At 48.4% G+C, this 109,885-nt stretch overlaps 3 protein-coding genes across 6 annotated transcripts; 1 reads left to right on the top strand and 2 right to left on the bottom strand.

Moving 5' to 3' along the window:
* Positions 1-1,769: 1,769 nt before the first annotated feature.
* Positions 1,770-38,339, bottom strand: TIPARP (TCDD inducible poly(ADP-ribose) polymerase). Of its 2 annotated transcripts, XM_080349423.1 has the most exons (11): positions 38,179-38,339; positions 34,759-34,974; positions 30,228-30,346; positions 28,600-28,704; positions 27,814-27,895; positions 26,785-26,848; positions 18,783-19,783; positions 6,882-7,050; positions 5,865-6,046; positions 3,289-3,564; positions 1,770-2,438 (listed from the first exon to the last, which is right to left on the bottom strand). In XM_080349423.1, exons 7-11 carry the CDS (start codon positions 19,718-19,720, stop codon positions 1,991-1,993), a joined length of 2,013 nt encoding a protein of 670 aa, XP_080205549.1. In that variant the 5' UTR covers positions 19,721-19,783; positions 26,785-26,848; positions 27,814-27,895; positions 28,600-28,704; positions 30,228-30,346; positions 34,759-34,974; positions 38,179-38,339; the 3' UTR covers positions 1,770-1,990. The 2 variants fall into 2 exon arrangements, with proteins under 2 accessions (XP_080205549.1, XP_080205550.1); XM_080349424.1 differs by lacking the exons at positions 34,759-34,974; positions 38,179-38,339 and adding an exon at positions 34,374-34,397.
* Positions 38,340-38,343: 4 nt separating this feature from the next.
* On the top strand, positions 38,344-41,346 carry SSR3 (signal sequence receptor subunit 3). The gene is made up of 5 exons (XM_080349425.1): positions 38,344-38,540; positions 39,183-39,309; positions 39,680-39,778; positions 40,100-40,231; positions 40,894-41,346. Exons 1-5 carry the CDS (start codon positions 38,402-38,404, stop codon positions 40,958-40,960), a joined length of 564 nt encoding a protein of 187 aa, XP_080205551.1. The 5' UTR covers positions 38,344-38,401; the 3' UTR covers positions 40,961-41,346.
* Positions 41,347-44,735: 3,389 nt separating this feature from the next.
* Positions 44,736-108,293, bottom strand: KCNAB1 (potassium voltage-gated channel subfamily A regulatory beta subunit 1; the record flags this gene model as incomplete). Of its 3 annotated transcripts, none has more annotated exons than XM_080349935.1 (14): positions 44,736-44,825; positions 45,417-45,505; positions 46,701-46,821; positions 48,163-48,257; positions 48,527-48,647; positions 48,789-48,874; positions 53,079-53,165; positions 56,556-56,599; positions 57,356-57,400; positions 58,504-58,548; positions 59,321-59,400; positions 61,014-61,051; positions 66,191-66,234; positions 108,022-108,293. In XM_080349935.1, 14 exons carry the CDS (start codon positions 108,291-108,293, stop codon positions 44,736-44,738), a joined length of 1,257 nt encoding a protein of 418 aa, XP_080206061.1. The 3 variants fall into 3 exon arrangements, with proteins under 3 accessions (XP_080206061.1, XP_080206062.1, XP_080206063.1); XM_080349936.1 differs by lacking the exon at positions 108,022-108,293 and adding an exon at positions 88,370-88,590; XM_080349937.1 differs by lacking the exons at positions 53,079-53,165; positions 108,022-108,293 and adding an exon at positions 88,370-88,590.
* Positions 108,294-109,885: the final 1,592 nt, after the last annotated feature.

Raw genomic sequence — 109,885 nt, 5'->3', positions numbered from 1 at the left:
ATCTTTCGGGGATACAAGCTTGCAGCCAGGACCACATGTCCCCACTGGCAGCTCCCACCGCACCAACATCTCCCCCTCCAAGAAGAACCCCATCAAATTTGAGCTCTCCTGCACTGCCAAGGGCCTCAGAGGAGACTGGGATTAACTGGAACCAGCTGCTTCCATCTTCCCCTCCTCTCACCTGCCTCCTCGTTTGACCCACTGCAGGTGACCAGGAGTAATCCAGGGGGGCAGAAACAAACGATTCTCTCCCATGGCAAACACACATTGATCAGGCTGCAGAGGGAAAGTGGATACAGGGCAGGTTGTGCCAGGAGCGCCGCTCTGGGCTCAGCTGAAGGTTTTGCTGCTGAACAGACACAATGAGCCTGAAGGTCCCGGCCCAGGGACCCCAGGGCCAGGCTCTCACCACCCTCAGGGCAACAATTCCTTCCTCATGTCCAGCCTGAATCTCCCTCCTTTAGTTTAAAACCATCACCCCTTGTCCTGTCGAAACCTGCTCGTCTGTCCCCATGTTCTTTAGCGGCCCCTTTAAGTATGGAAAGGTGCAATAAGGTGTCCCCGGTGTGTCTGGTGGCTTCGGTGGGACAAGCAGATGAGCCCGGCGGCTGGTGAGCGTGTGGTGGGGGCTCTGCCGGGACACGGCGCTTCAGAGAACTCGGGGGGCACAGGCTGAGCCGAGAACACCAGCTGCTGCCATAAGAGCTCACTGGGGTTTCCTGAACCTTCCCTGAATTCCCAGTCGTGGCTCTGAAACTGTTTCTGATCCCACTTTAGAGAAAACCTCAGGGGCGACAATTCCAGCTGTTCGTGAGATGCTGCTGTGCAGCAGGTGGAACCATCCAATCCTGTGGCAGTGCCAGCTCTGCCTGTGCCGTACACCCGTGACGTCACCGCTGGGGTCATGACGTCACTGCTGAGGTCATGACATCACTGCTGAGGTCATGACATCACTGCTGGGGTCATGACATCACTGCTGGGGTCATGGCATCACCCCAACCGCAGCTTCAGCCCCACAGTTCTGCCCCACGCGCTGTCCCTCATCCCCGCTCTGAGATACGAGACTGGAAAATACAAACATACCCCAATTAAACAGGGATTATGCATTGACAATTATTTTAACGGACCAACCGTTTAAAACTTCATTCAGTAGCAGCCTCATGAAGTGCCAGCAACATGGATTTTCATCCTGGACCAAACTGAAAACCTCATCAAAAAGGGGCTTTGGTTGGGGTTTCTTTCCCGAGAAATCCGTTCCCCAGAGTGACCCCCTTCACCGGGGGGTCCCACAGTGACAGGGACGCTGACACAGACCTGATGGCTCCGGGCAGGTGGCAAAAGGGACCAACTTCATGTCCTGTTATTGTGGGGGAGCCACCCGGCCTCAAACCCCACCCGGGGCCGTGTCCCGTCCCGACCTCGTCCTGGTTTACTTAGGGCTGGTTTTAGTACATGTATTTATTTGTGTTGTCCTGTTTGATCATCCAAAGTATGAGCGTGATGTTAATTTTGTTAATTTCTTTCTGAAATACAGTAATTAAAAATCACGGAGGGGAGAATCTCTTATTTGATGCACTTGGGGTGAAAACTATCTGGTTCTGCTTATCTAGAAGAGCCCATCCACGAGCTCTGGAGAAGGGGGCACCCACGCCGCTGGTGCCACTCCAGCACGCACAGAACACAGCTGAAATTAGACTCACACACGTTACTTTTAAACATGAATATTTACTAACATAAATAAACAGTGTTTTATAACAAAAGGCACAGATTTGCAACTATAAACAATGGAAAAATATTTACAATTTGCACATACATAATCAAACAGCAAGTGCACAATTGGTCACTTCAGATCTTCCAGATTTTGAGATTTACCTCCTTCCGAGCAAGAAATTTAATCAGTTCTGCAACGTCCATTTCTTTTTCCACAAAAACCGCTACCAATGCCAGAGAAGAGAGTTTATTAAGATGAACAATTCAGCAGCACAAGTATTCAAATGGAGACGGTGTTGCTAACTTCTTCGTATTGGATAATAAAATAAGGGTAGCTCTGATCGTCATTAAAAATGACAAAAATCTGCGGCTCAAAGTAATTGTCCACGCAGGAGTCGTAGAGGTCGCTGGTGATGCTGCCGGGGTTGACGGGCGGGGGTCTCCTCATGGTGTGGTTGCCCACCGTGTAGCGGCCCGTCAGCACCTTGGCCAGGAACATGTAATGAACGCCCTTGGGCGACCGCTTGGAGAAGTTATGGGAATAACTGGCCTTCCGGGCGAAATAGCTGCCCTGTCCGAACATGGTGGCGTGCTTCCCGCACACCCGCGGGTCGAAGTTGTGCTTGCAGATCCCGTCCACCACGTCCTGGGAGGTGCCGTGGAACAAATGCCGCTCGTTCATGATCCTGTCGAGCCCCGACATCTTTTTGGACATGTATTCCTTTTTCCTGGAAGAGAAAACGGAAGGTGAAGATGAGCGTTCGCTGCATGGGAAAAGCCATTGTCGCTAAAGCATTGGTACCACCCTCGGGAACAGCAGAGCTGCGAGAGATCGGAAAACATTCCTGTGCAGAGGCAGAGAGGGTCTGACACTTCTCAATGAAGCTTTTGTGTGAAATAAGTGTGTTTTAAAGCAGCGGAGCTGACAGTGCCCGCTTATCTCTGCCTTTCACCTGCACGCCCAAGGAAATCCCCCTCACGGCACAAACAAGGGCTGTGCAGAAATTCCATCCAGCAGGAGCGGTCAGAAAGTCCATCCCTACACTTGCCCTGAGATTCAGCTTCTCCGGAGAAGGGGGAATCCCCAAATCTCATCTTACACCGGTCACCGAGCGGTGAGGGGACTGGAACTGTCAGACACGGCGGCTTTGGTTCCATGGGAGCGGCTGACACGGGTTTCGTGTGTGCGGGGCCGCTCGGCTGCGGGGTCAGCGCGCTCAGGGAACCACGGCACTCATCGCCGCTTGTCTTCAATGTCGAGACTATTTGATGAAAACAACCCCCACTAATTTGCCTTGCAAGTGAACAGAAAGATTTTTCAACTAGATACCCTAGATTGACCTCAAAACTTCTGTACAATGTATGTTCACACCAGCAGACTGTACATTAAACCCTGCACACATGCCATTTCAGGGCATTTTTCAGATAAAGTTGCTCAACTGAAGAAGCTCCTTTTCTTCAGAAAATCCAGAGTTTTATGTGTTCTACTTAATGACCAAGTTATATTTGGCAGGGCAAATTATATATTTTAAGCTATTTTTCCACTGCCGTAAAATAATGGTGTTTGCATTATCTTACCTTTTGTACTTCTCCCAAAGAAACTGATTCTGCACTCGCAGAATCTTCAGAATTTTGTATTTGGTCTCTGGCACAGTCTTGTGAAACAGGTTATAAATGGTTCTGTAGCTTTTATCTTCCTTCAGAACAGGCACTTGGATGAAGTCCTGAGCCGGATCCATCCCGATCCAGGTTTCGGGGTAGAAGTTGGGCGAGGTAACGGCCGTCGGGGACAGGACGCGCGAGGCCGCGGCTTCGGCCGGCGGGGGGGACACGGGGGGGCTCCCACCCAAGGTCCTGGGGGCAGGAGAGAAAGGCTGGGCTTAAAATCCACCAACACAAGAGCTCCCAATCGCGCTTATTTCATCACCGGTTCTTAAGCAATCGCTGCTCCTCAGCGCTGGAACAACTCACATGGCTCAGCTGTGTGTTTAAAACAACCACACCGGCTGTTCCCACTACTTTAATAACCCATCCATCCGAACTAGGAACAAGATCTTGGCTTTCAGGGATGCTGTTCCACGGGCGGAAATTTGGGGATAAAAAGCCTACTACCCTCATTCTGCACACGCTGGGGAGATAAACTCCAAACAGCCACAACGCCACCAAACGCAACTATTCTGTGCGTTAGCTATAAACCATTAGCGATTTTAACATAGAATAAGATAATGAGGCAACAGTCGACTTAATTCCTTTAAACAAATAGAAAGCTGTACTGTCTTGTACAGGATGAATAACAATGACCCCAACTAGCAGCATTTTACAGGCAAATCCTGCAGCACTGTCCCTGGGTGCTGGGCTGCGAGCGCTGCGCGGCGCGGTGCTGGGGCGCCTCTCTGCTTTGCAGCTGCCGGCCCACATGGAGATTTGCATTTGCAGCTGATTTCCGTGCTGCAGAGGGACCTGTGTCCCACGGCACCCAAACCAGGCACCAGCACGACCCCGCTACGGGCTGCTATAATGGAGATGAAAAGCGGGTGAGGAGCAGGGCCAGCCAGTGGCTTTCACCTGCTGTTCAAAGCTACAAGGAGACCTCCCTTTATTTGCATGGATTTGACTCAATTCAGAATTCTCCTCACTGTTTAACAGTTTAACAGAAACCCGGAAAATGGATTTTTCTAAGTATTACTATTAAAACATCAGTGTGCAATATTACAGCGTGCATTTAATTATTAAAGTCAACGGGTAAAACAATATTCCTGTAGAACTTCATTCACTCGCGCTCGGGCTGAAGAGCAAGCCCAGATCAGCAATAAGTTATGGATTAATGAGGAAGACACCAAACACAATAAACCCTGCAATCCCCTGCTGTACTTTGCTCGCTGCTCCTGACTGGTGTCAATTATTTGTAAGCCATTAAAAAGTCTATGCTTTTCAACCCCTACCACCCACTTCCCACCGTTTCTATTTGAGAATTCTTTGCAATATTATAACTGTTTTAGCAAGTGGGAAATAAATCTCAGGTCGCGTTGTGTGATAAGTGGAAGGAAATACTGGCTTCTTAAGGATAGCTCCTGTAAAGATTCAAAACATTATTTCACTCTCTGCTAAGAATTGGTGGATTTTTAAGTGAGTATTACCAAGAAAGTACAAATGAGTTTTACTTCAGAACGGCAGAAATGTCAGAGTTTAGTTTCTAGATGTGGCAGCTGGCACAAGGAGTTACGGCCTCACTAAAATTAGCAGGAATTGCATCATGTTAGCATATCTCAAAATTATAGACTTACACTACTGTAGTAAAACAGTCACTGGTAGCAAAACACCCGGAGAATATCTCAAATCCTTATTTTTCATTAAGGTGAGGATCAGAACGGCCACAACCAGAAGGTCTGTGCTTGGTCTTTGCCCCCGCGCCCTCCCAGCGTCTCCCTAATAAAGTTTGGGTTTCCTTCCTGCCAAACCCGATCTAAAAACGTTTCTAACGAGCTTTGAGGCTCTCCCCACGTTCACAGTCACCTCGCAATTAGCTGCGGTAACTACTCCGCAAGCTAACAAGGTTCCAGGCCGCCACGCTGCTGGGCAGACCAACAGCTTTGCTGACGGGACAAGATGTTCCTAACGACCCAGCTCCGACAAAAACGTTCCCAGCTGTGCTGGTGAGATCACAAAACCGGCGTTTTTATGAGTTGTAATCAAAACCGACAGCGATGCGACGCCCTCCGCGCTCTGCCTTGGGCGGACGAGCCTGCTCGCCCCCAGAACCGCGCGAGTGGTGCTTTAGCTGCGCTTGGGAATGAGAAAATGGTTCTGAATGCTCATTTTGATGGGATCGAGAGCTGATGGCTCCAGCCGGTGGGACACCCAACGCTGGGCAACACTCGGGCAAACTCTGAGGAACATCTGCGCTTCTGATGCTCTGCAAGGCACAAGGTACATGACAACCTTGAAATAACAAACGGAACCTCACAGTAAGTTCCTCAGATAATATTTACCTTGAAAAACAACAAGCTGCCAATATGACCAAGACATTTTCTTATTTCTTCTGACTTTTCTACCCAGTGATGCCTATTTCCCTGCCACACCTTCAGGAATACGACTCTCCCGGACACAACAGCACCACGAACAAATGCAAATGCGCATTTTGCTGGGATACGTACTGTAAAAACGGCATCAGCACCACGCAGGAGCGCAGAAGAGGCCTCCTCTTGATCTCTCTTCTGAAACACGCGTTTTGCTGAAATCCGTCTTTGATGTTCAAGATGTACTGGTTGTGCCAGGTAACAAAGCGCACCTCCTTCAGCCCCCGGCAGCTGGCTTCTTCTATCAGTCTCACAACAGGCTGGTGCGAGAAAATTAAAGCATACACGTGAGAAATTACATGCTTACAAATGAATACTTTTTGCCAGAGACCTCAATTAATCCCTCTCTCTACTCCCCTCCCCTCCTGCTCTGAGACACAAGTGCATTTAGACCACTGGAAAACATTCCGTTACCTGTTTGAAATCCAACCAGGCGGATTTCACAGCTTTCCTGCGTAATTAGTGCTGATGTCAATGCACTTTTACACATCAAACGTTATTCCTGATATCTAACCTAAAACTCCCTTGGCACAAGCCACTTCTTGTCTTTGCTGAATGTGAAAAGCAGCAGTTTGCTGGAGAGCAGTCTTTTACATATTAATATATTCTCAATATTTTCTACGCTAGAGAACTCAGTTCTTTTCAGTTCCCCCCATAGGTCAAATATCCTAAACTTCTTGCTATTTGTGGTGTTTTCTTGCAGACTCTCTCCAGTTCTTTCCATTTGCAAAGCCCCAAACTGTGTGCAGTGCTGCCCTGAGCTTCCTACCACGCTTACAAAGGCAGCGTGATACATGAAAGAGATGAACGTGATCTCATTTGCACCCGCGGGGGCATTTCTGGTACTGCCAAAGTTGTAAAACATGGACGAGGCTTTATTCAAAATGTATTATTTGGTCAGCCTCTGTGTTTCCAGCGTTTTTGGGCACAATTCAAGGCGCAGTCCAGCAGAGCAGAGTTCTCCTTCGTTATCTTCCTCAACAACAGCTCTAAGTAACTTTGCTGAATGTTTGAAACAGTCTAAAGGTGTGTATATAGTTTCTGGTATATGCTGTACAGGGACTTGGGGAGCGGGACTCTGGGAGGTAAACGTACCTCAGAATATTCTCTCCAGCCAAAGTGGTCCCTGCAGAAGTATTTCCAGACCGTGTAGTGGCTGGAGCTGGAGCTGGGGCAGGACGGCGTGGACAGGCGCCGCATTTGGTCAAACTCAACAGTCTCGTATAACTTCATGGCATTCAGATCCACCCAGAACTCGTGTCCCCTGCAACCAAGAAGAGAAACATGGAATTATCGTTTTTTGTAATTCATTCTAGAAAGATGGCTCGGAGAAAACAAGAGCTGGTATAGACCTCGTCAGAGACACCCTTGGTCTGGCTGTGCTCGTGCCACACAACCCGGGCACCATGGGGACGTCCCATGAGCTTCAACTGGGGCCAACACGGAGACAAGTGTGCCGAGCAGGACACTGAAGATCTGCAAGGGCAAAGCATCTCTTTAATAAAAGCTTCTGTGGAAGGGTGGATGTTTTCCACCATTCTGTGGACAATGGTGGGAAAAGCAGAGTCTTCAGCACAGAAAGCACAAAACCCAAACCCATCCGACTTCCAGGTCCGCTGGTATTTATTCAGTATGCATGAGCGGTACCAAAATCAATATCCATATCCTTGACATTTTCAGCATGCTAAGTAAATCCAACACACAACCGCATTTGGTGAAGCAGCCGCGTCCTATTCCAAAGGTTGTTCTTGAGGAAGTTGGTGCTTCAGGGAAGAGAAGAAGATGTGAATGGCTCCAGATGAGGAGCAGCTGCTGCCAGCGCACCGCAGAGCTGGAGCGTCTTTCATCACGTGCCGCACAACACAACGAGGACGATACGAAGAGGAAACGTGACCCCACGGTTCGGAGGAACGTTGGCTTTCTTCCGAGTATCTATATTGCTGCTCCACAAATCAGCGCTAATACACAACTCCACACAAACTTACCGGAGCTTTCAACAGGGCCCAACAACAGGGGGCTGCAAATTAAGAACTAAAATATGCGCCTTAGCTAAAGGAGAAAATAAAAGCGCATTTCCCCTACGTTTTACAAAGTGCCCGTGGAACAGCTCGGCAAACAGTTTCTAATGCCGCTTCATTAGCCGGTATTAAGAGAGACATCAAATTAAAGAACATTCTCAAGGAAAGCGGAGAGTTCTAAAGCGCTGCCGATCGTTAGACAGTCACTGGCTCATTAGCAATCAAGAACTTAAGAAATGCACAGAAATTGAAAGCAATGACGGTCATATTCATTCCCTACAAAAGTCATTTTTTTAGAACTGGGATTAACATATTTCCTAAATAATGCTGTTTACATAATTAGCTTTCTACTTTTATAATCTCTTTGCAAGTTGGCAGCTTACTATTCATTAGCAGCTACTGAGCTTTGGCAACTGGAAACGCAGCTTTTGAGACTATATAAAATATTGCCTTTGAATTCTTAACAGCAAACATAAATCAAGCTGATATTTGCAATTTACAGTTGATTTGTAAAACTCTGGCACATTATACCACAGGCATCAAAGTTCTTTGTGTTTATCCTCATCAATTAATTGCGTTTTGGTCTGCGCAGCGTTAAGCAGAGGTTGAGGTTTTAATCGCTTTTCTGATACAGACAAAAGGACGGGTACATTTAATTGTTTTCAATAAGCTTTCGTATGGACTTAAAGAAAAGATACAGAATAATCCCAAAGGAAAAGCAGCACCGACCAAAATAAACGCTCAGTACCCATGGACTGAAATTAATTGTAGGGCTTCAAAAAAATACAGGCAGTTTCTGGAATGAAAAACCGAGCACCAGATCACCCCACCTTCCTGGTATGTACTCATTTTGTTCCATAACAACGAGCTACAGCCTGCTCCGTTGGAAAACAATGTGTGAAATCATGAGGAAATCATCCCTCTGAAATCCCAAGCTGTGTTATTATTTATGCCATTTGCAGGCAGCACCGCAAGCATGAGCTTTGGAGTAAATTCCTTCGGGAGTATATTTTAATGCTGCTTTAGGGACGTTTGCTTTTTCTCATGAAAACGCTGTCATTGGTGAGAAAAGCGACTTTAGCAATTGGTGGTGTTGATATTATTGTTCGTATTTGAGGTGAGGAGCTGGACTCGCTGCTTGGGGTTACATTGCACCTACAAATCCAAGCCCCAAATCAAGACCCCCAGATACTGGTGCTGCACGTTATATCAAACAAATACACCAAAAAAAGGGTATTTTCCAATACAAAACCACACGATCCGAGCATTCATTCTCACTTTGATCTCTCCAAGTCAAATCCCATGCCACAGTTCTCCCTGCTCCAAAGATCTGACACCAAGAAAGTGCAAAGACATTGAAAGCTTGTTCTTTAGAAGCAATTTATTTTCTTTTAAAAGTGGTAAAAACACTGAGGATTATTTCATTTCATTATAACTCTGTATGTTGCGTGTGCTATCGTGAAAACTGGTAATGAAAACAATATTTGCAGTAGTTCTGTGCCAACGCAGCGCAAAGCAAAGAGAATTGAGAATGATGCCCCAGCAAGCTGAACTCTTTGAGAAAAAGTAACCACACACTGGTTAATACCCTAAAAAGTTAAAGGTCTGTAGGATGAACCCCTAAAAGCCCAGGTTGATGGTGCAGAAAAGGGTATTTGTGTGCAGACAGGCTCCATCTCCCCGTCTCCTAAGCCTCTGGTGAAGATTGGTAAGGCTAACAAAACTTAGACTGAAAACAGCTTCTCCAAAAGCTCAACATTTTTCTGCGAAACCTGTGCAGAACGTGCCAAATTCTTTCTCAGTGCTGCAAAACACCCTGATTGTCTGCTGAGTGGAATCTGTTCCATTTTTCAGCCGTTCCTGCCTCTTCTTTATCAGATTCCCCTCCCTGGAAGCAGGGACGGGATGGCCAGCGCCCTTCGCTGAAACCAGCAATTCCCCGTGGCAAGAACTTGGGCACCGAGCCCCGAGCAGCTGATTCCGGCCCTTCCAACATTCCTCTGGAAGCCTCTGTCCAAGACACGAGTGCTCTTGTGTCCCATTCCCCAGCAGAACTGCTCGCTCCGGCCACAAAGGCCCCGGCGGCCCTGGGTGACCCACCTCAAACTCCAATCCTGCTACATCAGGGATGCTTTTCAAACGGCATTTCTATTTCTCCTCTTGGTAAAGTGTTTGGGATGCTACTTCCCATTAATTTTAATGGAAAAATTAAGTGACAAAATATAGAAACACCCCAAAATCTACACATTTTATTTTTCCCTTGAATACTTTAATTAAAACTTTAAACTCCACACGTTTTTTTACCTAAGGATAAATTATGCAGAATAACACTGCATTCTTGTATACAGTTGAAAATGGTAGACAAATGCATCTGAAAAACACACTATGCCCCCAAAAGCCTACCTAATTATAGCATTGGGAATAAAGATACTCTTTTGCAAAAAACCCTTTGATTAATATAAAATCTATATTACTCCCATGCTCATTTCCTCTCTTTAACAGTGTATTTCTCTATTCTGAAACATTAACTTTTTCAAATTGCATTTACTGGCTTTTAAGCTCTGAAATACTAAAATATATTCAGTGAAGTTGTTTAATAACAGCTTTTTGGTTCAAGCACTTCCTCTGTATATTAAAAGGCCTGTTACCAGCTTAAACAATGCAAAGCCATGACACAAAATGACTTATGATTCCAGGCAGTGATGCAGTGATTGCATTCCTGGCTTCAGCTCTAAAGACCAGGGATGAAAGCAAATGGGACACCTGCACCTCCCAACTGCCCCAGGCCTAAATATAGGTGAAAACGCCCAAATTTAGGGTTCAAGAGCAGTAAGAATGCAAGATGCTCAAGGTTATGCCTGGTATGTCCTTTGGCGTAACACCGCTTTATCTTGTCATCGTGGAATAGTGATTTTTCCGCCTCTAAGGTACAGTGTGCACCAGCTAAAGGAAAGGGCATCCTCCATCACGTATAGATGATGGATAATGTATAGATGGGGAGAGGGAACAACACCACAATGAACCAGCGGGACGAGCATCTCAACACCCCCTTGGCACCGTCCCCAGGCAACAATGGGGCCGTCACCCTTCATACTCCCCCTGGGCGGTTTGTGTTAAGGAGAGTTTTGCAGCCAACGTGATTAAAAACCAAACCAATCCCGTGGTGTCGCTCATTGCAGTGTCTATCTGAAGAGTGGGAAGGAGCTGGCGACGGCTCCGGTTTGTCAGATGTTTGGGAAAGCAGGAAATGCATAAACTACCTTGGTGTGGCAAGCGCTGCTCGCAGCGCCTGTGCATGGCGCACGGCCCGCAGCTCCGCCTGCAACAACCACCGTGCCCCGTTCGCTACGGAAACGTCGACCAAACCCTCTGCAAACACCACAAAACTTCGCCTCGTCTGGTTTCTGAGGCAGAGAAGAATTATCGCCGTTTTTCCCCAGAAAAGGCAGACGATAAAACAGAGTCCAAAGTCCCACGGACGATCTGCGAACGGAAGAAGGTGGGAACGGAGATTTCTCGAGAACTTCTGGCCACTAACCAAATAAAGGTCTCTGTTTATAAAATAAAGCGGTTCGAGGGAATTATTCACACTGAAAGAATAAACATCTTGAACTTTCTTAAGAATCCGGCACACAACCCCAAATTTGGTGCTGTGCAGTTCAAAATACATTTCTACAAGCGCTCGCAACAGCAGAACCTCGTTCCCCAAATAAGTCACATTTTCTTTGCACTCTAAGTATAAAAAGATAACACAAAGATATAATCTCTCAGTACACTGAACCAGACAGGTACCCCTAGTAGCAAGTTACAATATGAAGTGGTTTTTTAGATGAATGCAGCCTGCTAAAATAAGGATATTTGGGCTCGCTCTTCCTTGTGTTCTCCCAAAGAGCTTCAGTTCAATGTGTGAATTTGCTGTGCCGCCCATCCAGTAAGACAAATGTTCTCTAGGTGTTATGTACAAAGAGATGACGAGGAGAAATGTTTTGTAAGTGCTGTGAAAACACACGTGGTTTCGAAGCCCAAGTTCAGCTCTGTGTCATGAGTCTTACCGCAAACAGGGCTCAGAAAAGAAAGAAACCCGGCGATCAGCAGAGGTCTGGGCAGGAAATGAAACCCGGTTCCCATCAGAACAGCTGTGCTGCACAGCACGACTGAGAATTCAGCGCCACTTCGGTGATGAAACTGTTGATTCTCTCGCTCTGACTAAACCAGTTCCTCCCTGCAACAGCAACAAGCTGAAAGCCACCCAGGGGAACGGATGAGCTTCAAAGGTCCAAACAGGCATGAAAAGGTTTTGTACTTGGGGCTGAAAGATCAGTCCAACTGAGCTCAGCAACTGCAGATGTCACTCAGGCTCTGGCGCTTCCTGCTGACCCAAAATCAACAACATTTCATCACTTGCAGGGACCAAGTGTTTAAACTCCACCATATGAAACTGAACTTCAAGTCCATCCCCTTGGTAAGATCTGTGTTTTTAAGCAGTTTGACATCGGAACATCAGAGCTTAGACAACAGCAGCCAAAACTTGCTCCCACTAAAACCAGTACGGATTCCATGGGAAGCACCAGTAAGCAAGGGCCCAGGTGACGCTCATGAAGAGACATTCTTCATAATACAGCAATAAAAACGCAGCCAAATCCTCGTTATCGCCCTAAGGAGTGGGAAAGGAAAACAGGAACCTTGCACCAAAGCAACACTTTGCATCAGGGCACGAACAAAACAAGCTGGCAAACCAACCCCACAGCCTTGATCTTATCAGGATCTCATCGTTCTCACGCTGGCGAGAGGGGCAGCAGGTGACAGGGCAGGAAATCAGTTTCATACTTTGCTTAATTTGTTCCCTCGCCGTGTCACGCTGCTTCTCTGCTGTGACCATAAGTCATGCAGGACGTGTACGGTGAGAAATGAGAACGATACTACACAAAGAGCTGCCTCTACACTTGGAAGGCTCCATCACCAGAGAGAAAGAAAATTAATAATAATAAAAAAAATCAATATAGTAGTTGGTTTCCTGCCTTTCCTATATTTATATTTTTTTTTTTAAGTTGGAAAGGCAGCTTTTCCTGCCTTTACAATTGGTGACTGGAGGTGCTCGAAAAGCAATTTTCTGTGATTTTCACAGCGAAAGGGTCCAGCCTGACTCCATGTTTGTCCATCCGTACAAGTGTTGGGATGCTGGTTCAGAGACACATACGAGTGTCTGGCCCCAGACCTTTTCTGGGAGGAAAAGAAAACCATTTAGAAAGTCCCGCAATCTCTGTCCCCCCCTGCGCTCGCAGCTGCGGGTCAGGAGCGTTGGGGCAGGGCTGTGTTTGTCCTGCTCTTCCCTAAAACCCCCTGTTGGCCACTCGGGACAGGAGGCACCCGCTTCAAATGGTCCTTTGGTCCAAATTCCTGCTAAGTTCTAAAAACCTGTAGCAACGAGGATGTCAGATGCACCCAAACCTTCCAAGGATGCTGTGTGCACCATATTTCAGAATTCACACCCGAGGAGCAGCTTCTGTTCGCAGCAGAGGATGAAGATGGATGTCCTTGGCTGAGGTAGATTGCTGCTTTCAAAGGTCTCCACACCAGATGTGGACACGTTTTGCGGAGAGTTTTGTTTCTTAGTTTTGGTTATCATATCAGTAAGCGATCCAGAGACAGCACAAGCACAGCCCTGAGTTGCAACAGAGTTGACACAGGATGGGGTTTGCACATTTGCTTTCACAAAGCTGCAATATGAACATTTCTAAAGCACTGAGATGGAGCCTGAAGTTGCTTTAAAAATGTCCTGCACAGACACACCTGCTCCTTTTTTTATAATTCTATCCAACCTCAGGACTACAAATACCTCTGAGACCAATGATAATGAAGCTGCCCCAATTCCACCAGTGCTCTCCAGCAGACAGCAGGCTCACACTCACTGGTCACTGCCACTCCTGGACCTTTCAGCTGCCAAACGTTCCATTTGATGCTTCACGTCGCGCCCTCCACGTGCAGCTCCCCAGCAAATGACGCCTTCGCACATCTGACTACAAGTATCAGATTTTGCAATGATTACTCAGCTCAAATCCCCACTGATCTCAACAAATACGTGCACCAGCTAGGCAGGAACTTCACGACCGCTGCTCTTGCTAAGCAAATAATTGTACCAGACTCTTTGTGTTCCCCATCCCTCCCGAGCGGGCAGGGAGACAATGTCCCACCGCCGTGCCTGCGGATCACCTGGGAGCAACTCTTCCGAGCAATGTGCTTCCCCGGTTCCCAACCTTTGTTTCAGAAAGGACTGTTTTATTACCCGAAGCACAGAGGGAACAGACTGACCTCAACCTGAAGCCAGGTGACAGCTGTTTCCAAAACTGTCATCTGTTTATTGACGCGAAACAAGAAAAGGGATCCAGGAGTGATTGCCGATTCCTGCGGCAGCTCAGCAGGACACTTGTAACTTCCCTACATTTGTATAGCTAGGAGCCAATTAGTTTTATTTCATATGTAAATGATACTATAAAGTGGAGCAAATAGGAATTCATTGAGGCGCGCTGTTATAAAGCACAAGGCAAACACTTCTAAAATCACTTCACATGCTTTTTATTTAGAGTCTCTGTCTTGCATTCCTTCCAGCAAGGAATTAAAAGAAGTTCAAAACCGTTCAGCTGCGTACAGTCAAGAAACGCCACCCACAAAACCGCCAGGCACAGTGAATTTCGGCTGTTTTCGCATCTCCGGTGTTATCAATAACACGCGAGTGATCTCGCAGGCTGTGGCAGCTGTGCAGATCACAAAGATAACTCCCTAGATTAACTATTGAGTTGGTCAGACGACCCGCAGAAGTCCCTGAACGACTGAAATGCTTCCACTGTGCTCTAGATGGTTTTAAAAACATACGAGCATCATCTAACAGAATCAGAGAAACAAGTTATTCCATGAACACAAGGACAAAGGAAAATTAGTTTCCTGTACATTTGTTTTTGTCCTTACTGTTCCTTCCCAGTTCTCTCCATGTGCCCATCGATGACCCATCGGGGAACACACAATATTTACTCTGAATTAATTCAAGAAGGCTGCATGGGCACTGAGTAATCAGCCCAGCGCTCCCGGGCAGAACACGTACCGGAGATCCACCTGCTCCCCCCTCACCGCAGCCATCGCTTCGGGCCCTTCTCTTCCAGCCACAAGGAGCCATTTCAGAAAACTCAGAGAACTTACAGAAGAAAAAGAAAAATTACATCAAAGGAGCCATGAGAACCTGTTGTTTCATGTGAGCTGTGGTACGCCGGGGTGCGCGTGGTTGAACGGAGGCGCAACACACGGGGATGTCTCTTTGCCAAGAGGAAGGGTGGAATTTTCAGCCAAAAGAGGGGGGAACCGATGGGTCAGGAACTGCAGAGCTGTTTTAAACAAATCCTCCTGTCATCACGAATGATGTTGCTTATTTTGAAAAGCGTGATGGGACAGGTGTGTGCGCGGGGAAAAGCCGCTCGGTTGTGCAGCCAAGTATTTCCCCTTACTGAAGAGCAGCTGAAAATATCCCGGCGGGTGCCGCGGTGCCGAGAGCAGCACCGGGACGTGTTCGCTCCCATCCTTGGCCGCACGCTGGAACTTCTCCAGGGCCTCTCCTCACATGGAACACAGCGCTTCCAAGTATTTAACCTGCTCAAGCCCAGACTCCCTCATCTCTTTACAACGCTTGGTATTTGGCTCGAAATACTCCATAGATTTAAGCAAGCAAATATATAAACCTTTTATGATAAAGTTCTATATTCAGTCTGAGGCCAAACTGCCCTAAGTACCTGAGGTAGTCATATTACAAAGTAACCGAACAAAGTTTACCTCTTGCTTTAAAATCATATTCCTTTAGGTGAAAGGCAACAACTTAATATATATTTTACATTACTCATCTAAATAACATTAAGATTGATTTATATAAATAGCTACTTGAAGAACGCAATATTTTAATTTAGAGCTTAATCTCTAATAATAGTCTAACACCTTCTTGAACAGCCCAACTTTCTTGGAGCAGCAGACGACGGCAATATTACACATGCAGACGGTAATCGCTACTTAATATGCCATATAAACCGCGTTTAAAACAAAGGAGAATAAACAACTACCACCCACTGGTTGTCAAGCCGGCTTCTGCGTGGCCTTTCTTGGCCGTGCAAAGTGCTGAGCAGACATTTCCTTGGTGTGTGCAATCTGTATAGATAGGCCTGTAAAGCCAGTCTGACCACAAGAGATTAATAGCTTTAGCCAAATAATGCGGTAACCATGTGAACCATGAGCTGTTCCAGCATGTTTGCGAGCCTCTCGGCAAGGTTGGACACGCCGCTATCTGCATCTTGTTGCCAGGAGACACAACATCGCCCAGGAACAGAAGGGAAGGCAGGTTGCAGTGACCACCAGCCAACCCCATAGAGCCCCAGCGAGTCCCCAGGGAAAGGCTCAGCAGGTCCTTCTCACACCGCAGGTTGTGTAAGAAGAAACTGCTGGCAACACGTTTGCCCCCGCTTCAAAAATCTAACTTAAAACCACGGTAAGGCTAAGTTTAAAGGCATATCAGATTCAGTGTTTGAAACCAGAAGCTCTAGTCTTCAAAAAAGTTCCTCTCCCAGGTTCTCTGTGATACTTTTCCACAAACATGATGTTCTGGACGGGGCTCTGAGCAACCTGGTCTGGGTGAAGATGTCCCTGCCCATGGAGGGCTGGATGGGATGAGCTCTGAAAGCGCCTTCAACCCAAACTATTCCACGATTCCAAGGGGTGAAATACACACAAGAGTCACAGAATTTGCCAGTTTGTCATTCCATGGGAAGGGTATACTGTAAATCTACAACAGCCATCCAACCTTGCGTTGGGGCATGATCTTGTAGCGCTGACTGCACCAAAGACCTTCCTAGCGTCTTGTATGAGACGGACGAGTACAGGCTACAAAACTAGGAGCTCAAAACAGAATTTAGTTAGAAAATACTGCTGTTTAGAGTAACTTTAGCCTTGGTAGGGTACTTTTAGCTGAAGAAAACAGGTGGACACACACCCTGCAGCCAGTTCAATGGGATAAAGTCCAGTTTGCATCCAAAGGACCTGCCTGCGCTTGGACAGCGGTTCCACACTGATGGCAGCACCGGGAGCTCCCGGCTCTGCCTTCACCCCCCGTAACGCGGCGTCACGGCTCCGGCAACACCCCCAGCAGCTCCTGCAGCCCCTTCCCACTGACACAAACCGCAGCGAGCAGAAAACCCAGCAGACTGGAAAGCTGCACACTCAGGGCCGCGGCGGACACGCTATTCACCCATCCGACGGGCTGGAGTTGACTAAGCAATTACAGAGCATTGTTGCTTTTAAAATTAATCATTCTTAATTCCATCGTTTAGACCACGTGTGTCGCGATGGGTTCTGTGACACAGGCTTCAAAAAGAAAACTTTTCACTTGCTTGCACAGCGCTCAAATTTCAAGTACTTGCATGGGCTTCTCTTCTACATTTGCTGTTTTGTTTTCAGAAATCATTTAAAATACTTGGAAAAAAACTGAAGTTTCTCTGCTGTAAAACACAGCAAATTTTATCTGCTATACAGTTACAAGATTTTTTAAAAAACCAACTGGTATATTACATTTTTTCAAGACAATTCTCAAAAATATTATTATTCCCTCTTACATATCATTCTTATTTCCTACTTCACCTTCCTTTTCAGCGTGGGTTATCTATATTCTGGTATTGTACTCAGTAAAAAGGCTGAATGTGTAAGGCCAATGGAGCCCTGAGTTTTAGTGCCTAATCCAACATCCAGATAGGTGAAAGTAAAGCCTCACCTTGACTTCAAACACTAGATTGGGTCTCTGCTGCCTCATAAGAAATCTCAGCACAATAAGTGGAAATTAAAAGATGAAGGAAGGAGGGATATATATCCTTTCTTCAGGAGGTGGAAGGAAGAAGAGGCAGTGAGAACAAATCCCAAGGACTCAGACGGCAAAGGCAGTTGGAGGTTGTTACTGCACAAGTGTCACTTTGAACTGACTGGGACTGGAATGAGTGGGACCAGGCTCACAGATTATGGCCGGGGAGATAAGATATGAGACATTCGCATCGTATGCTTCCTCCAGAAAGGAAAGAAGAAAAAGAGCAGCCTACACCCTGCGCTCGTAAGAACACGGACTGTATCGATCTGATGAACCTGTCAACAGCGGCATTCCCACCCCTGCTCAAAATGGAACCTGCGTTAGAAAAGTCGAGGGTTTGGTTTAGCTCGCGGGGTGCAGGGTCAGGGCTAAACTGGTAACATCACCAGGGAAACCTGAAAGCTGGTTTTTAATTTCAGAAAATGAGTAAACACTGCTGTGTATAGAGGAAACGATAACTTCTAATAAATGGTTTAACATCCTCAGATGACAACTTAAACAGACGGTCGGCATTTCTGAACACACTGATCACGTTGTTCAGGGTGAATCAGCTGAAACATCACCATGTATTATAAACTATATGAGATTTCCAGTCAAAGGACTTAAGAGAGCACCTGTTGGAGTTCAGCTGCTTAGAATGCAATGATGAAAACCGTGCTTGGAGAGGCTCCAGTCGATCTGTCTGCACAGCGACAGAGCGACTGCTCTATCGTTTGTTTCAGTCACTGCAAAGGCTCATTCACGCTGCCACTTTTTCAAATCCAGAGAAAGGACTAATTAGGAACAAGCACATGTTACACAACAGCCTCTGTCAACTCTCAGTTTCTACAGAACTGAAGTTGTCTTATTTCACGTGCTCCAAGTCCTTCAGCTTCAATGAATACTTTCCAGGATGCTAAAGAGCAGTTTAAATAGGTGTGGAAGAACTTTCTGTTGTGGCAAACTTGTTAGGTGTTATTCTGGTAACATCATCAGAGAGGTTTATAAAACACTTGTATACAAAACATCGGGAAAAACAAACACACCTTCTGCTATAGTTCTGCACCGTTGCTTGGTTAAGCACCCTTGCTAGTAAAGGAAGAAAACTCAGTTACCTACCGATACTTCACTTTGATCCTGTCGTTGTCAGGGTTGCAGTAGAGTCTCTCCAGATGCTCCTGGGCATCATTGGTGACACTTTGCCAGCTCTGGGTCGCTGTCCTCCTCACCTGCCAATGGTACGGCAAGACGGTGTGATGTTTGGGACAATCGCTGCCATAAACACAAGTGCCCTGCAGAAAATCCACACAGATCTCGATCCCGTCTTCCTGATGGGTGTGATATTGCAGCTGGTTCAAGAGCTCAAATACCAGATCAAGAGAAGCTTCTTCACTTTTATCCTGGAATATTCCAGCACTGAATTTATTGCTTGGGTTCAAATTGTATTGCATTGGGCAGCTATTCTCTTGGAACAGGCCAGATGTGTAATTTTCCAGAATCTTGTCTGGGAACAAAGGACAGGCCGCTCCATCGCCAGCAGCAGCGTGCAAAGGGTGATCCTGGAACGATTCGTTCCCGTGCTCAGCAGCAGGTCCCGGCGCAGTTTCTGGTGGGAAGCCCTGCTCTCCGGACTGGCCATCCTGCTCCGGGTGCCCAGAAGGAGGACGAGCTGCTGGCAACTGACTCTGCACATCTGGAGCTGCTGGCATCAGCACAGTCACGTTATTTTCTGGTTGGGGGCAAGAAGTACCAAGGTCCAGCGTCTTTTTCACAGCAGGTTCACATAAATCACTATGACCAGCACCTTGGCCTCGGGGCACAAAGACCCGATCCAAGGTCCCAGCTCCCAGCAAACTGGTAAAGATTGGTTGCAAAGCCCGCAGAGTTTGTGTGTCCAGTCTCTTCTGCACTTGCTGCTTCTTCTTGAAGCAAGGCTTCACCGGTGGGATCTTTTCCGACAGTCTTATCTGAGGAGGAAAGTCCTCTGGAGGAGGGCGCTTCATCCCCGGGCAGCGAGCCGGCTGCACGACGCACGCTGGCTTTAGCTCGGTGTCCATCGCACACAGACTTTGCTCTCTCCAAATCACTTTCAAATGTCCCAGAGCCTCACAAGAACCAATCTAGGGCAGAAAGGAAAACAAGACAGTTAATCTCTCTAATTGCTCATGGTTGACACGAACAAGATCACCCCTGGAGAGGATTTTGAGCCAGCGACAGCAAACTCCTCCCCTCTCTGTGACTGTGGGTAGCTCCTAGGCACGTAAAGCATGAAACCAGCTAAACTCGGGCTAATTAATCCCAAACACGCACTCATCGTCTTCTCACACATGAAATCTCAGACACTCAGGCACGCACACACGGTCCCCAGAGGGGGGGCAGGAAAGGGGGATGGTCTGACGCGCTCCTCCTTGTCATGATGTTTAATAATAAACAGTGCTCGAGTTCATTATATCCCACAAAAGTGAACATGGCATTGTTCCTTTTTACGCCTCCCTCACACACGAACCTGAGAACAGAAGCATTAGCAGATGTACAGCGCTGAACCTTCCCACCACACTGGAAACATTTATGCCTCGTTTCTTCTTCCACCAGATAAATGGGCAGACATACACATTCCCACCCTATTCCCATATATACCTCTGACATACACATTCCCATCCTATTTGTATGTATCTCAGATGAACACACCCCCATCCTACTCCCATATATCTCAGATGTACACATTCCCCTACATCTCAGACCCACACATTCCTGTCCTATTCCCCTACATCTCAGACCCACACATTCCCACTCTATTCCCATATATCTCAGACCCACATATTCTCACTCTATTCCCATATATCTCAGACCCACCCATTCCCACTCTATTCCCCTATATCTCAGACCCACACATTCTCATCTTATTCCCATATATCTCAGACCCACACATCCCCACTCTATTCCCCTACATCTCAGACCCACCCATTCCCACTCTATTCCCCTGTATCTCAGACCCACACATTCCCACTCTATTCCCATATATCTCAGACTCACACATTCTCATCTTATTCCCCTATATCTCAGACGTACACATTCCCATCCTATTCCCTTACATCTCAGACGTACACATTCCCCTATATCTCAGACGTACACATTCCCATCCTATTCCCTTACATCTCAGACGTACACATTCCCCTATATCTCAGACGTACACATTCCCATCCTATTCCCTTACATCTCAGACGTACACATTCCCCTATATCTCAGACGTACACATTCCCATCCTATTCCCTTACATTTCAAACGTACACATTCCCCTATATCTCAGTTGTACACATTCCCATCCTATTCCCTTACATCTCAAACGTACACATTCCCATATATCTCAGTCGTACACATTCCCATCCTATTCCCTTACATTTCAAACGTACACATTCCCCTATATCTCAGTCGTACACATTCCCATCCTATTCCCTTACATCTCAAACGTACACATTCCCATATATCTCAGACATACACATTCCCATCCTATTCCCCTATATCTCAGACATACATACTCCCATCTTATTCCCCTATATCTCAGATGTACACACTCCCATCCTATTCCCCTATATCTCAGACATACACATTCCCATATATCTCAGAAGTACACATTCCCATTCTATTCCCATGTATCTCAGAGCACACATCCCCATCCTATTCCCCTGTATTTTCCCTCCCACCCAGCAGCATGGTCGGAGAACTGCTGCCTTCACCTATAGGAATGGCAAACTCCACCCCGACTCGCACGGGGCCCAGGATTTAACCCTGGGCGCTCCAGCGGCGGGGAGCGCGGCGCTGCCAGCCCGTCGGGCCGGTCCGCTCCGTGCCCGACACTCCCCCGGGCGCAGGGCCCGTCTCCCGTGCCCACGCCGTGACTCACAGCGCGCTCCCCGGCGCACAGCGAGCTCAGCTGCCTCCTGCCAGCCTCGCCAACAACAATCCCAGCCGGGCAGCCAAGGAAACAAAGGGGTGGTTACTCAGGAACAGGTGAAAATAAATAATATGTCTCATATGGGACCGGGAAGCAAGCTCTACGCCTTTTAATCAGCAATCTTGTAATGTTTGATTACGTTTAATTAAACCGTCTTCCACCTCCTCGCACGTAGCCTCAAAGCTCAGAGTGGAGCACTTTAACGATTATTTCCTGGACAAATGCATTCCTAGCAAGGTAACTTCTCACTGCAAAACCAAATCCCAGAAAACATCACATTCAGCAGTAATTTCTTACTACCGATGTTTTTCTCTGGCAAGTTTCTCACCTACTCCTCCTTATTTTGGAACATTCGCTCATAAAGCTTTTGCATTACCCTGGGAAACAGCACGTCAGGATTGCCAGGAAATAGAAAAAAGTTGTACCTCTCCAGTTTCCCACTTTTTGACTAAATTTAAAGCAACCAGTATATTTGTTTGCCAGTTAAACTCCAAAATTTTGGTATCTTATTCTTCCACAGACTTGTCAGGTCATTCTCCTTCTAAACCATCAAGAGTACTTCATACATTCAAGTAACTTCAAAGGTTTAAGAACCCTCAACTCCTAAAGGAACCAGACGCTTCACTTCACATTGCCCAGGTTTATATTCAAGAGGATCTCAAGGGGTTCAAGGGGTCCCCCTGTGCCAAGGAGCTAAATAAGTGACTTCTGGTCATTTTTCAGCCATATCTCTAATGCTATTTTGATTTTGCTATTGCTGCCTTGATTATTGTTTAAGTTTTGCTCCTCTTTCTAAAGAACTGTTATTGTATGGAGTCGAATCGCCCGACAACTCTAAACATAGAAAGCAGTGGGGATGAGGAAAATCATAATTTGTTGACATTTCTATTTCAGCATTTTACCATCCCAAAACAGTCGCTATTATTCAGAAAGAACATGAACAACCAGCAAGAGCAATGCTATCTTTGCACAATCTGTTTAAACAGAGGAAGATCTGCGGGTGGGAGACTGAGTACACACCAACCACACCTCCTTTTCCTATGCTGAAGAAAGCAAGTCTAGTGGTCCTAAAATAATAATAACACATAAAACCAACAACTAAACACAAAATCTAACAGCAAGAGCGAGCAGACCCTGCCGGACACACCGCCTGCAACTTTGCCCAGGTTCTCCGCGCTGAAACCTACCGGCTTGTGCTCCTTGGAGTGAAATTCCAGCTTTTGACCCAATTTCAGGACACCTCCAAAACACGATCAGTTTGGTGGCGGCGGGGAAGGGGGTAATAAATAAGCTGCCCGCTGCAGCCCAGCGCTCGCACGCCGGTATTTCCACCTTAAAAATGCCGAACCGCCCGTGGTGCTGGAGTTGACTCCGGGGTTCCCAGGGGGACACGGCGGGGGGACACGGTGCCCGGAGCGGCAGCCGCTCTCGCCGCCCCGCAGCTCCTCACATCTTCTCCTCCTCCTCCTCGTCGCTGTTTTAAATATCGCTTCCCCGGAGCGCTGGGCCGGCGGCTGCGCGGCCCGGGGAGGAGCTGCGGAGCGGCTGCTGCTGCGCCCGCCCCCGGGCCCGGAACCCGGCCCGGCCGCTCCGCCCCTTCACCCCCCCGGCCCGAGGGGCCCGGGCGGCCAGACAAAGGCGGGCAGGCCGGAGCGTGCCCGCTGCCGGTGGGGACAGCGCGGCGTGCCGCACGTCCCCGCGTTCCACCCGCACCGGGGACAGCGGAGAACGCGCAAAGCGCGGGGACTCGCTCACCCTCAACAGCAAAGGGTGAAGAAATCCCTGTGCGTTTGGTTTCACCTCCCTAGAGCTCACCAAGGAGGATTTCCTGAGGCAAAAATAACCAGAAATGGGGCACGGCGAGCGCGTGTGCGGCTGCACGCAACGGACCCGCTGCCGAGAACGCGGCGCTTGTCAGCCCTCGCTGCCCTGGAGTCACGCACCGGTTGCAATATCAGTCCTGGCTCCGGCCAACGATAGCACGCCCAGCTTCCAAACGTGGCTCAACTTCTCAGCCCGAGTTACTCAAAGAACACTAATTAATGAGTAAGAAGCAAACCAGAAGCCCATCCTGGAACAGAGTCACCGTGACTCATTTTCGGTACCTACCGGGCGTGAGCTCAGCTCCCTTCTTGCACGGGGCCTGTGCTGCTTTAGTTACCGCCTGTGACACGCCAGGAAAAAGAAAGCATGAAGTACAGCAAATATACAGAATTACAGGAAGCTGCTATTTATTTATAGGTGGGATTCGTTACGGGCACAGTGAACTGTGCCACGTTTTGGCAGCACGCTGTGCGTGTGTGACAGCGCGGTGGGTTTGTTCCGCAGCTGGGGCAGCAGCCGGGATGCTTCCCCGGTGAATCACACGTGCGTGGTGCTGGAGGAACTTTCCGTAGGACACGTCCGCTCATTCACACGGACTCCACACCACCAGAAATAAGAGCATCTGCATCACTAACCTGACCAGATAAAATAACTTCTGAAGAGGTGAATAACTTGAGAAGCTGGGATTTATGTTGATGGAACACCTATTATGTGCAGTGGTGTGTTCTTTTTAAATAAAGCCACTCTTTCATTCCTTACGCTCAGTGATTTTACGAAATTATGTATGCAGAAATTACAGGCATCTGGAAAGAAACTGTCATTTTCAGATGTCATAAGCTTCACAGCGCACTTTGAAAATGCTGCACAGCTGTGTTTATAATGCGGGGAGAATATGCCATTTCCACAAACAAATTACAAAAATTGCGCTTCGTGCAGTTGGAGCTGACTTCTTATAGAATGACACAATAGGGGCTGAGGAAAGCAAACATCCATACCTACAGCAGCGGAAAACAAATTATCATCTCTAAATTAATTGAACTCCTGAGTGTCTGAAACATCAGACAGGCAGAGCCTTGCCCTCTGTCTGGACGTGCAAAACCAGAGCCTTACCAAGCACGGTGACTGGTGATGCGTCACCTCCTCATTTAGAGACAGATCTGTACACGCTCACATTTATCTTCTATTGCCAGAAGAGAAATTATCTGTTTGTAACAGCTTATTTCATGCAGGAGATATAAATAAGCAGCACATACGGCTGAGCTGCACAGCACGGTACGCAGAGCTCCCGCTGCAGTGGGAGTGTGGGGATGGATCTGAGGGAAGACGGAGGCCCAGAATAACCATCTTTCTCAAAAGAAATGTATAATTAAAGGAAATACATCACAGCACACCAGCAGATCCTACACCCACGAGGAGGCTACCCCACACAAATATATCAAGAAACTATGACCACCATCAACGTATGATCTCATTTTTAAATACACATTTACATCTTAAGCAAGAGAAAGAAAGCTTTAATTATTGCTCTGAGACGGTAAACTGCATCGGAATGAATGCAATAATTTACAATTCTGACTTGCAAATAATGGAATAATCAGTATGCACACTTCACTTATTTACTGATGAGAGGGAAATGTCTTTGATTTAAATGTTCAAGCTAAAAAAAAGGTTCCCAGGCCCCAACACAATTTTTTCCAGTAACAGAAACAAGACCTTTGCAACACCTGCACAATGAACACTATTAACTCCTTCAAACACACCCCTCGACAGGAAGGTTAACTGGCCTGATGTCGGTCATGAAGTGAAGCCAGCAGATGTTGGAGGGGGCTGGAAGGATGCTGGGGACCAGGTGGCACCCCAAGGTGTGTGGCACCTGTCTCGCAGCCTCCTGCTCTCTACATTTTCAGTGAGAAGGGAGAGAAGCAGTCGCTGCCACAAGCTCTTACTTTAGCTCCATGTATTTCTGCCAGATAATCCAGCAGAAAAGTGAGCAGTTAGACTCCACATTCTCTGTCTCCACAGTGAGTTTAAGAGTGGCATATGCCACCGTTTGGAAATCAGGTCATGGTCAGAAGGTCCTGATATAACCCAACTCATAGAGGGCCCCAGAAATCAAAGTCTGATCTTTTTGACAGTTGTAGTTCTCATGTTCCCAGGATGCCTTTGCCTTGCAAACTGCCTCTTCACGACCTTCGTTAGGCTGCTCTAATGCAGCACTCTCTTTCAGGTACATATTAAATAACGAGAAACTACTGTCAATGTACTTTTCAAGGGAAAGTGAAAGTTCCTGAAGGAAAGTTAAAGCAGAAGGTGATGGTGATGCTGTTACAGATGTGCCCAGTGCAGTAACATGCGGGGAAAAGCTCTGGTTCTTATGAGGTAAAGGTAAAACTGAGCTGTGTTAAGAGATCTTTTGCCATCAGAAACTCTTGGTGAGCAGTGGGTGTGCGGAAGCCCCCTTGTTAAAGGTTATAAACCCCTGCAGATGCACTTATGGGAACGTTATGAGTTGACATTTTGGGGAGCAAAACCAATGCAGTATATAGACCAACATGCCTTAAAACCTTTTTCCGCTGATTATTTGTAACCAGGAAAATAAGTTAATGAAGTTAAAAATACTTCCCTGCCTTCAGGATATCTTTCTAAACTGCATTATCTAGCTCTGTCAACCGTCCAAAACTGCTAACACGTTTACATTTTCGTTTTCTCAATTATAGAGCAGGTGAGCATCGAAACTACTGAAAAGAACAGCAGGATGTTATGTGGCATTATCTGGCACACACCTTAATACCTCCGGCAGCCTTTCCAGATACAGTGATTCAAGGTCATCGTGCAAACCCATCAGCACGGCAAGACTACTTTTCATTGATAGTACAACAATTCATTTCATTGATAGAACAATCATCACAAAACCACTGCGATCATTCCGAGATCTTGCTACTCAACACACAAGTTGCATGACTGAAACTCATGCTTACAGGAACTTAACGGGCTAGAAGGTAATTTATTTTGAGATGAGGTACAATCCTGTTCTTCAGTGCTCTTCGCTGATTTCAAGGTGTCAAAAAAACTCCTCTAGTGCAGAATCTCAGTGCCACTGTCCCACATGTATTTTAGACATACAGAGTATAAGCACTTATCTACCTGACTTTACACACTAGGCCAAAAGGAGATTGAAGTTGACTTCACTGGTACCAGAGTTTCCTTCAAGAACTTCTCTGTCATTTCTCCAATTTAACCAGAACACAACATTTGACATTTTTTTAAATTGCTTTACAGCACTGGATTTTCTGCTATGTAAAAGTAAAGAAATCAATACCTACAATTACTATATAACATACTTACATCCGCAGTTTCAGGCTTTTTTTCTTAATATTATTATGGAATTACATTTTCTTCATCTTGTTTGCTGTAACAATTAAGCAAAAGTACAAAATGAGACATAGCCAAGGTTAAGCAACAAATCAGTGGCAACTGGCGGAGGACATAGGTCCCTTGACTCACACAACAGCACCTGACAAGGTCCATCAGCCATTTAGTACTTCAAAGTGAAAGAGAAAATACAAATGTATATATGCCTCTTTCTTTGCTACTTAGCAGCAGATAGGAATGCTGAAAGTAATAAAAAAGGAACGAAAGTTGTTACTCTTAAGCAACTGAATCATTATTTGCAGTAGGAAACAAAGTCATACCATCTTTATTTTAGTAAAAATACTAAACTTCTGACTTTGATTTAGCAGTGGAAAAAACAATCAATCAATGTTTTCCAGTACTGAACAAGATATATATATATTTATTATGGAAAGAAACATGAAACTCAGGAATCAATCCATGTAGCTAATTTTTACCGTAACCCTCTAAAATGAAGCAAATACACAGTTCTTTTCCATACCAAAGCTTGATGACAAATGCTAATGACCTTCAAATAGCGTTTCAAGCCCTGCCCTTGTTCTGACATGGACGTGTGCCAGCAAGGCAGGTAAGCACCACGGGAAGAGAAATGTCAATGCTGCAGCGATCTTTTAAAAGTGAACAGATGGGAAAAGAGCACCTCTGATCCGTTCACCCTGTTAGCAAGACATGCTAACTCTTCCATAGCTATTAGATTCTTGCAATAGTCCATTTTTCATGACATATGTTAACCTAGTCTATATAGACTTCTTTCTTCTCCCTTACAAGATGCATAATTGAATATTTATAGTTTTTATTTTCTGTGCATATTTATATCCTCCATCTTAATACCAACACTGCTAATTTTAATTGGCTTTTCTTTAGAGGTGAGGAGGTAAGTGTGTTTGTGTGATGGTGAGATAACGCAAGCCAGTTTTCACTGATGAAAAGGAAGAGAAGGAAGGGCAGCAAAGGTTCACTCACCACCTGTGTTCCTGTAGCCTTTGCTGGGGTGACACCTCGTGGGCTGCACCTCACTCATCTGCTTACACATGATGACCTAGAACTGGTGTAAATGGAAGAAGGTGGCTGGTTTCTAGTCTTTGAAATGAAAATCTTCTTGCTAGTTAAATGACATATTCACTGTGTGGTGGTGATTTTTTAGTAAAACCCCATATTCGAAAGGAAAGTATAAAAACTAGAGTAGTTCGAATTCATCAATATTAGTAAATGAAACTTTTTGACTCCAGACCCAACTTTTAAATTTCCAGCTAGCGGTAACAAAAAATTGTCATTTCCTTGGTCTCAAATTCACCTTCTTTTAATATCTTGTACTAGTAATTCAAAGTTTTAAAAGCACACTATTCTGTTTTCTTATTTAATAGACCTAATGTTTGGTGAAAACAGCATTTCTTAGAAAAAAAATAACCATATATTACACATATGAGTATCACCACACTTCTAGCTATTTTGCTGACTATCAGATAATCTTATCTCTGCAAGTGAGTTACGATTCACGGATTTGGACGTGATTCAAAACAGGCCCCTTTCCTGGAAAATCTATTAATCATTTCTGCAGAGATCTCTCACTGTCCCAAGACTGCAGCCTTATAGGAATGGACCTAGAACTTTGGCCCTACATGTGCAGCAGAACACGTTAAATGCTTTTAGCATAGCAGTACAGTAACACTATATAACTTAAGCTGAAGCTTTACTAAGAGTTTCTGACGTATCTTATGAAACAAGAAATAAAAGTCATATCGGTCATACTCAAGTCAGCAGTCTCTCAAGAAGTCATCTTTCTGGGTGGAGTTTTCTTCTGCAGCTGTACCATTGTTATTCCAGTTTGAGAGGAAAACTGACGACACTTCAAAACTTAAAAAAAAAAAAATATATATATATATATTTATATATATATATATATATATATCCCTAAGCCTTACTCTTAAAATGCAGTAGCAAGAATTTGCAGGTCATCAGGTGTAGATTAGGAACAGGGAACACATTTTGATAAACTAAAAAACCCCAAATGTCTAACTAGGATGTTGTGAGTGGAGTCTGCGGACAGCCCTTCATCAGGGTAACAGGCTTCTGCAAACAATGCCTCTTCTTCAAAATTCAGCGTCCTGACTTGCTTACCTGCAAAATATTGTGTATCTGTCTATTCATGTACCTGTCACAGACTGGAGAGACCGCAGGGACATTAAACTGATTAAAGCCTCAGGAATATTAAAGTGATTAAAGCCTCCATCCAATTCTGAAGTTGATTTAGATACATGAGTTAATACATAAAATGATAGAAAATATGCCCACAATGGAGACAGGCTCGTTCGGTTTACATGGCATTTTGTTGAACTGGTGCACCCTCTCGTGGAAGTCTCTTAAATCAGTACAAGCCATGTGGATTTAGCGAAGGCCAAGGCAACACCTGCCATGCGTCTGTAACTAATATGAGCAATTCAAACTCATGAATATAACACCATGTCGTTTTACAGATTTTTTTGAAGGTTAACTCTAAAGCGCTGATGACTCTAGAACACATGGATCCCATGAGAAGGTAAATAGTAACACGTGGATGGCAGTGCTGCGGCTTTGGTCCTTTAGGCTGACTCGTATTTAAACTAAACAGAACGGGAATGTTCCTTTATAAGGCAGCGTTGGCCAAATAAAATTTAAACAGCTCTAAAATTAACAGCTAGTGCTATCTAATACATAGGTAGTTTACTACCTATGTGCAAATTATGTCTATTCTTCAACCAAAAATTCCAACAAATTATAAAGAGACCCCTGGAAGGTAACAGTACCGTGGTATTTGACATCTGAAAAAAACAGCCAAGAGCTGCTCACTACAGCAAACCTTAATCACAGCTTCAGTTACCCAGTAAAACACTGATTCTACAAAGACCTGCAACACCTTCGAAAAACTGAAGGTGTGAATGAAGATCTCTGTAGATATCCCTTGAAAAGGTCAATCCTTACAATATAAAATGCAGAGGTATTATGAATTTGATAGCTCTTTCTTCCAAGCTCTATATGACTCAAACAGCAAGAGGAAAACAGCAACTGATTCACATCTTAAATTAAACATTAATGACTAGAAGAAGTTAACACTAAATCTGACAAAACATTTCTTCTAACATGCAGGAGATGAAGAACAAAAATTTGAAGCTTGGGAAATACTGTTCATGTTCAAATCCTCAAATTTAATTGTGCCTCATGGAAATGGCAATAATAATGGAAATTATTCACAAACATCACACGCATCCAAGGGACACACAAAGTTCCAGATCAGCTGTAGCAACACTGGAAAGTTCTAACCCTCACTAATGATACAAAACCATCTGGAAGAAAGTGAGATGAGTCCTTCGTTTAGCCTAATACATATATAAGCAACCAACCAGAACATTGCCTCGGAAATCCCGCAGGTCTTCCATCGATACTGCAGGGCACAGTGTGTCTGTGTTGACTCCCAAAGCCTCCCCGCTGTCGATATTGTGAGCAGCTGGATGGATACAGTCTGCAGAACACATAAATAAAACCAGAGCGTTAGATAATATCCTGCAGAAAACGGCAAAATGATCGCTACGTTCAGCAGATGTTCTTTGTGTGAAATAGCCTCAAGTCACTATGAGAGGAGATGCTTTACATTTTAGTGTGAGAATATACATTTGAAAGACTATTTCTTTATGGAAGAGTTATTTTGTGGGAGTACACTAGAGATGCTTTATTTCTAGAATTCTAGAATTCTGTGTGTTGCTGAAGTCAGCATTACAGAAGGGCAGATGATGCTGCCTTGCTGTATTCATTCTGTTCAAGAAGATTTTTTTCCTTTTATCTTTTCGAAGGTTTTTTAAATAAAGGAAAAAACCTAACTTGGAAGAATTCCCTTTAACATATAGCTGTAGGTTGAGTCTAGCCATGACTAGCTAGCTAGAAAACACAACGCTAATTCTGTTTTCTATGGATGGATTCATCTCCAATCCATACCAATATGGCACAAAGTCAATGAACCTGAATCAATTCAGCACAGAGCCAGCTCAAATCTGCACCACGCTCAACATGACCGCAGGCACGCAGCTATAACACCCTGCTGCCAAGAGCAGCTCCGCGCAGCTGTGCCACAGGACTTCTGAACTATTTTCCCATAACATGGGCTTTACATCGAGACAGATCCTGCAAGAACGCTCTGTCTCAGCTGGGAAGCGATGCCCTTCTCAGTGCTTGCACTGCTGCACCCTGCCTGACCCTCACAGAATCCTCCGTATCAGTATTTATCAGATTTCTTATCTTCAGCCTTTTCATGAACTATACCTGAGCTCAACCATTACCTGAAGTTCTACCACTGGCTGGAGAGGACTCCTGTGTACTTCATTCTGTACCGACCATTACAGCTAAATGGGTATTACCACGATGAGTTCAAACATTTGTCACGTGCAAAGCCAGGTTGTGGTACATATGATTACAAGTAACCGTTCAGAAGATGAAGCAGTCAGAAATAACCCCTTTCCTTCACTTATCCAAACATTCTTCACATGATATTTGAGTTTCTAGTTCATCCTTACTTTAGAGATTTGCATTTTAGAAGCCATCAGCACTTGGCTGGCCAACTCTTCTGTCTACAAGCTACAGGCTGAAATTTTCCTAAGGCCAAGATCCACAAGACTTTCGCCCAACTCAAGGCTGCAGGAATGGGAAACCCCGAGATAACTCACAGGTGGGAAGTGACACCAACCGCCATGAGATCCTCCTGCAATGCGAACGGCTGAAGCAGCAGAGGGTGGGTGGGTGGGTGCCAGGATGACACATTTCAGACCCAGAAACCCCATCTGGCTGACCCCCTCCCTCAGATCCTACCAGGCTGCAGAGCACACATGGCAGCGTCAGTCTGCACAAACCTCCACTGGATCCAAACCAGGGGATTTTGTACTTGATCAGAATAAAGAGATATGCAAAAGGATGAAATAAAATACCATAATTTTGCATTTCTTGCTTTCAGAGGCTTTTATTTGGATTATCTGTGGGATGTGCCTGTAGATCTCAAAGCCACACAGGAACCACACCTGTTGAGAAACAGATGCCCCAACTGCTGCATATTACGTTCATTCTTAATTGTAGAGTTTAGTTATTTTGCAAATATTGCATTTGATATTGCTTTCTAAAAGTGTGGTCAGTTCCATGCTCTATCTGGGATAAATGCTGCACAAACCAGTCCCCTGAGATACTATTTACAGACATGATTTCATTCATTTGGTCTACATGCAAAAGAACCTACCAACCACAACTTTAAAAATGCTAAAGGAGGAAACCAGAGCAGAAGAAACCATTTCCAGACACCAAAAATGGGTCACATATGCTACCCTGAGCTCCCTTCAGATACAGTGACACAGAAATCCAGCAATTTCCAGCTTTTAGAAATGAAAGGTGAGCATAGCAATCCAATCTTTCAATGCAGCGTTGTCACAATGTAATGTCAGAATGTGAATGAGAACTGATAAATAATAGTCAGATTATGCCTCCAATTTTAAACCTCCAACATCACAGAACGTTTCAAAAAAAGCACAGCGCACAGAAGAACTGGAAAGCTTCTCATCCGCCTTGTTCGCACAAAGACAGCAGAAGCTGCTCAGCCGATGAGCGTCATGCATGTTTATTCAAAGAGGTTTTTTTCTTTTATTTCAACAATCCAAAATCAGCTGATCCAAAACTCAGAACACTAATCCCTCACTGCATGACAAATTTCAATACCTCCAAGTAAACAGGGGGATTTCAGAGTAACAGAAAAGCTCAATTTTGAACAAAGAGGTGTTTTTCCATCTTAACTGTAGTGAAACTTTGCTCTGCTGTGATTTAATTCTTGGATATAGTTTAGTCCACTGACTCTGGAACAAATGCCATTGAGAAAGTTAGTTTGAATTTAGATGTGAATATGAAAACTGAGCAGTTTTCAAAATGATGGAATTTATTTCTCAACTAATAAGTTTTGGGGAGGATGGGAAGGGTGTAAGAGGAAACACAGAAAGAAATCTGTTCAGATTTCTTCTAGCCAGAATGAGGAAATACATAATTTCCCTCAAGAACTGCAACAGACAGCTGCAAGTCAAGTCTCAGTCACCAACTCTAGGCTGTACTGACACTACTAGCAAATGTTCTCAGTTTCAGTGAATTACTCCAGTTCAAAAAACAGAGAGAGGCCTTCACAGGTGAAGTGAAATGGGCTCAGCTAAAACTGAACAATTAAATAAGGGCAAAAGGAAGTGATCACCCCCAGAGGGCCTGGCAGTGGAATAGTTACCGAAAGCAAATAATAGATATTGTTTCTGTGCTTAACAAAACCTCTTTGAGAGAAGCAAACAAAACCAGAATGGTTGGTAAGTCAGCAGCAAAATTAATGGCTGAAGGTCAACCAAGTTTATGCTGTAGCTTTGGATGTAGGTTCACAATGTAGTAGCATATGGAAAATACAAAGTGGGATAATTCCTCTGGCTGTGATAGAATTTAAAGTAAAATCCATATAGCACTAGCACGCAAATAATGAACCAAACAAGACAGAAGAGACTGCATGGATACTTCAACTTCACAGTGAAATATCCCGCCCAGGGCAATCACTGACACAAGGCTGAAGCCACAATACCCTTTTAGACTAACCACAAAAGAGGAAAACACACACACCCCCAAGGATAACAGAATATACACCAGTGGCACTATTGAAAAAACATGCACAAGCGGCTGGGGACATCAAAGAAACAAGGCTCTTCTTTTCTGAAACACAGCCAGACTCGCTGCTCTCTTATTTTCTATAACCATCTGAAATAAACTACTTTAAAATATCAGGTATCTCTTAAATGCACCTCTGAAGATTTACTCTGACGAACTAATGTTATAAAAGCAAAGAACAGAGAGGGTGTATCAAAGTCCATGCTGAGAACATTTGTTTTTTTATAGAAGTATTTGGGGTGTGCACTGTAATTCCACACAGCACACAGTGTTCTGTATCACTTTTATGGACAGAAATTGTACAACAACACAGCGATCAGATATAATCACCGCTGGGGTGACATGTGTTTTAATCACAAATATTATTTTCTGTGGGACTCAGAGAGGATTCTTGCCAGTCGATGTTTCTTCTTGATACAACTGTTACTGCTGGAACAGGGTAGCGATGGCTACCCTGAAAAAGACACATTTCTGCCTGAGGGTTTTTAAGAATTCTTCTGTTAAGTAAGATGTCAGCTACCACAGTAACTAATGAAAGAGAAATTCACTTAGTGTGAGAAATACAGGGATGTCCTAGTGTTAACCCTAGATGACAGCAAAAATGGTCCTATTTAGTTTGTTCACACACAATGTATTAACCTCAGGGGAGTTTTTTCCACAGATTTTGCAAGCTAAAACAAAGTGATTGAGAGCCTTTGAGCTAGATTAGGTGGACTGTATAAACCAGCAAGATGTAAGAGTTTGTTATCTCTTCAGCAGAGCTGTGCCAAGAAAGAACCACAGGCCAAAGCGATGCGGAATTTTCAATAGGGTTGAGAAGTTTTACCCACAGCAATAATCTGTGTGTTCCCGAGGGTTTGGGTTGGCATCACTGGGCAAGTGTCACCAGAGTCTGATGGAAAAGCCACTGTACTCAACATGAAGAAACATAGCAAATGTAGTTGGAAAGAGCTGCTATGCAAGACTCTGTAACATATTAATTTGATGGAACGTATAAATAAAAAGAGGGAGAGAGAGAAAAGCAGATGTTCAAATGACCAATAATAACCAAGATGTTCAAGGCTGTTGGCTACATAAATACAGCCACATAATCTCTGGAATCCACCCCATAATTGCCCAACTCCTCCCACCCCACACAGAGTCCAGATATCACTTACATCCTAAATATTCCTGCACAGACCTGCTGGAGGCAGACAGGAGAAAAGGAACCATTACCTGCTCAGAACAACTCCCTGTTGCTGTTTTGCTCTTTGCTACTGGAGTTACAAACACTCATTGCTCTTCAGTCCCAGGGCAGCGTTTTCTGGTGCTGTTACGGTGACAAGAGCTCTGTGGTTCTCTTCTGGACCCACCCGAGGTTGCTCCCGGCCTCTGCTGTCTTACAGGAATTTCCCCTTCGGCACATTAAGGATTCTTTTAGGATTTCAACACCTAAAGGAAGAGACGGCACAAATTAACCAACTGAAAAACCCCTCGTAATAACTTAGGGACTCATTAGGGTTTGGTTTTCTTCTAAGATAGTCACATTAATGAAAAACATTATTTGATCTTGGAACATTAAGATTCAGATTAGCACAGAAGATGACAAATAAAACTTTGCTAAATATCAGGCGTATTTACTGTTAATCACCTGCCTTGCAGATCCTGTCTATCTTCCAATCCAACACAAATGTGGTACTTCACACAGACAAGTGGCAACAATAAAATCGACCAAACAAATCCTGCTGGGAAACATCACCGCCCTTATGTAAAATTTTAAGCTTGGTCCAGCTTAGATATTTGGAAAAAAAGAGAAAGCAGTGAAGATAATCTTTGTATTTCCAGAATATTTATCACTGCTTCTGTGTTGTAGAAGGAAATGGGTTAAGAAACATGCTTTGTAAGTTACAGAGACAACAGCATGAATATTTCTATTACCAGAAGAACTTCTGCTTTTGGGTCACGGGCCCATTGTTCCTCTGATTTTAAAGCCTCATGTTCTCAACAGCTCCTGAATGAGGATTCTGACAGGATTCAGTCAGCACAATGCAGATTTAAGCACTTGAACAGAAACTTGAATTGTTTTGACAGAAACCGGTGGCCCAATTCGCTTTTTGGGGAAGCAACGTTGACATACTTAAAGTGCAGATGAAGCTCTGGTGACAGTTTTGTTGTAAGCAATGTTCTGCTTCAAGCTACAGTTTGCCAATGCCAGGATTTTTTAAAAAGCAAAGTGCTCGTTTGTTTTTTCAAGGAAACCTTTTGTCATCTCACCGCACAAAACAATGTCATACTTCATCTAAATGCAGAGACAGGTGGCCACCAGGCAGATTTTGTTCCAAAATGAAAAGAGTCCTTCCCATGTAAACCCAAACAAAGAACAAGAAGTAAGACTTGATTACATTCCACCACAAAATTATCCAGATGAGCAGAAGAAAAAAATCTGTGCAAGAACAAAATCAATCATTACATCTGAATCTTAATGTTAAACTTAATCTTTCCCATGATTTCCAACTACTTTATACAACTCCAACCATGTTCTTTAAAAAGGAAATTCTTATGACTGGTAACATTGATCAAGTAGCGACGTTATCTATCACACATTTAGTTTTAATGTTTTATACACATGAAACAAAACTGATCTCTGCTCCTGTGGACACACTCCAGAATGCAAACAGCATTTGCCACCAGCCAGAAACCACTGAAGTCATTTGAGAACAGGTTAATATAACCCAGAGACGCAGGGCACATGGGACAGAGATATTAGAAGGAAGAGGTTTCATGTAACAGATACTCATAAAAAAAGAAATGAATCAGCAAAAGTCAGGCAATTTTGCAAATCCAGAGAAATACAGGCGTGCAGCTTGAAGTGCTTAAAGATCCTGAAATAACAGTCCACTACAACATCTCTGGTGATCTCAAGAATTTCCACAGACAAAATTACTTCATTAAAAGAGTCAGTTTCCTTATTATTTTTAAACAATTTTCAATTTTATTTTGGTTTGTGGCTTTTTGTGCATTTGTTTTGTTGTTTGTTTTTTGTTTTTTCTTGTTTGGTTTTTTGTGTGTGTGGTTTTGTTTTTGTTCGGGGTTTTGTTTATTCGTGTTTTGTTGTTGTTGTCATTTTGTCGTTTTGGTTTTTTTTTTTCACAATATAAGGCAGCCACAGAAATATTTAGAGAGAGGGAGGAAATATAGCTCAAATAATATAATCTGATAAGGTGTGGGAGCCATCACCAGCTGCCCAGCAGCATTAGAAACATCTACAAAGGACAATACCAAAGGTAATATCTAAGCTGAGAAAAGCCGTAGATAGCAGTAAATGCAGCACCAGGGAGACAGACACCACCGGCTGATCACAAATCTCATCACTGGGGGGTGACCGCAGCTTCGCTGCTGAGTGCGGGTGCAATGAGGAGCCTGACAGTGTTCAAGAAGAGACTGGACAGTGTCCTCAGACACACGGTGTGAACTGTGGGGGTGTCCTGTGCAGGGACAGGAGCTGGACTCGATGATCCTGGTGGGTCCCTTCCAGCTCAGAACATTCTGTGATTCTGACAGTGCCCAGAGCTCCTGCGCTTCATCCCACAGGCTGATGTGCTGGTTAAAGCAGCCAAGAATCCCGCTGCAGCCATATTGCCAAGGCAAGGAAGGACTCGTTAGCAAACCTGTAGATAATATAACCCTCCCCACATGACCTTGCTGGCACCTTGTGTTCAGTGCACCTTGAATCGTGAAAATCCACCCTCGCTTTGGTCTCAGAAATTTATGACAAGGTCAAAAGGCAGAGTCCTGCTGCATTTAAATGTTTTATAGATCTCTATCATAATGAATTACCATTTTTAAGCATATAACTTCATTTCCAGCTAGCGTTTCCTCATTGCATGTGTCTCATTCTCTTTTCTCGCAAGCAAAGAATTTTAGTAACTAGGGGTAAATAAGTGGGAAGAACGACTCTGATTACATTTTAAAGAGATACACGCTTTTTTAAGTAAAAATTTCCTCAAAAAACGTTACAAATATTAATTTTAAAAGTGTTGTCCTAAGAGTCACGCAGCCCTATGGTCACCCCAGGACAAGGGGCAATGTCCCTGGAGGGGGTGACATCGGAGACCTCTCCGCACTTTCAAGCACGACACTATGATTAATGCCCCGAATTCCTGTGCTATCGCCCCAAACTGCAGATGGACCGTTAAAAAAAACTGCATGACAGGGTAAAAGACACTGGAACAGGCTGCCCAGGGGGTTGTGGAGTCTCCTTCTGTGCAGACATTCCAACCCGCCTGGACACCTTCCTGTGTAACCTCATCTGGGTGTTCCTGCTCCATGGGGGGATTGCACTGGGTGAGCTTTCCAGGGCCCTCCAACCCCCGACATTCTGTGACCCCACTTTGGCTTCACAAACCTGGGGGGGTTGGGGGTGTTTAAGGAACATTTCTGAAAGTGAAAACAACACAGAAATGCTTCAAAAAAGCGTAATTAGACTTGAACGTTTTCTAAAAAGCATAAAATAAAGACACGGCAGCAATTACGCGGATTCTGTGGGAGGTGGAGTTCGGATTTTTTTCCAGAGAAGAACAATCTGAGGGGAAACGGGCCGACTCCTCGCGGTGCTTCGCTCCTTCCCCCGTCAAACCGGCTCCCCCGGGTACTCACTTGCCTCAAGCACCGGCTCCCGCAGCCGGCGGGCTCCCCCAGGGCGGGGAGCGGGCGGGCTCCGCATCGGGGCAGGCGAAGAACCGGCAAAACCGAACCTGCGACCGAGGCGGGGGACGAACCCCCATAGCGGCGGGGAGCGCTGAGGGAGGCGGTGCCCCGGAAGTGCCGCCACCGGAAGTGCCGGTCGTGGCGCTGGCGGTGCCGTGTCGCGGTTCCCGCCATGGCTCCCAAGGGCGGCCCCGGCGGGCGGCAGCAGTCGGAGGAGGATCTGCTGCTGCAGGACTTCAGCCGCAACCTCTCCGCCAAGTCCTCCGCGCTCTTCTTCGGCAACGCCTTCATCGTCTCCGCCATCCCCATCTGTGAGCGGCTGGGGGGCCTGGCGGGGCGGGGGAGGTGACGGGGCCTGAGGGGACGGCGGGGCCTGAGGGGGACAGCGGGCCCTGGGGGAGAGGTGACAGGTCCTCAGGGGGGACATCAGGCCCTGAGGGGAGGTGACAGACCCTGAGAGGGGACGTCAGGCCCTGGGGACAACATCAAGCCCCAGGGGGGAGCAGGGGCCCCCCCAGCCCGGCCCTGGCTGCGGGCCCTCAGCGGATCCCCGGGCGGCCTTGCCCCGGGCCTGGCCGGCTTTGAGCCGGGATTATTTAGGCTCTGTCTGCCTTAGATCCAGCTTTGAGGCCGATCCCGCTCAGAAGAGCGTTCTGTAAAGATGACGTGTCAACACCGGCTCCTACGACGTGGCTCACGAAGCCCCTTTCAGCCAAAAGCAAAGCCGATCTCTCCATTCAAAAATACTTTTCAATGCAGTTTGGAGACTCCCCCCAAGTGATTTTGCAGGAACTGGTCTGGCAGTGATTCACGGAATCACAGATTGGAAGGGACCTCGAAAGATCGTCCAGTCCAGTCCCCCTGAATTCCAGAGCTAGTGGTCTGTGTAGGACTCCTGTGGGGCCATTTGGAGAGGGAAACCGCTCAAAATGTCCTTTTTTCTTTATTTTAAGGGCTTTATTGGCGGATATGGCACATGGATCTTGTTCAGTCCGCAGTCCTGTACAGCGTAATGACCCTCATCAGCACCTATCTGGTGGCTTTTGCCTATAAGAACGTCAAGTTTGTTCTGAAACACAAGTAAGTTGGGTGGCTGTTTGACGTAGAATTTATTATTAAGTAATTTAACAAAACCAGCATTTACAACATTTTTTTTTTAATGAATAAAAATGTCTGAAATGTTACTCCAAAACCTGTTTTACACAGAAGCATCTCTCTTGTAATTGCAGACTAGAGTAGCCTTGTCAGCTCAGAGGGCGATAAAATTGCAAAACTACCTTTGTTCTCAGCGGGTATTGCGACAAATTATATTTGACCAATACTTTTAGTAATTAGATTATTACTTGTTGCCCTTTCAACTTGGCAGATCTGTTCAGTGAAGTAAACTTGGCTTCCTATAATCCGAGGATTTTTTCTGATCATTTCTCAACTTCAATGGTGTTTCTTACAGAGTGGCCCAGAAAAGAGAAGACGCTGTTTCCAAAGAAGTTACTCGCAAGCTGTCTGAGGCAGACAATAGGAAGATGTCTCGCAAGGAGAAGGATGAAAGGTAATTCCCTTTTTCTCTCGGTTTTTGCAGTACTGCCTGCTACCTTTGCGGCTCTAGGTAGGATATTTGGGTCTGTTGCTTGGCTGTTGTTTTTGTCAGTGTTCTGGTAAGTGGAAGCTGTACTGTCAGCTCTTTGCTCACCTGTAAAAGCTTTTGGAAGCGAGTGATCAGTGAAAGTTCACAAACATTGAAACCTTGATCAATAAGGCCCTATAAGGCAGCGTCTCAGTCCTTGAGCTGCAAAGCAAAACAACTGATTGGATAGCCCAGCATATGCGTCGATTTAAATGTGCCTGAAATAACGTCTCTGCTTGTTCCTAGAATCCTGTGGAAGAAAAATGAAGTTGCAGATTATGAAGCAACAACTTTTTCCATCTTCTACAACAACACTCTCTTTCTGGTCTTGGTCATCATCGCTTCGTTTTTTGTGCTGAAGAACTTTAACCCCACCGTGTATCCTTCCTTGCATGCTTGGGACCACCAGAGAACCCTGCTTGTCATTAGCAGCAGCGTTTGCGTGTGGGTTGTGAGATGCCTGTTGATACGTGCAGTTCACTGGAGCACCTCAGCTTAGAAACACTGCAGAGTAGTAGAGAATACAAAGAAAATCTCCCCATCATGTGAAAGTAAGGATATTGGGCAATATGCAGAAATTCTTATGGCTTTACCACCTCAGCTGTACATGTGGAATGAGGTGGCAGCTCGTGTTCTTACAGAAACACGGGTGTTAGTTGCCAGGTGCTCTTATGTTACAGGATTGTTTAATGTCAATAGATCCACAGGTAAAATTTTAGGTTCCTTAAGTAGATAACTACTGCCAATCAAGGCTACATATGTTAATTAAAGATCTGTGGTATTTAACGGTATTTTTAACTAGTTTTTAAAAAACAGGCTAAACTTTATGGGTGTCTTAGTCTTAGTTTTGAAGTTAAGTACCTTTCAGCATCCTGCTAACACCTGAGTGTAACCTGGATTTTGGGTTGAGATGCAATGTGAAAGACTCCTGCAGATAAAGACCATTTCAATCCCTTGTTTTTCATAAAACTTCTGCTAAATGTTCTGTACAAAAGAAAGGGAATTTTTACAAATATGTATCCTTAACCTTTTCCCTGCAGAAACTACATTCTTTCTATAAGCGCCTCGTCCGGACTGATCGCTCTGCTCTCCACAGGATCCAAGTAGACAAAATACCCCACAGCAGGTTATTTCTGTGAGGGGGCTCAACTGCCATACAACAGTTTAAGGGTGGAATAGAAATATGGGTTTTTTATAGAGTGGTTGATTGAGGGTGGGGGGAGGGTTTGAATCCAAAATAATTGAATTATATTTACTTTGGGTGTCTTTACATGGTATTATTCAATAACTTAATCAATTTTTTTACTTAGCAATGGAAGGAAAGGGAGTGGGTCAGCGGTACCACAGTCAGACAATCCCTCTGCAGGGACGGCTGCAGCGCTGCTCAGACAGCACTGCCCAAAGCCTGCAGCAGAATTCCCCCATAAAAAGTGACAGACCACCGTTTATCATTGTAACTTGACAAGTTTTAATAAAAAGGAGCCTCTTTTGTCATTTAATTCCTTGTCTTTCCATTTTTTTTTAATGGGTATTTTTGTGTGGAAGTTCGTCAACTGTTTCTACTTCAAAAAGGGAGGGGTCTTCTGCAAGTCAGCGTCTGTGTTGTTTTTAGTGAAAAGACTCATTTTTCATAACTTGGGAGTTAAGACAGAACCTGAAACTCCTAGAAAAAAACCACTTTTGAAATGGTTTGAATATACTGGGGTGAGGGTTGGATTTTTCCCCATTCACCTTGAAGTCAGATTAAATAATAAACCTGCCAGTTTTCCTGGCATAGCTTAACAAAAATGCTTTAACTGGCTTTTTATGATGGGTTTATCAGACAATCCTCCTCCCTTTTTTTGGTGCTATCAATAAAACCAGTGTGTTTAATGCTGAACTCTGCTGCCGTTAATGGAATTCCGGTGCAGAAGTTACAGGTATTACCCTTACAGACCTGGAAGACTAAACGGGAGAAAGTGAAAGCTTATAATCAGATTCAATTTAACAAGTACTTTGCTAATCTTTACTTCAATAAGATTCATATTTATATAAAATATAGTAAAATGAAGATTCTGAAGGGCAGGAGACAGCATGAAAATTCCGGGGGGTTTGGTGCCCTTTGCAGCTGCCATTGAAATTTCTGGTCGGTCATTTAACACTCTTCCCATTAACTTGTTTTCCCTGAAAATATATTCATTTTTCCTTATTCCTTCTGCCTGCTTAGTCGCTACTGAAAGGAGACTTTCCTGCCTTGCATCATTTTACTTTCCTTTCCCTGTCATTTATTACAGAGGATATAATTAGTAGGTATTTGAGTGTAAGTATTTAGCACAGGTAAAACAAATTTCTATGGAACTTCTGCAAACGGTCAGAATCAAACAGGAGGCCGAGCTGGCGGCTCTGCAGGCAACAGGACTTGAGCGTCATCGTTCTGCTGCTCACTAGTAAATTCAGACCTGTGAATTTGAGGTTAATCCTCATTTTACCCGCCAGCGCCGGTTGGGATCAGCGGCTTTTGGAAACCAGCAGGTGTCTTTTCCAAGAAATCTGCCGTCCAGAGAAAAGCGATTTGAAGCGGCGCTTTCTTCTTCATTACTGGCGGTTTGCTGAGTATTTTTATTACCAGTTTTTCATCTTACCGTGGGATTTTAGCATCGACAGTTGCTGGGAAACAGCAGAATTTCTCTGGTGATAGAATCTGCAGCATTGACAGCCTGAAACAAAAGCGAGTGGGTGGGTTGTTTTCTCTGTTTTCTCCATGTCTTTTCTGCAGAAAAGCACTGAGTGGGAGGTGGTTGTTTTTTTCTAAATTTCATTTTATTTTTGCTTGCTTTTGAGGTTGGTTTTTTCCTTTACAATCCTCACTACAAGCTGCACCTGGGTTCTCCAGTATAACACTGAAGCTCAGCCTAAGGTTAAGCTGCTGCTTGGCATCCCCTTGCCCTCAGTACTAGGCAAGCTGACTTTTAAGCTTTTGCTTTAAGGGGTAATGCCATCACGCTTTCAATTAGAAAAATAAAAGGTTGGGGAATTAATATATTTGTAATATATTGCTGGATTCCCATGTATCTGGGAAGAGAGAACATTAAATTGTACCTCCAGAGGTGAGAAAAGGAGCTGGTCTGCCCCTGGGAAAATAACTGAACTGTTAAAATAATAAAGCTTTTAACTGTATAATGGCCAAAGCCTTTGTGCTGCCTGTGAAGCGGATTTTAAAATACTTTAATGGTTAATTTTCACAGCTAATAGTGCAACGCTGGGTGTCGTGGCCCAGAGAAGCGCAGCGGGATTTCAGTCAGCTCGCAGGAGAACGTTCACATTGTGTTCACTACAGACCAAAGTGTTCTATGCGACTGATGTCTGCCCAAGGATTCCAACTCCCGCCAAGTACAAATCCTGGCCCTTCACCCCCCGGCCATACCCGCTCCAAGGTCATTGTCACTCACCCAACTCAGGCACAGCCGCCCATTAGTCTTTCCCTGTGAAAAAATACATAATCCACCTTCAACACAAACTCTTGCCGTTTCAAAACCAGTCTCGCTATTAGTAACGAGTCTCTTAAGTATTAAATTAGATGCACAAAATGCTTTTATTGTGTCCAAGCAGAAGTCAAGGTCAGACTGCGTTTCTGGATATACATTCATTTACACAGACCAGAGCTGGTTGGGTTAAATACAGAAGACAACTCGCTATGGGTATCTGCTGCCGTGGCAGCTGCAGGTAGCCCGGAGTGCCGGGGATACAGGGGTCCCACAAGTACTGTACACGGCCGTGCCCAACGCACGCGATGCCACACGAGTTAGAAATCGTTACCGAAATCATGGGTGTGCTTTACAATGCAAACTCATGGTAAAAATGACATGGTTCTTGAGATGGGCAAATGAATATATGGATGCTGACTACCAACTCCCATACAGGGATGAAATCCTCACCAAAAAAAACCCCTACCTGTTTAAAATATGTCTTAAAAATACTACAGGTTTACTTATGCCTGATTCCAGAACAAGTTAACACAAATTCGACCTTCCACCAAGGTACGTACCTGATATTTTTCTGGTATTTGTCAGCAACTATGTATTATATATAAGTGTCTATATCCTTAAAAGCTTATTAATATTGAAATTTGCAATAGCCATGTGTACAAGCACGCAGAAGTAGAGGCAGGTTTCTATAGGTGCAAAACCCGGTGTTTTATCATGGCTTCCTTGGTTTAAGGTTTACGTAGAATTAGTATTTTGCAGACAGCTGTTGTTTTAACCAACCTGACATGCGTTTGGGTTTTCTAATGGTGCTCGTCTGGCTTGTACTCAGAGATAGGAGCACTACACAGCTGAAATAATTGTACAGCGAGGAGCTGAGCTATCTAATTTCTAACTAATTCTCTGTCTTCAATCCTTTATTGACCTACAAACAAAATCTAAAGCCTATTTTCAGCATAAAAAAAGAAAACGGAAGATTTGAGCTTGCCCCTTCTATCTGCTAACCTGAAGAAACTTCGTAGCTGAGATTTCCCAAATGTGGTTTTATTAAAACCTTAAGTTGTATCTGGCTTTTCTTCATTGAAAAAATAGATCTGTACATCCTTCTTTAATTACCAAGTACCTGAAGGTTATAAATTTTTCTCTTTTTTTTGCTTTACAAGTGTTTTTCACAGCACAAGCATGAGGTGCTAAGAGTAAAGTAAAAATTAATGACTCCAGTCGAAGGTAAGAAAATACAAGATTATTCTTGCTTAGAAGAGAGAGAGAGAGATCAACTGTGCTTTTCCATTTCACTGCAGAGTGGTAGCGACAGCGCACGTCCCGGGGCCGCTGACGGGCACGGAGCAGCGAGCCGCGGGGCGATCCATGGCCGGGACCCAGCGCGCTCGGCCGTCGGTCCGGGGAGCTCATGCAGCGCGTTATGACCTGTAGTCCTTCTTGCTGTAGGGCTTGTTTCCCAGGATATTATCTATCTCGTTTACAACGTGGGATGTCATCTTTGGAAGGACCTGGGGGGTAGAAGAAAACTTGGTGGTTAAGCAAGCTTCCCTTAAAGGCTTTTCCAAATTTCAATCTAGATTTTTATCAGATAACGTTTCCGCTGGGTTTTGATGTGACAGATATTTAAGCATTCACTTAATATCTTTCTCCCTTAGAGGAAACGCTACTGCGGCATCTTTACCCAGCGAGAGAACCACAGAGGTGCTCCTGAACGTTATGCATGCAATATTGCTCAGCTGCAGGGGAATGCGAGCTGGTGGCAAGAACAGAGGAAGCTCTTGTGAAAAGCAACAAAGAATAATTAAGGTGGGTGCAAGTGACACGTGAATATATCCCAGCATGTCCTGGCATCGTGTCCTTGGCTTTTCCACCCACTGCCACCACCCTCTTGTTGCTGGGTACCGCTACAACCACCACGAACAGTGGTGACACACCGTAGGTTTCCCTAAGTAATGTGCATAACTAGAACATGTCTGAAAGTAAATACCAAGTTTTAGGAGTCTATGAAGAGAGGGGAGGTGCCAGTGTCAAGGCGGACTGGTGTCACCAGGAGCTGTCCCCACCCCTGCTGAGGTGCCACCACCACCTCCTGCACTTGCCTGAATGGCTCCCAGGTTCTCGATCAGCTGCTCGGGGTTGGAAGATCCCAGAAGGACGGAGCTCACCCCCTCGTTCCTCAGGCACCAGGCTGGGAACAAAGTCACAAGAGGGTCAGGAACGTGGGTGTCACCACACGGCATTACCCCAGGTCCTAATGTCTGTCAGGGCTTCCGGCTCTGTTTGAAAATTAACCACATTATTTGTCTCAACTTTCACTTTACTCCCCCAGCACCACCAGGAGGACGAAACACTGGTCAGATAACAGCCAGCATAGCAGATTTTCCAGCTTCCCACCATACCCAGGTCCCTGGCCCAGCACTTGTCTGAATTGTTGGGTTTGGTTTGTCCCCGTCACAAATCACAGGGATTCACTTCTTGGCTATTTCAACCAGTGATCATTTTTGCAACAGATAGGTCAGGTATTTTTCAACCTCGGCTCTCAGCAGCACGAAGAATTATTAATCAAACAAAAAGCAAACACAAAACCCATCTCTTTTTAAATAGTAGCATTCTCTTGTGTCCATCACCCAATTCATGGCTTCGGCCGGGGAGGGAGCCCTGATGATTGCTCAAGATACACCAGCCCTCTTGTCAGTCCAAGCCTGATGATGGAAACAATCTTATTTTAAGTGATTTTTAACATCACTGCTCAAAAAAATACAAACCTCACTTTATTTTTGTGTGAATATAATGGAGCAGGGGTTACCTCAAAAGCAACACATGGCATTTTCATGTCCTACAGTGGGTTTCAAAGTAGAGTAGAATAAAATATTTCAGTTTGAAGGGAACTACGACCATCATCTAAGCCAAGTGCCTGACCATTTTAGGGATGACCAAAAGTTAAGGCATTTGTTGTGTTGTTCTTTTGCTGTGTTCCCTGGCACACGTTAGTCGTCTCCTCATGAAGAGCTGCACCACCTGCCCTCAGTCTTCCCATGTTTCTGGCATTTTGTTCCATAACCTCTGACAGCAAATAATCATTGAAGTGTTTTAAACAATACATAGATCTATAGATACTGCAAAGACACAGCCATCCTTTGTCCTATTTGAAAGACAACGCATCTTTTTCTGCATCATCATTTACCTGCCCGTTGCTGACACTGAAACGAAGGGATCACCAAGAGCACCTGTTGCTTTAGGCCTTGTACAAGACTTCACCTGCGCTCATCTTGGCAAAAAGCACCCTGTTTGGTGTTGCCCTTTGCATCACGAGGACGTGAGCGAGGTGGGGTGTTGGTGACAGCAGTGAAGGGGTGTTGACACCCGTCCCCGTGGTCACCTACCCACGGCCAGCTGGGGCAGCGTGCAGCCCAGGCGCTCGGCGATGGGCGACAGGTCCTTCAGCTTGCCCTGCTGCTTCCTCCCCTCCTCGCTGATGATCTTCTCCTTCAGCCACTGGTAGCACTGGAATTAAATTAAATAGAAAATGTAAGGCAATTATAAACAGCTCTTAAAAAGTCTCATCCAACCCAGGAGGTAACTGAGGCTGCATAACACGATGCTTTGTGACCCAAAGCAACCACGACAGAACCAGGATTTCTCCTGGGAGAGTCCATGTCTGCATCTCTCTGGCTTCATTCAACTGATGGGCCCAGCTGGAACCCCTTCAGTTTTGTCTTTGAACCACGGTGATCCCATCACAGTGGAAAAAAAAGTGAATTATTAGCTGACTTGAGAAGATTTTGACACAGAGCCCCCAAAAAACTGTGAGAGAACATCTGATCTTGTTCAAGATTCACCATTCAAGATTTAAAAAATAATTAAATGAGGCTGAGGTTTCAGTTCTCCCAGCTCCAGATTTGAAACTTGATTCTACTTCACTCTCGCCAATTAATTTGGATCCCTCTCTGCAATAGTAGCTGCTCAGCTAGCTTTTACCAAATCAGCATTTATTTTGGTAAAAACAAAAAACCAAAAACCAAACCACAAATGTAATGCAGTACCACGTTTGAAAATGCTGCCCTGTGTAAGTTAGTCAGTGTAAATGGCATTTTTCTTCTAACAAGCACCAAGCTGAGCAACAGCCAGTGAATGGATATACTTTGCTCTGCTGGCTCATCAGGCAGCATTGGCTTTTGCCCACGAGCTGATACAGAACCTCAAATACCATTTTGGTGGGGTATTTTTTTTCCCAAATCCATGGCATTGTAATGCTGTGTGGTTTTTCAAACCATTAAATCAGAGAATCATAGAATCATTTTGGTTGGAAAAGACCTTTAAAGATCATGGAGTCCAACTGTTCCCCCAGCCCCGTGTCCCTGAGAACCTCATGTCCGTCTGTCCAACCCTCCAGGGATGGTGACTCCAGCACTGCCCTGGGCAGCCTGTTCCAATGCCCCACAGCCCTTTGGGGAAGAAATTGTTCCCAAGATCCAATTTATAAGTCTGGTTTACCCACATCGGAGCTTTTGAAGTCACAGCAGCTGTATTGATCACCCAGGAGCATCAAATGCAACAGAAACCCCAGGCTTGTGCCTTCTCGTTGACAACATCTGGGCAAGGAGAGGGTGACAATTCCTGGTGTGGTTGCCATTGTGTGCTGCCCCACAACCAGCTCACCACACTCCAACATCTTCATAACCCAGATTCTCCCACACGGTTGCCAGAGAAACCGAGCTGATCTACCAACACAGCAGCACCCAGCCCATCCTTCTCATGAGAGATCTCTCCTCCTTTTGTTATTCTCCTGCTCTCACAACAACAACAACACATCGACTTTTCTTGAACACGCAAGCAAAAATATACCTTGAGCGCAGCCCTTGAGGTTTCGGGGACCCCGTTGCCGTATTTCCCTGAGATGATCCCACAAGCCAGCGGGGACCATGTCATTGCTCCCACCCCTGCCAAAAAAGGAGATTTTAGGAAATCGGGAGAAAGTATTGTACCAAAAATAGGACTTCCATGTACAAAAATGAAAGCAAAACAACTGCAGCGTGTTTGTGTTGCTGTTGGTAGAGACGTTCAGTTGGTGTCCGCCGGGAAGATGCTCCCGATGCCCTTAAGGGCATCGGGAGCATCTTCCCGGCGGACACCAACTGCATTTCTCATCCCAAACCAGCCTGCTCTGTATTTCTGCTAATGGAACAGCCCACAGCAGCCTCAGTCTTACCTATTTTATGATACAATTCCGGCAGCTGAACCTCCACTTTCTCTCTTTGGAAAAGATGGTATTCGGCTTGCTCGCAGACGGGCGGTATCATGTTGAACTGCCTGGCTACGGAGTAAGCTTCCTGCAGGAGAGAAATCAGGCACCCAAACCCACTAGATCAACCTGGAACTGGACTTACCAAGTGTCAACGCTTCCCCAAAAAAAGAACCAAAACCAACCAAACGATAAGAATGAAATTTTAAAAGCAAAAAGCCAACTTTACCATGATCTCCATGGCGCTCCAGCGCGACGTTCCCCAGTACATGGCCATGCCTTGATTTATTACGTGTGTCATCGCTCGGACAATTTCTAAAGAAGGGAGGACAAAATAGTATGAGACGTGCACAGTGGCCAATGTTTTAGCATCAAACCCTCCCAAAGCCACCTCTAAATGCCAATTATGCTGTCAAGCCCGAGCAGCTTTGCATTAAACACCAGTTTTGCTGCGGTCTCTTGCTCCAGCATGGATGACAAAGCATTGACAGTGGGAATGCAAAGACATTCATCCTGCAGTTTAAAACTTGCTTTTAACAGCTATCTACTGCCCACCACCACCTCCTGAGAATATCTCTTTTAAAATTTAAACACCAGAGGGCAGCACAGTTGAAAAATAAACTAAAAGATAAATTTAGTTTAAAATTTGTTTACTAAAAGCATATGTTTGATCCTGCTGCTTTTTATGAGGAATATTAGGATGCAAAACGCAGAGCAGCTCCTTATCGCGTGAGTCCCACGGTCCTCGTTTTCCTTTGGGAAGGTGAAGCCCATGAGGCTACATGTGCTGGGATGGGATCTTTGATTTCCACCATCAGGCCTCTGCTGAGCTCGTGGGGACAAATCTTATCAGAAAGTTCAGTTTGCAAGAGAAAGAAATCTTATGTCCCTCGTGGTTGCCCAGAGGGCTACAGAGCCTGGTAGGATGCCTCGCTAATGCTAGAAAGAACACAGAATAAGAAAATAGAAAAAGAAGAAATTCAATTGGGAGGAACCGATGCTTGGCAGCTACACTGGGAACTTCTGACCCAACCCATGGTGACCCAACCATGGTGGGATGCAGCGCAGGGGGAGAAGCCGCCTGTTCATCACATCCCTTGGTGACTCTGTCACCTGGACAATGACTCCGGCATCACCGTCTCAAGATCCAGAGACTTTTACATCATCAGGGTTCTTGTCTTCTTTATGGGAAAAAGAAAAAGCAAAGTATCTTGGCCAAGGGGAGACAACAGTGCCAATGCTGGCGTTGTTGTGAGGTGGCTCCTGCTGGCAGCAACAAGCAGCTGAAGGTGATGAAGTCTCCGTTTATCACCTTGGTACAAGGGACACTGTCCCTGTTGCTCCAGGCTCCTGCCTCCCCACCAAAAAGGGACATTTCCTCTGGAGGAGGAAATGGGTTGGAGGAGATTTTTCCCCAGATATTGTGTTCTATTTTTCTTTTTCCTTCTGCTTCATTTTTGCCATTTCTCCCACCTCAACTCCTTTCAAGAAAAGCTGTTCTTGTTTAGCTCCCCAGGGCACGGGGATGGAAGGTCTGTGAGGAGCACACGCCTGGACCACTCCATTGGCCACACAGGTCATAGGGTCATTTATGTTGGAAAAGACCTTTAAAGCCATTGAGTCCAACTGTAAATGGATGGCACATATGGCATCATTTAAGAAGGGGAGATTTTCTAAATAAATTTAAAGAAATGTTTTACAACCCAGTAAACAGCTTCCAGCAGCATAATAATCATTTTGAAGCAGCTTAAAGTTCCCTGATAGGAACCCTGTGTGCCAGGGCTGTGTGCGCCTGGTCCCCGGCGCAGTGACAAGGGGGGTGCTACCAGGGGACCTCAGGACCCTCCTTCCCCACAGCTGGAGCTGGAAAAGTCACTCAACATGAATAAAAGCATCTGGTGGCACAGCTGGGGGATCAGATCTGCAGCCGGACTAACGAGGCACAAAACTTGCTGAAATTCAGGCAGGAAGCACAGATCCTCCCGTCACCCACCTCCCCATGTCCCCGTGCCAGGGGACATCACGGTGGCAGAGCCAGGACAGGATCATTTGTGGATGTGGGACCCCAGTGAGGACGGCCCCAATCAGGGACAAGGAGGGACAGGGCTGCCCTGGCCAGGGTGGTGCAAAGAGCTTAGTGTGGGGTGCTCATCTCCAGCCATTCCCTGAAGCTCATATTGCGTTGCTTTTCTCATGAAAAGCTTTTTTAATTTGCTCTGAGACTTTAGAGAAAGGTAAACGCGTTTCAGATTTTTAGATTAAGCGAGCGCTGCCTGCTGCTTTGGGGACCAGAGTCACCTGCAATAAAGAAATCCGTAATAAGTGCTCATCTTCTTTTATTAGTTCTCTGTTATCCACGTCTCCCGAGGCAGCCTGAGCAGGAGTGGGAACTGATTCTACTCTGGCTGGGAGGGACCAGAGGAGTATTCCTAAATACGGATCCATCGCCTGCTGATCACAGAATCATTTTGGTTGCAAGAGACCCTCAAGCTCACCGAGTCCAACTGTTCCCCCACCCCTGGCACTGCCCCATGTCCTGAGAACCTCATGTCCGTCTGTCCAACCCTCCAGGGATGGTGACTCCAGCACTGCCCTGGGCAGCCTGTTCCAATGCCCCACAGCCCTTTAGGGAAGAAATTGTTCCTAATATCCAGTCTAAACCTGCCCTGGCGCAACTCGTGTCTGTGATGCCCACAGACACACACACCACAGCACACAAGACTCCGAGGAAGAGCAGAGCAACCTCACCTGCCTGTTTTCTTCAGAAGAAAACAAAATGAACATTCAACGTTCATCCTTTGATTTATTTGGGTGTACCTTAGCACATACAACTGCTTTATCTCCTCAAGCAACACCCTCGGTGTTGGCATGAGAAGGGGACGTTTTAAGGTCCCTCCAGGGGCAGCAGCACTTTGCTGGTGGGAAAAGCGCGGGGACGCGAGGGGATGGGGCGGGATCGTGTGTCTCGGAGGCAGCGCAGCGCTCGCCGCGTGTGCCAGATCGAGCACACAGAACCGACAGATGGTCCAACAGATGCTCGGGGATGGAAGCGGCTTAGTAGGTGAACCATAAAAAAAGCACGAAGTACACCGAAAGAATCAACACCGCACCATTCATAATAAAAATGTCCCTTTTTTCACCCTGCTCAAGCATCTCACCGAGTGCCACAGCTGATACCTCATGGCCAAGCTCCAGCAGTATCTGCAGCATCTTAAAAGCTGTAAAAGCCCGAGATCAGCTGCACCGCGCGGGAAATCTCCCCAGCACCACCTCGTTAGGTGACAAGTGACTGAGCAGATACATCATTCCTCTCTCCAAGATACATGTTATGTTCCTCGACCTCATCTGCTCCTACAAAATCTGCACTGGTCCCAAAATTCCAGCGCAGCTCCCTGGACCCACAGTCACTGGCACGGCGTGGCCGGGAGGTGACACTGCCGACCCCCGGGGTCGTGCCGGGTCATTAGGAAAAGAGGTGTCACGATGGCTGAAAGTCAAGCCAGGAGCTTCGGAGGGGCCTGTCAAGCTCCAGGTTGGTTTGATTTCCGTGTCCTCATCCCTGACAGCTCCTGCAGCCGGCAAGTCTTTCTGCTTGCTATTTTTTATTTAGCTGTGAAGCTAATCTGTTGCCACGGTGTGAACGGGTGTGTTAACTCCCCTGGGAGAAGAGAAGGAATTGGAACAGGTGCCCATTAAATAGGGCACTAACCCCAAATTATATTGCTGGAGGGTGCTGGATAACTGGGCTACACAGCCACGCTACCAAACTCGCATTTATGGGTATCAGTAATTACGAAATGTAATTAACGTGCACAGAGAGTCACAGATCTTGCAGGTTCTTAAAGTTGCTCCCTGAATTATTTAACAAGAACCATTCCCCGCCAGGACCAAGGGGCAGCTGTGGCTGCTCCCTGTGCTGGGGGGACCCCACTGTGTCCTGGGGGTCACGTCCTCACGTGTCCCCTTGACTGAGCCCACCAGGGACTCAGCTCACGCTGCTCATCGTGCGCTTGGGGCAGCGAACCTTAAAGTTGGCCAATTATTTGTTGTTTCTGACCACGCATTGGGTCTCAGCCCTGGTTTTAGCACCAGGAGAAACGTGCTATGCAGGCAGCCCAGGGCATGGGGACAAGGACGGGGACAGCAGCACTGGCACAGTCTGCCATCTAGAGCTGACCGCATCGGCATGGGGATATACAGATTCCATCTGACACAAAGAGACCTGCCCTAAACACAAACACACATTCACTTTATCTGAAGGAATCAGGAAAAGGAAATAAAAACCCAAACAATGTTAAAGCCACCACTGGGACACAAAAGTTCAATTTCCTTCCAAGAGATACAAATTCATTCCATTCAAGTGTAAATATATAGGGCTCCGGGGTATCGCAAATGAGATATTTCATATATAAGCTGAATATTTAATAAAAAAATCATTTTTCATTTCCTACCATCGTCAGTCTAAGCCTGTAAGCCAGGATCAGCCGCGTTCAAATCTTTAATTCAGGCTTGCACTAACCTTCCATGGGGGTATTATTGTCCGGCCGGTTTGCGAAGACCACGTCCACGTACTCCAGCTGCAGCCGCTGCAGGGACGCCTTGAGCCCTGGGGACAGCACAGCAGAGACCAGGGCGCACGGTCAGAGCCCACAGATACAGAACCGCGTTCGGAATAATAGAGCTCATTATATTTATATACATATGCACTATATATACACACAACTGCAGAGAAGGATAGTGCAGCACGCTGCCCCACATTGAGGCAGCAATGCTAAGAAAGCAGCGGTTTGGCTGCATGCAGGGTTCCTCCCCTTCCACCAGAGTGTTTTTTAATTTACTTTTTTAATGAAGCTGAGATTCGGATGGGAACCAACACCGGTCACCAAGCGTGCCCGCGGCAGCTGCCAGGGACACGCTTCAGGCTCCGCTGCTGTTCGGAGTTAATTTAATCTCAATTATATCATCACCTCGGTGCTGTCCCACCCAAAAAAGCCCTGTACCAGGGGAACCTGCCCAAAACACCAGCCTGGAGGGGAGCCTGAGGGTGTTACAGGGAGCAGATAAAGCACCAGGGAGGGTTTTAGCCCCTCTGCAGGGTACACACGCTATGCAGAAAGAGTTTTGCAGCTGCAGTGCAGGGCTGGCCGGGCTGCAGCAGCTTCTCCAGGACGATCTGATGGGAAACGACATCAAAAGCCTACAGATATATATATATATGTGTGCGTGAGAGAGAAAGAAGGACTTCTAACACTTATTTTCTCTGAATCTTCCCAGTAACAAAATGTTTTTATGAATGTTCATGAAGAATGAGCCAAAATAGAGCAGTCTGAAAATGTTCTCTGAATTCTGGGATGAAAAACATGGCCATTTTTGCCAAATGTATTTATAGAAAATAGCTAACATTGACCTTAACGTTATTTGCTATGTGTTCTGTGAAGTTATTTCAACTGCTGCCAGTATTTTTCTATGGTTTCATGCAGTAGCTGCACAAGAAGTGGCACGTGGATGGGTTGGGGCTGCAAGGGATGTGGCTGCAGCTTCCCCAGCAACTCTGGGTCCAGTGTCACCAGCAGCTGGGATGTCACCTCCTGGGGGTTATTCCAATGGAAGTGCAATAAAATGCTGCTAAAAAAGAACAAAACTTTCTCCAACATTACCTTAATATAGAAGTCATAGAATAGCTTGGGTTGGAAGGGACCTTCAAAGGTCATCTGGTCCCACACCCCTGCAGGGACATCTTCAACTTGCAAATACTAAATAATGAACCTTTGCAGGATAATCCCAGACCTTTGAGCTGGTTATTACGAGGCAAACCCAACCGTGCTCCAGTGATGCTCGTTGTCATGGAGAAACAGGTCCTTTGAGACGGAAAATGAGCAAATTTGCACCCAGGGAGGAGGCTTGTCCTGCTCGCCCCATTTGCTGCCGCCTACATTCATCCCACCTCACCCCCTTGGGACAGTATTAGCCGGGGTGTGATATCCCAAGCCAGGAGTGGATAGTATCAAGATAGTAATAATATCTTCCATATAATCTATGTTTTAATATATACAGAATAAATCTTGGTTGTTGCAAGTTGTAGCAAATAGGTCTAGTGATAAAAGATGCAAAAGGCCAAATGCAATTTGCAGCTGCCATTTCTAGTGGGCAAACCTGACTTTTTGCAGATAGATGCTCCCTTCTGCTAAGCAAAGACCTAAGGTTACCTCCCGCCTATTCAGCAGTGTGGACTGCGAACCCCTATGCTATCCAACCACTGACACCGCAGCACATCGGTCCCATAGATGGGACAAGGTGTGATGGTTTTAAACTAAAGGAGGGAGATTCAGGCGGGACATGAGGAAGGAATTGTTGGCCCTGAGGGTGGTGAGAGCCTGGCCCAGGTTGGCCAGAGAGGTGGTGGATGAACCATCCCTGGAGACATCCCAGGCCAGGCTGGACGGGGCTCTGAGCACCCTGAGCTGGTGCAGATGTCCCCGCTCATGGCACTGGGGGAGCTGGGAAGGTCCCTTCAACCCAAACCATTCTATGCTTCTATGATTCTGTGACATAGATGAGCCTGAATTGCCCTTTTCTAACCTGTCTTGGCAGCTTAACCAGCCACCACTGTAAATAATTAGGGTTTATGTCATAAATCAAAGAGAAGGCTAATTACCTGAGGGCACACGGTGCAATACAGAGAATCCCTTTTTGCTGCTGCAGCCCACATGGGGTGCTGGGTTTGGAAGGGTGCTGGGTTCGGAAGGGGGCTATTCTCCTCTGGGTTCCCTGGCTGGCATCAGCATTGCTGGACACCCCCAGCAACTCCCTTCCACGCCTTTATGCCGCTTTTCTCCAAACTCAGGCTTTATGTAGAAGGCAGACTCTGCTCCCTGTGCTGCTGGCTGCTTTTCTGGGTCTGGGACCTGCTTGTGACCTGTTAGCCCCAGAGTCCCCCTGGGGGTCTGGGGTCTGCTCCAGGCCAGGCTGGCACCCCTCGCTGGGACAATGTCACAGCTGATGCTGCTGATCCTTAATATGACAGAAACTTGTCTTTGTGTGGGTGCTGCTCTATTTGTGTCCTGCACATGAAATCCTGTGGAAGTCCTAATTACACCCAGGGTCACTGTGCCTGGGGTCTGACCCCAACAGCCCTCCAGATAGAGCCAGATCAGGTGAAACACTCAGCCGTGCAGAAAAACGTACGTGCTCTTGTTCCCTCTCTACAGTAACACAGCCAAGAGAATAAAAAGAGCAATGAGAAGGAAGGTGAGGAGCATGTTAGACCCAGCAGAGACCTGGCTGAATAAATCCTGACAGATGAGTGAGGTTGTGTATAAGGCAAAGGCATCACTCAGAGGGATGCAGGACTGGAGACAAAGAGCCAGCCGAGGGAACGTACCATAAAATCCATCACCTGAGAAGCAGCAGCACTGAGAGCGGAGCACAACCCCACCGGCAGCGCGGCTGATGGACCTGGCTCCCCTCCAGCCGCTATTCCTGCCGCCTGACATCATGTTCTGCATCCTCACCCCTCCCTGCTTCACCAAGGGAGCCCCACAGCCACCTCTGCTGAGTGTGGCCACACGCTGCCACCAACTGTCCTCCGGGAAAGAACCACCGGTGTATATGTGCCCCCTGTATATATCAGCAGAGCAGCTCAAGACCAGTCGAGCCTTTCCGCTGTGGGGACAACAGCCCGTCCTGCCGTGGCAGCGAGGATCGGGCCCATTCTGGAGGGCAACAGTGCAAGAAGCTGCTGGGATCCCCCTGCGGGGCAGCAGGCGATGGAACCCTGATTGCTGCGGGGAAGCGATAACTCTGCAAGGGATGCGCATGCAGCTGGCCGAGGTGCTTGCTTATTATAGCAAAAATAACCAAAATATTATTGCAGCGCAGAGGTGTAGTGGAGAAGGCTCTTTGTGCGCAATGACTTTGCTCACACTTTTTGAGAAAAAACAGAATAATCCTTTGATGCATTTTAGGCATGTTCAGACCACCCTACCCCGATACGTACCTTCGATGATGTGCTTTCTCGAAAGCCCTCGTTCCGTTTCAGCCCTGCAAAGGTAAAAACAGGCACATAGCTGTTAGAGGTCTCAAGCACTAACAATCAGGGAGCAATAATTTTGTATTCTGGCCTCAACATCCCCAAAATGAAGTTAGAGCTCATACAACCCTGCAGCGCTTGGGTTCCCAGTCTCAAGGACAACAGCATCTGGGCTGAGCAACACCGCTGTTCACATGGTACCAGCCTTGATTTGGATCTTGCCTGACCCATCCCCACCGTTCACATATAAACTAGACTCAGAGACAACTCACAGCTTCATGATTTTTCATTGTGACTGTTTGATTTTGTCTGTGTCTCCAACACACCCGTTGGACCCCGAGCCTGCTGCGCACAACCAGGCACAACAGACCCACCTCATGGGGCAGGGTCTCAGTTACACCCCAGCTCCCCCAGGGAAGCAGAGGGCTGTGTTGCACCTCAGCTTCAATACGCCATTAAATAACTCCAGTGAAATGGGGGAAAAAATAATTATCATCATTTGCATGCCATCTCTGATGAAAAGGTCCCAGAGACCAGCTTGGGGCCACCTTCATGGTTTGCTTGGGTTCCTCCTCAGACATTCCAGCAGATTTGAAAGAAATCCACATTGACACTTTGCTCTGAGGCCAAAACCCACCCCTCGGTGGAAATGAGCTGAAGGAAGGCACAGGGGCCAGAAAGCAAAGCTGGTTCCATCTCGGTACCCAGCTGGGGAAAGGGAACAGCACCCAGCAGCAGACCCCATCGCCAGTCACCAGGACACTTACTTGCCACCCCAGTACAGTTTCGTTGTTATGACCAGACTGGACCTCCTGCCAATGGAGCGGAAAAATCATTATTGTTAAAAACACAGAAAGGATAACTTGAGAAAGCAAGCGGGACGCTGCCCATGGGCAAGCAGCAGCTCTGGCTCCCGCAGCCGTGTCGGGTTCTGCAGCCCCGGCTGTCTGTACATCCCTACAACCCTTTTTACAGCAGGTCTAGAGGCCAGTTCTCCTCCCATGCTCAGGTCTGCCGGCCATAGGCTCCCATCTGGAAACTGCAGCTAATTCCAGTGAAGTGACCAAAACAAGATGTATATTTTTAATTATGGAGTAAGCAGTCTCCAGAGCCCTCTACCAAGGGCTCCACTGCTATTCCCTCCTGGTACCCAAGACAAGTGCTTCTTGTTATCATCCAGTATTCCTGGAGTTATTAAAACCCCAAGAGTGATACAGTCACTGAATTAAACTATAAATTCCAACATGGTATTAAATTAAAGATTTATCATTTGCAAACTACCTTGCTGCATAACTATATGTGTACAACGCAATTTTTCCAGCTTTTACAAGACTCAATTTTTTTTCTTCCACTTTCCAGAATATTCCTTACTGAATAATCTTGCCCCTAACACAGGGGATACTGATTTTGGTGAAAGCGCTGCTAGGATCCGCTCTTCAATTGAAAGCTGGATATAGCACACACGGGAGGTCTTTAAAGATTATGTAAATGCTCTTAAAACTCCACAATATATGCTAATGTGCATCACTTAAATCAGGTATCATCTCCCACTAGGCTCCCCAAGATGAAGGCCCATCACAGCTTTGCATGGTTAATGCGCGGTCTCACGCACACAGATAAGGATGCCGACACACAAATCATCTCTCTCAAAACACCGCGCACGGGGAAGATGATGAGTCCGCTCCGGAGCAGCGCTCACTGCTGTGCATGGCAGCGATGGCCTCGCCAGGAGTCGGGGCAGCACCGCAGGCTGGTGTGCGCTCCCCAAGTAAACAGGAGAGGGTTTTGATTTGGCCAGTGAAAGGTCTGGCTGCTCCGTGCGCCGCCCTCGCACCCACCAGCTCCCGCTCCAGCATCCCCCAGGAGGATTCTCATTTCCCCGGGGTCCCGCTGGTTTGGGGGGGCAGTACTGTACCTCCAGCCCTTCTTCTTCAGGATGTTTCCCAGGATGACCTCAGCCCTGCCAGAGAGAGAGAGCCCATGTAAGGGGATAGGATGGTGCTGGGTGCCAGGTTCACCATTGCAGCTGCCATCTGCACCAGCTCCCCTGGATGACACCAGCCTGCACTGTTCTCAGCTCTGCCCTCCCTTCCACGGGTGACAGTGACCCCGCACCAGCTGGGACAGCATGGCCAGACAGCCCAGTCCCAGGGACAGTCCCCTCCATCCACACAAAGCATCTTATCCACCCACCACACTGGGAACAGTCCTGACCCCCTGCCCTACGCCTGCTTGAGCTTGCTCCGGGGCGGCAGAGTCACTTTGTCCCCACAGCAGGGATACGATGTCCCAGTTCACCTTCTACACTGAATACAAAGCCGTATAAATCAGCCAAAGTCAAACACATTATGGATGGATATATTTTCCCCAGTCCAGCAGTGCCACTAAGAGCATTAGCTGTGCCGCAGCGGAGCGGTTCCCGTGCCTGGAGCTGTCACTGCCACAGCCCATCCATCACCACTAAGATACACACCGACTTTTCACTTATTCAGGACATTTTTCTCCCTGTGCCAACGGCAAGTGGCACAAGCGACACATTTCAGGCTTCCGCTGCGTGCAAGGGGGGTTGGTTTTGAATTATTGGTCTTTATTATTTTTTTTAAGAGCACTCCAAAACCAAAGGTTTTCCTGTGTTGCCTCAGGGAGACGGGGGATTCCCCAGCACCACCAGAGCCCCATCCATGGCAGTGACACACGGATGACGGGGCAGGCAGGGGGACCCCAGCACTCACTTGCCGGCCGCGTACACCTCGGCTGTGTCGAAGAGGTTGACGCCGCTCTCATAGGCGATTGTCATCAGCTGCTCAGCCACCTTGGGGAAGCAAAGATGGACACATGTGGCGTGACAGTCCCATCCCCACCAGCTCAACCCGCACAGGGAAAAGCCCCTGAAGATGCAGCAAAGGGGCTTCAGAGGGGCTGAGCATCCCCTGCCCAGGGGTGAGACCCTTTGCCAGGGGGTCCGTGGGTCTGTGCGCTGGCCCGAGAAGCACCAAAACACAGATTTACATCAGCTTCCCCTTGACTCATCCTGGCAGGAATTAATCTCTTCTCATAGGAAAGTCCTGGGCTTTCTAAGAGGAAAGCAGCCAAGAATTTAATAGGGTTATAGAAGATACTCTGCAAATCTGCGGAGTTTAATACAGAAAGGATATATCCATGGTAAGAGTTTAATTTTCTTTCTGCTACCTGCCAGGCTGTCCTGCAGCTCTCCAGAGTATTTCACAAGGGATTTAAACAGCTGAAGGTCGTTTCATGTGATCCCCACCAGGAGTCCCTGGGGGACTCTGCACCCAGAGGGACGTGCAGCCCGGTGCGGGGACGACAGGTACCCGGGGTGGGGACAGGTACCCAGGGGGGACAGGTACCCGGGGTGGGGACAGGTACCCGGGGTGGGGACAGGTACCCGGGGGGGACAGGTACCTGGGGTGGGGACAGGTACCCGGGGAGGACAGGTACCCGGGGTGGGGACAGGTACCCGGGGAGGACAGGTACCCGGGGTGGGGACAGGTACCCGGGGTGGGGACAGGTACCCGGGGTGAGGACAGCCATGCACAGCCACTGCACTCGGTGGGACGTGTTTCAGTCCTCTTTTTCCATCCATGAACACTTTGCACTGATTGATTCTAAACAAGGAGGGCAGGAGAGCCAAGGAGCAAGTTTCTAACTGAAACAGGTCGTGTCTCGCCTCACCCTGCAGCGCCAAGAAACAGGAATGAACACAGTGATCCACCATCAACAAAAGAAATACCAAAGATCAAGTGACTTAAAAAGGAAAAATCCCTTGAGTTCAGACTCTTGGGCTGGTTTTCTTCCTGCAAAAGTTGTTTTGGGGTTTCTGTGGTGTACTAGAGCGAGGATGCTCTCCTTTCGACCACCAGCATCCCCACCTGGGATGGGGGGAAACCCACGTGCTGCCCAACACTGCAGAGGATTATTAACTGAGATTAAGAGCCATCTGGTACAGACAAGAGCGTGTAGGAAACCCAAGCTCACTTTCATTTGTTTCACCTTATTATGTAAAACACAAATCATCAGGCAGCTCCTTGCAAGTCAAGCCCCTGCCTGTATTTATGACTGTTGCTGGTTACATATAATTTATAAATATAACATATATAAATAAATATAACAAAATAATTTCCAATTTCTGCATCAGGAATGGTGCCACTGTCAATGGAGAGGATGGAAAAGGAGATGACTTTAAGGGATAGATGGGTGTCTGTTAAAGCTGATCTCTGGAAATGTCAGATTCATTAAGGTTTTTTGGAGCAGAAATGCAAACTTTTTTCTGCTTTGTGTACTATCTCTCTGCCATTTCCCTGTACAGAAAACGGCTCCTCTGATTTCGGTAGCCATGGTTTCATTTAAAAATATCTCATATTCGTTCTTTCTTCATGCATTATACTTACACCCAGCACTACTTACCTCATCTGAGATTTGACCTCCAAAAGTCACCCATGTCCCTAGAAAGAACAAAATAATCCGTTACTACAAAAGGTTTTCACCAACAAAAACTCACTCTACCAAAATCCAGGCTCCTTGAGATCAAACGGGTTTAAAATGGAGTTAATTGGCTCAGATGTCGCTGCGTCCCCCCCAGGGGGGACACGGGGCTGGGATGGGTGTGCGGACCTGGGAATTGGCTCAGGGAAGCACTCATAATATTCCGTGCTGCCAAAATATACAGGTCTATTTAAATACAAAGCTCTTTGCAAAACTGAGTTTGTTTCCCAAACTTCAATTTGATAAATAGGAAAAAATCTGTGATGCTGCCGAAATGCGTCATTTAGGGAATGAAACCCTTGCTAAACTCATGCCTCAGCATTTAGCATCACACTAGTCAAAATCAGAAAAAAATCAGGAGTATTTCCATTGACACACAGTATTTAAAACCCCTTCAAAGTGACTTTTCCCCAGGAACTTTTACATTTAGCAACGTCCAGCAGAGGTGCAGCTGATGAGCAGCGCATCATGAGCTGGCCTAAGAAGTAGACGCAGTTTAGGCTCAGTTGCAGACTCTGGTCTATTATTAGGAGAAATTTGGGGCATTATTTCTTTATGACCACTGCTTGAAAAAGAAAAACATAATATTCCCTGGTGGAAATAATGTGTGGATTTAACTTGGTATTCCGTATGTTATGTATATACATATATATATCACTGTGGCAGAAGTTGCTCCTACCTGACTTATCTGACCTTGCAGAACACCCTGGAAAGCGATGCTGTGACAAGGCAGAGGTGACAATACCGGCGCCTTCTGCCACCTCGTCACGATGTCGCTTTGATCTCCAGCACAACTTTCCCCACGCTTCTCAAGACCTACGCGCCAGCTACGTACAACATTACTCGTTACTCATTTAACGGGTAGGTCAAAGCTCATGCAAAATCCTCCAGAATTTAAAGTTCTGCCTCATTTTGTCCCTCCATAGGGACACAGAGGGATTCAGCTCCAAGTCGGAAAATTTGATGCAATTTGGGCAAGATGGAGGGAAGATCCTGTACCAGGGATCTGGGCTCTGATGCTACTAAAGGGAAAAAGCGCCTGGTGCAATAGATACGTAAGTGCTCCCACTTCTTCATTAAAAATGTATCGGCAGCTCGTTGCTCACAGCGAGGGTGGGAGATGAACCTGGAGCAGGAGTCAGAAAGGGAAGAACGCTCCTGCTGCTAAAACCCGAGATGCTTTGATCAGTCCCTGCGTAAAAACACAACGAGAGGAGTCGGCTCCGTCAGGAGAACCTCGCTCCCTTTCCCTCAAGTTAAGGTTAATCACAGGGTTTTTTTATACATCAGGTTTCTTTGAGTATAAATAAAGTTATTTTTAAAGATGAGTGTTCACTGTGCGTCGATACTGAAACTCTCAATGTCCTGCAGAATAGCCTGAGCTCTCAAAAGCCAAGTTTTCGCTGATCAGAAATGTTTAACACGCCTAATGCTTCCCAAATAAAAAATGAGCAAAGAAGGCATATTTCTCACTCATTTGGCATCTCTATAAGGGCAATAATCCAGCAACAGGAGCTCCCACCGATCCTGGACCACCCCCCAGCACTGTGCTGGTTATAGAGCCCGGGAAAGGGACTTATCCTGGGAGTAAAACGCTCTGGTCCTGCACAATAAAGATAAAAATGAAAATAAGTTTCAGTTTATCATTAAGCTTCTTTCTGCATATTAAAAAAAAAAAAAATCCAAATGAAGCTCCATTTTCGTGCTAAATCTTCAGAAGTGTTATTTTTCCAGGCATACATTAAAATGTACTTCTATTGAAAAACATGTGGAGACTGTTTATCCTCAAGTTTATCCCCAGGTCCCTTTATCTCTTTCAATACAAGCAGTAACTGTCTGTACTGTTGGGTACACCTGCCCTGGATCTGCCTCTGCTCCCAGACCCCAACGGGGGGACCCGCGGGACCTGGGACCCCCAAACAACAAGGGACAGAGGGCTGGGGGATCCTTGGGGTGGTTCGGTTGAGGTTTTTTTGTTTGAGGGGTTTTTTCCCACCCCCTTTATCCTGTGGTGCCACATCCACAGCAGCCAGGGCTGCAGCACAGCACCCGCTGCGCAACTTCGATTCAGAAACCAAACAAAACGACGCACACACACAAAACCACTCCTGCAAGCACAGGGCACACTTGGCATTTCAGGCAACCGAGGATGATTCACAACCTCAGCCAGCGGGAGTATTTTGGAAGAAAAATACACTAGAGAAATAAATGTGTATATTTTAAAACCATTACTTTTTCGCTTACCAAGCCACCATCTTTCCCTGGTCTATCCCAATCAGCAGTTTATAAAAGCATCCCCGTGGCAGCAGCAAACAGATCTCCCGCGCCTGCCCCTCACGCTGGGTAGCGGTTTCCCAGCTGGACATCCTCACCTTCCCCCAAGGGATTTCTATATTAAACCCAGATTTGGCTCCATTTCCAGCCCAGCCCAAGCCTGGCAAGGTGCGATTATCGCTGCGTTCTTTGCCATTCGCAAAATCCACCGTTCAATAATGTCACTGCCAGCAGATGTGTCACCTCTGCAGGATAAAAGAGAAGAATTCCTGGGTGAAAGCCAAAGCTTCGCCTCCTGCCAAGACACTTTTCTCCCTGGTTTGCTCCTGGCGAGGACGATGCCACGTGGAGACCCAGCACATGGGGCTGGAGCCTCCGCCACCGGCCCAGCAAACCTTCAGGGTTGGGTTGCTCTCGTGTGCTGGGTTCTCAAAAGCTTTTCCCCAGAGCAAAGCAACTGAGGAGCAGTGGCAGAAAACATCTATTTTCGTACCCAATTGCCAGCACTGGGTATCCCAGCAGTGCAGGTTTAGATTGGATTGAATTGACCTTCAGAGCTCATCCAGTGCCACCCCTGCCACGAGCAGGGACATCTTCACCAGCTCAGGGTGCTCAGAGCCCCGTCCAGACTGGCTTAGGGTATTTCCAACCTTTTGGAAGGTCTATTCTCAGGTTTTGTCCATGGGATTGGATTTTGGGATGGCTGTTTTCACCCTGCTGTTCATTTCCCGGGAGTGGGGGCTGATCACCTTGTTGCAGGCTGTCTCAACACTTCGTAAAATAAAATAAAATTAAATTTTAAAAAAACCCAAACAAAACAAAACACCACAGGCAGCCTCTACAGGCAGAATTTGCTCTGAATTAAGTACAAGAAAAATGTGCTGTTATTTTTCCCCCTGCATCACAGTCATATTTCAGAGCCAGCAACACAGAAACAGCCTCATGCCAGCCCATGTCTATTCAGGGTTAGACTGGGAAGGTCATTCACTTAAAGCCTCGCCTGGAGCTGGGCTTAGCTCCGGGATGCTGCAGGACCCAGCTCCAGCAGCAGCTGGAGGTTCAGCAGCCCAGGAGCAACGCTCAGCCACCGGCACAACCCTTCCCCAGTATCTTTATTTGGGAAACATGCTGCTAACGCATCCACCCTCACGTGCTGGCTCCACGCTGCTCACGCTGCAAGTGGCACCCAGCAAATGAATTAGAGTGTGAGCTGGGGGAAGCAGGGCTTAATTAAAGGGTGCACATTGCCTTAGCACAGCCAGCCTCTGATCTCTGTCTCACTGTGCGTCTGCGTCCACTTTCTCATGCTAGAGGATGAAACACTCCCACCTCGCTGAGATTTTGGAAGATTGCTGAGCCTTCAGAAACTTTAGTAAACCTTAAATTAGATTTTCATCCTGCAGAGAGTTTAGGGAAATGCATTTATCTTTTAAGGAACTGAGAAGGAGAAGCTATTTAGCAAAGCCAGAGGAGCCAGTGCTGAAAGCAGAGACCCGATGGATCTGCGGCGGGAGGACGAGGAGGAATACCTGCACATCAAGAGAAGGTGGCAACTGAATTCCAGGCTTTCCAGTGCTCCCCTCCCCAATTCCTGCACACCCCAAGGGCTGTGGGGCCCATCACTTCTGGTACATGCGGAGATACCCAGTTCTGAATTGATGCCCAGCAGCTCTGCCCCAGCCCTCACTCCATCCTCCACTTCTCCCCTGCAGCTGCGCTCACAAAGCCTCAGTATATTTAGATGCTGCTGCAGTTCCACATGCTTGAAATTAAAGAAAAGCTCTGCAAAATGTTTTGGGTTTTGTTTTTTTTTCCTGCTGCTGCTTCCTTCTCATCGCTTTTCTCCACCACAACAACATTAGCTCTTGGTGAACTCCAAGGATGATAAATAAAACCTCTGCCAGATCAGACAACTCCTTTCAAAGCCTGGATCTATTTTAACCAGAAGAGCTCTTCTTGGCAGAATAGGCCTTATTTATATGACTTGTGATACAGGGTGACTTTCACATTTCACTCTATTTTAAAATCAAATCTCAAAGCGTGTTGGAAAAATACGAGCTAACCCTGGGGCACCCACCTCGTGAGCACAACCGGCAGCGAGCAGGGAGCTGGAGGGTCCCCATTGCAGGCAGAGCCTGGGTTTTGTTACACACACACATATATATATATATATATACATATACACACACAGTTTTAGGCATTCTTCATATAAGCAGTTCAACTGCCATCAAAGAAATTACTCGCATGAGTAAAGCCATCAGGAGCTGCTCGTTCGATCGCACACGCTCCGCCTGGCAGCAGCGCACCGATGTCTGCAGGAGCCGCAGCATCAGTGCAGGACCTGTATAGATGTGCCGCAGTGCTTATAGATGCTCTTTCGGATAAAATATTGATAAGATAAAATATTGATAAGGTACTCTTTAGTTTTTGAATCTGTATGGAACAGGAATAACAAAGTATGAGCGCTGGACAAGATAAAATTCTGCCCATAGCCCAGGCAGATTGTGTCCCCTGAGGCTGGAGCTCTGACAGTTCAGGCTCTTGGGGACACTCACAGCCATCACAGACGTGGTCTCTGTGGGCTCTACCTCGCAGGGATTAGGCTGTTTTAGAAGAATCTTATGAAATGAATCCTCATACAGTTCCACTGGAGCGCTATGGGTGGAAAGCATCACCCCACAGCACGGACAAGCGCCCTGGCGGATGCAGAGAGCTGACGTGAGCACACGCCAGGGCTTCTGCCGGTGGCCATCTCTGCAGGACTGTGCTCTGACAAATACACCCTTTTTTCCAGGAATACAAGAGCAGCCACGGCCGTTACTCACCCAGCCCGAGGCACGAGACTCTCAGTCCGGATTTCCCAAGGTTTCTAGAAAGAAAAGAAAACTATTAGAAAATATTGTTAAGCCCTCAAGGCACACAAAACTTAACTCAATGGGAAAACAGCAGCCAGAGAAGGCAAGTCCCTGCTTTTGTGCAAATCACCCCATTTTCTGGCGGAACGGGGCAGACCGCCCTCGGCAGGGATGCGGCTCACGGTTCGCAGAAGTCGGGATGCTCCATGCTCCTCCTTGGCCTCACCGGGCTGTGGGACGAGCCCTGATGGGGCTGGGAACAAGCCCAGGTACACTCCAATGGAACACACACCTGATGTGATTTGGGGTCCCATAAAGAACTTCCTTTTCTTGCCAACATCGGTCAGTGTTCATTGTAGCAACACCAATTAATGTGTTCACCTTACTCAGCTTTATATTTGGTTTATTGACCCTCACATTTGTCAGAACATTCACCTCCATCACAGCAGAGCCCCAGTCCAGTTCCCGCTGGGACTCCTGAGCTCCTGGATTCCCCATGAATAAAACCGCCCTAATTTCCCTCAAAACACCCGGATTTCCCCCAAACAAAACACCCCGGATCTCCCAGCCCCAGGGGAGGCAGCACCTTGATCCCTCAGCCCAGCTGCTTTTCAGCATCACAGCAATAAAGTCATCACCCTTGTCCCACCTCCCCAGCCAGCAGGCAAGATAATCAGCCCCAGGGCCATGAAATGTTCTGCACATTAAACCCACCACTGCAGTGCAAAACATCATTTTAATTACACCCTCCTGCTTTAACCTTTCTGTTAAAACTGTATCACTGCAATTTTTTTGCCAGATCAAGGTATAATTTGGGGACCATTTATTGACCTTCTACTGAGAACAATCGCTGCACTTTTTGCTATTCCCAATGAATTATTTAAAGCCAAATTTTTTAAAAGTCCCTCTCACCCATGGTGAAAGGGGTTGGACAAAAGAAGCGACATCAGCGCAGGTCGTGCCCGGCTCTTTCAGCTCTTTCTCTCTTCACACGCTCCATTTTGTGGCCATTTTGAGTATTTGCTCATGTGGTCCCATTTCCCACATGGACGAGCGATCAGAGGCATCCTCGGGTACCAGGGGGCACAGCCAGCGCTCGGGGCAGGTACCACCCCCCAGGGCAGGTACCACCCCCCAGGGCTTCCTCTGCCCTACCCAAAATTCACCTCTGCTTATGGGAATTTAAAATTTGGGGAAAATTCGTCCTGTTTGAAACACTGCAGCTGCATTTCCAGCACCATGAGCCCCCGAGATCACAGCACGGTTGGGGCAGGAACTGACCTGATTTTCTTTTTCCTTTTTATGATTTTCTCTTCTTTTTAAGTTAAAGCACAGCCGGATCCCTGTGTAACAAACTTCATCCATGCACAGAACAGCACAAATGCTGCCCAGCTCCCCCTGCTCACCAGCACAAAGCAGAACCCTCAGCAAGTTAAAAGGCAAATACCCACGCGCTCCAGAACCGCAACAATTCTGCCAGGAAAGATGAGGCTGGCCTCACAAAATTGCCATTTTCACATCACTTCTGCAGACATCGCAGCCACTGCACAATGCTCGGTGGAGAAGTCAAGTGCTAATCCACATTTCCAAACAGTTTACATTTATTTTGTAGTGAGAGTTTGTGGGTTTTTTAAGTCCTGATTCTCACTGAGCCTTTCAAAGTCTGGCTCTGCACAGGCACAGCTTGGCCATGGAGCTGCATTGTTGTCTCTACAGACATAAATATACAGAGATACACACATTCTTTTAATATATATATGTGCATATACATCCCTTTTATATATATATATGTATATATATGCATAATGTAGATGCATGCACAGTGTGAGTGAAACCCTCTGGTGTTTGCATGCAGTTACAGGGTACACCAGTCCCCCAGCAGCAGGGTCAGTCTGTCTGTCCTGTCCTCCTTCCCCACAGCTCCTCTGTCCCTCTGGTGCCACAAAACCACATCAGGGCTCGTCCCTCTGGGGATTTGGGGGTGAAGCACCCACACACAGCCGAGATTCCCTCTGGAGAGCAATAACCAGCTCATTGCAGAGTCTGCTCCACTGCGGAATCTGGACAGAAATATTGTGTTTGAATGTCCAAAGCAGCCTTTGCCATTTACTTTAGCGCACACATGACCTGGCTACTTGGAAAAATTGATGTCTATAGTCAAGAGCCGACACTGAAAATGCCAAGTCGTGGCGGTACAAGATCCTTCTTGCAAAACGAGCTGCTCAATCCAGCCCGGAGAGCATCGTCGGGTCGCAGCCCCGGCTGCTCCATCGCTTCCAACCCTCCATGAGCACCTCACTCAACTCTAATTAACTCATCGCTAATTAACAGGTGGGCAGCGTGAAGGCAAAGCTGCTGTACCAACACACAGAACGGCAACACCAGCTGAGAACTCGACCCGCGTGGGCTGGCTCGTCCCAGCGTGGACCCCGTGCTGCTAAAACGCACAAAGCTCCGGGTTTGGTTGTTGCTCCTAGGGCAGGGGGTCATTTGTCTGAAAGAGCAAGAGTTCTTGAGAGCTGGTTCTCCTCTTCCCCAAAACAAATAATAAAAGAAAAACAATAATAAACACCCCCCCCCCCCCAGCAAATATATATCTACATATACACATTTACATCAGTTTTGCAGCTTCCAGCTGTATGCATAGAGGTATTACATGCACATATATATATACACACACATGCCCAGAAGCTACAAAATTGCCAAGTAAAAAAAGTCAATGTTCCGTTTCTAAGTAACTGGGTAGTAAAAGCTCTTCGTGCTTCTGCTGCACTAATTCCGTATCCGAGACAATTAACCGGCTCAGTCCCCAGCGCCGAACCAGCAGCAGCCCCTGCAAACCACTGGGGACAGCGGCACTGGGACCATCCCAGATAGTGACCGGGATGGCAGGAGCAGCAAACCCTGGCTCTGATGCTGGTGTTATTTCATCACTCTTGAATGAGAAAACAGCTTTTCCCGTGGGAAGTCAGTGATGCTGAGGGATGAAGTAGCCATTCAAAAGGACATCGCGGGAACCTCCCATCCCTCAGGATCACTTTGCCTAACCTAGAAGCAGCTGATGACAAATCAGCCTTCATAGACTTTTTTTCCACTCTCTCATTAGCACAGATATCTTGCCTCTCTCGCTGATGCTCAGCTTCCCTTGCCCTTTGCAGCGCTGGAGCAATTGCACCGCTCCCCACAAATCACTGCCCAGCTCCCACGGCACGAGCTGTGCAAGCCTGGCCGAAAGCACCCAGGTCACCAAAACCTTCAATAAAGAACATTTATAGCCATGCTCAACACTTTAAGAGCCTACAGGGCATTAATTTATTTTGTGAAGGGGCCACACCACACTGTTTCTGCTCTTTCTAGCACTATACATTTTAAATTTAATTACTTTTTTCTTTTCTAGTTCCCTTCTCAAGGGAGTAGTTACTGCCCTGTCCCGGTGCCCTAACAGGACAGGGGATAGCAAGGGGACAACCCCAAAGAGCCTTACATGCTGGTTTAATATTGCTGTTCTTCCCTGGTGTAAACCAAAGGTGACATTTTCCCAGCCCGCGCAGCCGGGAGTTTGAGCCAACACAACCCTCCCCACAGCACCGGAGCTTCGCCAGATTGCGCTGGGCTAACGAGCGCGGGAGATGGATGTCTGATTCATTGAAAACACAGCTTGCAACTCCGGGATGTTGTTAAAAATACACTAAGGTACCAAAACAGCGCGTGGGGAGGGACGACATTTCCCTTGACTAGGCTTTTCCAAGCAGAGAATGCATTCATTCCCGAGGAGACGCAGGTTCTTGGCTGAGTTTGATGGGCAGCGATGCGGGGGGGACCACTGCAAGATGCCGCCATCCATGGCAATGTCCCCATCCCGGCAGCTGCTGCTTAACACCACCCAACACCAAACAACTGCCCACTGTGTGCAAATGGGCATTCCTGGGAGGAAAAAGGCTGGAAGGAGGTGTTAGCCAAATCCTACCAGGCCAGGAGCCCACAGTCAGCTGGGAACAGCACCTTCCCGGTGATACAGAGCCATTGGAGCACCAGGACCCAAAAAGGCAGCAAGGCTGCAGGGCTGGTTCCCAATCCCCCTGCCACTTGGCAGATCCTCACCAAAAAAATGAAGTTCTCACTTCTATGTTGTCAGCGGAGAGTTGCACACACCCTGCACCTGCTCCTTCAGCCTCCTCCATCCTCCTCGGGCTCGGAGCTGCAGTCCCAGCGCTGCAAGGATTTCACCTGGGAAGAACGTGGGTTTTTGCCCATGGTCTGGCAGGCAGGTCCCCAGCTGAGCAGGTGTCATAGAATCACGGAATCATTTCGGTTGGAAGAGACCCTCAAGATCATCAAGTCCAACCGTTATCCCCCCCATCACTGCCCCATGTCCCTGAGAACCTCATGTCCGTCTGTCCAACCCTCCAGGGATGGTGACTCCAGCACTGCCCTGGGCAGCCTGTTCCAATGCCCCACAGCCCTTTGGGGAAGAAATGTTTCCTAACATCCAATCTAAACCTCCCCTGCCCCAACTGACCCCAGGATTCAAGGCACATCATCTGCACAAAGAGCTGGAGAACCCCTGCTCGGCTGCTCACGCCTCTTCCCAGCCGGCAAAGCCCAGAGCCGCTGCCTGGGCTGCGCTTATCGGGGCCCGGTGCTCTAGGGCACGAAACGCTCTCAGATTCGCTTCAGCAACCAATTCCCATTCCCATCTCCCTTGCTTCCCGCAGACACACCACCCCGTATCTGCAGCTCCAGCCCCGGCTGGGGACCACACGCAGCCCCCTGCGTCCCACCACAGCTGCTCATTTGTAAAAGGGGAGAAAAAACACAACCAAAACCCAACACACACTTAGTTTTTAAGCATGGGGAAAATTATACTTAGAAAAGATAATCTGATTCTGGACACAGCTTCAATGCTGATTAAGTCCAAATTAATTATTTTGCTAGAAACAAGCAGGTAAATGAGCTGGGGCTGACAGCAGTCAGGGCAGGGATGTGCAGAGCAACCTGGATCCAGCCCCAGGACACGCTCAGGGCTGCAAAAGCCTTCAGTTCCCCAAATCTGGGGAGAAAAATAGAAAGAAAAAGGGTATTTTGCTTGTCAGTCACTTAGCTGTGAGCAAACCCAAGGAAAGTGCTCAACAGGGAGACACGTGTCTGTGTTGGCCAAGGGGTAAGAGCCGCTGACCGTATGTTTGAGGAGCCAGGGTTCGTCATCCATGGAAAGGCCAAGGTGGCAACTTTTGACTTCCAAAGCTCTTTGGTTCAGCATCAACAAGTCAAGAAGTGACACAAAGGGAAAAGAGGAATAATGCATTCCACAGAAATACGGAGGGGTGACGAGGGCAACAAGAGGCATCTGGGATAAAGCCCAGTACAAAAATGCAGGGAAAAAAGCAAACAAACAGCTTTTCGAGTCTCAGGAAAAAAGAGGATGAAATGCATTCCCAGAAGATTTTTTCTTATAATGTGTCCACATGGAGAGATTAGATTGTGTCTGAAATGTTAATTTTGGTTAACAAGACAATAACCCAAGATTTACAGTTGAGATGAATTAGCAGTGAGAATAATTTGACTGTGCAGCAATTCTAAACCCATTTAACTCCTTCTGGGGAAAGATATTTGATGGGATTACCATCCTATAGCATTGCTGGCTACTCGCAAGCCTGAAATAGCCCCTGTGCTGATGGAGAAGACTTACAAGTCACTTGGAAAGTTTTCACCTGCTTGTAAGTTTTTCCATTAAAAGCCTTATTGGAGCTACTGTGCAACCTCCCTGATCACCCCTGCAGCAGCGGTGCCCCAGGAGCAATAAACATTACCTAAAAATTCATTCTTTGTCAACAAACCTGCATATAACAGCGTTATACAAGTGTTAACTGTATGGAATAGCTCTATAAAAGCAAACTCAGAGCGTGTGACAGGCTGAGGTGTCACAAGCTCCCGGAGCTTGCGGAGATGGGCACACGGTGGCTGAGGCTGGGCACGCAAAGGGGCACAAAGGACAAAGCCACAACAGCCCAGTGGTGTGAGGTGGTTTGTTTTCCTGTTTCCACACACAGCAGCCAGGCTCATCTCACTGAGGAATAATAAATTGCACAATAAATCCCACTGGTGTGTCCAGGCACCCCCATCCCTAGGAGGACACGATGGCGGCTGAGATCTCAGCACAGCTGGTGCCGTTTGGGGTGACAACCCCAGCTGTTCCCTGAGACCACAGCCACCCTGGGGACACCAGCAGCACAGCTGAGATCCTGCCCAGTATTTATTAACCAATATTGCCCACCTCAACCCAGCAGCGACCTGGGTGCAATCCCGGTGTCCCGTTGCTGCACCAGCTGCTGCCTCCAGACACACTCCGCTGATTCCTCGCATTTGGAAGTTTCCGCAGGATTTCAAAGCTCTTCATCCCTCAATTCCACTCCACTGCACCCCTGCAAAAGCCTTTGCACTGGAACAGCTATTTGCAAGCCTCTTCCAGATCTCCTCTGCTTAAGCCAGCTTTTTAAGCAACACTAAACCATTTCTGGCTGAAAAAAACAGTATTTCCCTATGATGCTGCTGTCCCAATTAACTCACAGGGTACATGAGAGTGGCCAATTATAATCCCATGGCCATTAAGGGCTCATCTTGCCATGCTGAGGAAAACCTTTTCAAGTGAAATTGCACACAGACCCTGCCTTAAACCAGCGGTGGCCGGTCCAGCCCCCGCTTAAACCTCATTAACATGGTACAGCAGTGAGGATTATGAAAGACCTGAAAAACTCCCCAATCCTCATTTTGCCTCTTGTGCTCACTCAATGCCTCCTTAATGGCTTTTATGTTAACTTGTAGATTAATTATTTTCTTGGATGGGTAAGTGCTGACAGTGCAGTCAGAGCTGAACGAGACCAAAAGGAATATATGATTTCTATATGGGGTCCCAGGGAGCCGTGAGAGGAAAGCCAAGGAGCAGCAGGGCCATGGGGAGGACAAGGCTTGGCTCCAGCAGGTGTCCAGAGGGAAGATTTAGTAACAAAACCCCACCACAGGGACATTTTTATGACTATCCATGGATGAGACAACGCATAACAGCACAGCCCTCATGATGCCTCAGACCTCACACCCTTCCAGCAAGGTATGGGGGTCTCGGCCAAGGGGAAGGTCCCTGTTTTGTAGCCAAGCACTTTGGTGTCCCCTGGGATGAGCAGCAGCTGAACCCACCCTGAGCCAGGCTTTGTGCACCCAGACAGTTACAGGACGGGGTGTTAATCACACACCTAACTCAGCTCCTGCATGTGAAGCCACACATTTGGGTGGGTGCTGGGTGCCTCCTGGAGGTGGTGGGGTAGAGGGGCCCCCAAACCCACACACAGTGACACCCACGTCCTCCCACACCCCCATCCCCAGCAGCAAAGAGTCACCGTGGGCCAGGGCCACATCTGCCACGGGCACCATGCAGGCAGTGGTGTGGCACATCGGCACCCAGCCGCGTCTGGAGGATCTGCAGGGCTGACAGCCTCCTAATTAAAAGAAAAGGGGAGAAAATACATCTACAGAGCAGCTCACACCATATGGCAGGAGTGGCGTTTTTCTCTTGTGGCACAGGGCAGAAAGAGATTGTAATTATTCACTTTTGATTAATTCTAGCACAGGGAGAATCCGTGAGAGAGCCCATCGATGGCAGCAAACACCTCAGCACCAGAGGCAGCTGCAGCCAGCAGTGGCCACCAAGCCTGGTCCCCATGCCCAAGCACCACCAGCTTTCCCCATCCCTCCAGAGCCACAGCCAGCAAAGGGGGGGCCAAAACCACACCAGGAGCCAGCACACAGCCCTACTGCAGAGCAAACCCCTTTCTCCTCACATATCAACAGGCAGCAGGGAAGAATAATTCCCTTCTTTAAGACAGCCTTCACTGTTACCCTCCCAGCACCACTGCAGCATCACCTGGTACCTGCTGCTTCCCATCACAGCTGAAAGAGCAGCAGCTTGAGCCCCCTAAACCCCCAGAGAGGCTGAGCCAGCACCCCCTGCCCGGCAGGGATTTATGGGCTGAGCCACCTGTGCTGCTTCAGCAACTCGTTAACCTGCAAGCGGCTCCTCCTGTTGTTGAGGGACAAAGCAATTATGGTTATCCAGGTGGGAGGTTTGCTTCGCTGTCATCCTTGGTCGTTTGGAGGGCGGAGAGTTTGGGATCCCAGCTCTGCGTTCTGACAGTTCCCCCCACCCTGCACCCAGCCAGCCTGGAGATGTCTCCACAACAACCTCACGTTTGGTGGTGGCTAAAAACAACGAGTATAAGATTTTAAAGCAGTAAGTGATGGTTGGGCTGCTTGAAAGATGAGGCTGCTGAGCAGCTCTGCTTCAGGCTGGGGTGTGCTGAGCAAACCCTGCTTTGAGCTCATCACCTTCCACTGCTCCCATCTGTACAATGGCACCAGGATGACCACCCTATCTGCCTGTCTGTCTGCCCATCTGTCTGCCTATCCATCTATCTGTCTGTCTATCTATCTATCAGGAATGAGACAGAGGAAAGGAGAGAGGTTTCTCTACAGGAAAACATAAGTTTTAAATAAAATCTCTGCAATAACACACACAATGACTAAAACATTTTCAACTCCACACCCACAGAAGAATCATCAGACTTAGAAGCTCTCAACAGAAATCAGATAATGCTGTTTTTCGCTTGTTCCAGCCGCAGTTTCATTGCTCTGTGTTGGTGGGTTTGCCCACAGAAGCCAACCTCTACCAGAAATACTCACACCGAGGGGAGGGTTCCCACGCGGGTCGCTCCTCCTGAAGCAGCCCCAGTGGTGGGTGACCCCCCAGAGCCCCATTTCACAAGCCCCTGGGGGCCACCAGGTTGAGGGACAGTGGGTGGGGGGCACCTTGAGCACAGCACAACCCTCCTCGCACCCCATGGGTGTGGGGTGAGCCCCATGGCGCCAATACAGCCCCCCGCCCACCCCATTAAGCAAAACTGGGGGAACCATGACAAGATTTCCCTGCATTTAAACTGCAGACAGTTTATCTGATTGCTACAAAAATGTAAAAGAATAAAAAGTCAGTGTTCCTGAAGCTGGCGGTGGGAAAACAACGTTGCTTAGAAACATCCCCATTAGGGCTCCAGAACCGTTCCTTTTGCACTGAGAAAAGAATAAAATATGTGATTTCTTCCCTGAAAACAAAGGGGCTGTTTCAAGTAACAACAACAGCCTCGGTGGAGGGAGAGGCCCCTTCCGATCACCCTCTCCCGCGGCAGCACCGCGACGTCCTTCGCCCGCGCCCTGCAGAGTGGGGAACAACAGCAGCATCTCGCCCTGCTCAGCACAGCCTGCAGGGACAGGACAAGGGGCGGTGGTTTAAACTCTGTAGCAGAGATTGAGGCTGGACATGAGGAAGGAATTGTTGCCCTGAGGGTGGTGAGAGCCTGGCCCAGGTTCCCAGAGAGGTGGTGGATGAACCATCCCTGGAGACATCCCAGGCCAGGCTGGACGGGGCTCTGAGCACCCTGAGCTGGTGCAGATGTCCCTGTCATGGCAGGGGGCACTGGGGGAGCTGGGAACGTCCCTTCAACCCAAATCATCCTGTGATTCTATGATTCTGTGATTTGTTACGATTCATCGGGCTCCAACAGCCCCCAGAGTGCTGCTGAGCACCAAGGGTGAGGCACCATGGAGGTGTTAATTCTCTTCTTTAATTAACTCCAGTGGTTTCCTGCTTTTAAGGCTGGATTTCATTTTGCTTCATCAGCTCAAAAAGACCTGCGGATTTTCCACAAGCAGTAGTTGCCCCTCAGCAAGCTCCGGCGGCAGGAGGTTTTCTCTAAGTGGTGTGGGTGGGAAGAGAGAAAAATAATGGTTTCTGTCTCCCATTTTGCAAACAAAACACTTCACAACACGCACAGCAGCTTCCACTAAATTACCGCCTGTATTAGCAGTAATTGCAGTGATGCAGAATCACAGCTTGCCGCTGGTTTAGGTATTTTAAACCCGTGTGCATGTGCAGAGATGGAAGCAGGAGATGCGTGTGCCGCTGGGCCACCTGCACATGCCGGGCAAGCGTTGGGTACGGGCAGGTGCAAATCACTGCACTGCACTCCGTGTGGGGTGATGCTATGAAAACGGGAGCGATGCTTCTCGGGATGCTCAGAGCAAGACACGGAGCAAAGGATCCGTGCAGGGACAAGGGGCAAGGATGGGTCCACGTTGTAAAGCTGCAGCGAAGACAGAGCTACCCCTGTCTTTGATCAAGTACTTATGGTTATTTATTCCTAATTTCAGGAAATCTTTAGTTCTATTTTCAGATTATAAGAAGCACATGCAGAGCTGTAGAAGAGGCTGGACTAGTGTGGACAGCCCAACAGATACTTGAGCAAGCTGAAAACATACATCTATTTCCTTGGTTGAGCACATACATACTTAAATGCTCTTTAACATTCATTCTTATGCTTGCAGTGTTTGACTGTGCTTCTATTTTCTGCTTTACAAACTGCTTTGTAGTCTCTTCTACCTAAGATGTTATAAAAAGAAAATAGGATTTGATTTGAATCAGGTGTGTGTGCAGCAGCGTGGTGAAGGTACACCAGGAGGAATGCTGCTTCTCAAAGTTATTTCAGAGGGAAGTGGATGGATGACACGGTCCCAGGTGCTCTTCTGAGCATCTTCCCTCCCGCCTGGGTTTCTGCAGCGCCGTGGCAGGTGGTGGCTGCACTGTGGTCACCAATGCAGTGAAACGGGGTTTGGTGGAGTTGGTGACAGTCCCCACTACTGCAGCAGCGATGCTGTTAAGTCAACAATATAAAATAGGGAACCAAACCAAACCAAACCAACCAACCAAACAAACCCATAACTAGCAGAATAGATGCAGAGGCAAGACAGGACAGGATTGATCAGCTGAAAACTAACACGGAAAGGGCTGTGGGGCATTGGAACAGGCTGCCCAGGGCAGTGCTGAAGTCACCATCCCTGGAGGGTTGGACAGACAGAGATGAGGTTCTCAGGACATGGGGCAGTGCTGGGGGTGGGTTAAGGGTTGGGCTCCATGATCCTGAGGGTCTCTTCCAGCCTAAACGATTCTGTGATTCTGTGCACAGCAGCAAAGCCAGGAGGTGAGTCCGGCTGGCGGAAACTCCGTCTCAGCGGCGGGAGGGCAGCCAGCCCAGGCACGGCTGGTGCGAGGGGACAAGCAGGTGCCTAAATGACATCTGGCCCCTGTTCCTTGGCTCTCCTCACACTTCCCAACTCATCCCCCACCACCGTGGTGCACTGGGTGTGTAGGTGGTCACTTCAGCTGAAATTGCCCAGAATTTTTTATTCTTTGGCTGCATCCTCAGAGAGGTTGCCGATGACACATCAAACTGTAGAGAAGGCAAAAGAGATGGGTTCTGGCAGCTGTGCCGGCATGCTCAGCCTCCCGCACACGAGCCGCGCTGCGGATGAGGCTCCCGCATGCCATGCTCCTGCTCCCTCCCTCCCGCCCCAGCTCCAGGCCACTTGCCCCTCTGGGATGCAGCCGGTCCCCAGGGACACCCGCTGCCCAGGTGGCCTCTTACACCAGGAACAGCTGCAAAGAGTTTGCAGCTGCACATGTCTATTCCCAGCGCTGCCCGGCGGGGATGCCGGAGCGGGGGCAGCGCTGGCACTGGCATTGCCAGGGGAATAACTCTGCCGGGGGGGCCCTGATTCCAGCAACCGCATCCTGGAATGATGCGCAGCCCACGGCTCTGCCTCCCCCACCGCGGTTCGTCAGCCATGGGACCCGAGGACGCAAGAGAGGAAAGGGAAAAACATTTGTCATTCTGCAGTGATGCTGTTAAAGTGCAGAATTTCAAATGTCTGAGGGAATTACATTATCCTTGTAAAAAAAAATAGAATATATTTATATATATATACACGTATATATATATATACATCTTGCAGTTCCTAAAGGATGTGAATGAATCAAGTTATTTCCAGAAATAAGAGAGGAGTAGGGAGCTCTGTATCATACTTGTGCCTGGTTAATCCACCCATCACCCTTCGGTGGCACCTGACCCCATGTGCCCAGACCCAGCAAGCCTGGGACACGCACCTATTCCTGTTCCAATGCCAGGTCAAGTCCACTTCATTCATGCAGGAAATTAGTAAGCAGATCGGATCTATGTGTCGGGTGTTGACTGTGCTGTCACTAGTTGACACATCCCATAGGTTTGTAAATAATAGATGCCATTTTCTCTTATTTCATTACTACTTCAGACTGAAGGAGGCAAAATAAAACATTTAAAACCCCATCACTAGTTTTTCCTTCCCCATCCATTGACCCATCTTGGAAAATATTAGTCACTAAGCCAAAGTGATTGAATGAGACGAAACTGGAAAACACGGATTTTGTCCATAAACAGGAGAGGCTGATTTTGACCAAACCACAAAACTACCGGAGGGGAAAGAATGGGGGGAAAGAAGAAAATGTGGGTGGGTAAAAAAACCACGGTGGGTCGGGCTGGGAACGGGAGCGCTCGCTTCCGAGGGCAATTCGTTCTTGATGAAGTGTTTAGGTAACAGCTATTTGCACGAGCTATTCAAAAAACAAGCAGGAAGAGCACTGTGAAAAAATAACTGATTTTTTTGTTTTAATTGCTGTGTGGGACTTTTACCCTTTCAGAGAGAAAGGACATTTCGGGCAGATTTTAAGTACTCCTGAGGCTGGTTGCAGCTTTTCCAATGAGCTTCCTGCTTGTCTTGTCTCCCATGGATGATTTCTGTCTGTTCTGTGAGCAGAACTTTGCCAGGAAACAGCTGCCGAGCCTCTTGTGCGCGGTGGCGCAGAGCCCTGACCCAGCACCCGGCCACCCCGGGGGTGGCACCTTGGACCCAAGCGCTGCTCCCCACTCCCGCCTGCCTGCCAGGACATTTTATAGCGCTAAAACAATGTGTGATATTTTTGGATACCCTCAGGAGCAAGTCTCAGTTTGCTGAAGGGACGATGCAGCAGCTCCCACCGGGGATGCTGCTGTGGCAGCGATGTGCTGGGGACCAGTGGGAAGCATCGGTGCAGTGTGTCCTCCCTGGCCACCCCTAGTGACCCCGCACACACAGACAGGGCACAACCTGCTCCAAAAGGCCACGATGTCTCCTGCACATCCAGGGCCACCACATTGTCACGGGGCTGCTGTTTTCCTGCTCCCTCTCTCCCCGCCCGGGCACACAGCGAGCGCAGCAGCTTCTGATCAACTGAAATGGGTTTGCTTAGGAATAAACATCTTCACACAGAATCACAGAATCCCAGAATGTCAGGGTTTGAAGGGACCTGTAAAGCTCATCCAGTGCAATCTCCCCATGGAGCAGGAACACCCAGATGAGGTTACACAGGAAGGTGTCCAGGCGGGTTGGAATGTCTGCACAGAAGGAGACTCCACAACCCCCTGGGCAGCCTGGGCCAGGCTCTGCCACCCTCACCATGAATAAGTTGCTTCTCATATTTAAGTGGAACCTTTTGTGTTCCAGTTTGAACCCATTACCCTGTGTCCTATCATTGGTTGTCACTGAGAAGAGCCTGGCTCCATCCTCCTGACACTCACCCTTTAGATATCTGTGAACATGAATGAGTCCCCCCTCAGTGTCCTCTTGTCCAGCTCCAGAGCCCCAGCTCCCTCAGCCTTTCCTCACACGGGAGATGCTCCACTCCCTTCAGCATCTTGGTGGCTGCGCTGGACTCTCTGCAGCAGTTCCCTGTCCTGCTGGAACTGAGGGGCCACAGCTGGACACAAGATTCCAGGTGTGGTCTCCCCAGGGCAGAGCAGAGGGGCAGGAGAACCTCTCTGACCTACTGACCACCCCCTTCTAACCCACCCCAGGTCCCATTGGCTTCCTGGCCACAAGGGCCCAGTGCTGGCTCATGGTCACCCTGCTGTCCCCAGGACGCCCAGGTCCCTTTCCCCTACACTGCTCTCTAATAGGTCATTCCCCACCCTATACTGGAACCTGGGGTTGTTCCTGCCCAGATTCAAGACTCTACACTTGCCCTTGTTATATTTCATTAAATTTTTCCCTACCCTTCAAACCCCTCCCAGCTGCTCCTGCAGAGTGATGGGAAACATCAGAAACATCGCCTGGACCACCCCGATAAACAGGGGCAGGATAAGGAACACGACATCCCAACCCCTCTGTGCATTAGCAAGATCCATCCACACCAGCCCCTGACTTCACATCAGGCTTTTCCCTCCCACCAAGCACCAGCAGACTTGAGTTTGTCGAATATTTTCCAACTCCTGAAAAGTGGGGAAGTATTGCTGGAGCAGGAGGTGCAAAGGGGAGATGTGCGCTGACCTCTACTGGGAATATGTCACCCCAGCTTTAACCCCGGGCTCACTCCAAGCCTCATGCAGAGCGTTCTCTTTCCCTTGCTGAGAATTAACTTCTTAACAAACATGTTCTACAGATGGCAGTTTACAACGTTAATCTAAAATAAAAATAAGCGTGCTCAAAATTCAAATTGGATTTTGCCAAAGCAGCCATGCAAAAATAATACGTTTTAAATTTCTTAAACTGTGCGCTTCACAAGTAATTAAATTAGCGCTGTTCCTGCATTACATCTTTTCTTCCGTCCATTTAAGCATTAATGTTGTTATGTGGATTTTAAATGAAAACGTCACTCTGTGGGGAAGGGTTGGGGTGGGTGGAATGGAGCAGGGCAGGTCTGGCCTGGGGACAGCACAGCGAGTGACCAGGGCTTAGTGACTTCTCCTTTCAGCCACCTTCTTCTAAGTAACCACATTTTTCTGCAGTTGGCTGCATGTTTTTCGGACTTTCTTGCTGCCCTGCAATAACCGGTGATGGGGGGTGTGCAGGTCATCACCAGAACACCGCTGCATTATTTAAAAGCTTCCTTAAAATATCATCACTTTGCTTCTGCTTAACAAACCCAAGATGAAAAGCACGCCCTTTAAAACACCGTTTGTCCTTGACTTCAATCTTGTTCACCTCTGCTCATCGCCCTCTCTCAGGACTTAGAACGTGGAGGTGGGAGTTGATGGCAGAACGAGCCCTGGCTTGTTGCCGTGCCACAGAAATGTTAGAAATATTGTTTGCAGAATGTTAGAACGCTTTGAAATGAGACTAAAAATCCATTTTTCAGTTAACTGATGTTGTGGCAGGAGGTTCATGGCCTGGCTGGGTCTCCAGGGGAGAAGGAGGAGCCCGGAGCAGAAGAAATCACTGCATCCCGGGATGCAGCAGCGAGCATCGCCCCCCGGCCGCAAAGCCAGGCTCTGAGACACCCTTGCAGTCTGCTTTAAAAGGTAAAGGGAGTTTGCTCCTTCTGAAACCTGGAAAGGGAGATATTATACACTTTCTGCAAAATCTTCATTTACTGAAGACACAAAAGCCAGGGAGTGAATGTATCTTTGAGTAACTCCAGGCACTACCATATCATTAGACAGTAAGTAAATGAGAATTCAAATCTAAAACTCTACGCTGGTTTTAACATTGCAATGTTAAACGTGGCTTTCGCATCAATGCAATAAGATGAGAAAACTCCGGCTCCCACCGAACCCGCAACCTCGCTGAGCAGCTACAAACGAAAAGAGCCATTAGGAACCGGAGCAGAACAGAGCGGCACAGATTTTGTTTACTCAGCTGGTTCCTTTTCCTCCCCCTTTGAGTTATTCCTGCCTTCTCCGTAGCCATTATAAGCTACAGTCCTGGGGGAAAACGCATTGTGAGTTCAGTGTAAATCCATTCTGTTCACTGGATTGGTCTTAATTCACAGCAATAAAACGAAGATCAGACAATGAGCCATAAAAATCAACTTGATGTGGAGAGCTAGTGAAATAATATGTACTTTTATATAAAAATAATTGTGCCATTTGCATGTGAGTGCTTAAAACTACTCATAATTGCAGCAAGACTTCAATAAACCACAGATTCCTAAATACATGAGGGAGTTATTATGGTTAGTGCTTGTAGTACAGTGCAAGGGAAAAGAAGATACAACTCCTGACACACTGCTAAGAAATACCTGCTTTCGCTTACACCCCTCACAAAGCATAGAGCTTTACCTTCTGTTGTTAAACTAATTTTCCAGCCTGTATGCGTTTCCAGACTGGTCAGGTTGGACATTTGCTATTGACTCCTGTAAGCCCGGCCTTATTTCAGGTGCACAGCCAGGAGTGGTGCACAGCATCTGCACACAAATTTTGCTTTAGAACGCAACTCTGGCGTTAATAATACCACGCTTCGACATCAGAAATTTGCACTTTAATAAAAGCGTTGCAATTTCTTTTCTTCCAGCCCACGGGTCACCTAGGGTATGTTCAAAGGAGTGGAAGAAACCGCCAGTGATCACGGAGGCGAAAGTCATTTTCTTGATATTAATGACACATCTCAGACATGGCTCTGGGTCTTTGCAGGGCTCAGTGTCCCCCAGCAGAGGTTCCTTCCCATGGGCAAGTGCTCAGCAGCCACACAGGGGACCTGTGGGGTGACCTCAGGAGCAGATTTGCCCACCCTGATGGCCCTGGGAGGGAAGATGCTCCAGAGCATCATCACTCCCCTCTGGGCTGGGACCTGCTGCCCACAGCACTGGAAAGGTTTGAGTTAGAATAGTATCAGTCATAGAATCACGGAATCATTTAGGTTGGAAGAGACCCTCAGGATTATGGAGCCCAACCCTTAACCCACCCCTGTCCCTGCCCCATGTCCTGAGAACTTCATCTCCATCTGTCCAGCCCTCCAGGGCTGGTGAGTCCAGCACTGCCCTGGGCAGCCTGTTCCAATGCCCCACAGCCCTTTGGGGAAGAAATTGTTCCCCAGATCCAACCTCAACCTCCCCTGGAGCAACTTGAGGCCATTCCCTCTCATCTTATCGCTTGTTACTTAGGAGAAGTTAAGTATGGGGTTGAGATTTGTATACTTGTTACACACCTTAATTACGTTTGCCAGCGGATACTTATTTAGGCAGAAAAGTGGGATGAGGAATTCTTGGTGCGGTAGTATTTTTATGGTGCCTTTTAATGTCTGCAGTTGGTGTGCGAAGCCAATGGAGCGCTGCTCTGACCCTGGCAAAGTCAAACACGCGGTTACCTTTTTGGGAGGGAGAAGAGAGTCATCCCCCCAGCTCCACCAGAGAAACACCCCACCAATGCTGTGCAATGCATCAGCAGCACTTTATTCGCGCTCTTCAACAATAATCCACAACTTCAGGCACACAGTGAAGAAAAATGTCATCGAAGTGCTGATGAATGTGTAGCCGGCAGGATGCAATGACCTCAGCTGGAGCGTGGCCAGGGCACGGCCTCGGTGCCACCGGGGACACTTGAAGGTCCCTCAGCCTGGTCAGCAGCACCGGCAACGAGCCCAAAAAAGTCCCAAACAAGAGAAGGATCGGCCAGGCCCCCCTGTACCGGGACTGCTGTAAGTGCAGGAACCCACAGGTCCCAGCCGTGGCCCCTGCTCTGGGAGAGGGGACAGAGAGGCAGCAGCTCTGCGTGTCCTGCCAGCTCGGTCACCTCTGGACCCCTGTGCACACTGAGCACCCCTGTGCACACTGAGCATCATTGTGCACACTGAGCACCCCCTCTGTCTGAGCACCCCTGTGCACACTGAGCACCCCTGTGCACACTGAGCACCCCCTCTGTCTGAGCACCCCTGTGCACACTGAGCACCCCTATGCACACTGAACACCCCTGTGCACACTGAGCACCCCTATGCACACTGAACACCACTGTGCACACTGAGCACCCCTGTGCACACTGAGCACCCCCTGTGTCTGAGCACCCCTGTGCACACTGAGCACCCCTGTGCACACTGAGCACCCCTGTGCACACTGAGCACCACTGTGCACACTGAACACCCCCTGTGTCTGAGCACTGTGGCACCTCCTGGGTGGCCGGGAAGGGTCTGGGGTTGTAAAGCTGCTCCAGACCTTGCAAAATACAAAGCATAGCACACAACCCTTGCACATCCAATACGCAGTGGCCGCGGGGAGTGTTATTTCCCACACAGCGCCTGCAGCAGCGGGGCAGGTCCTCACACAGACCTGACCCAGAAGGGACATGGTTTTCAGGCACGAGCTTTAATTATGGCTTTAATTACCTCCTGATAGCTCTGCCCCTGTCGCTAATGCCCAACAAGGCATGTGAGAAGGATGGGGACAGACTCTTTAGCAGGGTCTGTAGCAACGGGACAAGGGGTGATGGTTTTAAACTAAAGGAGGGAGATTCAGGTTGGACACAAGGAAGGAATTGTTGCCGTGAGGGTGGTGAGAGCCTGGCCCAGGTTGGCCAGAGGGGTGGTGGATGAACCATCCCTGGAGACATCCCAGGCCAGGCTGGACGGGGCTCTGAGCACCCTGAGCTGGTGCAGATGTCCCTGTCATGGCAGGGGGGGCGCTGGGGGAGCTGGAGAGGTCCCTTCATCCCAAACTGTTCTGTGATTCTATGATTCTATGATCCCGCATTGGGCAGGAGGGACGGGTGTCTCCTCCAAGGTGCACATTCCCTCCACACCTTGTCCCAGGGCTCTGCACTGGCCACATTTTGAGCTCAGACTCTTAACTCCTCTGGATTGCCTCTGCAGATAAAATTCTTTTGTTTAGGCTCGCACTGGAGTTAATGGTCAAAGCTGCCACCATCAATTATTTACAAACACAAATAGATAGTTGAGCTTTGTAAATTGGGTCCCTGGTGCCCGTGTGTGGGCAGAGCTCTCACAAAAGGCTATTTTTGAACTGCTGACAGCCCCGAATCGGCAGCGCAGCAGCTGGAGCTGGAGCTGAGCTCCCTGTCACGTCCTGGGCATGGACCGGGCTTGGGGGAGCTGGGATGCTCTGGGCCTGGCTTTGCCTTGTATCTTGCATGATGGCAAAGCTGCCAGGATCACAGAATCATAGAATCATAGACTCACAGAATCATAGAATCATAGAATCACAGAATAGCATGAGCGCAGCACGGCTGGTACAAGTCTCAGCTGGAGAAGTTGTTCTCCGTGGTAGCCGTGGCACGTCCTGAACAGCCTCGCACGCCAGGATCAGGGCTGGATTCCCTCTACAGACAGCTTGAATTGGGCTGATAATAAATACATTTTAAAAATAGCAGATTAGGGAGGGAGAAGAAGGCTGTGACGTTCTGGTGGTCCAAAAGAGGTGAAGCGCCAGCCTGCCAGCCCTCCTCCCATTCCCCACACCGGAGGGATGCAAAAATCCCTCCTTTGTTCCCAGCAGCAGCGCGGCAGATTGCAATGCCCCGAGCCAAGAGCTGCAACTACAGCGTTTGCAAGGGAAGACTTGAAGTGATCCCAAATATTCTCCCCGAGCATCTGGGCAGGCTGTGGAGTACTAAAAGGGATGAAAGGGAGCAGCCCCTCTCCCCGTTCTGTCAGCGGCGGCGGAGCCTGTCCCCAGCGGTGACAGCAGAGGTGGCGTCTGGGGAGGTCCCAGCTGGCTGATGGCACGACTGACAAGGAGTCAGCGAAACGAGGTTGGGCAAATGCAAAGCTGAGGTTTTGCTCGGCCGAACACCGCGGGAGCGCACCTGAGCCCTAATATTTGCAGATGTTCCCCGATGAACGTATTTATCCCTCTAAACTTTGTCTTTTATATTCCAGTTGGGGCTCTGGGCTGGAACGGGGCCAGAATCACGTCGTTTGGTGAAAAGCCCCCGAGCTGGGTCCTCTCCCGCCCCCACCCCATCACAGGCATAGTCACCGTCGCTCTTTTTTATATAAGCCCAGTGGCATCGGGAGCACCAGAAAAGGCAGAGATGGGGTCGGAGGCGTCCCAGGAGCGATGTGGGAGCTGCGGGACAGCCCTGGGGGGGTCACAGCATCGCTTGGGGGTTACAGCATCCCTTGGGGTCAACGGGGGGGCAGCTATCGGCATTTTCAGTGTAAAACAAGGGGCAGCTTGGCTAGTGTGTCATTCTAAGCAGCACACGCTGTACAGCTCAGCATTGGGGATGTCATTCCAGTAGAAAATGAATCAGGAAGGACTTCAGCTCCAAAGGTAAAGGAGCTGAGGACTTCACAGGATTATTGGGAAACACCTTTGGCTTCTCCAGGCACTGGATTTTCCTCGGACTGAGGGACCAGGCCCAGGGATGAGCACAAACACCGGCTCCATCGCCCTTGGTGGCTGTCTGGCCTCACTAAAGGTTATCCCAATTCAGCAGCATCGCGCCTGAGCCCGGAGCTTTGCTCAGCTCTTCCTCCACATTCCCCTTCCCTTCTGCTCTTGGGGGAGAAACCAGCCTGAGATACGGAGAGATTTGGGAGCAGAAACAGGGATTAGTCATAAAGATAAAACATCAGCCTTGTCACAGATGCGATGCTATTGCTGATGTAATTCCCCGGGCAGCCGGGGGGGCTGTGCTGAACTCCCCAGGGAATCCAGCCCTCAGTAATGAAACCTTATCTAGAAATAAGCCCGAAAGGATTTACAAAGGCCCAACTTTGGATGCTGCAGGAGTGTTTGTGCCATGTGGGCAGCGCAGAATCGTAATTACCCGGCGTGTCGGTGCACTGATAGTGCTGGGACCCCGCGGGAAATCAGCAGAGATAACTGCTGACAATTAGCACACGGTGTCCGTAAGCCTAATGAGCAGAAGCCACAGAGATCATGTCTCTGATTGACCTGATCAAAGACACATCTCCCACAGACGTGCACACGGGGGAAACTGAGGCAGGGAGGAGCGATGGCTGGGGCAGCGCTGCGGGAGGGGAGCGGGATCACAGGGAGACCCGTCTGGCATCGCTCCACCAGCCCCTGCTTCGCCGGGATCGCATTAAAGGATGAGTTATAGTGATTTTGAGAGTCGGACAGGACCTCCAAATACTGTCCTTGCAACCCCAGGAGCCCCCCAGCACCCCGGGGGCTGGGACCTCACTCCAGGAGATATTAATCACATTAATGAGCATTTTGACCAACATCACACTGGGGAGCAAGTGGTGGGAGCACCCAACACCCCTGTTAAAAGTTGGTCGTGGCCCAACGATGGGAACAAGCAGCAGGGAAGGCTGGGCTTGTGTTCCAGCAAAGGTCCATGCTATTGATCAGCCCTTCCAACGACTCGCAGCAAACTAGATCTGAGCACCCAATTCACTCGGCTTCCATACACCCCATCTATGCGGTTCCTGGAGAGTTCATATTGCAGTTTTCAGAACTACAGAATTGCCTGAGCCACGCACACTTGAATTCCACGTCGCTGCGCTCAGACCAGCCGGGCTTTGCATCGCTCCCAAGGACCATAAAAATCAGTGTAACTGCAAAGCTGCCCCCCGTCCCACGCTGCTCCCCCATCCGCGGGGATGTCAGGTGTTATTCCATGGCCTGGGAACAAGCAGGGCTGAAGTTTCCCAGAGCCCTGAGCCCCCCAGCACTGTCCCCACACCCTGCCCATGGGGACACCCCACACTGGCTCTGCACTGGGGTGCTCAGGGCAGGGAGGGGGTGCAGAATACCCCCAGGCTCTGCCCTTCTCCCGTCCCCATAATGTCACCCCTGAGCTGCCAAAAGGGACATCCTGAACGGGCAAATCCAACAGCCAAAGTCACAGAAATCCTCATCTTTTTCAGCTGAAGGTGTGACGGAAGCTCATCAGCTGCCCACACCAAGCACTTCAGCTGGCAGTCACAGCCATTCATTGTTTTTCCTGCTGGAATACAGATCTGTGAGATGCATGAGGCATTCTGTAAGAATGCCCTTGCATTCTTTTTTACTGCATTTCCCTCAAAACTGGCTGTGATCTCATCTCCGCTAAGTGAACCAGGTGAAAAGTCAGTACGCGGTCACCGTGATGAAATGGTACCCAAGGCAGATGCTGCTTTTCGCTCCATACAACATGCTGTAAATGAACTTTTCCCAGCCAGCTTCAAACACGCTTGGCTAATTGATTTTTCTTCTCATTAGTACCAATGTAAGTTATACTGAGCGCTTCATAGAAACCATCTTAACACCACTGTCATAAATTCACAGTGTTGTATATAATCTGCCCAGGCAAGTGGGGTTTCTTATAAAGTCACAAATACATATGCCTGCAAAAACATGAGCACCCAAATGCTACTCGGCTATGCACAAGTTTAAAAACCTATTAATAACCTGAGCAGAGAGCTCCTCTGCAAAGCCAGCTGCATCCAGACAGGCAATCCTTTAGCAGCAAAGTACAGAGCTATTACACTGCAAGGGAACAAAGACCGACACCGTGACCATACCTATATTTCATGCCCGTTTGCTTGGCGGTGGATTCTTTCAATGAGATGTGGTGCTGAGGGGTGAACGTTCCCAAACTGCGAGCGATAATCGCCACCGTCCGGAATTTGGCCCGGGCTGCATTCACTACGTTGGGGGTAGTGGTGTTCTGCTTGCTGATGAGCCTGTCTTCACCATTGCGACTCTTCAAGTTGTGCTCTGTGCAGGCAATGGACACTTGCATCGTGCCCTCGGTGCCGCCTCAGTCACCGTCCAGGTCGCAGCCGGAGCCCCCGGCCACCCCGGCTTCGGTCCCAATTGCTGCCCGGGACCTGCCAACCTTGACCTCACAGAAGCAGCCGAAGCAGCAGGGGGTCTCCTGGGTCTCAGCTGCGATGCCGGGAGGAGAGAAGCCCCGAACTTGAAAAAGGAAGCACAAGAGCAGGTTTCAGCTCACTCTCAGCTCTCCCCTTGTGATATTTGCTGCTGCTCAGACAAAAGCATCCATCCGCTCAGGTGCTTTCAGCAAAAATGAAGCTGTTCCTTCATGCCGAGCCGCCAGCAGCAGCTGCCGCTCTCTCCCGCTGCAGGTTTGCTCCTGGTCGTGGGTTTAAATCACTGCAGACATGCTGCAAGCGCTGGCCCCAGCCGCTGGACCACAAAGTGCTGAGCCGGCAGCCTGGCCGGCTGGAGAACCGTCCACTTGCCAGCCAGTCCCTACGGAGCAGCGATGGCCATCGGTTCTGCTCTGCCCGGCTGCACCAGCCCCTACATCCCCCCCATGGCCGGGCTGGCAGCGGGGGCTCCCGGGACCCCCAGCAGGACCCCGCGGGGACGGGGAAGGGGGGGCACAGGGACCCGGCCTCCTTTGTGCTCACAGCGAACACAGGCGCTGCTGGCAGCTGCCGACTGTAAAAATAGCTGCTGCCGGCATCGCTGAGCAGGGAGAGGATCTCTTGTAGCGGGGAGCAATTCGATGGTAAAATGGGCTAATTATGGAAAGAAAGAAAAAAAAAAAGAAGGGGGAGGGGGGAGAAAAATCGCTCTGCTACAGCATTAACACATTAATCCTGTGTTTCTGGCAGGCGGAGCTGCCTGCAGAGCCAGGCTGGCAGCAGTGCCGGGGTTAATCCCTTCTCCCCCAGCATCGCCATCCCAATCTGCTGCAGCGCAAAACCTCTGAAGCAAAAACCGTCCCTGTCCCTGGTCCCTCACTGCGGCTGGGGCTGCAGCCAGAGCAGGAGCCCAGCTCCCAGCTGCACCTCACCAGTGCTGTCACTGAGTGTCACCGTGTGTCACTGCTCCCAGGGGCAGCCCCGAGACCCTGGGGCTGGGGGAGGGTGACACGGGGATGGGGGCGGTTTGGAGCCCTCCCAGGACTCCCTGCCCATCACTGTCCCCAGCAGAGCAGCCCTGGGCACTTCTGGGTGCAGACCCCCAGGAGAGGGCACCCATGGGGTGTGCATGGGTGACAGTGATGAGCCGGGGGGTGGCCAAGGGCTGCGGTCACCCCCTGTCCCTTCCTGCAGAGGTGGGAAGTGGTCCGTGGGGTTCACCACGCACCCCCTACATCTGCCCCAGGAGAGCTGGGGTGAAGGTGGGGGCACCCCCAGGCATCCCCTCGCCCATTCCCTGCTTCTTGCCCAGGACCCTGTCTCTGGGCGGGGAGCAGCCCCAGGGCTGGAAACCCCCCAGCATCGCCACGTGAAGGGGGAGCAGGAGCGGCGGCACGAAGAGGGAAGCTGGAGATGCCAATGTGGCGATAAAAACCTGTTCTGAACTCGAGGTGACAAACCCCTGATCTCCTCCCCTGTGGCGGGGGCCCGGCGCGGTTTTGTCCCCCGTCCATGGCGCCGAGGGGTGTGCGAGCGGCGCGTGGGCGGGCGGCAGCCAGCCAAGGCCACCCACCGCCCGGCGACGGGGAACGGCTCCTGACGAGCTCTTGGCAGCTCCTTTATCTAATTTATACAGCGCATTTCTTTAAGGATGGAAAGCATTATAGCAAAGGAAGTTATTTTGTGACATTTTTCCAAAAGATGATTAACAGTTTATCGTATGACAGAGAAGCAAACTCCCGTCGGGGCAGACGGAGCCCTTGGTGCGAGGTCTGGAGGGAGGGAGGGCTGATCCATGGGGTGGGAGTCGGAAAGAACCAGCTGAACTAACCGCTGCAAGGCTCCATGGCAGACATGAAACACAGCTTTGAGAGTTTCAGGCAGGGAAGCAGTGAGCTAGGATTACAGATCCCAAATAAATGCTGCTACATCTTCAGAAAAGTGCGTCATACAGGGCCACATGCCAGGGCGGTGGTGACACCAAGATGTCCCATGACAGGAGCTCATCCAGGACATCCCCTTGTTCCCATGGGCCTGGGGGATGCAGCCGGAGTATGGTGGTGGCACTCGGGGCTCTGCCTTGACAGCCCAGTAGGCTAAGCTCAGCTTTGGAGCCCAGCTTTGCCTTTCAGAGATCAAAGCAAGACTGACGAAACCGGGATTATGTTTGTGCCTGATGGACATACACCACCCTCTTGTTGGGCACAGATATTTCAAGAAATGACATTTATTTTTACATCTTGCTGTAGAGGTCTGAGGAGCCCCCGCTGCAGTCAGCAGCTGGCTCTGCCAGCCGAGCAGCCTCACTTGGTCCTGGGGACGTGCCCGGGCACCGTCCCCCAGGTCCTGGTCACTGTCCCCGCTGCCACTGCTGCCCACACCCTCGGGTGTGCGCCCCAGGGAGGGATGCAAAGGGACAGTCTCATTCTGCACCAGCACATCCCGCAGAGCATATTAACTCAAGCCGCTTAGCTTCAGGGGCGTTACAGACTCTGCCAGAGAAATATGTATTTAAACACAGGATTTAGTTCTTTTCCATGAACAAGATAATCACTTCTAGACTAAAACATTAGAATAACGTAATTCTGTATCATGAAAATCCCAAGCTTATAAAACCAGAGGTACGTGACAGCCGCGGTGAGGATGGTTCTGGGGCGCGGTGGCAGCTTGGGCTCAGATGAGCCCCCAGCCAGGCTCCCAGTGCCACCCCGGTGCCACCAAACCGCTACAGACGCAGCTCTTTGCCAAGACATACATGTGCATTTCACCTCGAGGAAGACGACAACCGCTCATTAGACAACTTGCTCAAAACGCTCCATCAAGCAAATCTGGTTTAACACAGACGCTCGTGGCCACGCTGGCCTTGCCTTTCTTGTGACCCCACTTGTCCCCTGCCCCAGGAGCCACCACATCCATCCCAGGGTTCAAAATAAAGAGCCAAATGCAGACGAGTAGGATGCTCTAGGCAAGCGCAGAAGCCGGGAGATGGTTTGTGGCTCCTGCATAGGTACATATTTCAACACCCTGACCAGGCTGTTTCTTTACCCAGGACCTTGCAGGGGCGGGATGAGGAGCAGCACTGCAGCGAGCAGAATGGAAACCTCCATAAAGCAAAAATACTTCATTCAGACCATGTCTGGTCCCTTGGGAGGCCCCGCGGGAGCTGGGACCGTGCGGCTGAGCGGTGATGGACAACCAGTCCCCGGGGTCCCCGCAGGCAGGGGACAGCGCCGGGGACACCAGCCCCACGGGGCCAGGCGGCAGCTCAGCTCTGCTGAGTCAGCGGGAATAATATGAGTCTACAGCCCAAAATATAAAAATAAACCGAAGTCCTTCAGTGTGGGGCAGATGAACCATTGCAAGCTGCTGCCGACCCGGCCGTCCGGCACAGCTCACCCCGAACACCCCAGCACTTATTTGTTCTTCCTTTATATTTCACCTTCTGGTGAAGCAACTTTGAAACTTTATGCCAAGCCTGGCTGGGGACGTTGCTTCCTGATGCCCGCACTCAGAGGCCATTCGCACCAATTACACTGCCAGGCCGTTCTACCCAAGCAGAGCGTTTCACTGGACAAATATCAATTAGCGCCTTCTTCATTTCATCAAATTTAAGCTGATTGGCAGCTAAGCCTGCATCTTTGGTAGCACCAATATGCTGCGTATAAATTCTGGCAGGCTCTGTCAATCTTCTAATCGCCCTGTAGCTGCATCTTCCCAGCAGCTTTCCCTCTGCACCCGCGCCCAGAGCAGCACCGGGCACCGCTGAGATGCTGCAGGGCAGGAAAAGTCCCCGCTTTCAGGCTAGAGACACATTAAAAATAGCATTTCAGCGTTCACGATAGAGTTTTAATCACCCTGGATGTTTCGACTTTGCACGCAATGTAAGTGGATGAGCCAAACTTCAGAAAGCTGCACAGAAGCACCAAAAACCCATCTGGCCGTGACCACAGAATCCGGCTCCAGGAGCAGGGTCTGGGGAAGGCAGAGCTCTGCCTTGCGGCTTTTCCACCTCAAAAATGCCCTCTTGATGCTACCCAACAGATCAGCCCTCGCAGCCTGTCCCCAGCTGCCTTTCCCAACTCCATCACAGAGGCTTTGGGCTGCAGCCTCCAAGACTGGCCTTCATGAGAATTGTCTTCATCTACTGTCACAAATCCTGGAGTTTCAGGCTTCCACACGATAATTCTTGCGCAGCACAGCAGGACGCGCTCAGGGAAATTCGGTGTTATGTCCCAATAAAATTTTCATTGGGCCATAAAAGCTCTGGTTATAAATACAGCGACTCAGCCATTTCACTCCAGCTCAACAGCTGTTTGAAAACAGGGCTCCTGCTGCGCTAATTACTGCTGATTGCAGCCATTCAGTTACTTCTCCCTGAACTGGGCTGATATGGACACTGGCGATGCTGCCACCCAGGAGCAGGGGGAGAAGAGCCCAGGAGTGAGCTGGTGTTAGGATGCATCTCCCTAAAGGACTTCTGGGGTATTAATTGCAATTAACAGCCAAGGTCTTGCAGCGGGATGCTCACCCGCTCAGCTGAGGAGCGGTCCCGACTGACGCAGCAGCAATGAACCCCGCAGTGATTTGTAGCTCTTTCAGGGTGTATCTAAACCCACAAGGAACGTTTATTTTTGATAACAAAGCTCAGAGCTTGGTGAGGAAACGCACGGCAGAACAAACGCACCGCGCCTATCGAGCAAACAGTCATCATTTCCATTCGTTTCACATGAAAAACTTCATTTGCATCTGTAATCGCAGTTGAGGAAGACTAATCAAAATTCCCATTATATGTTTTTCAGTTAAAAGGCGTCGTTCTGGCGGGTTTCCAGCCCGGCTGGCTGCAGTGCCCAGCCCAGGCTGCCTCTGAGAGCACACGAGATCTGCTATTAACACCAGATCCAGCCCATACCCACCAGCCGGGCTCCAAAAAGGGACCAGAACTGGGACCACGACACTGCGGAGCATCGTGGGCAAATGGCACCAGGCTGCTGGGAACACGTGTAGTGCGTTCAGGCCCAGGATAAATACAACAGCATCGTCCCAGCCCTGGGGACCCGCGCTGTGCAAAACTGCCAAGGCTGCCCAGCTCCTCCGCAGGGACCGTCCCCATGTTCACATTATGGATTCTGCAGGATATGATGAAACGATAACCGAATCAAAACCGGCATGAAAAATACACTAGCTTTGCTTAATTCTAATGAGAATGGAGGCAGCTGCCAGCAGGGTGACAGATGTGCAAGACGTTTTCCCTGCGGGCAGCGCTGCTGAGGGTTCCTGCTCCGCTCCAGCACAGAGACCCTCAGCTACAGCCTTGCCCTGCAGAAATGTTTTATTCTAAATAAACACCACCAAAGGAGAAAATGTACCTTTTCCAAACAACTTCCTAAACACACGACATCTCAGAATTCCCCCCTCTCTTTTTTTTTTGTTTCAATCCATACATCATACAGAGATCTGCTCATGAGGAACTGATGGACAAACTCCCATCTCGCTCCCAACCCACTGCCAAGAGCCACAGCACCCCTGGTACAGCCCTTGGGCACCGGGAGAGCCGCCGGCTACCAGAGAGCTTTGGGACTGTTGTAACCAGCGCTACACAATGTTAAGTAAATTGTTAAGTAAATTGTCGCCTAATGTAATGTGAAAGAATCAATACTGAAACCGAGCCCCAGAGCTCCCTGTGTCTTACAAGAGGGATGTGACCTACCAGGCACCCAATTCAGTTAATGAGTCACTTATCCCTGCAGACGGAAAACATCCCCGCCAGATTGCTGATGGCCCCATTAGCTGCCCTAACCCCCACTCCAAACCAGGTAATTTAATTTTTCCATGTTATCTATTCCATTTCTCAGCTGACTGAAAGCCAGCGGCTTACAAGATAGGCTCCAGAAACGACCATTATTTTAATGTACTGTAATACACTGAACAGGATTAAACATGATTAAAACACTTAGAGCTGTATGAAGCTCCATTGCACAGTACAAGAGGTTTTCCTTTTATATGTTCCCCCCTAGGTGGGGCTGGAGCCCCTGGTGTATCCCAGTTATGGGGCAATGGAGCATCCCCAGCAGCAGCATCGGAGGCTTGGAGCCCGTGCCAGGCTCGGGGACACCACAGAGCACCTGCCCACCAGTTGCTCAACACTTTTCCCATTTCTGTTGTATTTCAGGGGGTTTTGAGGGAAGCAGCACCAGCCCCGCACATCCTCCCCTTGAGCAGCGGTTGGATAATTCTCTAAAATAGTTAAAAGGAAGGCGAAGAGCTAGAGAAATGCGCTGAGGCCGGTGGCTCGTGGCAAACGAGAGGTTTTCCATCTTGCCATACGCACTGTGCATACAGAAAATGCAGATTTTTTCCCAGGTGTTTTGCATAACTCGATCAATAAATGCATTCCAAATAAAGCTCAGCTCGAGCTATGTTCTTCCAACTTATTGTGCTTATCAAACAGCAGATTTTAGGCAATTATGTATATTACTTCGTCATCCATACACGTCAAATATCGCCCAAGCATCACTTGTAACAGCTTAAAACTCTAAATTAACTTATATGAAGAAATATGTTGCTAAGGACTCAGTCTGGGATGCTGAATAACACACAACTCCGCTCTGCCCTTTTCCGGGCCGCGCTATAGCAGATGGATGACTAATTATCATGCAATAACTTCTAATTCTTTGAGATGAGCTGGCAGAGGGTCAGAATAAAGAGCTAAAGGAGACTCGTTGGCAAAACTTTCTTCCAGCAAATACCCCTTTGGCCAATGTCCCGCCTGCCCCGACCAGCACGGGGACCTGCGCTGGGACAGAAGCTCAATAAACTACATAAAACCCGAGGGTTTCCATCAGTCATTAGTTACTGTAAACCAAGACTGAATAACACACATTATGAAAATGTCACCTTCTCCTGGGATTCTCTCATTCGGTAGCGACATTTCTAATTATGAAAGTGAGTGGCACGGGGTACAAATCCCATCAGCCGCATTCGGCACCACTGGCACAAGATCTCACTCCCTGCGTTGGAGAGAAAACTCTTCTCATTGACCAGCGCTCCCAAAATAATGGGAGGCATCTGCTGGAATTAGTCACGGGGGAGAATGATCACGTCACCCAGAACAATGTCATTTGCTGAAGTGCAGCACATTACTAAGAAATGATCTTCAGCCCAATTAATTTTATCGTTGCCTTTTCCCGCTGCCGGGCTCCTCTTCAGGGAGCGTGATGCAGCAAAACCCCTTGCGTCAGCACTTCCTCCGCCGCTGAGTTACTATTACAGCCTACAGCGCTACTTAAAAGAATATACCATTTCAGGACTTCTGGAATCTGCTTTTTACCTGGAGAAGGTGACTTGTTCCAACGGGAGGTCTGGCCAGAGCAGGATTTGGGACCGTCTGGTGCCTGCCCAGGGGTGCAGGGAGAAGCCAGGGACTGTGGGAACTCTGTACATCCCTAATTTTCCCTCCGCTCCCTTTGGACCAAGGGGCAAACATTGCTGTCTTCACTCCCAGCCCTCTGCAAAGACTTTGTAGCTTTTATTTTTGCAGCTGAGTCACGATGTACCTCAGAGAGGTACAATGTCCTTTTAGAAAATGAAGCACAAGGCACCATGGAGCCGTCTGGTGCTCTCCAAGCCCTGCTGAGCCAAGGAGCCGCTCGCATCCCCATCTCCCAGCGCATCCCAAAGGGTATTGAACAACCACTTCTGTGCTGGAATGGTGCCCATTTAATTAACAAAAGCATTTGCAAGAGGATCATTACATATTGCCAAACGCATAACCACTCATTAGATCCTCAGGGAGAAAAAGAATAATTACTCTTGCTATCTATGGGATGTCTGTTTCTGCAGTGACAAAATGTGCATTTCACCACCGCAGCGGGGATGGGACACTGAGGGCTGGTGAGGGAGCAGCTCCCCTGACAACCTCACCTGTTCGGACCCCCCGGGTACTTCACAAACACCCCAGGAAAAAACAGCGACTGCGCTACTGGAATTATGGAAACACTGCGTTGTCTTCTGGAGTCTTCCTGGCACAGGGATGAGGCCAAGAAAATGCACACTGAAAACAAACTAACAAAACGAGGCTTATCAGGCAGCAGCAGGTCTGCAGCAGGCAGGTTTGCCACCGAAAAAGCTGCCGTTCAGCTCAGCATCCCTGGGTAGCAGAACCAGGGGCGCCCGCTGCCTGCATCCCACCCCAGGGCCTCTGCCAGACGGGGAGGTGCAGAAATAGAAAGGTGGTCACCTCAGTGTGGGGAAAACACAGAATAATAAAAACACATTTCAGGAGATTGCTTTGACTTGCTTAAAATGGAAAAAAAACCCCCAAGTTGTGATGCAAAGACCGGTGCAAAGCGTTGCCCGGCTGAGCAGGCTGGGGAGACGTTGGTACGGCCCAACCCATCGGTACCCACACCAGCAGCTGCTCCCAGAGGAGCAGCATCCCAAATTACCGCACTTACACCTGGTATTTCATAGCAGATAACACAAGAAAGTATATGTAGAAGTACCAAGAGCAGAATCCCCAGGAGATCCCCTAAGGATTCCCTCCATCCACTGCCTTGACCTGGCAACTATTTCCTGATGCCAGAGGAATTCTGGAGAGGAGAAATCCACAATGTGATGACGAGGGGTCCCTGTGCCCGATAGCTCTGTGTTATAATTAAGCTTGATTGGAATCACATCGCAGTTTCGCCTCCTCTCAGGCACTTTCCTCCTTCATTCTGTTAAATTCTTCCTGATATCCCTGGGTCTCAGAAGGGCACTTCTTATCCTAAATGTTTTGCCTTTGGCATCTGCTGCGCTGAACAAAGCATCTCATTTCCAGGAAAGTTTGCTCTTTATATTACCGCAGGCTGTCAGGCCTGCAAATTCTGAATGCAATGAAAACTCACTATCAATAACGATTAGGGTACAAATCAGGATTAATAACTAAGAGAGAAAAATGACAGGAATTCTCTAAGCACAGACTGGGCCACAGACCTGCAGGGCTGGGAAGGGGCATTTTCTGCTCATATTGGGAGATGGCAGTGGGAGGGATGGGGCAGAAAGGGAAAGATGTTGGAAGAGCAACTGCCATCGTGTTTTGTTATTTACTTTAATTCAGCAAAGCAAAAGAGTTACTATTGCATCAGTATTGGCTTTGCATTGAAGACCAAAATCCACTTTTGTTCCCTGAACAGTGGCCACCTGTGACAACACACCACGGCGGGTGACACAGAGACCCGCTCCCAGCCCAGCGCTGAAGTTCAGCTCTTCAGAGCCTTGCCAGAGCCGGGTTTTATGATCATTTCCTAGAGGAGGGAGCCTTGACACAAAGCACTGACCCCACAGCTGCTGGACAAGCTTTCGCTGAGATTTTCCTAAAGTCAAACCCTCCGATCCACCACTCAGCAGTTTGTATCAGTGCAACATACGGCGAGGTCCCAGCCTCAGCAGATCCCAAAGTCAGCCCAAAGACACCCAGATAAAACCTGTTTTAAGCAAGACCGTATGGACCAAGTTTCACCCCAGGGCATGCACACAGATTGCAGATTTCAAACCCAGAAACAGCCCAAACTTCCCAGACAGCCCCCCGCAGCGGCACCGGCTGCGCTCTGCACCGCGGCGGGGAGCGGGGAGAGGGGAGCAGGGAGTGGGGAGAGGGGAGTGGGGAGAGGGGAGTGGGGAGAGGGGAGTGGGGAGAGGGGAGCGGGGAGAGGGGAGCGGGGAGAAGGGAGCGGGGAGAAGGGAGCGGAGAGAGGGGAGCGGAGAGAGGGGAGCGGAGAGAGGGGAGCGGAGAGAGGGGAGAGGGGAGCGGAGAGAGGGGAGAGGGGAGCGGAGAGAGGGGAGCGGAGAGAGGGGAGCGGAGAGAGGGGAGCGGAGAGAGGGGAGAGGGGAGCGGAGAGAGGGGAGAGGGGAGCGGAGAGAGGGGAGCGGAGAGAGGGGAGCAGGGAGTGGGGAGAGGGGAGTGGGGAGAGAAGAGAGGGGAGAGGGGAGCGGAGAGAGGGGAGCAGGGAGTGGGGAGAGGGGAGCGGGGAGAGGAGAGCGGGGAGTGGGGAGAGGGGAGCGGGGAGAGGGGAGCGGGGAGTGGGGAGAGGAGAGAGGGTAGCGGGGAGAGGGGAGCCGGGAGCCGGCGCGGCAGCACCTGCCGACCGAGCTGCTGATTTATCCAGCGCCTGCCAGCGCCGCTCAGCTGCAGCTCGGCAGGAGCAGAAGGTGTGCGGAAAGCAGGAGCGAGCGTGCAAATTGCCGATGCACACGGCTTAAGGCTGAGCCGGGATTTACTGCCGGGGTGGGGAGCCGGGAGGGCAAATTTGCTTTGTCTTCCAGCCGCGGCATGGGGAGCGTCCCACCGAGAGGTGTGAGCAACCCTGGCAGCGCCAGCGGGCACTCTGAGCTTTTATGCGGCTCCGTCGCTGTCATTGAGTTTATACTACAAAAGGCAGCGTGTGTGCGCGTGTGTGCGTGTGCATGTGTGTGCGGCTGCACACGCGTGTGCGGGGCCGGCGAGGGCGGCAGCCAGAAGGCAGCAGGCCGGGGACCCAGCGTCCTCCCCGTGGGTGAAGAGCTCCTCCTGCCGAAACGCGGGGGGACGTGGGCTCACGCTGCACGCCGGCTTGTGTCCCCTCCTTCGGAAGGGGGAAAACAGGATTTCTTGCTTCCAGGAGGAAATATTGTGCTGCAAACACCATACACACGTGTAGATAAGCTGTTCACATCCTTACCCACACGCGCCCCTTGTTTTCATCCCGTCCTCCCCCATTCACGCATGAATTCACGATACAAAAAGCAAGGAGCAAGCAGAAAATGCAATAATTTGGAAAAAGGACAAGACATGGGAGTATCTGCTGTCACTAGAGAACTGGCTGCGTAGTTGAACAATCTGAAAGAGAAACAAATAACCATTGATGAAAAATTACACTGGCTATTAAAAAGGACACAGCTGGATGCAGCTCTTTAGATCCATCTGCACAGGAAATAGGGAAAACATTAACGCTTTAAGCTATATCCCAATAAATATAATGCAACTGTGCTCCGAACTGAGCAGATTAGGCTGGGATTACAGTGCAGGATTATAGGACTGCATCAAGCGCTCTCATATATTTTGCCATCTCAATATTAGATATTTCAAAGCTTCAGTGCATGACCAGAGCCTGACCAAGGGAACCTGGAAAAGCTGGTGTGGCAAAGGCATCATTCCCAAACTCCCCTCTCTGCAGGGATACAAACACGACCCCTGAATGAGGGACAAGGGACGAAGGGCATGATCTGCCTGCTCCTCCTGCACATCAACCTTTCCCCTATGGCTCAGACAGGGCCCAGGAGCCAGTCTCAAGAAAAGATTATAAAGGAACTGAACAAAAACACTGTAATGCCTTTTCTGGTGTATCATCTCTTCTTTCTGCCATCTGCCATCTAAAAAACTGCTATGCTAGTGGTTAAATCCACCGCTTTGTATTTAATAGCTTTTCATGGCCTTGTCTGTGCGCTGGTTTGACTGAAATGGAGTTAATTTTGCTCACACAGTTCAAAACTGTTCTTATCTGTAGCTGGCTTGCTCCTTGTTTGAGTTTAGTTTGAGAATAAGAAGACAGAAGCCCAGGGCAGCGTTAATGCTTTCTTCTAGTGACTTTCCAGTGGTGTTGAGTTGGTATGACGAGAGTGCAAGAATTTTCTGCTATCTTAGCTGGTTTTGGGGAGCCCAAGGTCATTCTGGGCTCTCTGTCCGCAGGTGTGGGGCAGCGGGGAAGGGGACACGGATGGGACAGACCTCGCTGAAGATATTCCTTACCATAAGCATCACTCTTCGGATCTAACGGGAGTCAGGTTTCCCGGCTTGTTAGGCCGTTCCAGTTCAGCTCCATTCCAATTCAGTTCCATCTGGGAGTTCTGAGCGGTGGGTTTTTGCCACTTTGCGGTTGCTCTCTGGCCCTTTCTGCCTTTTTTCGGCTGTTTTGGACCAGGCTGCTCTGTCTCCCCAAAACCAGCTGCTCAGCATGGACAGAGTTTATGAGGAATTGCACCGAACATCACTTAATTTATGTTTTGTTAGTATATTAGTATTGTTATTTTATTAAACTGGTTTTATCTCAATCCATGAGTTTCTCCCTTCCCTTTCAATTCTTTCACCAGTTTTCACTATTTTATGACCAAAACCCACCCCAACATGCCCCCAAACCAGGCACTTACCCCCCTCCATCAGAGTTTCAAGGGGTTTTAAGTGGTCTTTATTAATTTTGTTAGTTATTTAAATTTTTATGCAATTTTTAAGTGTTTTCAAGCAGCTCTCATGGCTTGAATTGCAAGCTGGGCTTAAACCCTGACAGCCTGGTGCCTGATAACATTTTGAACATGCTCATACCCCCAGCATTCAAAACATCCCGTGAAAATGAGCTCCTCGGTTTCATTACAAGACACGAGTGAAATGTTTCCTATATTCTAAACCTGTTGTCCAGAAATGTCATTCACATTCCCCCCGGTTCCTGCATTATGGGACACCACGAGTTGTTTGCTACAGGCTGTTCCTGATTTTAAACACAGCTGCTGTAATCCCTGCCAATGATCTTTTTCCTGAGCTAAAAGCCTGTTTAATCAGCGGGTTCAGGGGCAATCCCATCACTCGGAGCCCTCTGCTTTCTCACAAACAAAAAAAACCCCAAACACAACAGTATTTACTGTTATCCACGTTACATTTTTGCAGCAGGGTGTTTGCCTTTGTGTCTACCGCGAGCTGACAGAACTCCAGGGTGATGGGCACATTTCAGCAATAGCTCCTCTGCAGGAGTATTTTCTCCTTCTGCCCGTGGTGGTGGTCACCACCAGATCCTGGTCCTCACCAAAAGCCTGTTGTTATCTCAGGGTTTGACCCTGTTACCCATGTACCGTGATAGTCTCGGTGAAGATACCAAACTGGAGGGCCTGCCCAGTAAACTGAGCATTTGATCGCTTGTCATACCCAGAAAGTAAATAACGCAGTTGAAGGACGAGGTTCGTTCTGGCGCTGCACACTGCGTATTTCACTCCCTTATTGTTTTTCCTGACACAGACTTGTATCAATGCAAGACACTCACCAAATTAGACATACGAATCAACCCTCTTACCACCAGTTTGTCCCTAGAGCGCTCTGATATTCCCTCTTGCTGTATTTAGCCACAGCAAGCACGTTAGTTTTCCAGAATTAAGAGATCTTGGCTATCTGGTCCTGGCGCTGCTTTTATCCCAGCAGGAGCCACCGTCTCCTCCCCACACATCAAACAAGACTGTGAGTGATTTGGGGACAAAGCAGCAGCTGAGGGTGGGTTGTGACATCAGTCTGAGGATTTGTGGGTGACTCCTTGTCACCCAGCTCCTTGCTCTGCCATGGGGACATTTCCCTTTGCAATCAGGAAACGAAAAGGAAACCTCCTGCCTAGGGCTCCCTGCTGGCCGGTCTGCAGACAGGAGCTTCAGCCTGACACTCCTCAAGTGCAGGTTTTTAATCAGCTTCATCAGCAAAAGCAACATGAACCGGGCAGAGCGTCCCAGCGCTTCCTCGGGATGCGGGACAGCCTGGCTGGGCGCTCACCACAAAAAGAGAGTTTGTCAGGGGCTTGTGTGCTGCACGAAGAACTCACCCTCCCCACACAAAACCTCCACTAAATATAAAATGGATGAGATACAAATAGAAAACTCCAGCCCCAGCTCCAAAGGCTGTGTGTGGGTTAACCAGCAGCGCCTCTGCAATCTGTGACCTCCATAAATACTTTCCACATGGAACATTTGCCAACAGCGCGTTCTGCAAAAGTTGCCCGCGTGTGTTTGCGGACATCTCCCATTTCACCTCCAGGCTCCCGGACTGCAGCTGCCCAAGTGGAGAGATGCTGGTTTAACCACGCATGAGCAGAATATTAGCAAGTTTTACAGCCACCGCTTCCCAGCTCACACAGTTCAGTCCCGAAGAGCTCAACCCCAGCACAGCGCATATGGAAGGAAGCCGCCCAATGAACACCCCGTTGGATAATAAAGTGCCAAACTGGCTTTGCAAATGGCATTTCTGTTGTCGGCAGAAACAAACTAAGCTCATGCGCTGCTGGTTGTTCAGTAATAGGCTGAACTAAGCTGTATTTGCTAAAGCAATGAAAGGAAGAAGAACTAACCATCCTATAAACCAACCAGCTTATGCGTATTTTAGTGAGTTTATTGTTGATAATTCATTACTTTCCACTCTAATTAAATAGCTCTTAATAAAAAAGGAGGGTTGGAAGGTTTTTTGTGCTGTCTCTAGACTAGACCTACAGACCTCTGAAGGAATGTCTGGAAGGCAAAACAAGCCATGCTGGAAAAGACGACACTGGAGCTCAGTCAGCCTGCCAGAGCCCCTGTATTTCTAAAGCAAGAAGAGCAAAAATCCCCAGAAAGCAGCAAGTGGTGGCTGCTGGAAACCCCTCTCACTCCGCAGCAGAGCGCTCTGCACCCTGCACAGCCTCCATCCTCCTCCTCCCAGGGGTGATGCGTGCGAAACGCAATATTTTATAGCTATGAAAAATGCACGCGCTTAAAATTAAGCATATGCTCGAATCCATCAGCTCCAACAGAAATTAACCGTATGATTTATTTTACCATGACTGATGGCTCTGATGAATGAAGCTGAGATACGGCGTGTGACGCTGTTCACACGGAGCCTGTGGCACCGGGTAAACCAACACCGGCTGCCCCAGGGCACAAGACTCTCCCAGAATATCTCAGTAATTACATTTTGCTGTGAGTCCAAAACTCAGTCTGCCGCAGGTGTGGGGCTCGGGTCTCCATCCCTCCCCAACCTCCGCAGGTTTTTTCCTGCAGGACGAGCACGTTTTCCGTTGAGTTTAGGCCGATGCGTTCTGGACTCGGCAGCAGCCGGGCCCAGCACCAGGGACGCGTCTGTGCATCGGGGCGGTGTGCAGGATCATCTCCTGGGGAGGAAACTTAAGACACCAGATCATAAAGTGCTTTATGGGAACACTGTGTGGCTACGACACCACTTGTGCTTCTCAGCGAGGGCACCTGAAGTGTTAAACCATGTCCAGAGCAGACCAGCACCATAGAAAGTGCAGAATTAACTGAGAAATAACAACGATAAATGGGAATTTTCCTGTGTGTATTAACGCCAACCATTTAAAACAACTGCCACATGGGATTAGGATCATCAGAAGGGGAGCAAAAGAATTTCTCACTAGAAGTGAGGGAAGCTTCCAGTTTAAAAAAATATAATAAATACATCACCAAAAAACACCAGTTAATCAGAGTATGTGACTGGGGACAGCGTCGCTACCCCAGCGCAGCACCAGGATCGCTCTCCCACAGCCCCGCTGGGACACGGCTCCCCCAACGCTGTCCCACCGCCCTCAGATGTTCTCCCTTTTCCTCACTTGACCCCTCCCGGATCCCCCCGTATTGACACCGTCGTTCAAGGCAGCGTAACCCCAACTGCCCTGAGCATCCCCGGCCGGCGCCGGCACAGCAGAGGCACAAAGCCCTTTGCCATTTCTTCTAGTGCTGGCTCCAAAGCACTTTATTATTCACTCCATCCTCCCTGGACAGTGTCTCCAAACAACTAATATCCCTGGCCAGCAGCTAAAGTTGTGACACAATCCTGCTATTTCTATCCAAATAGAAAACCTGTCATCTTGTTTCAATTTTAAGCTCAGAGCAGCCATGGGCAAGAGTCAATCTCCAGGGAAAGCCAACATTTTGAAGACATTTTTCTTTTATTAAAAGCATGGAGGCTGTATCTGCTTTCCATAGGGGATGTCATCCTCTTCGGTTAATCTCGTCTGAAGCAAAACAAGATGACAACAGATAGACCAAGCCAATCAATGTTGTCTTCACCCATTGTCCCCCAGCCTACAGCCCCTTTTCCCAGGCTGTCCCTGTTCCCAGCATGGACAAGACCCTCTCTCTTGGATGTTCTTTCTAACACACAAGCCACATATTAATAATTGTAATATTTCCCAGCCTGAACCCAGCCAGGCTTTCAGTCCATTTGCTGCAGTTTTATGGCAGGGACAGACATTGCATCGAAGCACCAGCCACAGTCAAAAAGCCTCTATTCTCCATGTTTTCTGTTTTGCTGTTCAGTCATCATCCTTTTAACGTGCATAAATAAGTGAGTTTTCATTAAAACATCAGAAAGGGCAAATCCTTCCACCCAGATTCGAAAGAGGCAGTTCAGTAGAGCGACACAACTTAGAAGAGAAGGAAAAAAACCTCAAAGTTTTAAGATTGGGTCACATGCATTAACCATCAGACAGTATCTTCAGATTCTGCGAGCCTGCCCGCAGGTGTGCACAGACTCACGGACACAGACAGACCACGTTTCCCGTAGTTTTAGCTGTTTGCCACCGAGCAGCCACCAATTTCCCAGCCAGGGACGAGCAGAGGTACCTGTAGTTCATCCCCGTCCGGGCCGGGACGGTCTCCAGCAGCGACAGCCCGTGCAGGTGCAGGAACTTCTCCAGCTGCTTCAGCTCGGCGGCCGGGCTGGGCCTCCCCGAGCAGGGGGGACAGGCCCTGGGAGCCCCGCTTGGCTTCTTGCCCCTCAGCGACGCTTCGCTCGGCTTCTGCAGGCTCGGCTTCTGCAGGCTCGGCTTCTGCAGGCTCGGCTTGGGGGGCGGGATGTCGGCGCAGGCCGGTTTGTACAAGTGCATGGTCCACCCTGCGGCGGGGGGTCCTCAGCAGCTCCCGGTGCCGCCGCCCTCCCACCGGTACCAGATGGCTTCAGGTGGGTTGTGTTGCCCAAGCTGACCACAAGACTATGGAGTAGCGTTTTTCTCCCAGACATTCTTTATATTATTGTGATTGGCTCATTTTAATTGATGCCCGGGATGGATTCTGGCCAAGATCAGCAATCTCGTTCGTCTGCTGGAACCTACGATGGCCAAGTCCTCCAAAGGAGGAGGACTGCCAGTGGGAATAGAGCACCGACCCTGGTTCCCAGCTCTTATATTTAGATAATGAGAAATATTTGTTTGAGATTCAATCCAAGGCCAATAAATGTGAACCAAATATTCTCGGAGGGTTTATTTCAGGGCTCGGACATCTCTCACGCAAGTCGCTAAAACATTTTGCTTCCTCATAGCCCATTGTGAACTCTCACGGCTCAGGTTCCGTGGGCTGGAAACTTCCCCAGGATCTGCAGCCTCCTGGGGCTCCCACAGCTAATGAGGAAACGAAGGGTATGGAGCAGTTGGACACCAAGAAGAATAGGAAATAACCACAAAACAGACAAGGAAAATAGTTGGGGAAGGAACAAGGTACAGGCATTGGAGCTGAGGCAGGGAACAAGCAGCAGCTTTCGGGAGGCTGCGTGTCCCTGCAGAAGCTCATGTGTGGATGGAGAAGACCCAACAAAGCCCCTGAGATGCCATCAGTCACTCCAAAACCTCCAGCTCCACAGAACCTGCTGCCTCTTGGCGTGGAGCAACAGGCACGTGTCTGAGCTCTTTGCCTAAAAATAAATGCACCGAACCCACAAGCAGTTATTTCACTGGTAAATAGCAAACAAAGAGTCTCAGGTTCTCAGGGTTTTCACCCCTGAGGGGTGATGGGACGCTCAGCACAGGTTTCGTGGTATCACCAAAGCCAGTGCCCAGAGCATCCAGCACCCTCCGGTCCAGATAACACCCAGAAGTTGGCAAAAAACCACCTTTTCTGGCCAACACCAGCCCGCAGTGACCAAAGCATGACAGTGATACACACCGTGGGCCAGACCACTGAGGCTCTTCCATTTTAAACACCCAACCCATTTTCTGACTGTCATTTCAATCCCAAATACATTGGAAAAATAAGTTAAATAATCAAGTGATGGATGTATCATGAACTCAACTAATCCCTAAATCTTTCAAAGCAGATAAACAAAGACTGATCCCAAACCCAGAACATATTTTAAAAGATTATAATTCAATGTCACAGAGGGGAGTTTGGCAGGGACATTTGGATTACTTGGTTATTTTTGCCCTGTGACTGTCGTGTCAGGGCCCTAAGGGCACTAATGGGCCCCCCTGGCCCCATCTCCCGGGCTGGGAGGGTCCTGATCCCCCAGAACCCTCCCACCCTGTGGTACCCGAAGATGGGGACCCCCAACTTCTCCCATTATTCACTGTGTGTCTCCTACAATAGACCCTCTTTTGTTTTACCTCCTGTCAGATCCAGCCCCCTCCTCATCTCTAACACAAGCTTAAACAGCAAAGAAATATTTTCACAAACTCTTCCGAACTTTTCAGACAGAAGAGTTTCACTGGGCTGGAGTGTTTAATTTCAACAGATCTGCATCGTTACAAACTTAATTCTCCCAAAAGTTATTCCGCAGCACTTTGTTTTTACAGCACCGAAACTGCTCAGTCTACAGACCCGACTGTGTCCCCTTCATCAGGCTTTTGTTCGACATCTCTGCTCTTAATAACGACTTGCTCCATCCCTCATAGTTTTATCTTGTTTTCCTTTCAGTTACCTTGTTTCTAACTTTTACTCTAATGACGTTTTAATTCATTCATAATCCCAGCATGTCTGCAAGACCTTGTTTTGTGCCAGGCACTCCGGGCATCCCCGCTCTGTCGGGGATTAGGGAAGATCTCACCGACTTCTCTGAAATCCCCCATTCCTGATGCCGTGCAAAACAAAGAAACCCCCCTGGCAGCAGCCCTGTCCCTCGAGATCAATGACACCCGCGTCCTCCCTCCACCGCTCCCCAAAACCGCCCCGTCCCCACGTTGCTGCTGTTCGGGGCTGAGACAGCAACACCAGCAATTTGTATTTAGGTTCCTGTTTCATTAAGGATCTTACTCGGTGCAGGAGATTAGAGTGTCGCACATCTAATTTCCACTAATTCCAAGATCCCCTTATATTTTTTGTAAAGGAGTGAGATCAGATTCTGGAGGCTGAGACATTTAAGATGGATGGAATTAGAAATTCAGCAGCTGCAGGTTTGCCCTCCCAAGTGGGTTTTTCACTCTGCGGGGGGGACAGGGGAGATGGGGACACAGGGAGATGGGGACACGGGGAGATGATGGGGACAGCAGCACCCAGCAAAGCCTTTCCTGCTATTTTCTCCTCTCACCCACCCAGTCCCTGCAGAACAGCAGCAACTTTCCAACTAAACCCAAACCAAGTTACAGCCACTTGGACACAACAGCTCAAGAGAAATAAGGCTGAACAACCACAGGCAGCTTGTGTTGAAGTTCTGGGGACTAAGAAACGAGTTTGCAGAATTTCCAGCTCTGTAAAGTACATCCATCGCAGTGCAGGAAAAAATACCGGAATTGACAGAAGAGTCAGACTCATAAAACCACAAAATTTCATATTGTTATGTTGATGACGATCAGCGGAGCGCAAAGGGCTGCTGTGACACGTACCTGTGGGGCATGCCGGTGGTGTAGGCGATGGTGAACTCGTGGGAGAGCTCGCAGAGCCGCAGGTACCAGTTGGTCTCCAGCTCCCGCAGCAGCGCCAGGCGCCGCGCTCGCTGCTGGGGCTGCCCGGCCCGGCCCCGCGCCTCCTTCCCCCCCTCCGATGGGCATTTTGGGGCTCTGTCCCTGCTCCCCAGCGACAGCACCGACTGCTTCCGCAGCTTCAGGGCGTCCTCGGCGTTCTTGTTGCCCACGGTGCCCGTCCGTGCCGCCAGCATGTCGCGTCCCGCCTCGGTGCCCGGGCAGCACCCCCGGCACTAAGTCGCTGCCCTCAAATCGTTTAAACTGATTTTCAGTACGCGCTTGCCTCCCTCTATAACCTCACGCCGGCCACAAAGCTGTAATTAGATATGTGTCTGGGGAGCTTAACTGGAAAGAAGAGCTGCAACCTACTCATGGAAACATCTGCAGCAGGAGGAGGAGGAGGACGGTTCTTAAACAACAAGCTACAAACACGTGCGAAGCAGCGCACCTAAACCGGACTTGCACACAACAAGGTATTTAGATGGATAATAGTGGGGGGAGAAAACAGGCCCAGGTCACTAAAGCTGTAAGCACCGGAGGCTCCAGCCAGCGCAGGCGAAGGCACACGTGTGCTCCCACCAGCGGCAAAGCCACGTGGGCTCGTCCCAAACTGCAGCGTGGTACCCGCTGGATGTGGCATCGGAGCTGGACGGCCCATCCCTCCTCCTCCTCCTCTTCCTCCTCCCATGGGCAGAGCTCCAGCTGCCCAGGTCTCCCCGTCCCGCAAGAGCTGTAGAAAGTCAGGGATTTGGTCACCCTGAAGATGAGAAGAAATCGTGACTTTTTCCCGATTCATTTGCTTGCTGAGCTTGGAGAAAATATTGGAAAGGAGTGGATATGAGAACTGAATTAATTTCCCTCTCTGGTTTGAAACGTAGAAGCTGATATAGAGACGACAGAACTATTCACTTCAGGAGCGCAGACATACACTTGTTTGGAGAGGTGCAGAGGAACAAAGCCCTCTGAAGACACGCAGCATTTTGAAGGCTTTGCATTGAACAGAAGAGCAGCTGCCCACCCGTGTCTGCGCTGGGGACGTGGGTGTCCCACGGGACGGTTCTCACGCAGAGGGTGGCGAGAGCCTGGCCCGGGCTGCCCGGGGCTGTCCCGCAGCAGCGCCGCCGCTCACCGCATTCAGGAAGAAAACAAACAGGAAAACCAAACCAGAACACCCATCACAAAACAAAACCTTGTTAGATGCTCTTTAATAAAGCATACCCGTTCCCTTCGGGAAGAAATCCTACCCAATCTACCTTCCACAGGAACCGCTGTTCTCCAGCCTGTTCAGCTGGGGTGGCGCTAAAGCGTTCGCCGGAAATTTTGCAAAACTCTAGAAAAATGGCTCAAAATGTGAGTTGTTAAGGAATTCTGTGTCTGTTCTAAAACGTTGCCTCATTTGCCATTAAGCTTTACAGCACTTCCCAAAAAAGAAAAGGTTTCCAGCAACTCCAGAAGCCTTTAAATCAACCCTTAGCAGCTGAAGACACGCATATTTATTTTACGGATATTTAAGTTTCAAGGCTTATAAGCTTTGTCAAGTTTGCTTGGAAATTGGCTGACAAACCCAAAATAAAGTTCTTAACCAGTTGTACAAAAAGCGTATTGTGCTTAGCCAGCCTTCCCTGTTTATCATTTCCTTAACCACAGAAACACCCTATTGTTCCCAAAGACCTTAAACAGTATCGGTCACTGTAAAAGTAAATTAAATTAAAAGGAGCTGCTGACAATTTGTTCCTCTCTAAACGGAGCATTGTTGGCAGCGCCGCAGGCTATTGTGAGGGGAGAT

Source organism: Nesoenas mayeri, assembly GCF_963082525.1.
Source record: "Nesoenas mayeri genome assembly, chromosome: 9".
In the NCBI taxonomy this organism is placed as follows: Eukaryota; Metazoa; Chordata; class Aves; order Columbiformes; family Columbidae; genus Nesoenas; species Nesoenas mayeri.
Note: the sequence above shows the minus strand (reverse complement) of the source record. Positions and strands in the feature narration are given on the sequence as shown.

What these genes read in the sequence shown, in the direction of transcription:
- SSR3 (XM_080349425.1), top strand. Translation starts at nt 38,402, where the DNA reads ATGGCTCCCAAGGGCGGCCCCGGCGGGCGGCAGCAGTCGGAGGAGGAT. An exon ending in CGTCTCCGCCATCCCCATCT is followed by an intron (nt 38,541 to 39,182) that starts GTGAGCGGCTGG and finishes CTTTATTTTAAG; the next exon opens with GGCTTTATTGGCGGATATGG. An exon ending in AAGTTTGTTCTGAAACACAA is followed by an intron (nt 39,310 to 39,679) that starts GTAAGTTGGGTG and finishes TGTTTCTTACAG; the next exon opens with AGTGGCCCAGAAAAGAGAAG.
- TIPARP (XM_080349423.1), bottom strand. Translation starts at nt 19,720, where the DNA reads ATGGACACCGAGCTAAAGCCAGCGTGCGTCGTGCAGCCGGCTCGCTGC. An exon ending in GCTGGAGAGAATATTCTGAG is followed by an intron (nt 6,047 to 6,881) that starts GTACGTTTACCT and finishes TTCTCGCACCAG; the next exon opens with CCTGTTGTGAGACTGATAGA. An exon ending in CTTTGGGAGAAGTACAAAAG is followed by an intron (nt 2,439 to 3,288) that starts GTAAGATAATGC and finishes TTTCTCTTCCAG; the next exon opens with GAAAAAGGAATACATGTCCA.